The 144179-nt window shown below is 43.8% G+C and overlaps 2 protein-coding genes across 2 annotated transcripts; one reads left to right on the top strand and one right to left on the bottom strand.

The window, feature by feature from the left end:
- Window positions 1-21851: 21851 nt before the first annotated feature.
- LOC128831252 (uncharacterized) lies at window positions 21852-26053 on the bottom strand. The gene is made up of 3 exons (XM_054017566.1): window positions 24872-26053; window positions 23848-24539; window positions 21852-21933 (listed from the first exon to the last, which is right to left on the bottom strand). Exons 1-3 carry the CDS (start codon window positions 26051-26053, stop codon window positions 21852-21854), a joined length of 1956 nt encoding a protein of 651 aa, XP_053873541.1.
- A 3396-nt stretch (window positions 26054-29449) lies between these two features.
- On the top strand, window positions 29450-120427 carry RAB2A (RAB2A, member RAS oncogene family). Its single transcript, XM_054017827.1, has 8 exons — window positions 29450-29777; window positions 55070-55141; window positions 58580-58647; window positions 78312-78394; window positions 82819-82911; window positions 88148-88259; window positions 109595-109663; window positions 118811-120427. The coding sequence occupies exons 1-8, from the start codon at window positions 29732-29734 to the stop codon at window positions 118904-118906; spliced, it is 639 nt and encodes a 212-aa protein (XP_053873802.1). The 5' UTR covers window positions 29450-29731; the 3' UTR covers window positions 118907-120427.
- The last annotated feature ends 23752 nt before the right edge of the window (window positions 120428-144179 follow it).

Raw genomic sequence — 144179 nt, 5'->3', positions numbered from 1 at the left:
CCACTGTTTGAGAGGGGGAAATATTAAAGTATATGTCTCCTTTGCTGTTTTATCAAACTGTTTGTTTTTAGATCTCAAGGCAGTAAATCACATGGTTACTTGAAGGGATAAAGGGAATGTACTGACTACATTCAAAGATCCATTAGTAAATAAGTAGGCTTAATGTTGCTCTCAAGAGTTGTTCCACAGCTTCAAATGGCTAGGAAACATAAACTTGTGTAAAAAACTATACTTTTACACTGCGCTCTCTCATTGCACTGGCTTGAGATTGTGGTCTTAAAATGATACTTTTAAAGCAACATATTTTAATAAAGTGACTTGCTTTCTAAACTATAATTTATTAACAGTAATGGATTATACAAAACACAAAAGTCAGTAATTACACTGGTGCTAGAATATTGGGGTAAGTAAGAAAAAGAAACTTCATTGGCCAGATCTTTTAATTGAAAAATTGTTGTTAAAATTTGCACACCAACAGTCTTTGGAAGCAAGGACATGAAAGGTTAACCTACTCCCCATATTGCACATGGGATCCTTCTGGCTACCTCAGATTTCTAGCCAGAGGGCTGGGGAGGGAGGAAAGCTATTGGACATCAGAGGCTGTACCGAGTGGACTCCTCAAAAGAGGGTGTGCTTGTCCTGGCTTGTTGCTCCAAAGCTCTGTAATAAAGTCATTTTCCAGGGAGGATGCCCTTCAGAAACTGGGAAGGGCATGAGAGCGGTACATGATCTGTAAACCGCTGTCCGAAAAGAGCTCTATTATACGGGCTTGCTATGGCTGGGAAAGAGCTAGACAAGCAGGTGAAGCTGCTTAAAGAGTCAGCTACCCAAGCCCAACTAAAGGGTAAAATATAGAATTAGAGAAGCTGTCAGTAAAGTACAGCACAGCAGCTGCACAGGTTACCAATCAGACTCTGCAGCTGACACAACTAGAAGAGCAGCTGTGTGAACTGAATGAGAGATTGGTGTCATCTGAGTGGGAAGATTTCATCCTCAGCAAGAAGCTGGAGGAGTCACAAGCCACTGTGAGACAGCTGCTTAAGGAAGCTAAGCAGTCTGGGGAAGGCATCACCAACCACAATGTCTACCTGAAAAGGCTACAGAAGCTGAGAGAGGCAGCTTCAGAGATCACAGGGAGTGAACCATGCTATTGAGGCTGGTCCTCTAGCCGGGTTCACCACATATGGGTCAGAGGCAGAGGACTCTAAGAGTGAAAGATCACCACCTGGCTATTCACCACCTATCCATGGCATTAGCTCGATACCATCGGCCCCTGTTAGCCATGAGGAAAGCCAGGAGCAGAGGTGATGCCCTCCATTTGCCCCAATCACTACCACGGTAGTGCAATTTGGCACAAATCGGACACCTGAGACCAGGTACGAAATTAAATTGCTGTCTCCTGAACACGCAAGGGTGGTTGGGAAGCAGATGGGCCCCCTCAACAGAGAAAGTGCGCTCAACTGGCTTGCCCAACTGAGCAGCATCCCGGGTCTCAGCACAGAGGACATGGTCACCGTGGTACAGGAGTGTATTGGGAATGAGGACTTTAATGCACTGCCTCATGAGATACCAATGGCCAATGTAACTGAGATGTGGACATTTACTTGGGCATATTCAAACTATACTTCCCACACGAGAATTTGATGGGGAAACTGTACTCAGAGAGGCAGAGGCCCTCCCAACTCCCAGAAAGATATTTAGCCAGGAAAAGACTCTTGTGTTGGCTAACTGGACTGGCCCCCATAGTAAACGGTGTGGTAACACATGACACTCCTGAGTTTAGAGAAATATATATGCAGAGACTGCTACCTGTTTTGAAACTATCAATAGGTTCAGTAAACCCACGGGTTGTGCGTCTTTAAAAACTAGAGGACAGGGCCCATGAGGCCTATGAGCTAAACAAAGAAGCTCACCCTGGACTAGGTGGCAAGAAAAAAATAGCAGCTTTTAACACCTCTGTTGCCAGAAAGCCTGATTATTCTAGGGACAAGAACCAGAACAGCAGCAGTTCTAGTCCCAATTACAAGGGGGAAAGGCCTTTCAATAAGGAGATAGTCACCAAGTCTGCAAACTGGAAAGCAGATGGCCCATACCATACTACTGCAGAGGAACTGAATGTTTTGAAACATGCTCTGGAAAAGGCTGGTGAACTATGAGCCAAAAGCTCAAATAAATGGCTTGCCAACGAGGAGCTTTTCCAGAGACTCTCCAGACACAAAGGGAGTGGACAGCCAACAACAGGTGCCCAGTTTAACCCAGGGGCACCACTCCAGCATTCCTTCTGAGGAGGCCAAGCTCTCCCTCCCCCTGGATTTGTGGTTCCACTTAACAACCAAATTAACCCTCTACAAATCCAGTGGATAAGTGGGGAGACATCAGTAATTGTGTGGAGACATCTATGACATCATTGTAATTTTAAAATCAGCTTTGTGCTCTAAACATAGGCCACAGGCTGTCCTGTGATGATGCCCTCTTTCAAAAAGACATCACCTCCCATTGTTCCAAATAGAAGTGAATCCAACCTGTTTGTGGGAAAGATGGTAGCACTGGATGCTGTCAGGAAGTCAAAAAGAACATTACAGACTGTCTAGGAAGGAGTATGGCAGAAAGGGATGTAGGGTTATAGTGGACCGCAAGCTAAATATGAGTCAACAGTGTGATGCTGTTGCAAAAAAAGCAAACTTGATTCTGGGATGCATTAACAGGTGTGTTGTGAGCAAGACATGAGAAGTCATTCTTCCGCTCTACTCTGCGCTGGTTAGGCCTCAATTGGATTATTGTGTCCAGTTCTGGGCACCGCATTTCAAGAAAGATGTGGAGAAATTGGAGACGGTCCAGAGAAGAGCAACAAGAATGATTAAAGGTCTAGAGAACATGACCTATGAAGGAAGGCTGAAACAATTGGGTTTGTTTCGTTTGGAAAAGAGAAGACTGAGAGGGGACATGATAGCAATCTTCAGGTATCTAAAAGGGTGTCATAAGGAGGTGGGAGGAAACTTGTTCATCTTAGCCTGTAAGGATAGAACAAGAAGTAATGGGCTTAAACTGCAGCAAGGGAGGTTTAGGTTGGACATTAGGAAAAAGTTTCTAACTGTCAGGGTGATTAAAGACTGGAATAAATTGCTTAGGGAGGTTGTGGACTCTCCATCTCTGGAGATATTTAAGAGGTTAGATAAATGGCTATCGGGGATGGTCTAGACAGTATTTGGTCCTGCCATGAGGGCAGGGGACAGGACTCGATGATCCGTCGAGGTCCCTTCCAGCCCTAGAGTCTATGAATCTATGAATCTATTATAAGGAGCAGGCGAATAGAGCCAATAACCATTTTCCCCAAGGCAGCCTCTGGCCTCGGTCTCACTGAGACTGGAACTTGGCAGCCTTTTTGAAAGAGGTCAATAATGAAATATTATTCCTCTGCCTCTGCTGGAGAAATGTTCAGTTACTAAGGGCTTGTCTACACTACCATTTAAGTCGATGTAATGTAAGTCACTTAGGGATGTGCCACTCGAGTTGGGAGGCGGGGGGAGAAGAGGAGGGATGCATGTGGCAAGCAGGGAGGGGAACAAGCGGGGAACAGAGCAGGGCCTGGAGTAGAGCAGGAGTGAGACCTGGGGCAGAGTGTGGGCGGGGCCACGGGTGGAAGAGGCGGGATGGGGAGTTAGCCTCCCTGAGGAAAAGCTTCACCCACCACCCATGAGGCTGGGGGAGACTAAGCCTCCCCAAACCTCCCTTAATGCTTCCCGCCACAGCCCCAGGGCCAGGCCATGTTGGGGCTCAGAGCTCCTCTGAGCGGCCTGGGCTCAGGGCTCCTCCGGGTGCCAGTGGGCCAGCCAGGGCTCGGGGGTGCTCTGGGTACTGGCTGAGGTTCAGGGCTGTGCCAACGGGCCTGCCAGTAAGCGCGGGGGGGAGGGGCGGGACCTTGGGCAGAAAGAGGCGGGCAGAGAGCTAGCCTCCCCAAATGGTGACCTTTGAAAACACCACCTATCAGGAGGCAGTGCTTCCTCGAGTATGTGGTTATACTCCCACCGTTATCTATAGTTGTATCTCCTCCCACAGTGGCTACTGTACACATTTCTACCTGGGGCATGGTCCTCTTTTTGAAATTTAATAATGAATGAGTAAGTCAAGTTGTTGCCTTATTGCTTAGGCAGAACATGAACCTATTCTCCTATATCTTTGTGAAATTTAACAATCATTGAGTGAACAATTAATATTAAAATGTAGAAATAGCTCATAGCTCAATTAATCACTGCACAATAACACTTTGTACTCAATACCTGGTAAAATAGATAAATAGCTTAAAAGGAATTATTTTGAAATGTTTAAGCTTATTTGTAAAGCAGGTGAGGATTGACTTCTAACTGCTGGTGCCACAGAAATTGCAGTTAGTGTGGTTAGATTTTGAAGTGTCATAATGAGGTTCCAGTTGTGTTTGAAATTTCCATAACAAATAAGCTAAGTGTACAAATGATTTCTTCTAAGTGCTTGCTCTGCAAAACAAGCTTGAGCGTTAAAAGTTACATTAGGTTCTCTTTTGAACATCACCCATAGCAAAGGTTCTGCAAGCCAAACCAGATCCTTACCTACACCAGCCCAGCTTCATCCTCTGAATCAGTTTTGCACATTTGTAAATTATTGGAATTTAGAAGAGAATTATGTTGATACAGACGGAAGAGCAGAATTGAGTTTTCGCAGCAGTGCTGATTCTCCAACACTAACCAGTAACATTTCATTTCTTCACTTAAGAAGGAAACTTCTCTTAAGAAATAGGACTTTATACCAGGGTGGTTAAACTGTGGCTTGCGAGCCTCATGTGGCTCTTTTACAGTTAAAGTGCAGCTCACAGAACCCCCAGCCTATTCTCCACCTACCAGACTGGTGGGTGAGGGGGCTCGGGGCTTCTGTCCTGCAGCAGGGTGGTGGGGCTAGGGGCTTTTGCCAGAGACGACTGGTGCCTCCTGAGAGTGGGAGACACAATTTAAAGGTTTGCTCCCCCAAACAGATTGAATCATGCCCCGAAGGCACACATGTGCTCCCCCCCCCACACACGTCACCTCTGACTTCTACCCAGTGGGGAGAGGGGTCTTGGGGCTTTAGCCCCACGGGGCACACTTGCCATGGCTTGGGGCTTCATCAGGAATGGGCCTGAAGCTCCGAGCCCCAGCAGGTGTGCCCCAGCTCTCAAACTTCTGAAGATTGTCGTATGTGGTTTGGACAGTCAGTAAGTTTGGCTGCCCCTGCTCTATACATACACACACAGGAACAGAGCACTTGACTAAGAAGGTAGCAGGGTTGGTTTTTTTCACAGTCACATTTCAGAGAACTGCACTTTCCTGGCCCATCACTGATTTTAGCTTGCACATGAAACCATGATACATGTGTGAAGAGCTACTATCATGGTCCTTATATTAAATATAGTTACGTGCACCCAGATCTGCAAGAAGACTTAGGGTACGTCTATACTTACCTCCGGGTTTGGCGGTAAGCAATCGCTCTTCTGGGATCGATTTATCGTGTCTGGTCTAGACGCGATAAATCGATCCCGGAAGTGCTCGCCATCGACACCGGTACTCCTGCTCCGCGAGAGGAGTACGCGCAGTTGACGGGGGAGCCTGCCTGCCGCGTGTGGACCCGCGGTAAGTACCTTGTATTTCAAACTAAGATATTTCGACTTTAGCTACGTTATTCACGTAGCTGAAGTTGCGTATCTTAGTTCGAACTGGGGGTTAATGTGGACCAGCCCTTAGATGCCTAAACCCAACATTTAGGCACATAATTACCAATTTTAGGCACCACTGCAATCGAAAAAGACCCTGCTTGGCTACTGTTGAACCCTATATGTGCTCAAATCACTTGGTGCCTAAATTTTTGTTCTAAGAGTCCTCTAGGTACCTAAGTTTTTGCCTCTGGGTATGTTCATTGCTTCACACACTTTCTGAAGGTGACTTGAGTCAAACTCTTAGCGTAGGAGTTAGAGCACTCACCAGATTGCAGGAAACCCAGTTTCAATCCTCCCCACTGCTTGATGGGGAGAAGGGATTTTAACAGGTGTCTCCCATCTCTCAGGAGAACAACCTAGCCATTTGGATATGGAATATTCTGATACGGGGTTCCCTCACTCTCTGCTGTTGAAGCTGTTCCACTCTGGATAAAGTCATTGGGGCAGGAGGACGAGACTCTGTGTTTCCAGCCTCCCAGGGAGGTGCCCTAACCACCAGGCTATAGCATCATTCTGCTCACTCTCTCTGGGCCAATGATTATTAACGTGCTTATTCAGAGTGAACCAGCTTCACAAAGCTCAGAAGCCTGTTCTTTCACCAAAGGCTCACTAAAAGATATTTCCTCACCCACCTTATTTCTCTAGCAGTAACTTGAACCAGGGGTAAAAATGAAGCAAATTCAATGCATATTTTCAGGGGAGTCAATTAATACCCTTTATGTAAGGATAAAGTATATATAAGGTAGAGGAGAATCAATTTTTCATTAGTTTCTGGTTGGAAGTGTTTGTAATGTATGGAGAGTACTGATGGAATTGAACATCTTAGATATACAACTGGAAAACACAAACATATATAATGCATCAAATATATAATGAATTACAGAAGCCTGTGATGGATGACAGAAGTCCATTGGCTCAAACCATATAAGGAATTGAAGGGTAAGATTTTTTTAGAAGGTTAAAATAATATATTTAAACAATATTATAGGGGCGCTAGTAGAAGCCTATATACTGGGATTCTTACAACCTTTCCTTTGAAAAGCTCTCACCTCTATTGTTATAGCAGACCTTTGATCATTTAGCAAGGAGAATGCTCTGAAGCTACAGAAATGTGTTGGGTTTTGTTGTTGGTGTTTTTTTTGTTGTATGACACACTGTTCATTTTTTGCTGATATAAATAAGTTATAAATTGCCATTGCCCATCTCTGACGGGCATTCCTCAGGAAATCTTTGGCAGCATACCAAAATAACTAACATGATCATTCTAAGATTGGGCTCTAAGATTATTTGGGGGTCTTATTAGTTACTATTTAAGCCTTTGTTAAATAAATCAAACTTTCATAGTTAGGCCTGTCTGTGATTTCTCGCTGATGATAGATGTGGGTTGGGGCAATGAGTCTGCTGGGTGGGGCTTTAAGGTGTGGAACCTAGGGCACATCCAGTTAACCACTGGATGTGATCCTAGCATGCAGAGCAGATGATGATGATCCCCTTACTGGGGATGGTGGGGAGTTGTCACCATTCTGTAGTTCCCCTCCCAGACTTGCCCATGGCCTCAAAGGCCCATGACTTCCCATGGAGGCACAACTCCCTCTCTATCCCTGCACCGAATAGCTTATCCCCCCACTGTCTTATCCTGCTACCATCTAAAGCAGGGGTAGGCAACCTATGGCACGCGTGCCAAAGGCGGCACATGAGCTGATTTTCAGTGGCACTCACACTGCCCAGGTCCTGGCCACCAGTCCGGGGGGCTCTGCATTTTAATTTAATTTTAAATGAAGCTTCTTAGACATTTTAAAAACCTTATTTACTTTACATACAACAATAGTTTAGTTATAAACAAATATAGTTATAAACAATAGTTTAATATTTAATGTTATAGTTAAATATTGTTATAAACAATAGTTTAGTTATATTAAAGACTTATAGAAAGAGACCTTTTAAAAACGTTAAAATATATTCCTGGCACGCGAAACCTTAAATTAGAGTGAATAAATGAAGACTCGGCACACCACTTCTGAAAGGTTGCCGACCCCTGATCTAAAGCAGTCGCTCTTGTACCTTATATGGTAGCAGTCTGTTCTGTAATGATGAAGGTTCAGACTTCAAACCAAATGTAGGGGAAAATGTACAAGTTCCATTTTGTTTAGGCACTTTGCCATTTTGTTTGTGAATAGTTGTTTGTCCACCATGTTGGTGACCTTCTTCTTGAGACAATTGACACCTTTTTCCCTCTGAGGCTGGAAAAGAGCAAGGGTCACATGGTATTTGTTCTGCCTAGTAACAGGAGAACATAAAAGACTGCTGCACCTGAGAGAAGGGGCTGTCCTTCCTGGTGGCAGCACAGTGGCATGTCCTAGCTAAGACTACGAGGGATCTGCAGAAGATCACAGAAGAAGATCCAAACTCCTGTTCCAATTACCTGTTCCTGATTAGTTCCTGTCTAACCTGTGTTCAAGAATCCTGTTGTACCTGGTCCATGAAGTCCATTGTCATGGGTCCATTCCTCTGAACCTGGTATAGTATGTCTGTACCTTACCTGCGGTAAACTCCCTTGTCTTGTGGGTTTGGGACCTTGACTTCAGGTACAGGTTGGCTTAACAAACTGACATGAATACCCTTTGTGTACTGTTTTATTTGGGGGTCTTATTAGTTACTATTTAAGCCTTTGTTAAATAAATCAAACTTTCATAGTTAGGCCTGTCTGTGATTTCTCGCTGATGATAGATGTGGGTTGGGGCAATGAGTCTGCTGGGTGGGGCTTTAAGGTGTGGAACCTAGGGCACATCCAGTTAACCACTGGCAAGATATAAGCAGAGATTATTCCTGGTTAACACCAAGTGGTGATGATGGGGGACTGTTACAGTTGAACAGAATATGATCCTAGCATGCAGAACAGAATAGGACTCTTTACCTTTTTTCTTAAAACAACAACTCCCCTTCCCCACAACTACACACATTTAAGAATTACATTTTAAAACCATATTTTAAAAGAATGGTATTTAGATTGCAAAGTCAATGTATTTAAATGTTAGCAAATGCCATATTTACAGTTGCCCATGGAATCTTAATTCTGCCCACATGTATGTATTCAGTATGTCTGCAATTACATATTCACTTTTATGGTTCCATGGAGAGCTCTACCTTTGACCCCCCTTGCTTAGTCTCAATGTGGGAACCCTGTCCAAATGATAGGCCCGCACATGGACTTCTCTTGGAGCAGAGTCCTGCAGTTCATCCTACTTTTAGATTGGGTCCTTGGGTCAGAGAACCCCTGTTCACCACCCATGTCCTCAGCAAATCAGGATAGACCAGATTGGAAATTTTCCAATGAAACAATTTTCCATTGGAAAATACTGATTTGACAGAACTGAAATGTTTCACAGGAATGTATTTATTCTGCTGAACCTTTTGGCAGAAATCAGGGAGGCAGACCAGCCCACCTCCTTGCCAAACTGGTTTGCTGGGCAGCCCGACCTCCAGGTGGCCAGCTCCCCAGTTGCCTGCCTGACAGGTGGGCTGCTTGGCTTGTTGCCTCCCCAAGCTTACCACCTAATGGGTGGGCAGCTGCCTGACTTGATGGCTGGCGAGCCAACTAACTGGCCAGCACCTCACTTGGCTCCCTGGCTGGCTTGCCAGAGAGCCAGCAAAGCTGGGCAACTGCCCTGCTCCCTGGCACCTGGCTAGACAGGCTTCCTGGCTCCCCTGCCAGCATTCTGGCCTCTTGGCTGGCATGTGGGCTCCCTGTCTACCTTGCTGGGCAGCCAGTCAGCAGGCAAGATGGTTAGCTTCCCAGCTGGCATACAGGCATATGCCAAAATGGATCCTTCTATTCTGTGGGAAATTCTCCTATGTTGATGTTTTGTTCTGATGTAAAACAAAATGTTGAGAACCCAGAATCTCTTTTCCAGCCAGCTCTAGTTCACAAACTTTGCCTCCATTTTGCCAAGTTTTTGCCCTAATGGGCTTTCCTTTTTCATTGTTTTTGGCCCTGCTGAGCCTTGATCTCTCCATTGTGAACCTACTCTTGTTGGGATGGCTGATACCGAGTCTGCCAAGCGTCTCCTGTGAGGAACCTATGTACAAAATGGACCAGCGCACTTTTATTGTTCTGCCCAAGGGAGGGGCATATTGCCAATTGATACTTCATGTCAGGCCTTCTCTAATAATATAATCAGACAAAGCCCTTCAGAAGTCTGCCTCAAACTTCACCTGTTAAACATCACTATGAAGACTTCATTTCCCCCTTACCCATCATGTTGAATACTGAGACGTTTCAATGTCCAGATACCTATTCTGGTCCACTGAATATGGTGCTGGTCATTGGCAACTTAGTTGCTCTACAAGGAGCATGATGCCTAAAGTACTCCCTAATGTCAACCAAGAAAACAAGCTTTGCAATGGAAGGTTGGTCTAAGCATCCCTTAAAGAAACCTTTGAAAGTTTTCACTCCCCTATATCTGTAAATGGGAATCAAAATGGGTTTGTTTCATTTCATCCTATGCATTGCTAGCTCTCCTGTCCTACTGGCCAAAGTAGGCTCACCAGCCTCATGTACAGCGGCAGTTCCCCAGGAAAGGCAACTAGGAGACCACTTCCATGTCAATTTCATCTTGAAATCAAGCTCCCTTGAGAGCCGTCTCCTCGTAACTATTTGGAGAATTAGGATGTTGATTTAATAGGCATCAGGGTTAAAACAAACATAAGGAAGTCATTCTTCACACAATACACAGTCAACCTGTGGAACTCATTGCCAGAGGATGTGGTGAAAGCCAAAAGTATAGCTGGGTTCAAAAAAACAATTAGATAAGTTCATAGAAGATAGGTCCATCCATGGCTATTAGCCAAGATGATCAGGGGTGCAATCCCATGCTCTGGGTGTCCCTAAACCTCTGACTGTCAGAAGCTAGGTCTGGACAACAGTTGATAATTGCCCTATTCTGTTCATGTCCTGAAGCTTCTGGCACTGGCCACTGTTGGATGACAAGATACAGGACTAGATGGACCATTGGTTTGACCCAGTATGGCCATTTTTATGGTCATATGATGTGGTGGAAGAGGCACATGAGTCAGTGCCACCACCTTCCTCCCCAAAGGCTGTTACACGGTCTGAAATCTGTCCTGAAATACTTTTTTAAAAGTCCACGATCTTCAGAAGAGGCACATTCTGGGCTAGGAATTGTCAGTAGTGATTGAAAAATACTACTGACTCTTCAACATCCTGCAGTTCAAGCAATTGGGAAGCGGTCCTTCCTATCAATTAGGGCATTTTATAAACAGCAAAGGACTTTTAGCTGACTCTGGCACCCATTACTCCCATTTCCAGGGAGGCAGGCTATTTCTACCAGCTCTCACAGAAGGAGTTTGAGTATTTTGTCACACACTTGTTGTCTGGTAGCTCATGAGAGATCAAGACAAACTAGTCATCTTAGCTCACCATACTCAACAAGGCAAAGAGCCTGGATCTCCTGGACAGGAAGCTGTACTTTGAACCCTTCAGATTCACACAGCCAATTACTAAGCTGTCCTGGGCAAGTATGACTTAATGACTTGGAAAAAGCTGCCCTCTTTACATGATGAGCTGCTTAAGGAGGCCAAAGTCATTATGATCGTAGGTCAACAGGTCAAGAAATATATACTCTGAGCCACTTATGATTAAGGCTGCAAGTCTGTCACGGAGGTCACGGATTCCATGACTTTTCGTGACCTCCGTGACTTCTGCAGCAGCTGGTGCTGGCTCAGGGGCTGCCGGAGCCAGACAGCTCTGGGCCAGCAGCAGCAGCAGTTTGGGTGTGTAGGAGGGGGCTCAGGGCTAGGGGCAGGGGGCTAAGGGGTGGGGGGCACTAACCTCGGGGTGGGGAGCCCCCGGCTCTCACTGGTATGGCCCTGCAGCTCCTAGGCTGCAAAGGGCCGGAGGGCTCCATGCCGCACTCTGCCCATGCCCATAGCTCCACCCCCACAGCTCCCATTTGCTGCGGTTCCTGGCCAATGGGGGATGCAGCAGCCGGTGCTTGTGGCTTATTTTTAGTCCATACACTGTGAAATTCTTGTACCCTAATGGAGGCTATTCTCCCCCAGAGTTTGGAGGGTTTGCAGCTCAGCTTGTAAGAAGGGATGAGTTAATAGTTTCTTAATGGCAGTGAGACCCATTCCCAGTGAAATGGGGGAAATCTCATTGTAGAGCTCAGGATAGGCATTCAAATGTTGTACAGTCCATATAGGCACAGTAAACTTAATATCACAACTATCCAGGGTGTTTACATTACAGAAACAGTGATTAACGTAAGGCACCATGGGTTGAATCCAATGTCCATTAATCAATAGAGTATTACATCTCGTTCTCACACACACACATGCTTTACCAACATAGACAATAACAGACCCCTCTTCCTGGATAACATTGAAGGAACAGTGAGACTTATTCCAAGGTTGTGGGAAGAAGCATTCATCATGTTCCTCCAATGCTTGGTCTTCACAGATATAGCTCAAACCTTCTTTTCTCCTACACCCTTTTACATTTACTCTGTTCCACACATTATCTTTCTGCCAAGCCCAAGTGTTAGGATCTTTGGAGTACATTACTGAGTTATCATTAATCTGTAATCCCAGTGGGACTACTGGGTGGATTACTCTAATTTTTTGCCTGCCAGTTATCAAGAATAACTGCAAGTTTTGCTGGTGGTGATTGTATGAAGTGTTAGCTAGTCTCCACCAGGGCTGGAGAACTAATTCTTCCTCCATTAAATGGGGCTGAATCAAGTTGATTGCCTCCATGGGAATTTGTCCTGCTATGGCTTGCCGAATCATTCCCATGATTATGTTCTGGGTGAGAGCCTGAGCTTGCTCACACGCTGAGCTCAATGAGACATTATTCTGGAGGGGCTGTACACCAGACATTATTAACTCTTCATCTTTTTCTATGAGTCTTTCCTACCCAGGAAATAACTTACTTATTAACTGCTGTTCCTCACTTAACGGTTTCAAAGATGCTGTTAATAGGGTCCCATCTTTTTTATATTTTCAGTGGCATATGATAGTTTATTAGCCAGAACTTCTATATTTGCACCATCAACGAAAGAGCTTTGTGTTCCTACAGGTGCAATCCATTCACTTAATTCCCTTTTTACTCTATTTACATGGTCAGCCCCTTGCCACATTCTTATCCATTCATCCCAACCCTTATGGCTAGTTCCAATCAAGGGAGCACATACAGGTGCAATGTGAGAGATATTCATGCCTTCTAAGTCGATTTGAACCTCCTTCAGAGAAGTCTGAGGTTGAAGAACCAAATGTTCTTCTTGATCCAATTTGAGCACATGGGGCCCTGAAACTGGGGCTCTTAAACATCAGTGGGGAGCAAGGTTTGTGATCAGAGGGTCGAAATTTAAAACTGTTTTTTGTTGTTGGCCCAATTCCATTCTGTACAATCAGGGCTCATGGAATCCCTCTGAAATGGCAATGTGCCCAAAGAATTAAAACCAAATTGTTGGCATGATCTTATCATAATGTGTGCCTTTTAATGGGACTACCCAGTATGGGGGACCTTGCTGAATCAGCTCATGTCCAGTTAATGTCCAGTTCAGCAGTTTCAAATTTATAAGGAACTGTGTGATATTCTTGCCTGCTGGTGTGATCAGAGACAGCTGCAGTTCATCTCCAGGTAACGGAGGTGTCTGGGTTCCGATGACAATGATGACACGTAGGGGCATGGTTTCTCCCCAAACGGAGGAAACCAGGATTATACTGCACCTTCTGCTACCCCGGAGGCTGTCACTGGTTGTGTTTGATGGTGTACATCCCTTTTGAGAACACAATGGCTTACAGAAGAATGGGACGGAGTCTGGTGTGGTCTTAGTTTCATAACAAAACTTGAGTGACTCCCCAATGGCACTCTGCATGCAATTGGCAATGCTTTCCCAGGGGCAACCCGAGGAGTTGCCGACAGCATAGAACTGATAGTGACACTGCGGGGCCAGGGGGTTGCTCCCATTCCCATAGAATCCATGCATGTGGCACAGCAATTTTACTTCCTGGGCTCCAGCTGGAGAGCACCTCCAGCGGTTCAGAGGGATCACAGGTTCAGCATAGAACCTGGACAGCATCAGACTCCAGACACTTATGAACAGCAGGGTGCTGGTGCAAGGGTGGCATGTCATGGCTTGTGTTTGGGACCTATGAGGGGGAAGAGAAGAGAGAAAAAACTCTCACACTCCCCCCGTATATACTGGAAGAATCTGGGACCAATATTGCAGGGTGAACATGAAGCAGTGACCTATGTGAGGGTGGCCATAATAAGTCGATGACTTCTTTGGCCTTTTCCTGCCTCAACATCAGGGTAGGCACCGACAAGCCCACCCAACGTGTATTTTCCAATGGCCCCAAGCCAGTGCTTCTTGCTAGCCAAGACGGGTGGCTGGCAGGATGGAGAAGACAGTTATAATATTCCTTGTGGGTCAGGTGGTTTACCCTTCCACCCTTTGAGCTGTGAGGAATGAAACCATTTCCGCCAGGGTTTCCCATTTTTTCCATTCAGGATTTCTACCTGATAAACACTGGGGCTGGCCCAATTCACAATAAAGCAGGAGCCATCCCAGGTGTGTGTCAAAGAGTGCTCCTTCACTGAAAACCTTCTGTACCTTACCGGTTGGTCTAATTTCCATATTAAAGGAGGTTTTCCCCAGCCTAGTTTTTTGTCCGTGTTTTGCTATACTATGCCCAGCTGTGCTGCCATTTGCTTGTGTAGAGCAGCTATCATCTCTGCTAAGGTTTGTACCCATTCATCTTTTACCACCTTCCCTTCCCAGGCACCAGGCAGTTCCACTCCCAACCACCAACTTTCAGGCATGCGCATTTGCCTTCCAGTCATAACTTCAAAGGGAGTGTACCCATGTATCGTCTTAGAGCCTCTTAGAGCCATTAAGATGATTGGTAGCTTTTCATCCCAATCCCGCCCTGAGCTCTTTACTTGTTTTCTCAAAGCTTCCTTTAGCGTGTGATTGGTTTGTTCAATTTCTCCAGAGGACTCAGGGTGTCCAGCTATGTGGAAACGTTGCTTAATGCCTATAGCCTTACATAGCTCTTGCATAACATCTCCCACAAAATGGGATCCCAAATATGAATCAATTACTCTGGGAATTCCCATTCTTGAGAAAACCATGTTAAAGAGCTGCTTAGCAGTGACAGAGGAAGTGTTGGTTTTAGTAGGGATGGCTTCCACCCATTTGGAGAAGGGATCTACTATTACCACGCAGTATTTATTCCCTCTACTGATGGTGGGTAAAGGGCCTATGTAATCTATCTGAATCCAGGACCAAGGACCCTCTATTCTTTGGTGCCCCGCTACATTTTTTTGAACCTGGTGATCAGCATTAACTAACCATGGTGCACTGCAGACAATTATCACACCACTGATCTATATCCGCTTTCATGCCTGGCCACCACCCTGTATCTTTAACCCTATTTAAAGTATCCTGTTATTCTCTATGCCTTGCTCATGCACAAACTGAATCAGGTCCCCTCCGTACCTGGCTAGGGACTTTCCAGTGCCTTTGGCCATCTGCATCCACTGTCCACCAGACATCTCCAAACTGCTCAATCCTGTGGGATCTTTCCCTGTCTTGGCTAAGAACCGGATTTCTGTATCCCCATCTTGAAGGGTACTTAAGTCCAAGGTATCTATTCCTTTGCCTGAAGTTTTTCTCCGGGTAGTTACTGCCTCTATTTGCTCTACCTGGTCTGTGTCTCCAGTGTGGTTACTAGTAGCAGCAGCTTTGGCTAAGGCATCAGCCATATTGTTCCAGTGTGCTTCTTCTGAGTGATTTTTCTGATGCCCCTTTGTGTGAATCACCCAGCTGTCTCCAGTTCTTTCCTTGATCAGATTTGCAATTTGTCTCCATTTGTCTGAATGAGAAATGGAGCGCCCATCTGTGGCTACCATTTTTCTACTCAGCCAAAGGGGGAGCCACACAGTTACGGCTCTGGCTGTTCAGTCAGAGTCAGTGTAAATAGTAACAGAAGTAACAAGATTCATAAGTTAGGACAGCTCTAACTGCCTCCACTTCAGCTGCTTAGGCAGAATAGGGGCGAGCTGGTCTTTGGAACATCTCTCCCTCATTTACGGGGATGGCTCCATACCCTGCTCGGGGATGACCTGTATGGTAGAAACTTGAACCACCTGTAAACCAAACTGTAAACCCCTTCTGTTTAGTGTCTGCAAGCCTCATGCCTCCCTTGACTGGCCACTCAAAGTGTTTTACAAGGGTGGGGCAGGTATGCTTCTCTCCTTCTAGCCCATACGGGGCTGGCAAAACGGCTTGCTCTTTTTTAAACTCGACTCCTCAGTTTACTAGGATGAGGGCCCATTGAGCAATGCGGGGGTTAATGATTTTCCCCAATATGATGTACTTGAGTGGAGAATGCACAGTCTGAACAATGACCTTTGACCCTCCAATAATAAATTCCCAATGCGTGAGGCTCCAGACCAATGCAAGACACTCTTTTTCACAGGAGGGTAAAGCCTCGCTCTGTTTGATTCAGGAGCCTGGAGGCATATGTGATGACTCTGAGCTTGTCGCATTGCCTTTAGTTGAGAGCAGCTCTGACACTTGTCTCTCAGGAGGCCAATTGAATCACAAAGAGCAGGGCAGAGTCCAGATAAGCCAAGGCAGAAGCACTAACCAAACCTTGTTTCAAGGTGGCCAGGGCAGTCTATTGGTCTGGTCAGGGCCGGCTCCAGGCACTAGCGCAGGAAGCAGGTGCTTGGGGCAGCCAATGGGAAGGGGCGGCATGTCCGGCTCTTTGGCGGCGAGTCCCTCAGTCCCTGCCGAAGAATGAAACGGCCGTGGCAGAAGTGCTGATCGTGGCTTTTTTTTTCCCGCCACTTGGGGCAGCAAAAACGCTGGAGCCAGCCCTGGGTCTGGTCCCCATTCCCAAATCCTGTCTTTCTTTAATAACTGGTACAGAGGCTTGGCTTTGTCAGAGAACATTTCAATGAACTCTCTGGAGAAATTAAAAGTTCCCAAGAGAGTCTGTAGGGTGTGTGTGTCGGTGGGAACAAGTAGCTTTCCTATCATTTCTACCCTTTCTTGATTGGGAGTCCAGCCATCCTCCCCAAGACACACACCCAGGTATTTCACTTGTTGCTGTACTGACTGAGCCTTTTCTCGATTTACCTTAAATCCGGTTGCCTGCACTATAATTAACACTTGCCTGGTGATTTCCTTGTTCATTTCCGAAGTGGGGGTGCATATTAAAATGTCATCCACGAATGAAATTACTTGTGGGTGGTGGTCAGGGCATAAATGGTTCCACATTTTAGTGATGTGGGCATGACAAATACTAGGGGAAGAATGGAAACCTTGGGGAATCCAGCTGAAGGCATATTGTTGTCCCCTATAGGTAAAAGCAAACCTATACCAACATGAAGAATGGAGGGGTATAGCCATGAAAGCATTAGCCAAATCCATCACAGAGAACCATTTTGAGCCAGCTGCTACGATTTCTTTGTATTTAGCTACCATCGGGGCTGCTGCAGGAATGGCCGCATTTAATGCACAGAAGTCATTACTGTCATTCTGTAAGTGACCCCGTCCGCCTTAAGGACTGGCCATACTGGTGAATTGCAGATATTTTGCATAAGCACGAGCACCCCTTGTTCCGAGAGACAGTCTATAGTATTTTGAATGCCCTCCTCTGCTGCACCTGGGTATTTATATTGCCTTTGAGGAAATCTTTTCCCACAATCAAAACTTCAGCATCTATTTTTCCACACTCCGTCTTATTTTTAGTCCATATACTGGGAAATTCTTATACCCATGGATCTCTAATGGAGGTTAGGGTGGCTGTGGGTGCCTTTATAGCAGCACAATGATGCACAGCAGAGATCGCTGCAGGCCCCCCCTTCTAACTGCCATAACACACAGTTAGCCAGATCCACAGTTAGCTGAAATGTTTGAAGGAAAGGAACACCTAGGATTCCCTTCTCATTTCCCTTGTGAGCACAGCATTCTCCTTGTCCCTGTAGTCTGTCAATTTGCAAGGGAACATCCTGTCAGACTGGCACTTCCTGGATTTTCCCCCCATACCCGCTGAGTTGAACCTGTTTAGCGGTGGGTCTCCCTCCGGAGATCCACCGGCAACTTAGAATATTTACTGATGCTCCAGTGTCCACTAGTGATTGGACTAACATCCCTGGGTTCCCCACTGTAGCCCTCACAGTGGGTCTCCCCCATACTTGCACTGAAGTCTTGCAATCAGCTGGGGAGGCCCGCGGGGAAATGGGAACTTCTACTGATTGGCAGACTCCCTTGAGAGCCTCCACTCAGAAGAGGGGGCAGGGATCTGGTTTTGACAGGGAGTGGGCATGGGAGACGCACTCCATACCGGGGCAGTGGGTTGTGGGGGAGCTCCCTGCATTAAATCTGTTCTCTGCATGACCTGAGACAAAGCATTAATCAGGATACTGAGGGGCTGGCGATCATATTTTCCCATATCTTCCCTAAGTTCACCATCTCCTTCCAAATCATGTTCCTAAGGGTCTCCTTGGGTCGGCGTTGCCCAGGGTTGTGGGAGGTAGGGGGATTAGAATTGGGAGGGCGACTGGCAGAGTGAGGACCATTATTTGCAAATGTGATAGCCTGCACGGGCTCTGAAGTAGTCTTTTCGCTGACTTGTCTTTTTAAGATGCCAGTTTCTCGCAGCAAATCTCCTGCCTGCTTGATTTTTGCCACTGGTTCATTCCAGGTTAGATGTTCTACATCCACAGCCCCCAGGGTCATTTTTATCTGAGAATTTAGTCCTGCATAAATGCTCTGTACTAATTTGGGTCCCTAATAAAGGGAAGTGATAATCCCATTCTCTTCTGTCTGGGGTAATGAATCAGAGAGAGCTGCCAGCATCTTCTTTTGAATTAGAGAAGCTTCTGGGGCCTCTTCTGGTTTCTTCCATTATATATAGTTTCTTAAGGGAAGAAGCAGGCAGTAATATTTTAAGAGCACTTATCATCCATTCCCAGGGTCCAGCGGCAGTCTGCTCCCAAGAACCTACGCCTATGTCCAGAGCATCTGCATCACAAGGAGAGGCACATAACTGAGCCAACTGGGTTAAGTCCATGCCGTCGGCAGAGGGGTACATTTGCCAAATGCAAGCCAGCCACACAATGGCAGTGTCATGGTTCAGTGACCCCAGTCTCACAGCAATAACCTTGGCTTGACTAGGAGACCATCTTACTATGTCTGTGACAGCTTCGTTGTGGGAAGATCAGCTCCTGTAACTATGTATTTAACCTCCCTGGTGGAAACAGGGGCAACATTATGCATGTGTGGCCAATTGGAGTTGAATGAGTTTTTGGGGCCAGCATCAGGGCGTATCTCTACTTTTCCAGGGGGCTCCATTCGCAATCTTCTCTCAACCTTACAGCTACTACCACCCCCTTATGGGCGCTAAATTGGGCACACAATTTACTAATCTCTGCCTCAAACTCCTGATGGCCTGTTGCTGCCTTATTCTCATCTGCCAGGAAGCGAGTTGCTGCTCTCGCGTCTTCTAACAAAATTTGTGTGTGTGTTAATTTTTTCCTATACTGTTCTGCTTGCCTTGTCTCTCTCCTACTGCATATTTCTAAGTACAGTCACTATTTTAAGCTTTTCTGCTATGAATTCACATCTGTCTATCTCACATTTGTTCAAACGCTGTTGTAACTGTTTTTATTCCAGCTCCAGGTCCTGCCTTCCCTTTACCATTTCAACCATGTCCATACATGCATAAAATAATGCCCATGCAGCAGCCGCATCCTTTGCTCTACCACATGGCTTAATGGTTGTGCAATATTGTTCAAAGCTCAGACTCGCTTCAGTCAGGGGATTCTCACCCTTAAAGCACTCCCTTTCCCAGGGGCATTTCCCCTTCTTCATAACCCAGCTCTCTAACCTGTTGGTTTTCTCCTGTCTCAAGCGAGCAGCCAAGGTTTTTTTTTCAGTGATCTCTACTTCCCTTATCTCACTAATGATCTCTACCAAAAGCCCTTTCACACAGTCACAGTATTGCTCTAAAATCTTCTTTACTTTTAAGACATAACTCTTAACTCCTTATTGCATGGTCCTACAGTTATTCTAAGCATGATTCTTAACTTAAAAGTTACAGGACATTACCAAATATTCCATGAGAGAGAGACCTCGCTAAAGGAGCTTAGTTTGAAAAAGGAAGAGACAGTTTGCGCAGATCTGTGCCTCAGTTTCCCCACTCCGCTGCAACTACACAACAATTACCACGTGATCAGGTCACGTGCTGCCCGCATTCTCCACCAATTTACCACCAGATTTGCCCATTACTTTGGAGTACGCTCATTTATTAGGGTTATTCTTTGGGTGGGGAAGGTTCTGTGATTCTATCAATGTACTGCTTGTGTCACTTGTGTTTTCATATGGAGCTCTAGGTTCCCCAGGGCTGGGTTCCTCCAGCCGCAGAATCAGATGAATACATACACACACACATACATTAACAGAGTGTGTCTGAGCAGACCAGGTCAATCAGCACTCCCAAGCTGACCCCTTATATGTCCCTGGACTTAGCAGGCTGGGTCGAGCAGCACTTCCAAGCTGCCACCCTCATATGCCACGGGCACCGCACTGGAATAAAGTATTCCTGAGAAGGCTGGGTCAAGCAGCACTTTCAAGTTGCCACCCTTATATGCCCCTGGACTCTGCAGGCTGGGTAGAGCAGCACTTCCAAGTTGCCATGCTCCTATGCCACAGGTTCAGCACGTCCCTATCCCTACTTTCACGTTACAATTGTTCTCGTAGTAACCCCCTTGATGAGCAAACCCCACAGGGTTTTTGGGCACTACAGGGATCTTTAGCTTAGGTAAGAGGAGTGTTGCTGCAAAGCAAATGGGGAAGCCAAAAACACAAAAGAGAGAGAGAGAGAGAGAGAGAGAGAGAGAGAAGCATCCAGCTTAACCATAAAAGTTATTTATTGCCAGGTAATTACCATACAAGGAGAGCCAAACAAACAAAACAGTTACAATATTAAATCTATTTTAAATCTGATTACAAAAGTCAGGTTAAGAAAACTATACCTGATCACACAAGTTAGGGTTAGAAAGCTATACCTAGAGTAAAAAAAAAAAAACAGAGAGAGAGAGAGGGCGAGAGAGAGTTGGGTTCTCATGACTCCATGAAGCTTGAACCTGTCGGGGTTCCCAGATGGTGGTGGTAGCTGAGCATCCGGAGTGCGGGAGACAGGCAGAGCCCCCAGCACCATCAGTCAGGAGAAGATGAAATCCCAATGGAACTGATGCAGATTTTGGATTCAGGCATCAGAACACTTACTTGAGCCTGGGTCGGGATTTTTTGTAGGGAAACAACAATGGCTCAAGGGAGAACACTAGATTTGTTTATGGGTAAACTGATGGCTCAAGATTGTTTTGTTCAGGCTAGACAATAGGAACCGATCATTCCTGGCTGTGGGCGGTGTTCCTTCAAGGAAACTCACAATGCAATTAGGCAGCTTCAGTATTTTGGATACCAATAAATGATTTATTACTAGAATTGGTCTAATTACTACTGAGCTGGGTGTGTGCAGCATGGGTTCATTAACATCTGGAGCAGGGATCCCCCATCTTCCCTGCTTTTCTGGGCCCAGAGTTCAGTGCGGTTCTTGCCTTGGAATCTCTGTTCTCCATTCTGTACACTAATGGAGATGCCTCCATGTCCCATCTTCGATGCAAATGAGGCTAGAGGAGTTGCCTTAATCCTGTCACCCTTGTCCCATGGGTTTAGGTGTGTCTCCCACTGTCTTTTCATTGCTTTTTGTAAGTCTTTCTTCTGATCGGTTTTGGTTCAAGCAGAAGCTGGGGGAGGGGGTGTCCTTCGTGAGTCAGACAGGTTGGATACTGTGCCCTGGTTCCCCAAGAACACAAAGCTGACAGGTAACAGAGGGTCAATCCCCCACGCCCCACCACCACCAGCGGGAGTCCCGGACCACCTCTCCTAGCACCTGTGGCACCCCCAGACCACCCCTCACCAACCCCCGAGGACCCATGGACAGGTCATGGGCCATGAATTTTTATTTACTGCCCATGACCCGTCCATGACTTTTACTAAAAATACCCATGACTAAAACATAGCCTTATTTATCATGCAGCAGATATAGCAGCAACATCCAAAGCAACAACTGTGAGCATATGGAGACCTTCTTGGCCCAAGGCTTCCAGCTTGCTGATGGAGAAACAGAAATTGATTGAAAATCTACCATTTGTAGGCTTTTACAAAGTTTAGCATTCTTTTTTAAATTTAGGTTACAAATGTTAAATATATATTAGTAAATGAAAATAGGGACTAAAAGGGTGGCCAGAACCAGGATAGTGGGGAAAGTAATAAAGCAACAGCTAAGAGCTTCAAAAGAAAAATAAATATAAATAACATGTAATATATAATTATGTAAATTTATATGGCTAATGTAATGTTATAGCAAATAAAAAGTGGAAGTTAAATCAAGCAAGGAATGTGCATTCCCATTGACCATAGAGTGTATACAATAAAAGGCATAAAAGAAAGGTAAACGAGACATGCTACTTTTAATTAAAATCCTATAAGGTTTCCAAAGAGAAGCCATGACAGTTTGTGTTTTCTTTTTCTGGTGGCAGTGTACTTTAAGAGCAAAAACCAACCCAGCAAATATAAGGAGTGAAGCCCAACCACCAAAATCCATCCAAATTCTATTTTCTTTTAATGGGTTATTAATTATGAATGATGAAGCTACTATGAATGGTCCAGTAGCCATTCAAAAATGTGACAAAACCTCCAGCCATTGAAAAGTTCTGTTTAACTAAAGGGTAAAATAAATGTTACTAAGGGGGAAAAACAAAACTATATGATCGAGTTCTATCTAATCTAGTATTAATGGTGGTTCAAATGATTACAACTACTATGGTCTTGGGAATATGTTGCTGGGTAATGAACTTAAAAAAGAAAGCATAGAAAGACAGGAATATGATGCAAATGAAAGAAATGCTAATATAAATAAGAAAAATAAAAATAGTGGAATATAGTCATGGATTGACATGAGTAATTGGACATGAGTGAGGCCCCATTTGTTGGGAGATAGGACTAAGAGGTAAATGAATCAGCAGGCTAGGATAAGGAGGAACACCCGGGAAACCATTTACAATATATGATGTTCATCCATCGTTATCGATGAAGACCTCAACAACTCATTCTTTCGATGACCAGGCTCTGTGCGTCCGAAGATGACTGATCAGTCCAATTCGGGCGTGGAATGTCCTATCACACGTCAGGCAGACATGTAATGGCACTGTCAATGATGTACGAGCAGCTCTGGACTTGCGCAGCTCACGCTTTTTTTCAGCCTCAGCAATACGCCTCGCCTCATAAGTATTACTGCCTGTGTGAATGAGGCTGCGCCATGCTGGACGGTTCAGTGTGAAGGTTTCCCACGTGGCAGTGTTGATCTTGAAGGACTTCAAAGAGGTCTTCAGCGTGTCCTTGAACCGCTTCTTTTGTCCTCCAGGGGAGTGCTTTCCCTGAGTGAGTTCTCCATAGAAGAGCTGTTTAGGAATGCATTCGTCTGAAATTCTCATGACATGTCCGGCCCACCTGGTCTGGGCTCTCATTAGCAATGTGTGAACTGACGGCAGACTGGCTCTAGTAAGGACATCAGTATCGGGCACTTTGTCCTGTCATCTGATTTTTAGAAGCTTTTGCAGACAGGAAATGTGGAAGTGATTGAGCCTTCGTGCATGACTCCGATAGACAGTCCATGTCTCGCAGGCATACAGCAGAGTTGGAAGCACCACTGCTCGGTAGACCTTCAGCTTCGTTGGTAGGCTGATCCCTCGACATTCCCAAACATTGGAGCACAATCGGCCAAATGCAGAGCTGGCTTTAGCAATTCTGCAGTTTACTTCATCATCGATTGACACTGCTCGGGAAAGGATACTGCCCAGGTAAGTGAAGTGATCCACTGTCTGAAGTCTCTGTCCATTTACAGTGATGGACGGTTCTGAGTACGGAGCGTGGGGAGCTGGCTGGTGCATGACCTCAGTCTTCTTGATGTTAACAGTGAGACCGAAGTTGTTGCATGCAGTTGAAAACTTGTCCATACTGGCTTGCATTTCTGGCTCTGTACTAGCATTGAGAGCACAATAATCGGCAAAAAGAAAGTCTCGAAGTACAGTTTCCTTCACGTTGGTGATGGCATGCAGTCGCCTCAGATTGAATAGTTTCCCGTCAGTTCTATACTTCAAGCCTACTCCTTCTGTGCAGTGTTGAAAGGCATCAGTCAAAGTGGCAGAGAATATCATGCTGAACAAAGTGGGTGCTAAAGCACACTCTTGCTTGATGCCGTTAGTGACTGGGAAGGCCTCAGATGTTTCACAGTCATTCAGAATATGAGCCATCATACCGTAATGAAACTGACGTACCATTCGTATAAATCTGTCTGGACATCCAAATTTCGACATGATCCTCCACAGGCCCTGACAACTGACAGAGTCAAATGCTTTCGTGAGGTCCACAAAAGTTGTGTAAAGTTCATGATTCTGCTCTTGACATTTCTCCTGTAGCTGACACACAGCGAAGATCATGTCAATAGTCCCATGTCCCTTGCGGAAGCCACACTGTAATTCTGGCAGTAAGCCCTTCTCCAGGTGAGTGATCAATCGTTTCAACAGAACCCGTGCAAGAACTTTCCCCGCTGTAGAAAGCAGTGAGATTCCACGGTGATTGTCACATACCTGGCGATTGCCCTTCCTCTTATAGAGATGCAAGATGGATGCATCTCTATATTCTTGTGGAATGGTTCCCTGCTTCCAAAAGGACTGAAACAGCTCAGTGAGTTTCCGTAGCAGCATGGGTCCACCAACTTTGTACACCTCTGCTGGTATGGCATCTGACCCTGGGGCTTTGCCACTTGACAGCTGCTTGATAGCTTTCTTCACTTCGTCCTCTTCTGGTGAAGCGTCCATGGAGTCATTGACTGCAACCTGGGGCACCTTGTCAATGGCCTCATCATTGATGACTGAGGGGCGATTGAGAATTGCTTCAAAGTGTTCAGCCCATCTCTGGAGAATCTGCTCTGTAAGGAGCACAGTACCATCAGAGTTCAGGAGGGGAATGCTTCCAGAAGACTGTGGACCATAGAGTGTATTGAGGGCTTATAGTCGTTCCTGTCCGCGTATGCCTGTATTTCATCTGCTTTGGCGCTCAGCCACAAGTCCTGCATTTTGCGCAGTCGGTTCTGTACTGTTCTGTGAGCGTTGATAAAGGCGGTCTTCTTTGCCGTTGAGGATGGATCGTTTTGATATGCATGATGCAGGCAGTGCTTCTCAGCAAGTAAGACCTGGATTTCTGCATCATTTTCGTCAAACCAGTCTTGCCGCCTGCATGTGGAGGGCCCCAATACCTTCAATGCAGCTGTACGGACAGTGTTGCGGAATCGCTCCCAGTCTTTCTCAGCGTCATCCTCAATACGAAGATCAGCAAGCTCATTCTCTAGGTCTTCCGCTAGATTTTCAGTGATGCGGCTGATCTTCAGCTTCGACACATTGATCCTTTTGAGAGCCTTACAGCCTTGTGGTCGTCTCTTTGGCATGATACGGAGCTTCATTTTGGATACTATGAGCCTATGATCCGTCCAACAGTCAGCGCCACACATAGCTTTTGTAACCCTGATATCTTGTCTATCCCTTCTCCTGATGATGACATAATCGATCAAATGCCAGTGCTTGGAACGGGGATTCATCCACGAAGTCCTGTTACGGGTAGGATGGCGGAAGACCGTATTGCTAATCAGAAGGTCATGTGCTGCACAGGTTTTCAGCAGTAACAGGCCATTGCTGTTACACTTTCCCACTCCATTTTTCCCGATGACTCCTTCCCAGGCTGCGGCATCGCATCTGACTCTTGCATTAAAATCACCAAGCAGAATCAGCTTGTCTGTGCGGTGCACTGACGATAGCAGAGTATCTAGTTCTTTGTAGAATTTATCCTTCACATCCTCTGGGTTGGTCATTGTAGGAGCATATGCCCTGATCAAAATAGCTTGTTTTCCTTTTTGAAGCGGAAGCTGCATTGTCATGAGCCGGTCATTCATACCCTTGGGGGAACTGGCAAGATGATTCGTGATGGCGAAGCCAACTCCAGATTCGCAACGCTCATCACTGCTGCAGCCACTCCAGAAGAATGTATAGCCACCGCCTGACTCGGACAGCTGTCCTTCATTAGCAAGGCGAGTTTCACTAAGGGCTGCAACGTCAATGTTGTAGCGTGCGAGCTCTCTAGCGACAAGTGCTGTTCTTCTCTCTGGTCTGTCTGCCATGATGTTGTCCAGTAACATGCACACATTCCATGTGCCAATAGTGCCACAGGTGCCAATAGTGTTCCAAGGTGCCACAGGACCCTCTGTTGCTTTTTACAGATTCAGACTAACACGGCTACCCCTCTGATACATGTGCCAATAGTGATCGGTGTCACTCTAAATTTTGTTTTTGTTCGACTGCTTTTGTGGGATCCCTGCCAGCCGCGGTATGCTGGCCAGGGTAAGGTGAAGCAGGCAATGTTTAGGGCACCTTTTCTAGCCCCCTCCTCATTCTACAGAGGTGAGCAGTGCAATCCTGAATAGGGCTGTTCAGTCGCTCAAGAAGATGCCGAGCTCCACTGCTGCTTTGGTCAGTGAGGACTGACCATTATGCCTGAGCCGCCTATGTGCAGGTCCGCGGCTACAGCTCCCAGTGTATCCACACCTGCTGCTTTGTCGCTCGCCCATCGCCACAGGACTTGATAAGATAACAATGGACAACACACGTCAGGAATGTAAAGATGAGGTAAAGAGTAAGTCATGCAGTGCGGTGCGTGGACAGAGCATGCTATACAGGAATTAGTTCCTACAAAATAACCAAGCCAATCCCAAAACACGTGATGCAATCTATAGTAAATACAATGCAATGTGTACATTTGGATAAAAGAAGAGGTTTGCTGTAAAATTTTGGATCTGTGGTATACCCTGTATCCATCCCCTACACCTGAGCCTGGTCAACTCAAGTGTGGTTTAACTGTAGGCCAATAAAGGAACCTGACTGACAAGAATGGAGTTGAACTGAGTTCTTGGGGAACCGAGTGGAAGAGGTCTCAGGGGAATCCCAACACCATTCAAGGACCCAGATCTGTTCATTGGGAAAAACAAGTGAGTTTATGCAAAAGCTGAAGGACTCAAAAGTCATTTCTATTTTCTCAGTCTAAGAGATGGCCTAATATCATCAGAACCCAGATACTAGGCACAAATACAAAGTCTTCCATAAACTACTATAATCCCATCAGCATCTTCTGCAGTTGGTACAAAATACCAGATTTATCAAACTGCTTGAGAGCCTCAAACTGACCATACAGACACTTTCCTTTCTGTAGCCTTTGGCAACCATCTTTCTTTCCCCCTTGTGACATGGAATGGAATTACTATGGACCCATGAATGTTAAAAATCACAGAGAAGGATGTTGTTATTCACATCATGATGTCCCTTGCTGCCCCTTTTCAGGAATCCCTCTCATGAGATGACGCTAGGGGATATTTTATCCCTCTGTGATGCTGGCAAGCCAGATGTCAGTTCTTGCCCAGGCTGCAGGCATTAAGAACTGACTCATAGCTGGAGACCAGACCAGGTCACCTGTTATGTTAGTTTTCCTCAAAATAAGTATTAGCCTTATAAGAATGTATTTAGTGTTTAGACTCTATGGAAAACTTGTATGTTGCTGCATGTATTAATCTCACATAATATCTATATCCTATGTTATAAGGTAATATTTAAGTGTTTGCTTTGAAACTGTAAACCACCATAGTCAGGAGAGAACCATTACCAAATGTGAAATACTAGTTTGCCACAAGAGGTGTTATTTCCGGCTCAACAAAAAAAGGCCCATAAACATCAGACAAACCATTGTGGAACATCAGAGGACAAAAGATTTTGTTGATTTCTCTCCCTCCCCCGCCCCCATGCCCAATGAAGAGGAGATATGCACATGAACTCATCCCATCAGCTTGAATTCTGGGGGGAGGGAATAAAAATTCCTGACAAGCAGGAACTGCATCTTTTTTGGTTGTTTGAACTCTGAAGGGCCAGAGACTAAACTGAAGCCAGAGATCTCCAGGGGTTGCCTCCCGGGTCTGCCCTAAAAGCCACTTTGAATAGATAGACCACTACAACTCTGTCACTCTTAAGATTTAAATGGTAACTTATTTGTGTTGATATGTTTACTTGTTTTAACCTGTAAATAACTCTTTCCTTCCTCTTTCCTCGTTAATAAGCCTTTAGATAGGTTATTACAGGATTTCTATAGGCATTGTCTTTGGTGCAGATCTAGAGGAGGAGTTCTCAAACTGGGGGGTCAGGACCCCTCAGTGGGTCACAAGAGTCTTACATGGGGGGTTGCGAGCTGTCAGCCTCCACCACAAACCCCGCTTTGCCTCCAGCATTTATAATATAATGGGGGAGAGGGGCACACTCAGAGGCTTGCTATGTGAAAGGGGTCACCGGTAAAAAAGTTTGAGAATGACTGATCTAGAGTATCAGCTGATCTGGGGCAAGTGATTGGTCTCTTGGGACTGGACGTAACCTAAATGTGGTGTGATTTTTGGTGTAAATGACCATTTATCACTAAATCCAGTTTTTATGGGTGGCAAACTAGACAGGAGAATGTAGCGACTGTCTGCGATGGTAAGATTGTTATAGTGATCCAGGTGTTCACATTTATTACTGGCTTGGTGAAACAAAACACACTACCAGTTTGGGGCGTCTGCCCTGATGTAGGCGCTCACATTTGTGAGCGACTCCAGATAGCACGACACCCTCCTCCACATAAAAGCCGTAGGAAAAAATCCAACTGCAAAACCAGGGTTCAACTCTTTACTTCCAGATAGCAAAATGTAAAAGAATGGCCACTTAGGGTATGGCTACACTACGTGTGCTATAGCAGCACTGCTGCAGCTACGCCACCGTAGTGTAGTTCATTGCTACAGGGCCAGAATCAGTTTTTCCATCACTGTAGTAAATCCACCCCCTTGAGGGGAAAAATTCGCCCAGCAGCCGAGCTGTGTGTACAGTGGGGGTGGGGGTCGATCGCCCACCTACATCACGCAGGGCATAGGGTTTTCACAGCCCTGAGCGCTGGAGCCGGGTTGACCTAAGTTTTAGGTGTCGACCAGGCCACAGCGTGTAGCCACTCTGGGGCAAGAACCATCTTTTTGGTGTGTGCTTGGCCAGCACGGCTGGGTCCTGGCCCACGCACAGTGTCCTAGGCCGCGGCAGCAACACAAACAACAATATCCCAAAACGGATCTTAGCCGTCAGACCAAACAGTGTTATTCCCGAGAGGGAGGGACACTGACACCCACGGCCCCTTCCCCGCACCCACGGGAGGGGGCTGCCACGCTCGGCCCACGCACGGCGCATGGCAGCGCCGGGTACGCCACAGGGCGGGAGGGCACCACAGCCTAGCTCCCGACCCCAGCCCCCGGATATGCTACAGGGCACCTGCCTCAGTCACGGAGGCCCGCCCGAAGGAGTCTCGCTTCCCTCGGGCACTGAGGGGCAGCCGCACCAGGAGCTTTTCTCTCCTAGCCTCAGGCAGCCGCAGGACTCCTCGCGGGCGGGGCAGGGGTAAGAGCTGCCTGTCACACGGGCCCTCCCCAAGCACCGGCTGCCTCTGCACTTCCGGGTCGGCGGGGGCGGGGCAGAGGAGGTTGCCTGGCGTGACGTTGCTGAAGGGTTCGGGCTGCTGCCGCCGCTGCCTGTTATTGTTCCTGCTCTTGCGGGTTGCCGCCTCCGGACGCTGAGTAGCTCGAGAGGAGGGACAGCGCACGGAGCGCTTGAGAAGAGGGGTCAGTTGGTGGCCGCTAACGGTTTGGAACTCTCCGCAGCGCGAGCCCTGACAGCGGGGGTGGGGGGAGAGCGCGCGTCACTGAGGAGCGAGCGAGAGACCGAGAGGCGGCGGGGATTGGGCGGCCATGGCCTACGCGTATCTCTTCAAATATATCATCATTGGGGACACAGGTAAGAGGGCAGGGGAGCGGAGACCTGTACTGCGGAAATGGGGGAGGGTTGCGAGGCGGGGAGAGCGAGAGCGTCCGCGCTAAGCCCGACCCCGGCTGACCCATTTCCGCAGTGGTGGCGTCGCCGACGTGGTGACTTCCCCCGCCCTGCGCTCGGCAGAGGGCCCCGCCCGACGTGGCTTTGGCCTATGCTGATCAGCCCCGCACTCGGCTGTCCCAGCCCCGCAAGAGCTCGCGGTGCCTGTCGCTGGGGCCTGCTGTCTGCCCGAGGCTTGTGCAAGGCCTGACTGCTCCGGGACGGCCCTTCGTGGTGGGGAGGCGGCCCGGCCGGGGTCAGGCCTGGGGCGCTGGGGACCCGAGGGCTAGGGGCGGGAAGGGTGTCACGCCGGAAACATACGACAGGGGAGCTGCCTTCCCGGGGCTCAGGTGGTGGCTGATGCTGTTCGGCTCCCAGGGGCCTTGCAGAAGCGTGTGGCGAGGCCCCTGCCCCAACGAGCCTCCATGTGCGAGAGCCAAGGCGCTTAAGGCCACTAGCGCCCGCCCCCCCCCCCCCCCCCCATGCAGTGTAACCTCCGTGCCAGGCCGCCATGGCAACCAGGCACGTTATTTTCTCCATCTGGCACCAATAAGTGCCTAGTCCAGCTACTTGAGGGGAGCTTAAAATGCACCTCTGTTTCGGTCACCCAATGTCCCTATTTATAGACTTCAAATGTTGCCTTCTGCCAGGTCACCGTCTGACTTGGTCCCTTTCTTTTGGTCAGGCACACCCTTGCTCCTTTCCATAGCCCAGTGGCCCTGCTGTGGCCAGTGTGGGTTCATCTCTAGCTTTGAGAGGCCTTAATATATGAGGCCGCTCTCTATGCTAGGGCTGAAAACAGCTAGCCACAGGTGTTAAAATCAAGCTTCCCAAGTTAATGTGCTTTCCTTCTGTGTGGGCAGGGCCTAAAGCTAATCAAAACTCCACAAAATTATTTGGTGTAAGATATCATATTTTGATTTGATTTCACTATAGTCATGGCTAACTTTTTTTCTTTTTAAATCCATGGTGTATCTACCTGGCAAGATTTTTTTTTTGATATTTTAACAAACATGTAAGTGCTCTAAAATACTTTACCAAATATAAAAAGGCATTTAGAACAGGGATTCTCAAACTTTATTGCACTGCAACCCCCTTCTGACAATTAAAATTACTACACGACCCCAGAAGGGGGGACTGAAGCCTGAGCTCACCCAAGCCTGAGTCTGTTTTAACTTTAAATGCTGAATGTGGCACAATATGACAAAACTCTAAGATGGAGGAAAATACATGTGTGATGGAAACAAGTTATTAATTTAAAACTATTCCTTATAATTTCAGTTTCAGGATTCAGAATTTCTGATGGAAGCTTATAAAGGAGACAAAATCATGGCTAAAATAAATTTGCTTTTAAAATGAGGGGTTCCACCCATAAAGGAAGGAGAGCCATATTTCTGTAAATGGCTAAAATAGGCTTATTGTGGAAAATCTTTTGTGAGTTTGTGGTGTTTAGACCTCTTGTGAACACTTCAAGAATTCTAGTATGGCATCAAGGAACTGGCTTATCTGCACTAGTATTTTCATACTGATCCAGAGATTATTTCAAGAATTTCCATATAGAGTCTTCAGAGTTGGATGGTGATTCGGCAATTATTTTGCAATGTGCTGTAGAAAGAAAAGTTAAAGGAAGACATTATTGAACCCTGTCAAAAGATTAAAATTAAGTTGCTCTCCATTGCTCATTACTTCATAACGGAAAGCAGGTTATGCAAGTAGTAACAAAAATGGTATGCAGTTATACCAAAACTGCATGTCTCTGATCTGAATCATCATGCCAAGTGCTTTTATTCACTTAAGTGCAGGTATCATAAGTGCTTTTTAAAAAAAAAAAAAATTAAATTGCAGCTACAGAAAATTGACTGTAAAACTGGCACTTCTTACTCAGCCGATCTCATCTGTGTTCTGCTTACTCTAGTGACTTCTTGCTTCTGTTAGCTTCAGACAGTAACAGCTTTGGTAGAGTGATATGGATTCTGTTCTAGATCATATCTTAGACAGAATTGTTAATGTCCAGTTGCAGAGTTCCTGTTGAGGGTGAGGCACATGCCAAAAATAATATATCTTGGCTTTCAGATCCCAGGTTGTGTTGGAAGGACTGGGAGCTAGAAAAAGACAATGTATTTATAAAACTGAACAGATTTTATGTGGAATAAGTGAGGCAGCAAGCATGGAACCCTATGTTGTAATTTTTAGTCATTTTTCAAAAGAGATACTTAAAGTATCATTGCTTCTAAACAGCAATCACTAGAGGAAATGGGCCTCTATTTTACAACATTCTAGAAATACTTAGATTCAGTTTTCAAATATGTTGAATTAGCTAGCAGTAGACCACGAACTGCGAAGCAGGTAGTAAAAGTTTAAGGTGAAATAAAAACATTGTACTTCTATATTAATGGATAACTAAGCGCTCTGTATAAGATTATTTCAATCAAACTTATAAACTGGCAGGTGGTTATTAAATAGTGTTCTGTTTTAGTTGTTTTACATTTGAATCTGTGACACAGGATGCATCATGGACACATCAAACATAGACTAGTTTCTCTGCACTCCATGTCAATGCATGAGAGGCCTGATGCATTTTTTAAAAAAAACTATTGAACAGCTCCTTTTAACGTGCACGTATTAAATCAGACCCAATTAAGATGAAGAAACTCCTTTTAAGTTTACATGTAACACAGGCATCAAGTTCCTCATGTAGAAAGGTTATTTTCCTGATGGCAGTGACGTCATCTTACAGTGCATAATGTGTCGTAGTGATTGATCATCTTATGCTAACCCTTTCGAGGTTCTGTGGATACATTGTGAATTCCTTCCAAATGTGGTGATGGAGTCCCATCTTATAGAAAGAAGAACAGGAGTACTTGTGGCACCTTAGAGACTAACAAATTTATTAGAGCATAAGCTTTCGTGGACTACAGCCCACTTCTTCGGATGCATAGAAGTGGGCTGTAGTCCACGAAAGCTTATGCTCTAATAAATTTGTTAGTCTCTAAGGTGCCACAAGTACTCCTGTTCTTCTTTTTGCGGATACAGACTAACACGGCTGTTACTCTGAAACCCATCTTATAGAGTCATTCATCCTGGAAAGGTGCTTCTCCCCTCCCCCACCATAAGCTTGAAGGTCCCTTCACTTTTATCAATAGGTTAATTGAAATCCTGGAGTCTACCCAACTTTTTAACACCAAATACAAAAATAGGATTTCCTGTTACCAAGACAATCAGCAGCTGTTTACAGATGTTTCTATCTTTCTCTTGCAACCTGACAGTCTTGTAACTTGAGCATCATGTCAAGTCTCATTCCATTTGGGTCTGTGAGAGGTTATACTATCTCTCTGCGTTCCAGATAAGTGACCAGGTTAGAAAGCATTGGGGGCCTCCTGGTTTCTATGCAAGGAAGCAAGAGTTAGCTAGGAGGATCATGCAACACCTAGAGCGCATTAGCCTCATAGAAAGCCAGTATGGAGCACAGGAGAGGAAGTGCAAGCTAATAAGGAGCTTGGGAGTATGGGTATCTCAGGTTATGTCTCACTACAGAACCCATACTGGCATAGCTGTGCATGCGTAGCTCCTTAGTAAAGACGTGGCCCATGCCAACAAGAGTTTTCTGTTGGTGTAGAAATGTCATCGACCTCCCTGGATGACGTTTGCTACATTGACAAAAGTCCTCTACCATCAATATGACTGTGTCTACACTAGAGGTTTTGTCGGCATAGCTATGTTGGTCCAGGGTGTGGTTTTTTCACACCCCTAACAGATGTACCTGCTGACATAACTTTTAAGTGTAGACCACGTTTCAGCAGTTGTACTGGAAATTTACTTTTCGTGAAGATAACACTACTAATCTGGTTTTGTTTAAAATCTCTTTAGTGTTTTTTATAAACTGTTTTGTTTGGTAGTCTTTGAAAGTTTTGTTTTCTCTCTTTCTAAAAGAGGCAATACAAAGACTGTTTGCTGCCTGATTAAGTACTTTTTACTTGTTCGGAAGAGGAAAAGAAATGTTGTTTCAGCACATTTGAAGTTATACATACTATGGGACAGAGATCAAGAGAAGCAGAGACTGAGGAGGAGGAAGTAGTTGTAGGCAGGCAGGAGAGTTTAGGGAACGAACCAAGACGGTTGCCTTGAATTCAGGGTCTGACTCTAGAACTGCAAGCTATAAGGTTAGTTGGAATTTCCTTCTGCCCTCATTATTGAGGGACTGCTGGGAGACTACTCAAGAACATGATTGAATATGCTTCAGCTGCCAGTCTCAAGTCTGTTCAATAGATTTCAATGATACCAAGTAGTCGTCTAGTATGTAACCAAGCATTATTGTTTAGAGCTCAGGTTTACTTTCTTTCTTGGCAAGGTGTGTCCAAACTGTTGGTCTCTATCTTGAATTAAGCAGGAACTCAGGATATCTCAAATGTTGCCCCCTTCAGGATGTATCTTAACCAAATATGTATAACAACATTAAAATAATGTTATGGCAACAAAGTGAAGAGCACACCAATTAGGAAATAACAGAGTTAAGGCCTGTGCAATTTTAAATCTGCCCCTTTGTTTTTGTATTATGATAGTAATTTATTACAAGATCACATACTGTTTTTCCCAGGCCCTCTGCTTCATTTCACATACAAAATAACAGTGCTGAATGAATAAGACAGCTGTTGAATATTTTTTTTGTCCTCATTGTTCCCTGTGGCCCCATGCATTATTATAGCATACCATCCAAACACTGCTGGGCCATATAGTTTGCTGCCTCACAAACACTAATGAATCTATTCTCATGACACCCCTGTGAGGTCATGAAATGCAATCATCATTTTACAGATGCTTAAATGAGGCACAGGAAAATTGACTCCCAAGTTGCATGGGGAGTCTGTTGCAGAGGCAGGGATAGAACACGTTTTTTCTAGGTTCCAGTCTAGCATATTATCCGTGAATTGTTCTCAACCTCTTGTATCCACAATACAACTGCAACAAATGTGGCAGGCATGCTCTGCATCTTGGAACAATTCACTATACAGTCCTGCCTAATTCTTGGTCTTATGTGATTATGTAATTAAAGATTGTGTCGTATATACATACAAGAGGGCAGAGTTAAGTTTGGGTAGGCCATCTTATCTTCGTTATGTCCTGACTTTTGACTGCTTCATTTTGCAAACTTAATGTTCATTTGAGGTCTTATGGTAAACCCCACAAAATTTTATACCCAATCTAGCTGTGCAGTTAATAAAGCAAAAGACTTCATCTTGCACACTTTTCTGCACCAATTCTCATTTGAGATCTGCCTTCCTCCCTGCATATCTTCATTCAAATTTGCTTAAACAGTATTTGCGTAGAATGTTGACAAACCGCTAGGAGGTGGTTTGCGAACAGGGGCCGCTAACAGAGAGTTTCAAGAGGGAGTTTGGAAGGGGAGTGGGAAGGGGGCAAGGTATACTTGCCAATCTTTAAAGCCTTTAAACTAAACTATAATCAAAACTTCTGGATTCAAACAAAAACTCTGTCATTAACCCAGGTAGCTGTAGGAGAGAATGCAGGCAGTAGCCCAGCAGCAGAGTGGAGGCTATCCTGTTTATTGCACTCAGTGTAGCATGTATGATTACCTACCCTGTAGCGTATATGTGCATTCCGTGCAAGGAGCTCCTGGCCCTCAGAGACCGCGTACAGGATTTGAAGGCCGGGGTGGCAGAACTGGAGGAGCTAAGGGAGGCAGATGAGGCTTTCCGGGACACTGTGGATTTGTCCCAACTCCGGTCAGACAGCTCCTGCGCTGTTAAGGAGGATGAAAGGCTCAGGGAAGGAGAGCAGTCAATGGGAGTAGAGGGAAACCTTCCCATAGTTGGGACCCTCCTTCCAGATGATGTTGGGGTATCCTCTAGCACTGAGGTTACCTCTCCGGGGGAGGGAACTCCAGTCATTAGGAAAAGGCAGGTGTTAGTAATGGGAGACTCAATCATTAGAAACCTAGCTGGGTTTGTGATGACCGGGAGAACCGTATGGTGACTTACCTGCCTGGTGAGAAAGTTGCGGCTCTCTCAAGGCATCTAGACAGACTTATGTGTAGTGCTGGGGAGAAGCCGGTGGTGGTGGTACATGTAGGTACCAATGACATAGGGAAGGGTATGAGAGATGTCCTGGAGGCCAAATTTAGGCTGCTAGGAAAGAGACTGAAATCCAGGACCTCTATGGTAGCATTCTCAGAAATGCTTCCAGTTCCACGCGCAGGGCCAGGTAGGCAGGCAGAGCTTCAGAGTCTCAATGCGTGGATGAGACAATGGTGTAGAGAGGAGGGGTTTAGATTTATTAGGAACTGGGGAAACTTTTGGGATGGGGGAGCCTGTACAGGAAAGCTGGGCTCCACCTAAACCAAAGTGGATCCAGACTGCTGACACTTAGTTTAAAAACTGCTCTGTGACCTTTTTAATGTTAAGAGATGGGGGAAAGCTGATTGCTGCAGAGGAGCACGTGGATCGGAGAGAGACCTCTCTTAAGAGGAGAGCCTGTTGATAGAGATTCTCTAGGTTTTAGTCAGGAGGAGAGGATGGAAAAGGATGAAGTATGGGCTAGATCAGACGAGAAACATTCACATAAAAAAGAATCTGACACGTCAGAAAAGGGCAAACAAATAAACAGTGACAAGTTTTTTAAAGTGCTTGTACACAAATGCTAGAAGTCTAAATAATAAGATGGGTGAACTAGAGTGACTCGTGTTAAAGGAGGATATTGATATAATAGGCATCACAGAAACCTGGTGGAGTGGGGACAATCAATGGGACACAATCATTTGGGGGTACAAAATATATCGGAAGGACAGAACAGGTCGGGCGGGGGGGAGAGTGGCACTATATGTGAAAGAAAATGTAGAATCAAATGAAGTAAAAAATCTTAAATGAATCCACAGGTTCCATAGAATCTCTAGGGATGGTAATTCTATGCTCTAATAAGAATATAAAAGTAGGGATCTACTATCGACCAACTGACCAGGATAGTGATAGTGATGATGAAATGCTAAGGGAGATTAGAGAGGCTATCAAAATAAAGATCTCGATAATAGTGGGGGATTTCAATTATCCCCATATTGACTGGGTACATGTCACCTCAGGACAAAATGCAGAAACAACATTTCTTGATACTTTAAATGACGTCTTCTTCAAGCAGCTGGTACAGGCACCCACAAGGGGAGAGGCAATTCTCGATTTAGACCTGAGTGGAGCGCAAGATCTGGTCCAAGAGGTAACTATAACAGGACCGCTTGGAAATAGTGACCATAATATAACAACATTTAACATTCCTGTGGTGGGAAGAACACCTCAACAGCCCAACACTGTGGCATTTAATTTCAGAAAGGGGAACCATGCAAAAATGGGGAGATTAGTTAAACAGAAATTAAAAGGTACAGTGACTAGAGTGAAATCCCTGCAAGCTGCATGGGCACTTTTCAAAGACACCATAATAGAGGCCCAACTTAAAGGTATACCCTAAATTAAAAAACACAGTAAAAGAACTAAAAAAGAGCCACCGTGGCTTGGCTTAACCATGTAAAAGAAGCAGTGAGCGATAAAAAGGCATCTTTTAAAAAGTGGAAGTCAAATCCTAGTGAGGTAAATAGACAGGAGCATAAACACTGCCAAATTAAGTGTAAAAATGTAATAAGAAAAGCCAAAAAGGGGTTTGAAGAACAGCTTGTCAAAAACTCAAAAGGTAATAACAAAATGTTTAAGTACATCAGAAGCAGGAAGCCTGCTAAACAACCAGTGCGGGACCCTGGACGATCAAGATACAAAAGGAGCACTTAAAGATGATAAAGTCATTGTGGAGAAACTAAACGAATTCTTTGCTTCGGTCTTCACGGCTTAGGATGTTAGGGAGATTCCCAAACCTGAGCCGTCCTTTGTAGGTGACAAATCTGAGGAATTGTCACAGATTGGGGTATCACTAGAGGAGGTTTTGGAATTAATTGATAAATTTAACAGTAACAAGTCACCGGGACCAGATGGCATTCACCCAAGAGTTCTGAAAGAACTCAAATGTGAAATTGCGGAGCTATTAACTATGGTTTGTAACCTGTCCTTTAAATCAACTTATGTACCCAATGACTGGAAGATAGCTAATGTAACGCCAATATTTAAAAAGGGCTCTAGAGGTGATACCGGCAATTACAGACCGGTAAGTAACATCAGTACCGGGCAAATTAGTTGCAACAATAGTAAAGAATAAAATTGTCAGACCAATAGAAGAACATAAATTGTTGGGCAAAAGTCAACGTGGTTTCTGTAAAGGGAAATCATGTCTTCCTAATCTATTAGAGTTCTTTGAAGGGGTCAACAAACATGTGGACAAGGGGGAAAATGAAATTTAATGTGGATAAATGTAAAGTAATGAACATTGGGAAAAAATAACCCCAACTATACATACAATATGATGGGGGATAATTTAGCTACAACTAATCAAGAAAGAGATCTTGGAGTCATTGTGGATAGTTCTCTGAAGACATCCACACAGTGTGCAGCAGCAGTCAAAAAAGCAAACAGGATGTTAGGAATCATTCAAAAAGGGATAGAGAATAAGACGGAGAATATCTTATTGCTCTTATATAAATCCATGGTATGCCCACATCTTGAATACTGCGTACAGATGTATTCTCCACATCTCAAAAAAGATACACCTCTACCTCGATATAACGCTGTCCTCGGGAGCCAAAACATTTTACTGCGTTATACGTGAAACCACGTTGTATCGAACTTGCTTTGATCCACTGGAGTGCGCAGCCCCCCCCCCCCCCCCCCCCCCGAGCACTGCTTTACCGCGTTGTATCCGAATTCGTGTTATATCGGGTCACGTTATATTGGGGTAGAGGTGTACTGGCATTAGAAAAGGTTCAGAGAAGGGCAACTAAAATGATGAGGGGTTTGGAACAGGTCCCATATGAGGAGAGATTAAAGAGGCTAGGACTTTTCAGCTTGGAAAAGAGGAGACTAAGGGGGGATATGATAGAGGTATATAAAATCAGGAGTGGTGTGGAGAAAGTGAATAAGGAAAAGTTATTTACTTGTTCTCATAATATAAGACCTAGGGGCCACCAAATGAAATTAATGGGCAGCAGGTTTAAAACAAATAAAAGGAAGTTCTTCACACAGCAGACAAGCAGCCTATGGAACTCCTTGCCTGAGGAGGTTGTGAAGGCTAGGACTATAACCGGGTTTAAAAGAGAACTAGATAAATTCATGGAGGTTTAAGTCCATTAATGGCTATTAGCCAGGATGGGTAAGGAATGGTGTCCCTAGCCTCTGTTTGTCAAAGGGTGGAGATGGATGGTAGGAGAGAGATCACTTGAGTATTACCTGTTAGGTTCACTCCCTCTGGAGCACCTGGCATTGGCCACTGTCGGAAGACAGGATACTGGGCTGGATGGACTTTTAGTCTGCCCATTATGGCCATTCTTATGTTCTTATGTGTATTATAAAATCTAGTGCAGTGGTGAGCAACCTGTGGTGGGCTTCGAGACATTTTGCTGGTGTTGACCATCCGCTGGCACGTCTCCCTGCAGCTCCCAGTGGCCACGGTTTGCCATTCTTGGCCAATAGGAGATGCGGGAAGCAGCGGCCAGCACGTACCTGCCATGGGGGGCTGTGTCTGCGGACAGTCAACGTCAGCAAAATGTCTCGCGGCCCTCAGTGAGATTACCCTGATGGGCTGCAGGTTGCCCACCACTTATCTAGTGAGTATGTGCATCATCCTTCGTAAAAACCTTTATGATTTTCAAAAATCACAGTTAACTTTTCCCGGACTACAGAAAGGCATATATGCCCCATAGACAGTCTTATACAAATTCAGTTTTTTTTCAAATTGCCAAGTCACTATAGCTGTTCCCCTCTCCTCCCCCCCCCCCCCCCAAAAAAAAGTATGTATCTATCTATAGAATATGGTATATTTTTACTCTACTTTTGTTCAAACTTTGACTTTTTTTTAAAAAATTATAAGCAATTGAAAATGTAAGTGATCCCTCATTATGTGTGTCACTTACTAACATAAATGCTAATAATGAGAGGAAGGGATGTCTTGTAGTTAAGACTCTGGGCTGGGACTCAGGAGATCTGTGTTCAGTTCCTGGCTCTGCTACAGACTCAGTGTGTCAACCTTGGATATGTCACTCAAATCTCTGTGTCTGTTTCCTATCTATAAATATACGTTTTTCCCCATCTTTTGTCTTGTCCATCTACGGGGTAGCAACTGTTTTTTACTCTGCATCTGAATAGAGCCTAGCATAATGGGGCCTGATCTAAGCTGGGGCATCTAGGCATTACTGTAGCAAAGTAATTATTAACATAGCATAGACTTCAATCTTGAGAATGAGGAATCCACTGAAATTGGTTTATTTTCTTGAGAGAAGAGAATTACTTGTATATCTTTAGAGAAGAAATGCTTCATTTCAGTGGATTTCCACTTGTCCAGTGTCCTTTCCATAGAGTTGATGGTATTGTTACTCCTGGGGAATTCTGCACCACTGTGCTTGTGCAGAAACTCTGCCCCGCCCCTCATAGATGCTCTTTGCTTCCCTGCAGAAAAATGGTTTCTGTGGGGAAGCAAAGAGAAGCTGCAACAGTGCTCATTCACCCCTGCCAAGCAGCACAGGTAGGGGAGAGATAAGTCACTGTGGGGGAGGGAAGGAAGGGGGTTCTGTGGATGCCTCAGCTGCCCAGGGACATTAGTTCCAGCTGGGGGGAGAAGGGGAGGAGGAGGACGAGGATGTCAGAAATGGAGTTTCCCCTCCCCTGCACAGAGCAGCTGGGCTGGGTCAGATCAACTCCAGAAACCTCCTCTGGCTGCAGGAAGCCCCCCACCCCCTCTGTACCAAAAATACCATATTATACCGTTGGCGGGGAACAGCGAACAGCAGCCACTGGGAGCTGCAGGCAGCCGTACCTGTGGATGGACAATGTAAACAAACTGTCTTGCGGCCACAGCAGGTTGCCCACCACTGATATACATCATAAACAAAAAAGGGCAGACACCTAAAAGGTTGTCTTTTAAGTGTTTTCTGCTTGTTTTACATTGTAGATTTAGGTACAGTGTAGTCTAGAATACTCTGACTGAAGAGCTAGTCAGATGTCTCCACAAGAGCCAAGAGTGGAAACTGAGCAGTTGAGGGAAAGAGATTTTTAGTCAGACTTTAACATTTTGTTTTTTTATTTTTTTATCACTTGATTGATTGACTAATATGGTTAAAAAGGAAGATTTGGCTGAAGATTCAGCACACTTGCCCTTTTAGTTGAGGTGGCAGAACAAACGATGACTCCAAGTCTTCCAACAAAACAAGTAGGGCCCCCTCCTTCCACCAACCTTTCATGTTGTCTTTATACTTCAGAGAAACACATGGAATGGGGGGGAGGATACGTCACCTCTAAAATTTCCTGTTATTATAATGGAATGACTATATTGAAAACTCATTTACTTTTCACTATTTATGCTGTTGGTGTTTTGCCTTTCAATCAGTTTGACAATAAAAACGCACACTAGTAGTTTCACATTCTTGTCTTTATGGGATAGATTACAAACACTCCCCGGGTTACGCAAATCCGATTTACACAAATCCGCACTTACGGAATAAGTTCCCTAAGCTTTTTTTTGTGTGCGTAATTGTCGGGTATACGTTCCCGACTTACGCAAAGTGTTCCGGAACGGAACGCTTGCGTAAGTCGGGGAGCGTCTGTAATGCTGCAATGTTTAGGTTACATTCAAGGCATGGCATTCTGATATTTTCTATCTTAGGGTATGTCTACACTACGGGATTAATCCGAATTTAGATAATTCGGATTTGAGAAACAGGTTGTATAAAGTCGAAATGAGTGCGGCCACACTAGCACAGTAATTCGGTGGTGTGCGTCCAAGTACCGGGGCTAGCGTCGATTTCTGCACCGTTGCACTGTGGGTAGCAATTCCATAGCTATCCCATAGTTCCCGCAGTCTCCTGCGCCCATTGGGATTGTGGGTTAAGATCCCAGTGCCTGATGGGACAAAAAACATCGTCGCAGGTGGTTCTGGGTACAGCCTCACTCCCTCCCTCCCTCCCTCCCTGCATGAAAGCAACGGACGGCAGACAACCATTTTCGCGCCTTTTTTCCTGGGTGGGTGAACACTGCAGACTCCATACCACGGCAAGCATGGAGCCCGCTGAGGTCAAGACAGCACTCATGAATATTGCAAACACCTCGCGCGTTCTTGTGGAGTTTATGCTCAGCCAGGACCAGAAAAACGAGGCGAGGAGGCAGCGGCGGCGGCAGCGCAGCGACAAGCATGATGAGGACATGGACACGGACACAGAATTCAGTGAAACCACAGGCCCCGGTGCTTTGGAGATCATGTTGTTAATGGGGCAGATTCTATCCATGGAACGCCGATTCTGGGCAAGGGAAACAAGCACAGACTGGTGGGACCGCATAGTGTTGCAGGTCTGGGACGATTCCCAGTGGCTGCGGAACTTTCGCATGCGTAAGGGCACTTTCATGGAACTTTGTGACTTGCTTTCCCCTGCCCTGAAATGCCAGAATACCAAGATGAGAGCAGCCCTCACAGTTGAGAAGCGCGTGGCGATAGCCCTGTGGAAGCTTGCAACGCCAGACAGCTACCGGTCAGTCGGGAATCAATTTGGAGTGGGCAAATCTACGGTGGGGGCTGCTGTGATGCAAGTAGCCAAAGCAATCACTCAGGTGCTGCTACGAAAGTTAGTGACTCTGGGAAATGTGCAGGCTATAGTGGATGGTTTTGCTGCAATGGGATTCCCTAACTGTGGTGGGGCACTAGACGGAACCCATATCCCTATCTTGGCACCGGAGCACCAAGCCACCGAGTACATAAACCGCAAGGGGTACTTTTCAATGGTGCTGCAAGCACTTGTGGATCACAAAGGACGTTTCACCAACATCAACGCGGGCTGGGCGGGAAGGGTTCATGACGCTCGCGTCTTCAGGAACACTACTCTGTTTAAAGGGCTGCAGCAAGGGACTTACTTTCCGGACCAGAAAATAACCGTTGGGGATGTTGAAATGCCCATAGTTATTCTTGGGGACCCAGCCTACCCCTTAATGCCATGGCTTATGAAGCCATACACAGGCAGCCTGGACAGGAGTCAGGAGCTGTTTAACTACAGGCTAAGCAAGTGCAGAATGGTGGTAGAATGTGCATTTGGCCGTTTAAAAGGTCGCTGGCGTTCATTATTGACTCGCTCTGACCTCAGCCAAAGAAATCTCCCCATTGTTATTTCTGCTTGCTGTGTGCTCCACAATCTCTGTGAAAGTAAGGGGGAGACCTTTATGGCGGGGTGGGAGGCTGAGGCAAATCGCCTGGCTGCTGATTACGCGCAGCCAGACACCAGGGCGATTAGAAGATCACACCATGAAGCGCTGTGCATCAGAGAAGCTTTGAAAACCAGTTTCATGGCTGGCCAGGCTACCGTGTGAAATATCTGTTTGTTTCTCCTTCATGAAAACCCTCCCCCTTTACTGACTGATTTTCTGTAAGGAACCCACCCTGCCCCTTCCCCCAGCTTTCTTTCAAACCAAATAAAGTCACTATCATTTAAAAATCATTTATTCTTTATTAATAGATTAGAAAAAGAGGGAGGGAATCCGGGTGGTATTTGGGAGGAGGATTGCTGGGAAGGAAAAAGCCACAAAGAAAAGGTTAAAAAAATGACAGCCTTTTGCTTGGGCTGTCTACTGGGGTGGAATGGGAAGGTGTACGGAGCCTCCCCCCCCGCGTTCTTACACGTCTGGGTGAGGAGGATACGGAACATGGGGAGGGGGGAGGGTGGAACAGGGGCTGAAGCGGCAGTCTGTTTTCCAGCAGCCGTTCCTGAACCTCCACCAGACGCCGGAGCAGCCCCAGCATTGCATCCTTCATCCTCTGGTCTTCCTGCCGCCATCTCTCATCTCGATCGTCTCTCCTCTCCTCACGTTGGTCCCTCCTCTCCTCACGTTGGTCCCTCCTCTCCTCACGTTCACTGACTTCTTTCCTATACTTTGAAACTGTTTCCTTCCACTCATTCAGATGAGCTCTGTCACTCCTGCTGGATTGCATAATTTCAGAAAACATGTCCTCCCGCGTCTTCTTCTTACGACGCCTTATCTGTGATAACCTTCGGGATGGAGGAGGGAGGCTTGAGGAATTTGCAGCTGCTGTAGGGAGGGGAAAAAAGAGAGAATTGTTTTAAAAGCTACATTTTGCAGAACAATGCTTATACTCTTTCACGGTGACCAACACTGTTCACATTACATAGCACATGTGATTTCTGTGCAAGGTCGCATTTTGCCTCTTAATGCTGAGTGCTTGTGGCTTTGCTGCTAGAGATCACAGGTCTGGGCAACAGAATTCGGCTTGCATGCGGCCATGGTAAGCCATTGTTTTACAGCTTCTGCACCCTCCTTTCCCACATACCAAGCATAGCCTGTAGAGTGCTGCAGAAGCCTGGCCAATCTCAGCCAGTTGGGGGGGGGGCAGTGTGGGGGGGCTTGTCTGGGCCCCTTCAGGCAAGTAGAGTGCTGCGGTTTTTCTGTTAACATTCAGCAGCACCAGAAAACAAACTAACCCCCCCCCCGCCATGAATTCTCTGGGATGATCACGGTACCCCTCCCCCCACCGCATGGCTGGTATCAGGGAAGATCCCTGCAGGCACCAAACTACCCCCCCCCCGCCGCCGCCGCCCCCCCTCGCCATGAATTCTCTGGGATGATCACGGTACCCTCCCCCCACCGCGTGGCTGGTAACAGGGAAGAACCCTGCTAGCCAAACGCGGAAAACTTCAGGGCCAATTTCCCATCTGCGCTTGGCTAACTGCAGGGAAGGATTTATTTTCCGCCACAGGCAAACAGCCCAGTAGGAACGGCCACCTCTGTCCCCTTAATTAAGTTCCCGTATTTCAACCAGGTTACCAGGAGTGATATCACTCTCCTGAGGATTACACAACAAGATAAAGAACGGATGTTGCTTGAATGCCAGCAAACACCGGGACCATACGCTGCTAGGCTTTGTCAGGCAATGATACCAGATTACTTGCTGCAAGCATGGCGTGGTCAAGTGTCCTACCATGGAGGAGGGAATAAGGATGCACTGCCCAGAAACCTTCTGGCAAGGCTTTCGGAGTACCTCCAGGAGAGCTTCATGGAGATGTCCCTGGAGGATTTCCGCTCCATCCCCAGACACGTTAACAGACTTTTCCAGTAGCTACAGACTTTTCCAGTAGCTGAACTGACCGCGAATGCAAAGTCAGGCAAAGTAATCATTAAAAACCGTTTGCTTTTAAAACAAGTTTTATATTTTAAAAGGTAAACTCACCTGAGGTCCCTTCCATGGGGTCAGAGTCTTGGGTACTGGCTTGGGAGGCTTGGGAGGGTACTTCAGTCAGGGTGAGAAAAAGATCCTGGCTGTTGGGGAGAATGGAGTGCTGTGTGCTCTCTGCAAGCTCATCCTCCTCCTCCTCCTCCTCTACCCCATCGGCAGAATCCTCAGGCGTCGAGACTATCCCCGACCCAGAATCCACGAACAAAGGTGGGGTAGTGGTGGCAGCCCCCCCTAGAATTGCATGCAGCTCGGCGTAGTAGCGGCATGTCCGCGGCTCTGACCCGGAGCGACCGTTTGCCTCCTTTGTTTTTTGATAGGCTTGTCTGAGCTCCTTGACCTTCACGCGGCACTGCTCAGAGTCCCTATTGTGGCCTCTCTCCATCATGCCCTTGGAAATTTTTTCAAAAGTTTTTGCATTTCGTCTTTTAGAACGAAGTTCTGCAAGCACTGAATCCTCTCCCCATACAGCGATCAGATCCAGTACCTCCCTCACGGTCCATGCTGGTGCTCTTTTTCGATTATCAGCCTGCATGGTTACCTGTGCTGATGAGGTATCTGTGGTCACCTGTGCTCTCCATGCTGGGCAAACAGGAAATGAAGTTCAAATGTTCGCGGGGCTTTTCCTGTCTACCTGGCCAGTGCATCCGAGTTCGGATTGCTGTCCAGAGCGGTCACAATGATGCACTGTGGGATAGCTCCCGGAGGCCAATACCATCGAATTGCGGCCACACTAACCCTAATTCGAATTGCTAAAATCGATTTTGGCGCTACTCCGCTCGTTGGGGTGGAGTACAGAAATCGATTTAAAGGGCCCTTTACATCGAATTAAATGGCGTCGTTGTGTGGACGGTTACAGGGTTAATTCGAATTAAAGCTGATAAATCCGAATTAAAGTCGTAGTGTAGACCAGGCCTTAGTTTCTCTTTTCTAATGGTTCCTAATATTGTTAGTTTTTTTGACTGCCGCTGGATATTGAGCAGATGTTCTCAGAGAACTATCCATGATGACTCCAAGATCTTTCTTGAGTGGTAGCAGCTAATTTAGAACCCATCATTTTGTATGTATAGTTTGGATTGTTTTCCAGTGTGCACTACTTTGCACTTATCAACACTGAATTTCATCTGCCATTTTGTTGCCCAGTCACCCAGTTTTGTGAAATTCTTTTGTAATTATTCGCAGTCAGCTTTGGACTTAATGATCTTGAATAAGTTAGTGTCATCTGCACTGTTTACTCTTTTTCCAGATCATTTATGAACATGTTGAACAGCACTGGTCCCAATATAGATCTCATTTATCACTTCGTAGTTTGAAAACTGGCCATTTGTTCCTACCCTCTCTTTAAACCAGTTACTGATCCATGAGAGGACCTTCTGTCTTGTCCCATGACTGCTTACTTTGCTTAAGAACTTTTGGTGTGGGACCTTATGACAGGTTTTCTGGAAGTCCAGGTACATTATATCAATTGAATCACACCTGTTGACACTCTCAAAGAATTCTAATAGATTGGTGAGGCATGATTTCCCTTTACAAAAGCCATGTTGACTCTTCCCCAACATATCATGTTAATCTATGTGTCTGATAATTCTGTTGTGTACTATAGTTTCAGCTAATTTGCTTGTTACTGAAGTTAGGCCTACTGGCCTGTGGTTGCCAGAATGGCCTCTGGAGCCTTTTTTAAAAACAGGAATTACATTAGTTGTCTGCTGGTCATCTGGTACAGGGGCTGATTTAAACAATAGGTTATATAACATAGTTGGTAGTTCTGTGATTTCACATTTGAGTTCCTTCAGAACTCTTGGGTGGATACTATCTGGTCCTGGTGACTCATTACTGTTTAATCATTTTGTTGCAAAATTTCCTTTATTGACACCTCAATTTGGGACAGTTCCTCAGGATTGTCACTCAAAAAGAATGGTTCAGGTATGGGAATCTCCCTCACATACTCTGCAATGAAGACTGATGCAAAGATTTCATTTAGTTTCTCAATGGCCTTGTCTTCCTTAAGTTCTCCGTTAGCACCTTTATCGTCCAGTTCCCCCACTGATTGTTTGGCAGGCTTTCTGCTTCTGGTGTACTTCAAAAGTTTTTTTGTTTTTGTTTTTAGTTTGTGTCTTTAGCTATTTGCTCCTCAAATTCTTCTTTGGCCTGCCTAATTATACTTTTATGCTTGACTCGCCAGAGTTTGTTCCTTTCTATTTTCCTCGGTAGTATTTGATTTCAAATTTTTAAAGGATACCTTTTTGCCTTTAATCGCCTTGTTTACTCTGCTGTTTAGCTATGATTGCATTTTTTGCTGTTCTTACTGTTTTTTTTAATTAATTTTAATTTGGGGTATGTGTTTAGTTTGAGCTTATATTATGGTGTTTTTAAATAATTTCCTTGCAGGCATTTCACTCTTGTGATTGTTTGTAGGGTGTAGGTATCTAAAAAGGTGTCATAAGGAGGAGGGAGAAAACTTGTTCACCTTAGCCTCTAAGGATAGAACAAGAAGCAGTGGGCTTAACCTGCAGCAAGGAAGGTCTAGGCTGGACATTAGGAAAAAGTTCCTAACTGTCAGGGTGGTTAAACACTGGAATAAATTGCCTAGGGAAGTTGTGGAATCTCCATCTCTGGAGATATTTAAGAATAGGTTAGATAAATGTCTATCAGGGATGGTCTAGACAGTATTTGGTCCTGCCATGCGGGCAGGGGACTGGACTCGATGACCTCTCGAGGTCCCTTCCAGTCCTAGAGTCTATGAATCTATGTTGCTTTGCAGTGTTCTTTTTGCTTTCACTTAATAGAATAAAGATTGTTTTCAAACAAACGCAATTCTTGTATTAAAAGACAACAACCAGAGGAGAGAGTTAAATGAAAAAAATGATCAGCAATGAGGGGAATGGGGAAAGGGAAGGTCTGAGGAGGAGGGGTCCCGGGATGGCTACAGATTTGTGTATGTCCAGGGTTCATACCCAACCTTCTCCTTTGGAGTACAATGCAGTGGGTGCTGTACTTCAGCAGGGCCAAACTACAGAGGGATGGGTGTTGAGTGCAGTGGGTAGTGGGAGGCTACAGTGCTGGACTGTGAGGAGGGAGAAGTGGAATGCTGTTGGTAGAGAGTGGAGCCAGGAGGTTAATAATAGTGTGTTGGCGGTGTGTTTGAGGTGCAGGGGAAAGAGTTTTGCGACAGCAGCTGCAGGGGAGGGCAGATGTGGAGCTGCTCGGTTTGAAGAGCTAGTATCATAGAATATCAGGGTTGGAAGGGACCTCAGGAGGTCATCTAGTCCAACCCCCTGCTCAAAGCAGGACCAATCCCCAACTAAATCGTCCCAGCCAGGGCTTTGTCAAGCCTGACCTTAAAAACCTCTAAGGAAGGAGATTCGATCACCTCCCTAGGTAACCCATTCCAGTGCTACACCAGCCTCCTAGTGAAAAAGTTTTTCCTAATATCCAACCTGAACCTCCCCCACTGCAACTTGAGACCGATACTCCTTGTTCTGTCATCTGGTACCACTGAGAACAGTCTAGATCCATCCTCTTTGGAACCCCCTTTGAAAGCAGCTATCAAATCCCCCCTCGTTCTTCTCTTCTGCAGACTAAACAATCCCAGTTCCCTCAGCCTCTCCTCATAAGTCATGTGCTCCAGCCTCCTAATCATTTTTGTTGCCCTCTGCTGGACTCTTTCCAATTTTTTCCACATCCTTCTTGTAGTGTGGGGCCCAAAACTGGACACAGGACTCCAGATGAGGCCTCACCAATGCAGAATAGAGAGGAATGATCACATTCCTTGATCTGCTGGCAATGCCCCTACTTATACAGCCCAAAATGCCATTAGTCTTCTTGGCAACAAGGGCACACTGTTGACTCATATCCAGCTTCTCATCCACTGTAACCCCTAGGTCCTTTTCTGCAGAACTGCTGCCTAGCCATTCGGTCCCTAGTCTGTAGCAGTGCATGGGATTCTTCCGTCTTAAGTGCAGGACTCTGCACTTGTCCTTGTTGAACCTTGTCAGATTTCTTTTGGCCCAGTCCTCTAATTTGTCTAGTTCCCTCTGTATCCTATCTCTACCCTCCAGCATATCTACCACTCCTCCCAGTTTAGTGTCATCTGCAAACTTGCTGAGGGTGCCATTCTCCAGATCATTAATGAAGATATTGAACAAAACCGGCCCCAGGACCGACCCTTGGGGTACTCCGCTTGATACCGGCTGCCAACTAGACATGGAGCCATTGATCACTACCCGTTGAGCTTGATGATTTAGCAAACTTTCTATCCACCTTCTAGTCCATTCATCCAGCCCATACTTCTTTAACTTGCTGGCAAGAATACTGTGGGAGACACTAACAAAAGCATTGCTAAAGTCAAGGAATAACACGTCCACTGCTTTTCCCTCATCCACAGAGCCAGTTATCTTGTCATAGAAGGCAATTAGGTTAGTCAGGCATGACTTTCCCTTGGTGAATCCATGCTGACTGTTCCTGATCACTTTCCTCTCCTCTGAGTGCTTCAGAATTGATTTCTTGAGGACCCGCTCCATGATTTTTCCAGGGCCTGAGGTGAGGTTGACTGGCCTGTAGTTCCCCGGATCCTCCTCCTTCCCTTTTTTAAAGATGGGCACTACATTAGCTTTTTTCCAGTCATCCGGGACCTCCCCCAATCACTATGAGTTTTCAAAGATAATGGTAATGGCTCTGCAATCACGTCTGCTAACTCCTTTAGCACCCTCGGATGCAGCGCATCCGGCCCCATGGACTTGTGCTTGTCCAGCTTTTCTAAATAGTCCTGAACCACTTCTTTCTCCGCATAGGGCTGGTCACCTTTTTCCCCATGCTGTGCTGCCCAGTGCAGCAGTGTGAGAGCTGACCTTGTTCGTGAAGACAGAGGCAAAAAAATCATTGAGTACCTTAGCTTTTTCCACATCCCTCCCTCATTCAGTAAGGGGGCCCACACTTTCCTTGACTTTCTTCTTGTTGCTAACATACCTGAAGCAACCCTTTTTATTACTCTTAACATCTCTTGCCAGCTGCAACTCCAAGTGTGCTTTGGTCTTCCTGATTTCACTTCTGCATGCCTGAGCAATATTTTTATACTCCTCCTCCCTGGTCATTTGTCCAGTCTTCCACTTCTTGTAAGCTTCTTTTTTGTGTTTAAGATCAGCAAGGATTTCACTGTTAAGCCAAGCTGGTCGCCTGCCATATTTACTATTCTTTCTACACATCGGGATGGTTTGTTCCTGCAACCTCAATAAGGATTCTTTAAAATACAGCCAGTTCTCCTGGACTCTTTTTCCCCTCATGCTATTCTCCCAGGGGATCCTGCCTATCGGTTCCCTGAGGGAGTCAAAGTCTGCTTTTCTGAAGTCCAGGGTCCATATTCTGCTGCTCTCCTTTCTTCCTTGTGTCAGGATCCTGAACTTGACCATCTCATGGTCACTGCCTCCCAGGTTCCCGTCCACTTTTGCTTCCCCTACTAATTCTTCGCTGTTTGTGAGCAGCAGGTCAAGAAGAGCTCTTCCCCTAGTTGGTTCCTCCAGCACTTGCACCAGGAAATTGTCCCCTACATTTTCCAAAAACTTCCTGGAGTGTCTGTGCACCACTGTATTGCTCTACCAGCAGAGATCAAGCCTCTGATCTAGTAACTTCTGTTAGTTGCCGGAAGAAAGCCTCGTCCACCTCACCCCCCTGGTCTGGTGGTCTATAGCAGACTCCCACCACAACATCACCCTTGTTGCTCACACTTCTAAACTTAATCCAGAGACACTCAGGTTTTTCTGCAGTTTCATACCAGAGCTCTGAGCAGTCATACTGCTCTCTTACATACAATGCAAGTCCCCCACCTTTTCTGCCCTGCCTGTCCTTCCTGAACAGTTTATATCCATCCATGCCAGTACTCCAGTCATGGGAGTTATCCCACCAAGTCTCTGTTATTCCAATCACATCATAGTTCCTTGAATGTGCCAGGACTTCTAGTTCTTCCTGCTTGTTTCCCAGACTTCTTGTATTTGTGTATAGGCGCTTAAGATAACTCGCTGATCATCCCACTTCCTCAGTCTGAGTCAGGAGTCCTCCCCTCTTGCGCTCTCCTGCTCGTGCTTCCTCCCAGTATCCCACTTACGTTAGGGCTTTGGTCTCCTTCTCCCGGTGAACTTAGTTTAAAGTCCTCCTCACTAGGTTAGCCAGCCTGCTTGCGAAGATCCTCTTCCCTCTCTTCGTTAGGTGGCGCTCGTCTCTGCCTAGCACTCCTTCTTGGAACACCATCCTGTGGTCAAAGAATCCAAAGCCTTCTTTCCAACACCATCTGCGTAGCCATTTGTTGACTTCCACGATTCGACAGTCTCTACCCAGGCCTTTTCCTTCCACAGGGAGGATGGACGAGAACACCACTTGCCCCTCAAACTCCTTTATCCTTCTTCCCTGAGCCATGTAGTCTGCAGTGATCTGCTCAAGGTTATTCTTGGCAGTATCATTGTTGCCCACGTGGAGAAGCAGGAAGGGGTAGCAATCCGAGGGCTTGATGAGTCTCAGCAGTCTCTCCGTCAAATCGTGAATCCTAGCTCCTGGTAAGCAGCACACTTCTCGGCTGAAGCGTGTCCACGTGGCGCTCTTAAGTGTCCTTTTTCTTGGTGGCAGAGTGCATCATAACCTCACGGAGAAAGTCCTCCTTAGTTCTTCTTGGCCGCTTTCTAATTCTGCACAGCCATTCTGCCGCCGATAACAAAGAGGGAGGCTGGGCTCCCAAGATCATCTCTGTGAAATTTAAATGCAACATTTTACAGAAGCAATATTGTTTGCAACACAGACAACACTGATTTAGTGCTTTAAAACACAGCCAGTACTCTCACACCTGTCACTAACTGGCTGACCCCAGGCAAGCACACATGAGCCACAAAACCCCCAAAATGGTGAGTAGTTGCAGGGTCAGTGTAAATCACTCTTCCTGTACCCTGCTGTACACTGGGCACGTGGCTCTTGGGGAGAGCCAGCACTGTAGGGGGGGGCCTAATAATCATTCCTGTTAACACACTTTCCACAGGAGGTGATCATTATGGAAGATATCTCACTGCTGAGGGTGAGCAGGGAATCAAGGGGAGGGTCTTCTCCAAGTCTCCGGCTTCCGCCCTGGCACCTATGCGGCTCTCTTGTGTACAGCAACTGTTCTCCCATCCGTCCCTCCGTGATGGCACAGTGACGCGGGAAAGTTACTATTAATGGGGCAAGAAACAAAGCAGTACTGCCTAGGAATCTGTGGCAGTGGATTGCCCATTATCTCTGCAGGAGTTTTCTGGAGATTCCCATGAAGTGAGGGAGTCTATCAACAGTCTGTTCTGCCACTCAGACTGTGCATGCGGTGGGATACAAGCCTGCTTTCTGCAACGCTCCTATCCCCAACAACTTGCTTCAGCAATTCACAAAATCAGATCCACTTACTAGGGGCCTTCTCTCCTGTTTGCACTTTTTCAAGATACAACTGCTGTGAGTAGCTAGGCTCCTCCAGGGTAGAAAAGAACTCCTGGTTGCATGCATCTTTGGCCAGCGAGTCATCCTCTGCCTCTGGGTCCTCTTCCTCCTCTTCGTCCAAGATTTCCTCCTCCTGGCTCGATCCATTCTCAACTGGCACGCGAGCCAGCAAAGTATCCACAGGGTCCTTCGCAGTGGAGGTGGGGTCGCCACCGAGTATCGCATCCAGCTCTTTGTAGAACCGGCAGCTTTTACCCTACACTGCAATTTGTCCCAGTCATGGCCCCTTTCTATCATGCATCATGAAATCTGTCCATAGGTATCATAATTCCTACAGCTGGAGCGCAGCTGGGACTGCACGACCTCCTCTCCCCAAATGCCGATGAGGTCCAGCAGCTCGGCATTGCTCCAAGTGGGGGATCGCCTGGTGCGTGGAGCAGGCATGGCCACCTGGAAAGATGCGCTGAGACCACTGCATGAATCACAGAGCAAACAGGAAGGGGACTTTCAAATTTGCAAAGGCATGTACGGTGTGGGGCTGAGGGTTGGTCACCTGAGGGCTGGGCAGTAGCATTCAAACCGATGACCAGAGAGGTGAGAACTGGTATTGTGGGATACCTCCGAGAGGCCAATCACAGCGCTGTAAGTGCCACAGTGTCTACATTAGCATCTCAACGCTGTAGCCCCGGCGCAGAAAGCTGTATGCCTCTCAAGGTGGTTTTTTAGAGCGCCAGAACTGTGCAGTTTCCGCACACTAAGTGGCTTGGCAGTGTGTACACCTTGGGAGTTACCGCGCAGAAAGCTGCTTTACTGTGCAGAAACTTTCCAGTGTAAACAAGGCTTTAGTTTCATTCTCCTGCTGCTTAGTAAGTCTGAGCAGTAGCAGAGTGACTACAGCTGTCTGCAGATTTAGGAAGACAAAAATACATTGTTTTATATTCGATTCAATTTAGAAGGATATCTTAACCATAAATTCTAGAAATTTTATTAATTTGAAATCCCAAATTCAGCAGAAATTGATGGCTTGAGCCTCCTATGTTCTCCAGGAAAAACTTCCCCCTTACCATAAATGATTTTTTCAAGCTGTGGTTTAAACTGCCTAATAGTGTCACTTTGTTTAGCTAAGTCTGAATTAATTTTCAATCTGAATACATTGCTACAAAGGAACAAGGACAAGACTTGTGTGAAAGCTTGATCAGCGACATAGTTAGCAACTCAGACCTTTAGACTGTTGCATTTTAGGCTTGTATTAACATCATAGAGGGATTTCATTTCCAACAAGGATACTTTACGAAAAGTCTTCCTGTGACTTTAATTAGACAAGCTACTTTTCTCTACCCTGATGTGTACAGTTGCTGTGATTCCTACAGGCAAAATGCTTGGAGGATTTCAGATGACTGTATAAATCTATTAATAAAAATATTTGTTCCTAGCCAGCTGGAAATATTGACAACTAATTTAATGAAAAACTGCAACCAAGTGTTAACTAGGGAATCTTGCCACTTAACTGTCCCCCTCTATCCCTTTCTGAGAGACTTCATACCTCTTGCATTTAAATTTGCCTCAGTTTTTACCTATTTACATCCTCCTGATATTTTTGATTATAACTAGCTGAATTATGTAACTAAAGCAAAATACCACATTTCCTAGAAGTGTGTAAAACTTAAAGAAAAGAAAGCTGAAAGGTCCGTGTTCTACACTGTTGGCAGGCAGCAGCTGTGTCTGCTGATGAAGTTATGTCTTTATATAACTTAAGTGCATTTTTTTCTGGACCTTCTACTTTGTGGTATCATTCTTATGGCCTTGTTCTGCTATAATGCAACAAAATCTTGTAAAAGTGTTAGTGATTTTGCCGTCCCATTCATGTAGGCTGTTCAATTACATTCCCTCTGTTCTGCCCCCACCGCCAGGATCGCTATCCCAGACACACTGAAAAATCACTGTAGGATTGGAGTTCCTGGTGTGCTCTGCTTTTTCTCTGTTTGGTAGGTTGTCAATCAGATTATTCTGGCCACATTTTAAAGGTAGCAGGCATGTATCTGGCAATATGTAAGCAGCATGAAGGAAGGGATATGGAAGAGCGAAAGGTAAAAGTGCAAATGGAAGTGATAGAGAAACTATTTGTAGGGTACTGAGAGGGCAAAGTGCCATTCACATTACAGTATGAGAGAATGAAAGATAAAGTGTATTATTTTAACTGTTAATCTTAAAATTGTGGTCATTTTCCAGACACTCACTTGTGAATTTTTTAAAAATATGTAAGACAAGGATATAATTATATTCTAATATAATATGACTTGGATAAACAAATGTCAGGTCCTGTATATCAAAATGGGGTCTAATGATAAATTGTCTAATGATGTATATTGTTTTAAATGAGTTATAAATTAGTTTTTAATTGCGGCAGCTTAAGTAAAGTTTTTGAATTTGCTTGAAGAAAATATTCTCTCTTTCAGGTGTTGGGAAATCATGTTTATTGTTACAGTTTACAGACAAAAGGTTTCAACCAGTGCATGACCTAACTATTGGTAAGTTCTTTCTATTAAATATTCTATTCAAAAGGTATTTAAAAATAAGGATATATTTTTAAGGGTGATGGACAGCTAGGTGCCTCAACATGTTGGCTATGGGTTGTATATCCTTTCACTTAATTGCTGTTTTTTTTTATTGTGGCACAAATCGTATATCTTTGCTGTCTGCTGGCTATATCATAACTGATGTGAAATAAGATGCTAATCCAGTTCTTAGTGGGCAAATATTCACATCACAAAAGTGCTCCACATTCATAATTTGCAACCTCCTTGGCTGCCTCTGCAGGAAGGCCATAGATTGAGTGGGCATAGAAACTGGTCAGGCTTGAAGCACATTAGTAGAATGATGTGCAGAGCTTGCATTTGCTCAGTGGGTCAGACTTCAGTCTCCAGGGCACTCTGCCATTTGCCATGAGCATAAAATTAAGATTAAAAACAAAGCAGACTTCAACAAATAAAAACTTTTGTGTTTACTAGATGAGAAATTGTATAGAGTTTCCTGATGGCAAAAGGTTGAATTGTGGATATAATTATCACCTGGAAGGGGAAGGTTTGAGGCCTGGTTGTGCAGCTGGACGGACATGATGGGGAGGTTGCATGTGTAAGAGGTGTGTCTGATGGTGGGAGAGGTAAATGAAATGAGTGAGTTGGGAGGGAATGTATTAGCTGTGACTTGACTTCGATTTTTTCATATGAAACAAATTTTCATTTTTTACTTTCCACTGTGAAGCAGATGGATACTTCTGATGCATGGTATGGGAAGTAATTTTTCTCTTGTGGAGAAGGCTGGTCTTCAGATGAGTTTTATTTAAGCTATGCTTGAACAGGCACCAGCCAATAATAAAATTGCAGAATCTTTTAACTACAATTTAGGTTATTTCAAGGTCCCTGTTAAGGTAGTGTCCACAATTATGCTCAGCCTTGCACAGGACGGACAACATGAGTCTGTACCCACTTTTGCTTTCCACTCTCTAGCATAGTTTCTCTTAGATTAATGAAGCTCCTCTCCTGTGGGAGTACTTAAAATGGACAAGTGCAAAACAAACAACCGTTCCTCTTTTAGCAGAACAGTGCAAGATGGTCTGTCTCTTGACAGACCTCCCAGTCGTTGTACGCAGCTGTCTCTGAAGTACTTCAAACTGTCAGCCTTAGCAGCAGCTTTGTTCCCCCTAGTTTTGGAACCAGGTAGGTTGCTTGAATAAAGAACCAGGACTTGTCTTTGGAAGCAGACTTCTTGTCATCTCTCTTTCAAGACCAGGGCAGTCATGTATGTCAAATCTTGAATAAGATTCATGCATTTGCCACCCTGTCACGTATTTCTGCAGCTAGCTGGATTCTCCTGTTCCCATCTGAGTGATGGTAAAGAGCTGCGGTTCCCATGATGACTACAGTGCCTGCTCTGCCTACCTCACCAGCAGCCAGCATTGGAGACCTGGGAGAAGGCAGTTGCTGACAGGAAGGGTGTCGGGGGAGGGGGTTGGGGGTGAGATCTGGAGTTGTTAAAATGTCTGGGCCTATAGAAGGACAAAATGGGGGATAGGAACAGAACTTAAGAGCCTGATGGGTAAAGGAAAGAATGGGAAGAGTTTGCCCCAGGTACCCTACCCACCCACCACAATTCTCTCAGGCTATGCCACCCACGTGTACTTTCTCCCAGCATGCTTTTACTATGTTAACCAATTGTAGTTAATAAAATAGCAATACTTGGTCAGTCATTTTGCTGTGAGCATAATATATTTATTAAACTAAATATTTCCACTGTCATACTGTTTAAATATTAATATCTAGTACTATAGTAAATGAAACAACGACTTCACACTACTTGGCTCTTTCGGGTAAAGTTGATTTGCTAATTTGGCTCCTGAACCACTGAGGTCTAAGTATCACTGCTATAGAAAGAGACTTAGGCTGCGATTTTCAAATGTACCCTGGGTATTAAAGTTCCAACTTTCAATGGGATTTGGTGTATAACTTCCTTAAGCTCCTTTGAAAATCCCACCCTTGCGTGTCTGCAGACACTAGCCAAAATTTTCAAATTGAGTGCCTAAAACTAAACTACTAAATCCTTATTTTCCAGTAGTAGTGAGTACCTGCAGAACCCATTGACTTTGTTATGACAGTGAGAGTTCAGCAACTTTAAAAGTAAGATCACTTCTATTTAGGGGCCTAACCCTGAGTTGAGGAGCATAATCTGACACCCAAGTTTGAAAACTTTTCCCACAGTATTTACCAGAACTGTTGAAGCATCTGTTGTTAAGAAATAGTCCTGTGCTTATGTACTGAAGAAATGCCCCAGATCCCATCTTGTTGAGCGTACATGGCACATCAACAAGTCTCTTTCACATGTAAATAGTGCTGCTCAGGTGGGCTAATCTTTTGCTGTTATGATGTGTTAGTACTATTGGTACAGTTTATGATGTTTGTTAAACTGGCCTGTTAAGGAGCTGTATTTCACGGACTATGGTCACTTTCACAATCTCTTACACTCACCAATAAACATTGCCAACTTAATCCAACCTTGAGTAAAATTCATTTATTTTTCAAACTAATCTCATTTTTACCAGGTTGTTTTTGTTTTTATTTTGGGTATTTAGCAGTTATAGTGGGAGAAGCTAACGGGAGCCTTGAGATACTTTGATTAGTGCTCAACATTTCTACAATTTTACTTTGATTCATCAAGCTGTTAAATTGTAATATAAGCACAAACTTCTCTAGTTAGAAATTGACCCTGTCCGTCAAAAAAGAAACTATTTACTGTTGAGAAACTATGAAATTCTTTACAGATATCGATTATACAGTGTTAGCAATATTTACTTCATGCTTTTATTGCTGTACTAACGACAAATGGTCAGAATTTTTACTTTGTCTTTGTTACTGTTTGAATTTCTGTGGTTTAGCCTTGCTTATTTAAAATGTGTATGAATCTATATTTTGAAAAAGTAATGAAAATCAACATTAATTAGAGCATTCCAGTAACAATCTTGGGTATAGAGAACAAAAATGAGTAGGGTTGTATGTTTATCTTTAATTTCCTGTGTAAGCCTAAACAGACACATGGGTGGTTTGTTTGTTTTTCACCCACGTGAACTAAGGAAACACCTTTTTATTAAGACTTTTGGAAGATTTAGAAAAAGCAATGCATGTTTAAAGCATTAAAAGCAATATAGGAAAGCAATTAGAGCAATGGTTCTCAACCTGTTTACCATTGTGGGCTGCATATGTAGCTCTCTGTGTGGCCCTGAGCTGTAGCTGTGTGCTGATTGGGCTGTGTGTTGAGAACCACTAAACTAAAGTATAATATAAAGTAAAAGTGCACTGCAAGGTTGCTTCCTATGGTTACTAAGTTGAGTTAAGTCTACCCCACCTGTTTAATTTCATGTTGGATAGATTTTTCCCTCTTGGGTAGTAACACTGTAACTCTTAAAATCTCTTCAGGTGTAGAATTTGGTGCTCGAATGATAACAATTGATGGAAAACAGATAAAACTTCAGATATGGGATACGGTAAGCATAATAAAAACGTGTTCTTTGTATATACATTTAAATGCATTTATTTTCTGTAAAGATTAAATATTCACTATGGTTCCTCTAAATTTTTATATTCAAAGTACTTAAAAATTGTGCAGTTTTTGCTGTTAAATGAATTGAGCACTGTAACTCTTAGGAACAAAGACAAAACTCCATAAGAAGATGGGAAGGAATATGTAATAAGTACTTGCTAGGTATAAAATGTATCTCTAGCAGTACCTCTGAAGCATGTTGTGGCGGTGTGAACCTTTCATAGATATGAAATCATTTTTTCCTGTGTATTTAAAGAGAGTTGCTGCATTTTTAATATTCAGTTTTGTTTCATTATGAGGATAACCAATTTAATTATAGCTGAGTGTTTGTGTTTTAACTGTGGAGTTTCCTCCACTGCTTGATTCTGTCCAGGAGGCGCTCAACAAATTTTTTTTTTTTTAACTTACAAACTTGCTACTGACAGCGAATTTTTCTGTCTCCCCCTTTTCCCACCTCTCATATTTGTGATGGACAGACATGAGGCCCTTACTAAGTTCATGTTTCCTCATTTGGTTAAACTTTCTTAAACGTGAATATTTCCATCATTCATGTGTTTATTTTTTATTTGAAATTTGTCAAAATACAACTTCAATTACTTTTTCCTGAATTTGTGTTGGTCAGGGGTTTATCTATGGTGACAGTGGCTTAAAAACTGCACTCAGTTTAAGGACCCATATTTTTCTAAGTCTAAGAAATAAGTGATTTGAGAAAATGTGTTGCATAAACTAGATAATGAGAAAAATATCTGTCTATTTCTTTTAATAAATCCCCTCCTGTTCTTGGAGCTTGTGGCATCAAACCCAACATTTCCTGTATTTCCAAATAGAGACTCTCCAACTGAATAGTGTTATATGTATTTATTACCTTTTTTTAAAAAGTGAATTTCTGCAAGAGAAAGCATAACCATCACAAATGTCTTCATTCATGGGACCCATAGTAGGATTTTTTTTCTTAATATACTTCACAAATGCTCTGGGTTTGGATGGAAATGCCAGTGTTGGCTTTGGCAGGTCAATTATTCAAGTTCTAGTCTCTTAAAAGCAATTAGTAAACACCTTTGTTTTTTAGTAACACATGATAAAGTTCACCAACAAAAAGACTAAGTTAACACACATATGAGAGTCTTCATTCTGTGAACCAGTTTTTGTGATCTTCCTGTAAATATCTCCTTACAATTCTTTACTTATTTTGTGGTTTTCTTCCTGTTTTGTTAGTGCATATTACTATCAGAAAGTGTTCTGCAGACCATAGTTTGAGAACTCCTACTCTGTTGCCTTGGACTTACTTCTGAACTTGGGTAACTACAGGTTTATATCTAAATATTCTGGCCCAAGTTATGGCTGTGGAAGGCTCTGAATTTAGTTAGTGTAATTCTGCTTTATAGCTTGTACAGTCAGTATAAAGAAGTTACGCCGAGAGTCTGAAGTGGGGCAGGCTCAGGCCAGGGGACAAGTTTAGTTGTGAACCCGCTGGCCATATCTTTAACCATAAGTAGGACCCTACCAAATTCACGGCTATGGAAAAACGCGTCCCGGACTGTGAAATCTGGTCTTCTCTGTGCTTTTACCCTATGCTATACAGATTTCAAGGGGGAGACCAGTGTTTATCAAATTGGGGGTCCTGACCCAAAAGGAAGTTGCAGGGGGGATCAGAGGATTATTTTATGGGGGTTGCGGTATTGCCATCCTTACTTTTGTGCTGACTTCAGAGCTGAACAGCTGAAGAGTGGCGGCTGCTGACTGAGGGCCCAGCTCTGCAGGCAGCAGCGCAGAAGTACGCGTGGCAATACCATACCATGCCATCCTTCCTTCTGCGCTGCTGATTTTTTTTTTTTTTAAATAATTATACACTTTGTTCTTTGTATTTGCTTTTGGGACTTTTTTCCCTCTTCCTCACCTGTAGGATGCTTTCAGGTTGCTTTTTCCAGCTTCTCTGTACAACCACCAAGGTTCATTTAAATCAGTGGGAGTTAAGCACCTAAATTCCTTTATGAATCCCACTGTACATATTGGGTTCCGGGAAGTGGGCGGGCGTAAGCCCGCCCACTGCTAAAGGATCCCCCCCCAGCCTAAGGGGAGGATCCACAGGGCCTGGAACTCAAATAATTACAGGGGACAACTAATGTAAAAACAGGGACAGGAGTGTGGTCAAAGGGTCAAAAGAAGAGAACCAGACGGGGACACCGAGCAGAGATGGCGGCAGTTCTGCCCCCAGAGCTGGGCTTCTGGGCAGCAGCCGCCACTCTGCAGCTGCCCAGCTCTGAAGGCAACGCCAGCAGCAGTGCAGAAGTAAGGGTAGCAGTCTCTCCCCTCCCCCCATGCGCGCGCACACACAGTAACCTTGCAAACCCGCCCCCACAACTCTTTTTTTGGGTCAGGACCCTTACAATTACAACACCATGAAATTTCAGATTCAAATAGCTGAAATCAGGAAATTGACTATTTAAAAAATCCTGTGATTGTGAAATTGAACAAAATGGACCTTGAATTTGGTAGGGCCCTAACTGTAAGCTTATTTTGTCTTTAACCTGAGTTCACAAGGGGAGTAGTCTGTACCTTCAAATAGTTTTTTCAAACACACAGCCTGTGTGCAAGGACCAGCATCTGAACCACAACGGGGCTTTATAGCTAAATTGTAATCTCCATTTCACCTATAAGTACCTCCATCCCAGCTATCTTTTGAGAGATCCTCTAACTTTGCATTCACATGTTTGGTTATACAGTGGATGCCATCCTGATAAAGACGACTTTCAGTTATTAGCAACATTTTCCCAAGAACCAATTCTGTCCCATTGACTTGAATGTTAATAGAATTTGGATATTAGCAATTGTCATGCTGCTTATTGACGACTTCTTTGGAAGAGGGGTTCCACTAGTAATTAATTTATTGGCTCTGAGTCTGCAGCCTGGAGATTGCAAGAAGAGGAACTGTGCAGCCTTGTGCCCCCCCCCCCCCCCCCGTGTCCCTGTTCCCCGTGGAAAGCCCCAGCTGCAGGCAGGTTTACAGGCTGCAGCCAGCAAAGAAAGCACTGGGACATGCCACGCCTGGCTCCTCAGTGCCAGAGCAGGGTGCATTCCAGAGAGTGCAGGGGGAGAGACAATGGAAAGCCCTGGGAGCCCTTTCCAGCAGCCTTCTCTTTCAGCCTGTAGTGCTGGATCTCCGTCAGGGGCTCTTCTGGCATTTGGACTGCAACCACCTTCTCTGCTGTGGCCCTACCTCCAGGCTTTCACTTAATGGCAACTTTCAGAGAATGGCAACTTTTTGCTGGCAACTGAGAGGTTGCTAATATTCACTGTAGTTGTAATATAGGTTCACTGTCTGAGAGCACACATGTTCCTGTTTCAGAAACTGGCTGAACACCTCCATAATTAAAGAAGATTCTTTCCGATTTCTTCAGTGGTGGTGTATCTTCTTGTGTTCATCAGGAATTTCTCCAAAGTTCCCCTGTATGTGGCAGCAACAGAAGTAAACTGGGTCCTTGCTTAAGATGTGGCTTTAGGTGGGAGAAGAGAGGAAAATGTTTCCTGTTGCCCTTACCAGGTCTTTATGACCTTGTTAAGGAAGCCAAAATTGCTTTTGCAGATAAGTGTAGGCTTTATTTAAAACCTGAAGACCTCAGCAGGGTTCATGTTTTCACACAGTGCTATCAGTTTATTTTAACAGTAGTAAACAGAAGCTTCTGGTTTCTGTGACTTAAAGGAGATCTCTTTAGTATGTTCAAAAGGATAGATTTTAATTTCACAACCTGAACATAATAGGCACTGGTGTATCTAATTTAGGGTGGGAAGCATGGGCACTGGATTTTGCACTTGGATATCTTGTTCCCTCTAGAAATCCAAACTGTTTTTGAAATAAGGATCTCGGAATGCTGAGGATTATTCTGAACTCATATGTTACTTTCTAGGTACTAAAAAGTGTCCTAAAAAGATAACTTTATCTGTGGACAATTCAACAGCTATTTGTTTTACAAATCTTTATGGAAAAGCTCACTCTTATGAAAAATGTGTGTCTTGAATAACTTTGCAGGTAAGTTACATTGCTTTTACATAGGTTTTCTGAGAATGCCTTGAACCATTCCGTGGTTTGGAAGTGAACCAAATTTTTCTGGAATAAATGATTGCAGGGTGGATCTGTCATTTACTCCTGGTGGAATTCTGTGCAAAAAAAATTAAAAATTCTGCATATTTTATTTGTCTAAATAACATAATATAATCACGCCAGTTTCAATTATTTTGGAAATTTATTTCAGAATACCTGTCAGCAAGTATGTCTGTAAACAGTACAGACCCCCCCAAAAAAATATTCAGGAAATATTTTTTTTTTTTTTTTGACAAATAGATTCCTTACTAAGCAAATTAATACATAACTTTGAGTAACACCTTTCTGTATTGTAGTTTAAATGAATTTCCCACACCCCTCAGAAGCAGTGCAAAGGCTTGGGGAAGTTGGAGGTAACGGAGGACCCGAGGGAGAGTGAACCTAGAGGATTGTTGGGTGTGGATGGGAAGTATGGAACTTGGGGGGGGGGGGGGGGGTTTGCAGGCGAGGGAGGGATTGTTAGGGAGTTGGGGAGCCTTGCCCATGCTGACCCTGATTGATTTCTAGCTTCTCCCATTCAGTCGAGCACATCTGCCCCTGTCCCCGTGTGGCCCTGCAGCCCTCCTCCCATTCAGTCCTTGGCTTAATGCTGTCACCCCACTAGCTCCTGAGTTCCACGTGCAGGGAGCTGTGTTGGCCGTAGCTGGCTGCTGGCTGTTCTGGCGCCACAGCAGCCTCTAATGGGAGAGAGGCAGAACTGCAGAATTTCTTGGGCAGAATCTATTTTCTGTGCAGAAAATAGAATCTACGCTGGACATGAATTCTGTGCGTTCGCAGAGGTGCAGAATTCCCCCTTCCCCCAGGACTAGTCATTGCATGAATGTGAGGCTCATGTGTGGTTGGCTTCTCTAATTTATTTACACATCTTGGGTGTAAAAATATTTCAGAACTACAGTTTAAGGGCACATATTTGTCTTCCCCTTTCACTCCATCTAAAATATTTTATTCCACAGACCATACTTTAAGAACTGTCCTAGAGTGGCAGCCAATCTGGATATCCTTTTGCCCAAATTGCATGGGCTAGTTCTTAGCTTTAGTGAATTGAGAGCTTATAAAATGTGTGTAAATTAATTAAAAAATCTCAGTTAAGAATAGATAATATTTGCAATTAAAGGTCACGAACTTTCACTATGTCTTGTAAAGTTTGTATAATATGTAGCACAAAGGGACCCCACTACTGAATGGGGCCATTGCACTAATTTAGTACAAACAAGTCAGTCACTTATGTCCAATATAAGCTGCTTAGGCAGAGGATTGCAGAATACCTATGGGAAAGTTTCCTAGCGATCACTATGGAGGATTCCCAGGACATCCCAGTGTACATTAACAAACTTTTCCTCCTGGCCCCCACAGGCTGTGTTGTTAATTTCTGACCCTTATCCTTCCTTTTCCATGTAACATAGTAAATGAGAGCTCTAGCTCCACACACCATGCAGTATTAAAGCAGAATGATCACTTACCGGAGCTCCCCTCTCCTGAATCATGTGTGTCAGAGCTGGAGTGGTGGGACTGGCTAGACTCCTCCAGAGTCAAAAAGAGGTCCTGATTTGCCACGCAACCGGACGACCCTATTGACTTTTGTCGACAAAACCTGAGTCAGTGGGGCTATGACAGCAGGGCTGCAAAGGGCTCCCTGTGCAGCCACAGGAACCTTTCAGAAGCAGGGTAGCTTCCCCCGTGGCTGGGGGATCTCTGCTCTATCTGAACCTATGTATTATTCAAATCCCTTTCTTGTCTTCTAGCATAAGATGCGTGCTGTGGAGGTTTGGATAATATGGTTTTGGATAAATGGGAATATACTGTATTGGCTTTTACAAGGAACCTGATTAATCCAATGCTTTGTCTATTCCATATGAATGTATCCTACAGTATCAGACCCGTTTTTAATTTTGTATTCAGCTTCCAGTCTGCTCTTTTCATAAATGTCATTCTTGGCATCATAAGTAGTTAAACTCAAATTGGTCCCACCAGATCAGACTTGCAAAGTAGTAACATGAAATCTTTTTATAAATGTGTGAATCAATGTATTTAATATAAGGTTATTGGAAAAATGTAAAGCTTATTTTATGGCTGCTTAATAAACACTGCTTTTCTTTTTTTTTTTTTTTTTTTTTTTTTTTTTTGCTGGTATCAGGAAGCCTTAACGTGTATGTGTTTCAGATTAGCAGGGCTTAAAATTACCCATATTTAAAAATCAATTGTAGGTGTGTATCTGCCTACTATTTTGGCCTTCTTTTTGAAATGTGTTTCTGCAGTATGATATTTGATACACACTTTTTTAGAAAAAAAGACATTACTTATTAAAGAGCAAGATAATTCATTGCATATAAATCTAAATTTATGGTCTTCTCTATAGAAACTTATTTATCCACTCTCTTATTCTATTTAGGGTGAAAAGAAACTACATTTAGGTAGAGTGTTGAGAACATATATCTATGTATCTGAGGGCATGCTTGACGTAGTGCTGATGTTTGTGCCCTCAAACAAGTGTTAAGTACTGAGCTGTAAATTTACTTAGCACCTCTGTCAGGTGGTGTTGGTAATAACTAAGGTTGATTATTTGTGGCAAAAAAATGGCAAAAGTGATGACTATTTTGGCAATAAAATAAAATTATAGACTTTTATGGCTTTTTTTCTAAGGGAAAGTCATGGCGCACAGTATTTTTCATGAAGGGAAATTATGATATGACTTCAGATATTTGACAATAAATGTTTACAATAACTTCAAAACCCATGCACTGTATGTACATGGAGCCAAATTTGTAAAGCTTCATAGAGCAGTCGCAGTTCAGTAGCAGTCTAGACAGGGTGACAGACTACGACTTTTCAGGGGGTAGAGGATGGAGAAACCAGTCATGTTTTTTTGTGATGGCATTTATGATCATGACAAACAAGCAACCTTAATGTAGAAGTATTTGTGGCAAATGCCTAACAATATCAGACTAGCATAAATACGGTTTATAAATTCTGTTTGGGAGGAAAATTTCTTTGAGTAGATACAGACATGTATTTCGCTTAGGGATATGTGTGCCCAGGACGCAGGAGCTAGAGATTTTTGCCTAGCACTACTTATAGAGGGTCGCACCTCATGGCTCTGACCCTTCTCCTGGCTATATAAGGCGGTGCCACCCTGATTCCCCTCAATTCCTTCTCACCACCTATGGCTGGAGTTGGAGCTCTGTGTGGTTGTAGTCTCTCAATCTTGCATTTAGTCTTAGCCTAGTTTATTGTAGTTAGTGTTAGTTAATAGTGTTGCCCAGTGATGCCCTCACCAGGGTTTAAACACTGTTCTTCGTGTGTAGGAGTGATCCCCAACACCTACTCCCACTTGCGGTGCTTGCTTTGTCTCAGTGAGGTCCACCTCTAAAGAGTGGTGTTCAATTTGTAAATCATTTAAAAAGTGGACTCAGGTGGTGCAGGACCTTTGCCGGAAACAGCACCTGCTTGAACAGACTATGCAGTCTGATCCAGTACTGAGGCCTTCCTTGGCCTGAATATCATCCTCTGGCTCAGAGAATGCTGCCACCTCTTGTTCCGGAGTAGGCGCCTTGCCAAAGAGGCAGAGGAGCCATTCTCTGTTGTCAGTGCTGAGGTAGAGGTCTCATAAAAACAATCTGGACTGCTCCAGGTTGCAATGTGACACCACTGCCTTCCCCAGGAAAAGCACAGACTAGCACAAGGCCAATTCCAATGTGTGGGATGGCATGGGTACCTCTGACCCTTCCCCGGCACCAAGTTGGGAGGGCAGAAACCCCATACCATTGACTCCAATTCCAGCCTCCAGGGTCTGTTGAATCCAGTACCAATGAGGGATATGTCAGTCACAATTGTGTCCATGTCATCAGTGTACCAGGCAGTCGCAGACCTCCTCTGGCTTTCAGTTCCAATGTCACCATAATCCAGGAATTCCCCAGGGCTGCGCCACCTGTGGTCCCTCCAGTGGAGTAATCCACTGAACCTCCATGTCTGTTGACACTGCATCCTGACACTCCCCTTCCTGTGATGGGGATGGAGCTGGTACTGGAATCGGTGTGGGGGACATTTGGCACCAGGACTCCTTGGCCCCGCTGCGTTCGATGCTGCAAATGTTCTCATAGACTCATAGACTTTAAGGTCAGAAGGGACCATTATGATCATCTAGTCTGACCTCCCGCATGATGCAGGCCACAAAAGCTGACCCACCCACTTTCCCTTGACTCAGCTGTTGAAGTCCCCAAATCCTGTGATTTAAAGACTTCAAGTCGCAGAGAATCCTCCAGCTAGAGACCCCCGCCACATGCTGCGGAGGAAGGCGAAAAACCTCCAGGGCCTCTGCCAATCTACCCTGGAGGAAAATTCCTTCCCGACCCCAAATATGGCGATCAGAAGAACCCCAAGCATGAAGGCAAGATTCTCCAGCCAGACCCTCATTGACCATTGATACTATTTACCAGCGATGGCACGCTGTTGATTAATTGACTAAAATCACGTTATCCCATCAAACCATTCCCTCCATAAACTTATCTAGCTTAATCTTAAAGCCAGAGAGGTCTTTCGCCCCCACTGTTTCCCTCGGAAGGCTGTTCCAAAATTTCACCCCTCTGATGGTTAGAAACCTTCGTCTAATTTCAAGCCTAAACTTCCCCACGGCCAGTTTATATCCATTCGTTCTCATGTCCACATTAGTACTGAGCTGAAATAATTCCCCTCCCTCCCTGGTATTTATCCCTCTGATATATTTAAAGAGAGCAATCATATCCCCCCTCAGCCTTCTTTTGGTTAGGGTAAACAAACCGAGCTCCTTGAGGCTCCTTTCATACGACAGGTTTTCCATTCCTCTGATCATCCTAGTGGCCCTTCTCTGTACCCGTTCCAGTTTGAGTTCATCCTTTTTAAACATGGGAGACCAGAACTGCACACAGTACTCCAAATGAGGTCTCACCAGTGCCTTGTATAACGGAAGCAGCACCTCCTTATCCCTACTAGATATACCTCGCCTAATGCATCCCAAGACCGCATTAGCTTTTTTCACGGCCACGTCACATTGCCGACTCATAGTCATCCTGCGGTCAACCAGGACTCTGAGGTCTTTCTCCTCCTCTGTTACTTCCAACCGATGCGTCCCCAGCTTATAACTAAAATTCTTGTTAGTCATCCCTAAATGCATCACCTTACCCTTTTCACTATTAAATTTCATCCTATTTCTATTACTCCAATTTACAAGGTCATCCAAGTCTCCCTGCAGAATATCCCGATCCTTCTCCGAATTGGCAATACCTCCCAACTTTGTGTCATCCGCAAACTTTATCAGCCCACTCCTACATTTGGTTCCGAGGTCAGTAATAAATAAAATGGGACCCAAAACCGAACCTTGAGGAACTCCACTGGTGACCTCCCTCCAACCTGACAGTTCACCTTTCAGTATGACCCGCTGCAGTCTCCCCTTTAACCAGTTCCTTATCCACCTCTGGATTTTCATATCGATCCCCATCTTTTCCAATTTAACCAATAATTCCTCGTGCGGTACCGTATCAAACGCTTTACTGAAATCGAGGTATATTAGGTCCATCGCATTTCCCTTATCTAAAAAGTCTGTTACTTTCTCAAAGAAGGAGATCAGGTTGGTTTGGCACGATCTGCCTTTCGTAAAACCATGTTGTAATTTGTCGCAATTGCCATTGACCTGAAGGTCCTTAACTACTTTCTCCTTCAAAAATTTTCCCAGGACCTTGCATACTACAGATGTTAAACTAACAGGCCTGTAGTTACCCAGGTCACTTTTTTTTTTCCCTTTCTTGAAAATAGGAACCACATTAGCTATTCTCCAGTCCAACGGTACCACCCCCAAGTTTATAGATTCATTAAAAATTATCGCTAACGGGCTTGCAATTTCTCGCGCCAGTTCCTTCAGTATTCTCGGATGAAGATCATCCGGTCCGCCCGATTTAGTCCCGTTAAGGTGTTCAAGTTTGGCTTCTACCTCGGATACAGTAATGTCAATCCCCTCTCCTTTATTCCCCTCTGTCACGCTGCCACTATTCCTAAGCCCTTCATTAGCCTCATTAAAGACCGATGCAAAATATTCGTTTAGATATTGTGCCATGCCTAGATTATCCTTAATCTCCACTCCATCTACAGTCTTCAGCGGTCCCACTTCTTCTTTCTTTGTTTTCTTCCTATTTATTCCTATAAAACCTCTTACTATTGGTTTTAATTCCCCTCGCAAGGTCCAACTCTACACGGCTTTTGGCCTTTCTCACTTCATCTCTACATGCTCTGACCTCAATAAGGTAGGTTTCCTTACTGGTCCCTCCTCTCTTCCACTCTTTGTACGCTTTGTTTTTTCTTAATCACCCCTTTGAGACGCTCGCTCATCCAGCTCGGTCTAAATCTCTTGCCTACTAACTGTTTTCCCTTTCTCGGGATACAGGCCTCTGACAGCTCCTGCAACTTTAACTTAAAATAATCCCAGGCGCCATCCGCATTTAGATCCATAAATATGTTAGCCCAATCCACTTCCCTAACCAGTCCCCTTAATTTATTAAAATTAACCTTTTTGAAATTGTAAACCCTAGTCTCTGATTTAATTCTGTTAATCCTTCCATTTAGTTTAAATCGAATTAGCTCATGATCACTCGAGCCAAGGTTGTCCCCTACAACCATTTCCTCAACGAGGTCCTCACTACTCGCCAAAACCAAATCTAAAATGGCCTCCCCCCTCATCGGTTCAGCTACTACTTGATGAAGGAATTCATCAGCTAGCATGTCTAGGAACATCTGAGCCCTATTATTGTTACTAGCATTTGTTCCCCCAATCTATATCCGGGAAGTTAGTCTCCCATGATTACACAGTTCCTATTAGTATTTACTTCCCTAAAAACATTAAATAGTTCTCTGTCCATATCCAGCGTAGATCCCGGCGGTCTATAGCACACCCCAAGCACTATCCCAGGGGAGGCTCTAGTAGTTCTTTTTACCCAGTATGAGTATTGCCCAGACAGACTCCATCTTATCCATTCCATCAGTTATTAGTTCTTTACAGTTTACCTCATTATTGACATACAATGCTACCCCCCACCTTTACCTTTGTTCCGGTCGTTCCTAAACAGCACATACCCTTCCATACCTGTACTCCAGTCATGACTACCATTCCACCAGGTTTCGGTTATTCCTACGATATCCGGTTTCATTTCTCGGACCAGGAGCTCCAATTCCTCCATTTTGTTACCTAGGCTTCTCGCATTGGTGTATAAACATCTTAATGTATGCCGTTTAGCCTGTCTCCCATTAGTTATGCAATTTGGTACGGACCCCTTACTGTTCATCCCCCCTCTCCTTCTTATGTCAATCCGTTCCCCCCGGCTATATCTGTTCTTATCTCATCACCCTCCTTTTCAATGTTGGAATCTGGCTTGGAGATTGACTGGACATCTCCCAACCGTCTCCCCCAAATTCCTAGTTTAAAGCTCTTTTGATGAGATGAGCCAGCCTCCCTCCCAGAAGTCTATTTCCTTCCCTACTCAGGTGAAGTCCATCCCGTGAGAACAGTTGTCTGTCCCCGAAAGCCTCCCAGTGGCCATACATCCCAAAGCCCTCCTTATAGCACCACTCCCTTAGCCAGCTATTTATCCTCACAATCCTGTCAGCCCTTTGCTGCCCTTCTCTAGGAACAGGCAGAATCCCACTGAAGATGATCTGAGCCTCGATTTCCTTGAGCGTCTTCCCCAGTCTGGCATAATCTCCCTTGATTCTCTCTAACGAGAACCTAGCCGTGTCATTCGTTCCTACGTGAAGGATTATCAAGGGGTTCTTACCTGTTCCTTTTAGGATCCTTTTCAACCGTAGGTCCACATCCCATATCTTAGCACCCGGTAGACAGCTCACCCTTCTGTTCTCTGGGTCCGCCCTGGTCACAGGCCTGTCTAACCTCCTCAGTAAGGAGTCCCCAATCACGTAAACCTGCCTTTGCCTGGTGACAGTGCGATCTACTAATCTATCCTCTGTTCCCTCTAGTCATAACCCGTGTCCGTTCCTATTTTCCCTTATACTCCCCCTTGTGCCATCTTGTATCCTCCCGGGGCCCAGATTTGGTGCTGTCTCCATCAACTCCTCCCCTCTCTCTATTGGACTAGCTGCTCTTCTCTTCTTCCTCACCCTCCCACCTTCAGTTACCACCTGCTGCCCCCCCCCCTCCTCGCTATCCAAACACCCAAACCTGTTCCTGAGTTCTATTTCCCCTTCACTAGCCCTCCTTTTCCTTTGGCCTGCTTCTCACGGTCACATGCTTCCAGTGCCCTTGTTCTCCCTCTGATATTCCCCCCTCACAGACCTTAGCCCCTGCTTCCACCTGAACCCCTGAGCATTCCCCTTCAGCCCCTCCTTGCCTTTCCTCCATCAGCTGCTCGAACCCCTTTCTAAACTCTACCAGGGTATCTACCTGCATCTCCAACCCTCGGATCTTTTCTTCCAGCAGCTCTATTAGGCGGCACTTCATACAGACATACCTCTGTTCAGGCTCCCCCGCTAGGACCATGTACATACCGCAGCTTTCACATGCAATCATCTGCATTGTGTCCCCCGCTGCTTGGCTCATGGCTGCTGTAGTCTCTGCCCACTGCACCTGGGGAAACAAAGCACACAGGACACCGCGCCCTCCTGCCTCCCCTTCCACCTCCCCTGTAGACTCCCACTCAAACTCCCCTGTTAGCAGCCCTGTTCGCTGCCTCCTGTGCCGCTGCTTGCATGCATTTGGGCACTCTGGTACTGCTGTTTCTGCAGGAACCAACACTACCTGTGTCCACCGGAATGCTTGGTACTGACAATACCACTTTCACTGAGAGCACCAATTCACACCTCATTCTGGGCACCAGATGAATCGGGCCACCTGTTGGCTCTTTCAGGAGTCACTCTGCCCATGTTGCTGAGATTCTAAGGCTCTGAGTCCAAGTCAGAGTTGTCATCCTCGCACTCCACATCACCCAATGAACTCGGGGGGGCTATCAGTGGACCAGTATGGTTCCCCAGGTTGGCGAGTGCCCTGTGTCCAGGATGGAGGTCCCTGGCCCAGCCCCTACTGGCCACCAATATCAGTGGCCTTGGACTCAGTGGGATGCTCCTCATTCGCAGAGATCCTGTTCTTTGTACCGTTTGAAGCCGAATTCTCTCACTAGGTTGACGGTGGTGGCTTTGGATCAATTGCAAGTCCAGGCATTGGTGGTCTTCCTCTATGCGGAGCCAATGGAGTCTTCCCTCCTGGGTAAATCTTCCTGAGAGCGAGAGCCAAGACCTTCATTCTCATAACCGGACAATGCCGTGCTGCCTGGTTCATCCTCCCCTTCTATTCCGAAGGACATCTAAGGCATACCAGGACCTTTAATACTGCATAGCCACATCCCTGGGTAGAGTTCCTCCAAGACAAAAATGGACAAACTGGTGGATATTTTACAAACCATTGTTTCCAGAAGTGTCCCTTCCAATCAATCATGCACTCCTTGAACCGGCAAGAGCTCTGTGGAATATACCAGCCTCTATGTCACCAGTGGCAAAATGCTACTTTGTTCCCAAGGATTTGAGGGGTTCTATTCCCTCCTGACCCCAAATTTCCTAGTCATAAGAGCAGCAAACAGGGCAGGTTCAAGTCTATCCTCAAGGACAGAGACTCCAAGCAGTTGAATCTTCTGGGCAGGAAGATCTACACCTCATAGTCCTTACAGATGAGGATCAAAAATCACAAGCTTTGTTGGCCAAGTATAACTTCCTCAATTGGTCAGCCATGGCTAAATTCAAGGACCACTTGCCTGAGGCCTCATGTGAGAAGTTCCAGGCATTCCCTGCAGAAGGCTGTTTCGTGCACAAAATGTCCTTGCAGTCCACCCTTGTTGTTGTGGACATCTTGGCCAGAGTTATGGCTTCAGTGGTAACTAAGAGGGTGGGCTTCCTGGTTGACATCCGGAGCAATCCCAATCGAGGACTTGCCCTTTGACAGCCAAGTCTTGTTCTTGGACAAAACTGATGACACTTTGCAATCCTTCAGGGATTCCAGGGCTACCTTGAGGTCCTTGGGAGTATACATGCCATCCACACAAAGATGCCAGTATGGGGTACAGCAGCAACAGTATTGCCTGCAGCATTGCTTTGCGCAACCTTTTCCCCCTGAAGCAACAGGACTATTCTAGAAAGAGAGAGATCCCACAAGAGGAAGCAGTCTGGCTCGGACTTTGGACAGTCCACATGTCTTCCCCAGGGACAGGCCAAGCATCCATTTTAACTCCTTTGTCTGGAGCAATGGTCCAGTCATCACCCTGTCCCTTGTGTTTTCCCCTGCCCCCCGTCCCTTTGGGGTCAGCCTGCCCTGCTTTTACAGTGCTTGGGACTTATTACCTCAAACAGGTGGGACCTAGACATTGGCAGATTGTGCTATGTAATCCAGTTGCTCTCCACACCTCTTTCCTGACCCCTCTCATGAGACACTGCTCATCAAGCAGGTCTGCTCTCTGTTGAAGTTGGGAGCGGTGGAGGAATTTCCCCCGAAACACTGGAGCCACGGCTTTTACTCTGGGTATCTCCTGATACTGAAATCCAAGGGCAGGATGAGACCCATTCTCAACCTTTCTGGCCTCAACAAATTCATCAAGTACATGAGATTCCACATGGTCACTATAGGCTATCCTCCCGCACCGTCTCAAAATGACTGGTTCGCGGCTCTTGACCTTCAGGATACTTATTTTCATGTGATTCTACTGAGTCACAGGAAGTTCTTGCATTTTGCAATAGGCGAACGCCACTTTCAGTATATGATTTGCTGTTCGGCCTCTTTTCTGCCCCCTGAGTCTTCACCAAATGCATGGCAATGGTCATGGCATATCTCAAGAGGAAGGGAATCCACATCTTTCTGATTGGTTGCTGAAGGATGGCTCCAAAGAGGAGGGTCTCGCTCATGTCAACACCACATTGCGTTTGCTCAACCGTCTGTGACTCATTTTAAACTCCGCAAAGTCAACCTTGGCTCCCACTCAAAAAATTGAATTCAGTGGGCCCTGTTATAGTCCATGAGATTGAGGGCATGCCTGCTGACCAACCGCTTCCAGGCAATTTAACAGCTCTGCCTCAGCCATCAACAACAGTCTGTGCACGTCTGAGGCTGTTGTCCAAGCAGACACGTGGCACACAGATGGTCCAATTTGCCAGGTTGCACCTTTGCCCTCTTCAGATGTGGCTGAGGACAGCTTACTGCCCTCTCCAGCATTCTTTGGACAGGTTTGTTCACCTTCCTTCACTAGTCCTGGATTCCTTGCACTAGTGGGAGTCCCCACATAATGTTGCCAAGGAGTCCCTTTCACTCAGCTCTCTCCAACCAAGTCAGTGATTACCAGTGCTTCCCTTCTGGGTTTGGGACTCATTGAGAGCGCAGGGCCTAAGTCCATATCAACATGTTGGAACCTTGGGCCATCCACAGTGCATGTTGTGCCTTCTGGGACTACATCATACGCTCAGTGGTTCGCATACTCACAACGCAATGTACCATGTGAACAAGCAAGGGATAACATTCCATGTTACTGTGTCTGGAGGCAGCCAACTTGTGTCAATGTTTTGCATCAAAGACGACATCACTCAGGTAGCAATCCATTTGCCAGGGATGTAAAATCATCTTGCAGACCATCTCAGCCACGAGTGGTCCTTGAAGTGTTCTCTGGGTCATCTTTGCAACGTGGGGCATCCCTGTCATCAAGCTGTTTGTGACGGGTGGGGGGGGAGAACAAAGTGTCACCTGTTCTGCTCCCGGAGGGGCCTCAGTCCAGGCTCCCTCTCCAACAGCTTCGACTGCAGCTGGCAGTGGGCTCTTTTGTATGCCTTTCCTCCTATTCCAATCATTCCACAGGTCATCCTCAAGCTCAAGGCGGATCGGGCCGTAGGTCATTTTCATTGCTCAAGCTTGGCCGAGACAGTACTGGTTCTCAGACCTCCTTGTTCTATCAGTTCAGCCTCCCATACTGCTTCCTCTCCATCCCAGTCTCCTCACTCAGGACCATGACTGCACCCTCCATCCTGCAATTAGTTCCCTGCACCTTATGGCATGTATGCTACATGGTTGAATGAAGAGGAGGAGCAGTGCTTGGTGGCTGTCTGACAAGTCCTCCTCAACAGTAGGAAGTGCTTCACTAGGACAGCCTGCTTAGCGAAGTCGAATTGGTTCTTGGTGTTGTCTTTGACCTGTGGGATCCAACTGACAGGGCTCCCATCCAGGACATCTTGGAGTACCTGCTATATCTTCGGAAATCAGGCCTTGTGCTCAGTTCACTGAGAGTGCATTTGACAATATCTGTGTTCCACCCCCTGACTCAAGGGAAGTCATTTTTTACCAATGCTATGCTGACAAGATTTCTGAAGGGGCTTCTCCCCTCACATCCTCCAGTCTAAGAATCAGTTCCCTTGTGGGATATAAACACAGTCCAGGCCCTTTATTCAGTTCCTCCTGTCTCAGAAAACCGTGTTCCTGATTGCCATCACTTTGGAAAGAAGAGTGTGAGAGTTGCAGGCCCTTATGGCTGCGCTGCCTTATACTCAGTTCCCCAAGGACAAGGTAATGTTGTGACCACACCCAAAATTTTTATCCAAGGCAGTCTCTCAGTTGCATCTGAATCAAGCAATGTATTTACCTGAGATGCACTCTTCCCCAGAAGAACAACGCCTTCATACTCTGGATGTCAGATGATATCTAGCCTTTTACCTAGACAGGACCAAATCATTTTGTGTTTCTCCTTGCTTGTTTGTGGCAGATGCAAACCACATGAAGAGGCAAGTAATCTCTGCACAGACCACCTCTAGATGGATACCATCCTGTATCAAGGCTGCATATGAGATAGCTGTGGCTACGCCTCCTCAGAGCACACGGGGCTCACTCCACAAGAGCACAAGTGACATCGATACCGTTCCTCAGTGACATTTTCATAATGGACACTTGCTGAGCAGCCACGTGGTCATCCATGCACATGTTTAGGGACCATTATGCTATTTCTGCATCTTCCAGGGTGATGCAGGTGTAGGGATTGCAGGACTGTCCTTCTAATTGAAGTAAACTCCAAACCCCTCTGGATTGGGGTACTGCTTGCAACTCACCTAATTGGAATACATGCCTGCATCTATTCAAAGAAAAAGAAAGTTACTTACAGTAACTGTGGTTCTTCAAAATGTGATGCAGATGTGTACTCCATGACCCACCCTCCAACCCATCTGCGTTGGAGTCTCCTCTCAGGCTTTTGGTGTGAAGGAACTGGGGGGGATCAGAGTGGCACCACCTCATATAGCCAGGGGAAGGGGCTACAGTCATGTGGCGCAAGCATCACCCTCAAAGAGTACGGCTAGGCAAAAGTCTGACTCCGCGCACTGGCACAAACACACCTAAGTGGAATACACGTCTGCATCCCATCTCGAAGAATCACAGTTACAGTAAGTAACCCATTTTTTACTAGTGTTTTACTTTGTGTGAGTTTGAGAACTATTCACTCACTAGGAAAAACAAAATTATATTTGTAGAGTTCATGGAGCTCCTGGGTTTAGAACTAAGGACAGAGTTGTAAAACCTTATTGGCATCCTGTCTGTGGTGCATATAAACTTGAACAGCAAACTGAGTAGCAGTTTTTAACTTTGTAAAAATGTATATGTGTGGGCGTAGCACCTGAAGAGTGGCTAGAATCCTGTTTGTTACAATTGTTCCAAGAAAACACTATAAAAATTATATTTTTTTTAAAATGCGTGTTTGTATGTTGCCTGCAGTGTGGTTAGGGCATAAGCTTTCAATAAACAGTTTAAGTTACTGGTTAGCCTGGAAGGTCATAATATTATTTGAGAAACCCATATACACCACAGCAAAACTCTGCTAACAAAGTATTCTTAACAATGTGTGTGAGTTTTGATTTTGTTTTTTAATATTCTGGATTCTTTTGTGGAGTAAATAGGGCCTATGTCACTCTTGCTAGTGAACTCTTCTCCCTGATTCAAGAGGGCCTTTCTTGGAAGATAAGCTTATTCAATGGGAGTAAGTTCCCTGCAGACCCAGCATGTATATCTGGCAGAAGCCTCTCTTTTGATAAAATAACAGATTAAGCATACTTGGTTTCCTTTTTTCAAAAATCATTATCTTAATTTCATCTGAGTAACAATATTTTACTACCTGTAGGGCCTTCTCCACATAAATGTTAGTATGTCTTAATTCTGCTCAGTGGCATTTTCTGACATCACTAGAAGACATATTGTACTATGTGGCTTAGAATTGGAGGTGAACATTTCACATCTCAGCATTTATAACATGGTTGTCAGATGCTGGTGAGCGTTTCTCTTGGGGAAATGGGGGAAGGGAGCTCAGGGTCTACTGCTGTGCATTTCTGCATTTTCCAGAAGCTGAATCTTGATTAGGCCTACTCTTCTGTCCACTGAACCTGTTTAACTTTCTGTAAATTGTTTTCTTACTGTACAATTGACAAATACATTTGTCATTAGTTCCCTTGCCCTGAAGAGTTCAATACTGTTATATATGCAGAAACGGATCTTTCCAAATAGAAATAGTACAGGTGAATCTTCTCTGGAAGCTGCATGACACTTCCAAGGGGTTAAGGACATTTTGGACTGCGCAGAGGGTTAAAAACAAACTGGAGAATCTTTCACTATGACCATAAATATGAATCAGTGGACCACATCCCTTGTGCTGAGAGACCTTTGTAACAGAAATTCTTATCTACAAAAAAGAAACTGCCTAATTTATGCATGATCTCTGGTGTTTGATTCACCAGTGGGTATGAAGATGACTCTTGCATCCTGTTGCCTTTTGACAAGCATTATATATCAAATAGAAAGGAAACTGATTAAGTGTAGAGCAGAATGATATGAAATTAAATTCTGAACCATTTTCTGTTTTTCATAATAAAATGATTACTGAAAGAATTCCAATTGAAGACTGTTGAAAGCTGGCTGCAGTTTATGATATAATGGATAAAATCTGCATCCTTGGCCTTCCAACAACCTTTACACCAGCAGATGGTGGGCGTAAAGATGTCATTCATCATTTATTTACAATGGGCTTTATTTATTCTAGTGTCAACAGCTGCCCCAGGGAGCGGGTTATTGAATTCAAATGTGAAGCTCTGGGTTATTTGCTTCCTTTCAAATTTGTCTTCAGAGCTTAGTTGCTAGGAGTCCATTCTGTGTTCTAATAATGATTCATGTATTGTGAAGCCATTCAGTAAATTGGGTTGTCAGGGATTGCCAAAAAAGGTTTAGAGGTCTTGTTCCTGATCTTTCTTTCTTTCTCTTTCTCTCTCTCTCTCCCCCCTCCTTTTTTTTATTTTATTAATGACATTCTGCTGTAGTCATCTTCTTATATGTGACTTTTCATTCCAGAACTAGTGAGGTTTTGTTCCTCAAGTTCTTTCCCCCCGCTCCCTCCAAAAAACCCTCAATGTAATTAATAAGTTGGTAGCTTTTGTCACAGATGGTAATTTAATAAATGAAATAATTGTACTTTGTTTTCCTACAGGCAGGGCAAGAGTCCTTCCGTTCCATCACAAGGTCATACTACAGAGGGGCAGCAGGGGCTTTACTAGTATATGACATTACAAGGTGAGAAACTTAATGAAGGACATCAGAAATATTTTAGAATGTACAATTAGATTTTTGTCTGTAGAACTGTTATAGATACATTTTAGGTGTGAGTGAGTAAAATAAACTGAAATACAAGCCATGTGAAAACTGTAGTAAATGGTGTATTAACGTCACCTGGTTTAAATGTTCAAAAGCTAAGAAATGCGAAGTGAAGGTTGAACCTTACCTCTGTACCATATGGTCTTTAATTTCATGATTTACTTTTTTTCCTCAATTATAATACGTATGCACCTGGGATCCTAGGTGGGCTTGTACTTGGGTTGCTAACCTTTGTTGCCACCTGTGTTGTCACAACTTTACTCCTATTTTTAGTGAGCTAGCACAATCAAAACTAGCTCAGGTATACCTTCATGTGTTGCAATCATGTCTCCTATGCAGTATAGATATGCAGTAACTCCTCATTAAAAGTCATTCCGGTTAACACTGTTACGTTGCTGATCAGTTAGGGAACATGCTTGTTTAAAGTTGTGCAATGCTCCCTTCTAACGTTGTTTGGCAGCCGCCTGCTTTGTCCACTGCTTACAGGAAGAGCAGCTTGTTGCAGCTAGCTGGTGGGGGCTTGTAACCAGGGTGGACCGGCAGCCCCCCCCCATCAATCAGCTCCCCTAAGTTCCCTGTGCTGCAGCCGCCCAGCAGGCTATTGCTGGCAGTTCAGCTGTCCCTCCTCCCACTGCCATGTGCTGCTCCTGCCCTCTGCCTTGGAGCTACTCCCAGAGACTCCTGCTTGCTGGGAAGGGGGGAGGGGCTAATGTCAGGGTGTCCCCCTGATCCTGCACCCCACTTACCCCTTCTTCATATAGGGCAGGGAGGGGACACGGACGGAGAGAGACAGAGAGCGCTTGGGGCAGCAGCTGCTGTCTTAACTTCCTGATCCACTTAAAAAGACAATGCACTTAAGAGTGGGTCAGCTTACTTAAAGGGGCAATGTGCATCTCTCTCTCACACACACACACACACACACACACACACACACACACAAGGTCTATCTGCTATGCTGTCTCCCCTCCCTCGTGTTCATGCTGCCTTATGTGAGAGGCTACATTAACAACGTGTTAACCCTTGAGGGTTTAGCTGAGTGCTAGTTCATCATTTACCAGCAAGGCATTCCCTGGGAAATATCCCTCCCTCTTCCACCCTCTAACTTCACCACCTCAACCAAGCTTCACAATCATCATAGCTGTGAACAGTATTAAATTGTTTGTTTAAAACGTATACTGTGTGTATATCTATATAATGTATAGTTTTTTGTCTGGTGGAAAAAAATTTCTGTGGAACCTAACCCCCCATATTTACATTAATACTTATGGGGAAATTGGATTCGCTTAACATCGTTTTGCTTAAAGTCGCATTTTTCAGGAACATAACCGCAACATTAAGCGAGGCATTACTGTATCCTTAGAAGCCCTGCAGGATGTATGATCAAATAATTTCCAATTATGGAATTTACATATGCTATTTGCTCATTTATTGCAAACCAATGGAGCTTCCAAGTTACGGAGAGTAAAGTGCTTGTCAGTAGCTTTTCTTTTGCCCATTTTTTTTTTTTTTTTAAAACCCCCAGGAAACTAGGACTGTCAATCACAGTTAATGCAAGTGATTAACTCAAAACAAATTAACTAGATTTAAAAAAAGTCATGATTAATCACAGTTTTAATCACACTGTTAATAGAATACCAATTTAAATTTATTATAAATATTTTTGGATGTTTTACTACATTTTTCAAATATATTGATTTTGATTACAACATAGAATACAAAGTGTACAGTGCTTACTTTATATTATTTTTTATTACAAATATTTGCATTGTAAAAAAGATAAACAAAAGAAATAGTATATTTAATTCACATCATACAAGTGCTGTAGTGCAATCTCTTTATCGTGAAAGTGCAATTTTCAAATGTAGAATTATTTTTTTACATAACTGCACTCAAAAACAAAACATAAAATGTTAGAGCCTTCAAGTCCACTCAGTCCTACTTATTGTTCAGCCAATCGATAAGACAAACAAGTCTGTTTATATTTATGGAAGATAATGCTGCCCACTTCTTATTTACAAAGTCACCTGAAAGTGAGAACAGGCATTCACATGGCACTGTTGTAACTGGCATTGCAAGGTATTTATGTACCAGATATGCTAAACATTCGTATGCCCCTTCATGCTTCCACTTTTAGACGCAAAAGTTTTATATTGTTTTGTTTGAGAGTGCAGTTGTATAAAATAATAATAATTCCACATTTGTAAGATGCACTTTAACAATAGAGATTGCACTACAGTACTTGTATGAGGTGAACTGAAAAATACTATTTATTTTATCTTTTTACAGTGCAAATATTTGTAATAAAAAATAATATAAAGTGAGCCCTGTTCACTTGTATTCTGTGTTGTAATTATCAATATATTTGAAAATGTAGAAAAATATCCAAAAATATTTAATAAATAGTAATTGGTGTTCTGTTGTTTAACAGTATGATTAAGGCTTTGATTAATTGTGATTTTTTTTTTTTAATAATATGACAGCCCTATAGGAAATTCCATACAAGATCTTTTAAAAGTTGTTACAGCTGCATGGGTTAGCACTAAGAAAATACCAGAGTTCGTGCTGAAAGCAGAACTTTACCATTGCTCTCTGTATGTGTCCATTATAAAGTCAGCCTATACACCTCCCAGTTGCAGTGTAGATATACCTGAAGACACATCGGAGGCTTCTGAAGTGCTTACATCATTATTAGCCCCTGCTCCTGCCTTGAAAACTGTGTAGGTGGACATGAGGTTCTGAATTCAGGATTAAAGCATTAGTGTTTTCAAAGTGTGCAGCAGACCTCCCTTTGCACCTTACAACCTTTGCAGAATCCTTGCTGTGGTTCATGCATGTTTTCATTACACTTTTTCACTACATATCGAACTTACTCACATTTACAAGCTAATAGTTGAAAAGTGCGGTATGTAATTTTTTTCAAGGGCCATAACTACTTAGTTAAAACAAATTTCATCACGAGTAGCAGCTTTGTCAATAAGGGCTATTTCCATGCTAAGTTTTGTCTTTTGCAGCCTCAATTGTACAGCTGTTCAAAAAGAGTTGTAAGTTTTTTTTGTGATTTTTTTGCTTATAATGGAACAAGCATCTTTGTGCAAAAACTGTTTTTGGTGGGGGTGGGGTTAGTACAAGGAGAGTGAAGACTATATGTAAATTGTTTTCATTTTTCTTAAAAGAAAAAAACTTTTTTACTTAAACTTCCTAAAAAATACATTCTTTTAGGCAGAGACTGAACCTGGAAATCTTGACTGTAGCAGTTGCTGTTGTATCCACTGCATTAGTGTGTTGTGGTGTTTTTGTTTTTAAAGTTTGAATTATTTAGATCATTTAGAAGAATTCTTTACAATGTGTGGGGCCTTTTATTGATTACTCTTCATGAAAGTTAGTCATGAAATCTACAGTTAGGATGCTTTGAGCAATATGTTTGAACTTGCTGATTTTTAGGTGAAGACAACCACCATTTTGTTCTTGCTTCCCTGTTTACTACTAATTGTCTGCCTGTTCCTTTTCCCCCGGGGGAATTCTAGCTGTTGTCAGCAGACACGTTTCAGAACTCAGTGAGTTCACTGCTTGAGTCATGAGGTGGAGCTTTTGAGGCAGCACGTCTTCTAACTGACACTCTGAACCCTGAACCTTGCATGCTGACTCTCTCTGCCAATAATGAAACAACAAAAACCTTTGAACGCTGAACTTGAGGTGTCTTTGAACTTGATGAGCTTTCCTTTCCATCACCCACCTCCTTCACCCATCCCTTTACCCCCGGCTCCTTTAAGCTGATAACATTCTAGCTATCAGAAAGAAGGAAAGATGCGGTTAAAACCTCCCATACTCCATATGGCCAAGAAAAGGGAAAGGGAGGTATGGCAAATAGTGGATCTTGCAGCAAAATGGAGCAGCAGCCTGTGGCATAGCTCAAACTGGAAATCTTCATTAAAACTACATAAATGAATAACAAAATTAATACATGTATATTAGTTCAACAAACGTTCATTTTCTGCATTCTTTTCAATGCATTTCATGCTATTATAAAAGTTTTGGTTTTGTTTTTTTCCCCCCCCAGAATGCCGGAGTGTACTTGCCACAGAATATGGGTGAAATCTTGGCTCCATTGAAGTCAGTGGAAACTTTGCCATTGACTTCATCGGGGCCAGGATTTCACCCTTTATGTCTTGTGTCTTAGAGTATATTGAACTTTGATTATGCTTACAGTATATTGGCTTTCTTAATGTAAGAAATCTTATCATTGAAGTAAATTACTAAAGAAAAATCTGTGGGTGATAGCATTTGGGCAAATACTTTTCTTTCTTGAAGCATCGCTCTTAATTTTCATTCTTGTTCAAACTCAGGAGAGATACTTTCAATCACTTGACTACCTGGTTAGAAGATGCTCGCCAGCATTCCAATTCCAACATGGTCATTATGCTTATTGGAAATAAAAGGTAAAAATAATCCTTTATGAAATAGAAGCTAATGAGTATGCAGGTAATAAAGCTCTATGACCTGCTTGTTTAGGTAATAGTTCTCCTCTGATATTTGTGATTCTTTGTAATCAACGTGCTAATTTTAGATAATTTTTAATCTTTAATGAACATAAAGATTTTTTCAGTGGACAAAAGAACGCTTTTCTAAATAGCCTGGATGTAATAACTTCATATATGGATGAGCTATATGCACTCCTGCTCTGGCTAGATCATTCAGAAGTAATTTTAATTTAAAAAGACAAAGTCCAGTAATTTGTTTAGGTTTAGTTTTTGATGCTGTTTATTAATTTTCTGAGCTTATTTGCATTTTTCTGTTTCTAATACTATTTGAAATGTAAATTTTTGCATGTGTATGCCAGAGTGGTTACAGTTTTTCCCTAAATTTGACAAAAATATGTGCCTTTTCCTGAAAGAATGGTGAGGAGGGGGAGAAAAAGCATTTTTATATATAAAACTCATACTATGCAATTCACTTCATAAGCACATTTATTCTGCAAAAATTAAAAAGACACGCACACTGTCCAAAATGGAAAATGTGTTCAGTAAGTGAAACCGAGTCTGAAAATCTCTACCATTCTTTTGTCAATAAAGTAGATCTGGTTACACTTTTAAAAAACATGCACGTCTCTATAAGCTAGTTGGAAAAATAAAAATGTTTGCAACAAACTGATACAGTAACTGATTATCTAGACCTGTTTTTCTTGTGTCTGGCCTTAGATGCGATATCCTACTTTCATTTTCAACACCTAGCCTATTGATTTTCAGCCAAAGCAATTCAAATGTGCTAAAAATGCTCTCTTGATTCTGAAATGATTGAACAGGAACGTAGATCTTTAGAAAAATGATAATTATTAAATCATCACGCATCTTGAGTTTTCTATCATTTTGATTCAGCGAACTGTGACAACATATTAGCAAACAGATTTTTTGGTAAAAATCTGGAACTTCAATTTCAAATACTAAAGGAGAAGATAGAAGTTCAGGATTTAAGTGATCTGTTAGCTATATTACAGCTCCCTTTTCCTGGTCTGAGATCAACCTATCTCCATGCCTGAGCAATTCTACAAAGGTGTCAGTTGTAATGGTGATTTGTGTAATGTGGATACCTGTCCACTCAATTGAACTGACTACAAGCTCATTTCACAATCTGGCTGCTTCATCTAATATTTTTCTATGAAATCTTATTTCCATGTAAAATTAACTTTTAATGTTCTCTGAAGTCAAGTAATTGTGAAAGCTGCCTAAAAGTTTTATATTGCATATAATTTGGAAAAAGGACTGTATGGCTAATTGACAATTTTCCATTAGCCAGTGAAATGGATTGAGTAGTCAAACTGGCAAAAGCTAACTTTTCTGAATGAAATGTACAAACTACATCTATTTTACTTAAATGAGTGGTCACACATTCTTCTGGTCATGTGAGCTAAAATATAGCAGAGGAGGAAATAGCATATCTTGTGGCAAATTAGATCTGCATTGCGTGTATGTGAGATATAGATACCACATCAGTTTGCATAATATAACTTCTCTTTGTCCAGCCATGTTAGAAGAAAGACAAGCGATGATAAATGTGGCAGGCTACAATTTCGTTCATTTAATTTCTGGGAGTACCTGGCAATAAATTGTACAGTGCAGGTCCATCCTCACTTTCTTAATAATTTCCACGTAATCCCCAACCCTGTCCCAGCCATCCCATTGCTGCGACCCTGCTTCCGTCACCTCATATAAGATGAAATGGAGGTTATAAAAGATCAGCTCCCTGCTGTTCAAGTCATTAGGAGCCCCAAAACCCCCTTTCTCAGGTCCCGTAAGGGATGCTTTCTTTCAAATCCTTTCTCCAGTCCATTTTATCCTAGAACCATATCCCTTGCATACCAAAGATCTGCACTAAACATCTGCCATGAGTTTTATGTACTGTGTTGCAATTTTACACCATAAATCCCCTGCTCTACCTCATTGGGTCCCAGACCTGCTGGTGGGGAAGGCAAAGGAAAACATCCTGTCCCAGCCAGTCTGGCAGTGAGGAAAAAATTCATTCCCAACCCCCAAAGAAAAGGGTGACTATTGTAATCCCCACAGCGGGTCAGGAGAAAAACACCTGATCCTTTTGCATAGTTGTGGATGGGGTACTACAAGCTCAATCCTGGTAAAAAGTGCTTCTCTGGAGCTGCTTGTGGTATAAATAAACCCCATATACACTCATCTCGTCAGCAGGAAAACCAGTGACCCAGCACTGACCTGGCCCCAGCTGCTTCCTGCCCATCCATGTAAACTTTCCTCCTCCTTCCCACCCATTGTAGGGGGAATCCCTTAAAGGGGCAGCATCCCTTTTCCACCGACCAGCAAGATAAAGACCTCTTGCATGAAGGCTACCGTGAGCACGTTTTCCCAAACTGCTAGGGGACTCATCTGATTTTGTTTTTCTGCTGCTAAGATATACTGCATATTTTGAATATATTCTTTTGCAGTTATGCTAATATGTTTTCTATAACACATAACTGAGAGTGTGATGATCCATTAGTCTGCGTGCCATAATCATTAATATCACACTTAGAACTCCTATTGCTTAAACATAATCTGTTAATGTACAGATATCTCATAACTTTGTAAAGTAACAATGTAGTGAGATTTTTTTTTAAATGCCTTTAAAAAGCTACAATCCTAAAGCAAAAGGAGCAGTAATCTTCAAGAAACAACCTTTCTAATTTTTCTTTAGATTTCACTAGGCTTTAAAGGAAAAAATACACCCAGCTTAAATGTATATACTACAAGAGTGGTTTTATTTCTTGAATTCTGGTAATGGGGAAGATTACTTAAATTATGTAAGTATCCCTAACACCATAATCCAAGATACTGCTTAAGTTTATGTTTCATTGTAAATGTTTGATAAAGTATATGCAAATAATATAGTTAGAATAAGACTGTACAGTACAAACTGCATTGTTATATCTGCACAGTAACAAAGCATCAAAACAATACAGGTCCCATCAAAAGAAGAAATAATGGCAAACCATTATAGCTGTACTATTCTGACAAGACCATATACTTTTAAATCACTGGAATGGGTGGGTAGGGATAGGGTTGCAACCTGGGGTCCCAGAAGATATAGATTAGACTTTACTTCCAAAAAAAAGTTGAGAAATAGTGGGTTTGAGAAATAATTCACCCCTTGGCTTACTCCAGTTTTAAACTGGTGCAACTGCATTTAAATTAATGGAGGGGTTGTACTAGTTTAAAACTGGCATAACACTGTTGTGGGTTAATCTTATATTATAGTGGCTGAGACTTAATATCCAGCATTTCTTTTCTTTACCCCTCTCTCCTCCCCAGTCCTCAGGTTTTAGGAAGTGTGCCTTTACTTTAGTCTTTCAAAAAAGGGAATAAGTAGACTTTTGGGGAGTAACTCTGACGTCTCCTCTAGGAAGATTAATTGGAAACAAAGAAGCCTTAACTCATTGAGTTAAGAAGACAAAGTACAGGAGAATTTTCAGTTTTTATAATTATTTTTATAATGATGCACACACGCAAACACGGGTGCGTGTGGGTGGGTATGTAATATCAAGGCAGCAACCTTTTCTATCAGATATTTGCATGAATATTTGAAATGGTTACTTAAATTTAGAACTTTGTTCTGCATATGTGTTTTAACACCTTAATTGAAAGGACATTTTAAAATATCCTACAAATTCTAGACCACTTTTGAAACTTGCAGATCTCAACTGACAGACAGACACTGCATGCACATATTTGCTCAAGCCTCAGTCATTATCAGGGCAGGTATTCCAGGACTTCCAGAACAAACATCCTGCTAACTTGCCCCAAACTTTGAGTCAAATGTTTAATATGAAATTAAGTTTTAATATGAAATTAAGTTTTTTTAATAAGTCATATTCATTATATAGTATCTCTTAGTATCTTTATAAATGCAGCTGTAGTCTTAGTACATGTACTTAGCCAAAGTATACAGTCAAAATTATTATATTCACACAAGACAGTCAAAATACCAGATACCTGTTTTGTGATGCAAAATATAAGTGCAGTGGGCGGGATTAAAAAGTAAATATGTAAATAAAATATTATATAGATACTTTACTCTTGTATGCATTGTGTTCATCAGAATTGTCATTATAAAGTCAATACGGCACTAATGTTATCCGTGACTGACCACTACAAGATCTTATCTTTTTAAATGGGTGTTCAGTTTACAGTTAGCTATTTTACTTGGAACACTGTTTGCAAACATATTTTACATGCACAGTTAAGGTACAACTTTTTAAAAGTGTAATCCCTCCTGTCCAAAATGAAGGTAAGCAGCCTAGACACGAAATAAATATATCACTCTGCACAGTAACAAAATCTGAGTTCTTAAGAATGAAATAGCCACAGCTATTAAAATTACCTTATGTAACTCACAAGATGTGATGTCATTTTTTTAGTTGTCCAATCCGAGTACGCTATTTCCTAACCTATAATAATACATTTTCACCTTGACTTCTTAGGAAGTAGAAAACGAGTAGTTTTGTGTATGTCACTCAAGTTCACCTGTCTGTTGTAAAGGAGTGTTTATGGGTATGCAACTTCAAGACCAAAAATTAGGTTTTGTAAGAAACAAGGTTTAATGCAACGTAGAATCATTTAGAAATGTTTCTCTTTATGATTTGTAATAAGTTTTTTGTCTGAATATAAGCTTTCTTTTGTTGCATTTCAATCCCCACATGCGAATGTTGTGTTACTGCATGTGAACCCCAGAAAATGAAGCTGACTGGTCTCTCTTTATTTCACAAAAAGTCTATTTATATAAATACATGCTTTTTACCAGTTTAAATTTCTGGAGGGTGGATCAATTGATGCTACATTTCAGAGGAGAGATACTTGCCTCTAACAATAGTTACCTGAAGTTAGCGTCTATGCATGCATGCTCCCCTATATTTTCCTTCTGGAAGCTGGTTCATTAAGGTTCATGCTATGTCTGGGTCAAAAATAACTTCACTTCAAACAGATGTGGTATGACTATCCCTTATGGTTCTACTGCTGCATATCTGACATGAGGTAAAGATTCTAACTAATAGATGTGAATAGTTCCCTGGATGGGAAGCACATGAAAGCCATGTGAGGTATGTCTCTAAGGAAACTGCTTTTGGAGTCTTTTTACTTGTACAGGTAAGTAACTCTGTCTCTTGTTTGGTCATCTTAGTGACTTAGAATCTAGAAGAGAAGTGAAAAAAGAAGAAGGTGAAGCATTTGCACGAGAGCATGGACTTATTTTTATGGAGACATCTGCCAAAACTGCTTCTAATGTCGAGGAGGTAACTGCACTTAAAATTGTTCTTGATAACATTTAATTAAAACAGTTAGTTTTAAGCTTTTAATCTTTTAACATGCTTTCCCGCTGCTTTATACTGAAAGTTTTTTTAATCTCATTTTACTCCCCCTTTTAGAAATAAGACTTGAACCTTACTCTTCATTTTTCTATTTTGTTTTTTTTAAATATTCTGAAACGATATTCAGTAAAATGTAGTGGACACATCAGACTGAGTAGATTGCTGTGTTTAACTTCCCTGCTATACTACCTTTCTACAATAATTTACAGATATTTATCAGTTTAAGAAAGCTAAGATGTACATTTACAGCATTTCAAATATAGTGTCAAAATACTGTGCCTCTTCCTTGAGTTTTTGTTAGCAAAAATCATGGGTCACCCGATGAAATTAATAGGCAGAAGGTTTAATACAAAGCAGAGGAAGTACTTTTTCCACACAACTCACAGCTAGTCTTTGGAACTCATTGCCATGGGATGTAGTGATGGCCAAGATTATAATTGGGTTCAAAAAAGAACTGGATAAGTTCATGGAGGATAGATCCATCAATGGGTATTAGCCAAGATGGTCAGGAATGACCCTAAACCTCTGATTATCAGAATCTGGGAGTGGAAGCTAGGAATGGATCACTCTATACTTGTCCTGATCAGTATGCTCCTCCTGAAGCTCTGATATAGGCCATTGTTGCAGACAGGATACTGGACAAGATGGACTGTGCTCAGACTCTTCTGTTCTAGTATGTATTTGACTGTTTAGTCTGATTTTGGTACTTTTCATATTGTGTTCACTTTTGATAGTGGATTTGTTGCCCATTAGCTGTCTGATATCAAAAGGAAAAACAAGGTAAAATTACTTCTCGTAGAGGGAAGCTGGAAATAGAACCCACAGCCTTCTTACTCCCAGTTGAGGCGTAGGGCTTTCATGTGCTGCAATCATAAGTAGTACAGTCCTGTCTAGGGAAGTTGAATACAAGCTTCCTAAACTACGTAAGATATAAATTCTCTCTGCCTGCTGGAGGGATCCATACCTTGTATGAGTCAAGCTCACATCTAGAGTCACTAAACAGGATCCTACTTATATTTTCCCAGATTGGTCAATGTTTCCTATGGTCTAAGGCACATGTATTCACCAAAATAAAGTTTAAATTTACGGAAACTTTCACAATGGTGCAAATTCAATGCCTGTGAAATTTCAGGTGAATTTGGTTTCACAGTGGCAAAATTGGGGTGGAAGGGTGAGGGTGAGGGTTAAATCAGGTTTATAAGTGAAGACTTGCTTCAGCTTTAACCAAGCCGGCATGTCTTCATAATATGCAGATATAGAAGATGTGCATCCCAAGATAAACAAATTTTGTAATGTATTTACCTCACCAGTGGCAAGAATTTTTGAAAATGGGGAGGCCCTAGAAGAATGTGGGGGAAGCAGTGTCACACTGATATTCTTCTCCACCCCCACATAATCCCTCAAAAGAATTTTGGGGTAGTGAGCCTGATGATAATCATCCAGGAAATCCGTTTTCAGTTGCTAGTAACATAATGGAAGAAATATTGAGATCAGTAAGGCTCTAGCGGATAATGGTACCATGAACAATAAATAGCATGCATTCATAAAATAGACATCATCTCACTTTTTTAAACAGAATTAGGCTATTAATGCTCCCTAGTGAATTCAGTAGGGCTTTCGATTAATCGCAGTTAACTCACGTGATTAACTCAAAAAAATTGTGATTAATCGCAGTTTTAATCGTACTGTTAATAGAATACCAATTGAAATTTATTAAAGATTTTGGATGTTTTTCTACATTTTGACATATATTGTATTCTGTGTTGTAACTGAAATCAAAGTATATACAACTTTTTATTACAAATATTTGCACTGTAAAAATGCTAAACAAAAGAAATTGTATTTTTCAATTCACCTCATACAAGTACCATAATGCAATCTTTGTCGTGAAAGTGCAACTAACAAATGTAGATTTTTTTTGTGTGTGTGTTAAATAACTGCACTCAAAACCAAAACAATGTAAAACTTCAGAGCCTACAAGTCCACTCAGTCCTACTTCTTAGTCAGCCAATCGCTAAGACAAACAACAAGTTTGTTTACATTTTCAGGAGATAATGCTGCCCTCTTCTTATTTACAATGTCACCAAGAAAGTCAGAACAGGCATTTGCATGGCACTTTTGTAGCCGGCATTGCAAGGTATTTACGTGCCAGATATGCTAAACATTTGTATGCCCCTTCATGCTTCAGCCACCATTCCAGAGGACATGCTTCCATGCTGATGATGCTCGTTAAAAAAGTGTTAATTAAATTAACTGTACACCTTGTATTCTGTGTGGTAATTGAAATCAATATATTTGAAAATGTAGAAAACATCCAAAAATATTTAAATAAATGGTATTTTGTTATTGTCTGTCAGTGCGATTAATCGCGATTAATGTTTTTAATCGCTTGACACCCCTAGAATTTAGTAAATGGTCTCAAAAATCGTACCAGAAATATTTTCATTGTGACTTGCATGTGAGCAAGAATACATAGAATGAAAACTATCTGAAGGGCAAATTATTATAGTTGTTAGCTGTAATGTATCAAATTGAGAGGAGGAATCTAGTGGGGTATCAGAGTTGGGCCCAATCTTTATTGATGGACTCAATCAACCCCTGGGGGGAGGGACTGCACAAGAAACTCAGTGAGCTCCCAATTATCCTTCTGTGGGTCAAAAATGGAGAAGGAGAGGTGCCAAGGAGTGAGCACACCCTTCCCTCATTCCATTCCCTTACCACAACCACATCTGGTAGATTATGGTTCCTTCCACTTATAGATACTCTAGAAGAGTGAGTATCTCCATCTCTCTATCTTAATGTTTTGCAGTGTTGCACCTCACTATAGCATCTGAATGCCTTCCACATAAATAGATTGGCAATAGCAAAGTCTCTAGAGGACTTTGTGGACTCCTTTGCAGATGTCCTTCTGAGTTCTGAAATTTCTGTGTGGGCCAGGATGTCTGTCTTCTGGGGTCAGGAGGAACAGGGTTATAATTAGGGCTGTCTATTAATCGCAGTTAACTCACGCAATTAACTCAAAAAAATGCAATTAAAAAAAATTAATCGTAACTAACTGCAGTTTTAATCGCACTGTTAAACAATAGAATACCAATTGAAATGTATTCAATTACATCCAAAAATATTTAAATCAATATATTTGAAAATGTAGAAAACACAGAATACAAAGTGTACAGTGCTAACTTTATCATTTTTAGAGTGCAAATATTTGTAATAAAAATAATAGAAACAAAAGAAATGGTATTTTTCAGTTCACCTAATACAAGTACCATAGTGCACTCTCTTTATCGTGAAAGTGCAACTTACAAATATGGATTTATTTATTTATTTATGGTTACGTAACTGCACTCAAACAAAACGATATAAATCTTTAGCATCTACAAGTCCGCTCGGTCCTACTTCTTGTTCAGCCAATCACTAAGACAAACAAGTTTGTTTATATTTGAGAGACAATGCTGCCGGCTTCTTATTTACAATGTCACCTGAAAGTAAGAACAGGCATTCACATGGCACTTTTGTAGCCGGCATTGAAAGCTATTTACGTGCCAGATATGCTAAACATTAGTGTGCCCCTTCATGCTTCTGCCACCATTCCAGAGGCCATGCTTCCATGCTGCTGATGCTCATTTAAAAAAAATGTGTTAATTAAATTTGTGACTGAACTCCTTGGGGGAGAATAGTATGTCTCCTGCTCTGTTTTACCTGCAGTCTGCCATATATTTCATGACTTTGCACATGTTCATTATAAGAATACTTTCACTGCAGATTTGACAAAACGCAAAGGTGATACCAATGTGAAATTTCTAAAGATAGCTACAGCACTCGACCTAGAGTTTAAGAATTTGAAGTGCCTTCCAAAATCTGAGAAGGATGAGGTGGAGCATGCTTTCCGAAGTTTTATAAGAGCAACACTCCAGTGTGGAAACTACAGAACCCAAACCACCAAAAAAGAAAATCAACCTTTTGCTGGTGGCATCTGACTCAGATGATGAAAGTGAACATGCATTGGTCTTCATTGCTTTGGATCGTTATCAAGCAGAGCCCCTTATTAGCATGGATGCACGTCCTTTGGAATGATAGAAGCATGAAGGGACATATGAATCTTTAATGCATCTAGCATGTAAATATTTTGTGATGCTGCCTACAACAGTGCCATGTGAACACCTGTTCTGACTTTCAGGTGATGTAAACACGAAGTGGACAGCATTATCTCCTGCAAATGTACACAAACTTGTTTGTGCGATTGGCTGACTAAGAAGTAGGACTGAGTGGACTTGTAGGCTCTGAAGTTTTACATTGTTTTGGTTTTGAGTGCAGTTATTTAACAAAAAAAAATCTACATTTGTAAGTTGCACTTCCATGACAAAGAGATTGGACTATGGTACTTGTATGAGGTGAATTGAAAAATACTGTTTCTTTTGTTTATCATTTTTACAGTGCAAATATTTGTAATAAAAAAACATATACACTGATTTAAATTACAACACAGAATACAATATATGTCAAAATATAGAAATGCATCCAAAATCTTTAATAAATTTCAAGTGGTAGGACTGAGTGGACTTGTAGGCTGTAAAATTTTACATTGTGTTTTTTTTAATGCAGGTTTTTTTGGTACGTAATTCTGCATTTGTAAGTTCAACTTTCATGATAGGGATTATATTACAGGACTTTTATGAGTTGAATTGAAAAATACTATTTCTTTTTTTATAGCACAAATATTTGTAATCAAAAATAAATATAAAGTGAGCACTGTACACTTTGTGTTCTGTGTTGTGATTGAAATCCATATATTTGAAAATTTATAAAGCATCCAAAAATATTTAAATAAGTAGTATTCTGTTATTGTTTAACAGTGATTAATCACGATTAATTTTTTTAATCGCTTGACACTCCTAGTTATAATAGGAAAGCTTTATGAAACAGGAAGGCTTTGCAGAGTTACCTAAAGGAGGTAAAGAGCACTTTTTAATTATCTTTTCAGGCAGTACTAAATTAAGAGGTGGCATGAACAGGAAATAATCAAAAGGATCTAGAGAAGTTAAAACTGTAAGCAGGAAATAATGAGCTTTGGCTTATAACACAAGATAATGGATATGTGGAAAATGACGGAAATACTTAAGAAAGCACGATGAGATCGTGAACACAAGTAAAATTAGATTGTACGTTGAAAGATGGGCAGGCAGTGGTGTTTTGAGCTGCATAGGCAAAAGGTGTCACATTATGAAGAAGTGAGGTGAATAATGGCTTTCCATAAAACATTGTTGAGGCTGCACTTATCTGCATTCAATTCTGGATACCAGTCAGTAACAAAAAGATGTCAAGAAATTGAAGGGTGTCCAAAAAGGTGTTGTTTCTGGCCTGGAGGGATTAATTTATGAGGAAGGAATTGTAAAGAACTAGAGGGACAAGGTCTTGCAAGCCCTCTTTACTCAGAGCTCCCATTGACTTCAGTTGACTTCACAGCTAAAAGGTGGTGAAATGATAGTTTACGTGTAGTTGAAGATGAGATGAAACGAAGCAAAAGTCATGTGGGCCAGATATCAGGAATGTTTATCTTAATGGTGACTTATAGATTATTTTTCCAAGGGGAATAGTGGAAACATCATTGCTTGAAAAATAAATTTGGACTATAAAATAAATGCCTTGGTATATGTACTGTTCGGAACAGTTCTGCATTGACAGGGAGATGGACATGATGACCTAACAGATTTTCCATATTTAACTTCTTTAAGTGTCTGGATTGTTACAGTAACATCTGATTTCCAAATTGACACTTATTTGATGTGAGTTAAAACAGATTTACACTACCCTTTCCACTTTTTATATCTGTCAGAGACTTGGTTCAATAGTCATTTTGACAAAGATATGTTTTTACCTAATTAACCATAACTATGCCAAGAGCTATTGTAGCCCCTACGGAGGTGGTTCACCACCTTTTCCACATAGGTGGCCCCCTGCCTTCTATCCCTTCCCATTTAGCAATATGGAAAGAACAGGGTGGTTGCGACCTCTTAGTTGGGAACCCTGATCTTAGTGCTGTAAGTATCCAGAAAAAACCCACAAGCCATGTATTTATGTAGCTAATATCTATATGAATGATGCAATTTAAAAAATATTTTTAAAGCATCTTGAGAACCTGCCAGCCCACTAGACCCTTTTTTGTGTCCCAGTTTGTGGCAGCTTTTTGCATTTTAAACTTATCATATATTTTACAGACCTTAGCTCAGTTTTAAAGACAAAAAGCATTTAAAAGCTGAGGGACGAAGGCACAAAAAGTGTCCTAGGAAGCTGGCAAGAGGGATTGGGAGATGCTTATGCTATTTTATAATGGCAGGTATTTACACAGGTATGGAAATGCACAGTTAGTCCACTATACTAATGCACTAGTTGTTCTTTGTCTAGTTATAGAGCCAGGGAGTTTTCTTTTAAAAAAGAGAGAAATTTACACTAATGCCACATTAAGGTCATACAGTTGAATGTTAAAATATAATGTGAATCCTTAACTTTTCCTCCCTCACACATGCATTACAACTGGATCTTTCAATTCTTGATCACGTTACCTTAGATATGTATTGTGATCTTTGATAGTGTGTGTGCACATCTATATAATGCACATGTACAAAGGGGTAAAATTTAACTTCAACCTATATATTTCTTGAGTGTGCACTGTACAGCCATAATCTTGAATTAGCATGGCATTATGCATTTAATAGGTGACCTAAAAACATTTTGGATAAAGGGAGCACCAGGTTGAGTTGTTGGTGTTAGCTGTAAGCAGTAGTAGTCTCATTTTAATGGGAAGCAGCATGGTCCAGTAGACTAGGACTCTGGTTATATTTCCTGGTCTGCTACTGACCTGCTGGGTGATCTTGGGCAAGTTGCTTCACCTCTCTGTGCTTCGGTTTCCTCATATGTAAAAAGGAGATAATGCTTTACCCTGCTTTGAAACTCTTTGAGAGCTATAGATGAAGTATTTTATAAGAACTAAATATCCTCTCTTTTTAAAAGGTGAAGTAACAAATTCCTCCTATCATCTAATGGAGAGAGAAATATTTAGTCCTGAACATACTGAGTCTCTCACACCAACTAAACCTTGAACTTTCAAGAGACTGGGTCTCTGCTCCCAAGAGTGTTGGTTAGTGCACTGGGCAATCCCAAGTACGTTCTGTCTCATGCCATTGTCTTTTCATGTTAGCATGATCAGGTGGTGAGGAAGAAGGGGGACAAAGTTAGCAGAGCCCAAGAAGGGATAGAGTTTTACAGCAGTTATTGACATATTGAATGGAGCAATAGTATCTGCAAATGAGGGATCAGCAGAGCCATGAGGGAGGAATGGATGGTTCAGTGGTCTAGTAACACGTACAAAATCTAGGTCGGGGTCGGCAACATTCGGCACACGGCTCGCCAGGGTAAGCACCCTGGCGGGCCAGGCCAGTTTTATTTACCTGCCGATGCGGCAGGTTTGGCCGATCGCAGCCCCCACTGGCCGCGGTTCGCCATCCTGGGCCAATGGGGGTGGCGAGAAGCCACGGCCAGTACATCGCTCGCCCACGCCGCTTCTCGCCGCCCCCATTGGCCCGGGCCAGTGGGGGCCACGATCGGCCAAACCTGCCGCATCAGCAGGTAAATAAAACTGGCCTGGCCCGCCAGGATGCTTACCCTGGCGAGCCGCATGCCAAACGTTGCCGACGCCTGATCTAGATTGTTAGTTTGAACACAACCCAATTAATTAATATCCCAAAGCTGCTGCTATCTTACTACTGCATGGTGGCTACTGTGAAACAAATTAGTGGTCAGTACTTCCTGTTAAGGTCATCACAAGAATTGCAATTGCGACCTACTGGTAGAGTACACTTGTGGACAGTGCAGGGAGAGAGAGCATGGTCATGGGGACTGAACTGCCTTTCACTCTGGTGAAGTATACTGGGAAAGAGTTGACTCACATTGACAGGGTGAAATAGGGAAGTTTATTGAAGAGTTGTCTATGCTGGTCATATTTTGTGAGTACTTCTGGCTCCAGAGCTGCTGCTCCAACTGTCTTCACAAGTACTAAATTCAACTTTAGAAAACTATGGAGATGTCAGGTTCTAGGTTCCATTATTTTATGAGACAATAAAGGGACTGTTCATCCTAAGCTAGTACCCTTCTTCCTTCCTTCCTTCCTTCCTTCCTTCCTTCCCTCCCTCCAAGTTAAATATGAGTGAGTTACTACTGATGGGCAAGATGAGAGTAACATTTGATACTGATAGATGGAATATATTCCTCCTAGAGTAGGTAGGGGAGTTGGAGATAAACTATGAGGAACCCAGTGTCCAGTGCAAATAGACTTTAAAGGCAAAGTGGTTTGTCAATATGGATATTGAAATCTCTCAAGGTAAAGGATTGTCTCTCTCTTGGGGGTATTAAGGAGTTGTTTAAGGGAAAGAGAGACCTTGAGTTCCAAGCTGGGTCAGTCAAATAAAACTCTAGCTTTTCAGAGGTGGTTTTGTATCAGTAACGTCTTATTAGTGGATTAGTTGTCTAGGATCAAGTGTCATGGTAGGTCTGCATTGTAGTCTTAGCCTGCACTCCTCCATGTATTTGCGCAAACCTTCCTTCTGTCTACACATGCAACTTTCAGGTATGTGCTCATTTGTGCTTTCAACCCAGGCTTGCTTTCATGGCTGGGGGTATGGTTTAAGCCTAAACTGCACTTGAGCTTTGGCCAGAATGCGCCTGCTTTGCAGTGAGAATGCAGGCAAGTGCCAGTCCTCCAGTGCCCTTCATACTGTTTCCCCTCCCCCAAGGGCTCAGGCAAGTTCTCCTGCAACTGACAATTGACTGGAAAGAATCCTAGACTATCTCAACACAGAGAACCATTGCATATGCCCCCAGACACACACAACCAAGTGTAGAAACAGTAAGGACACAGAAACACGGAGATGGCTTTGCTGTGGGAATGCTCATACTGAGGCTGGGCTAACCCAAGTACTCAGATCTTGGCACCAATCACCTGGGTAATTATCAGATTGATAGTGGAGAACTGACTGGTCACATGATGCTGGTTTGCCTTGTTTCCAGCTCTTAAATTGCACTAAAGGAAGCTTTAAAAAAAAAAAAAAAAAACCTTACTCTTTTCTCATATTAATTATCCATGTAAGTAATTAGTGTAGCTTCCACAAGGATAATATCTGATAACAGATGGGATGGAAGGTGGCCCTAGAAACTCTCCATTAAGAAATGATGCATATTATTTAAAAAGGGGGGGAAATTGACAACCCCTGAACAAGACTAAACTGCTCTCAGAAATGAGTCTTTCTCCAGTACTTCTCCAAAGTAAACTTATTTTTTAAAAGCACACTATGTTGGACTTTGCCAGTTAAGCTTGCTTGGTTTGGTGATATTAAAGTTTAAAAGACGTATCCTCAGAGAGTAATAAACAGCTGTTAAACATCTTGATTTGGCTAGCAGAGATTCTAGTTAATATAACTTGCAGAACCTCATAGCTAGACATACTAAATTCACTTTTTACAGAATAGGGGACACTTAAGATTTGTAGTGACAATCCATAGACATGTTCACTGACAAGTTATCTCGGTTTCTAAGATGATCTATTTGGCTTCACTTCTGCTTCCAAGCACACCCTTTTGTTTGTTCTAGAATGCTTGTATGACAATCTGTGCTCAATTGCATCTTATTATTTAATGGTGGAAAATAAGAATGAAACTTTAATTCCAGGAGTTGGCTGAATAGAGATAAATACCATATTTGACATTTATTTCTGGGTGACTAAAATTCCGACTTATTTTTAAATTTTCTTGATTATTTATTCTCAAATTGTATAGCACATTACCTATACATTTTTGACCGTATTTCAGATTGTTGACCCGGTCAGCTGAAAATTTGAATTAACAATTGATACTTTTAATGTGGCCACCAGATGGCAGCATGTTACATGAACAGAAAACAGGTTGATGTATTTCAGTTTTAAGCAAAGGAAGAGTTTGATTCCTTTTATTGCTGTATTTCTGTTTAATTTTTCCACTACTTTTGTGTTCATGAAGCTTCAAAAATCAGCAGTGATTGATTCATTTATAGGCTTTTCTGTAGCTCTCATCTTAGCATCTGAAACACTCACAAACACTATGCAGGATTTATCCTTGCCATCAACTTCTAGGGTAGAGAGGTGATATTATCTCCACTTTACAAATTGCAAAACCAAGCCACTGTTTTAAGTGACTTGTCCAATGTGTCTCTCAGCCTGCAGCAAAGTTAGGAATAGAATCCAGATTTCCTGAGTCCCAGTCAGTGCCTTAACTTCAAGATCTCTCAGTGAATGGATTCTTCTTTATTTGTGGACTTGTGAAGTATTAAGACAGCTGCAGGCAAGCTATTCACTTACTCTAGATCTTAACTCCCACTAGTAATAAGCAGAGCAAGTTCATTCTTCCTGCTTGTTAGTGGTAGGGTCCAGTGAGCAAAGGCTCCCTGTCTTGCTTGTGTGGTAGACAGAGTGTAGATACTTATTGCACTTGATATCCTAGATGATTATTAAGGTGAGTTGGATTGTTGGAAATATTGATCTCACATTGCTTATCCAGTAAACACTCGTGTGTGTTTGCTTTAAGGGAATCGGAAGGTCAATGTGCTCCATAAATTCATGAAATATCATGTTTTTTATTTATTTATTTTTAGCCCCAGATAGTTTTCCAATACAGACTGACCTAACACCGTTCAAATAATCTCACTGATGACTTTATGCTTAATTATGAAGATGAAAAACTGAGGCTTAAACTTGCACATGGAGATCCCTGGTTATAATTATTTTTTGTAATAGTTGTGGGACATTTTAGTCAAATGGAGGTCACATAAATACATGAAATTTCAAATTATATATTAAATGTTCCACATAGTACAATCAGCATATAAATGACTTTTGGTAGAAAGTCAGTTATGCTGAGTTCACCCACTTTCCCTTGCTAATTAGGGCACTACAGAATACTGAAATTGGTATTGGTATAAAGAGCTCTTAATGTGAGTCAACTAAAATTTTTAGTTAGTTTTCTTAAGACTCATATTTTTAAGTCTACCTATGGTTTGAACCATGGGCTGACTTAAAGTATGAATGTCTAGGAAACTAACTGAAAATTGTAGGTTTCTTTATTTTATTTATTTTTTAGTGGTAGATATGAAGTGTTTCACTTCCATAGCTGACTAGTTCTTTCAGAATCCGTGCCAGTGAAGAACATTTTAAAAAGTAAACTTATCAAGTATTGTGTTAGTACATGGAAAAAACTTTTTCTTCTTCGAGTGATTGTTCACGTCCATTACACATTAGGTGTGCGCGCGCCGCGTGCACGGACGTCGGAAACTTTTTCCCTTAGCGGCTCCCGTCGGGCCGGCGGGGCCCCCACCTTCCCGCCAGAGCGGCGCCCCGCTCCAGGGTATATATATCCCTGCCGACCCAACCCCTCCAGTTCCTTTTTACCGTCCGTGGCGGCGTTGGAACAACTCTGTCTCTCGTCTGAGAGTGTCCCTTAGCACATTAGAGTTATCTAGCAGTTATCAGTTAGTTGTGTAGTGTTTAACCAGTAGTTAACGGCTCATTAGAGTACTTAAAGTTCCTGCTGGGGTTGTTTGTTCAGCCCCGGCACCGGCCCCGGGCGGTGGGGTATGCCACACGCCCAGGGTTTTAAGGCCTGTGCCACGTGCCGCAGGCCCATGCCATTGAGCGACCCCCACGCTTCGTGTCTTCGTTGCCTGGGGGAGGCTCACCAGAAGGAGCGCTGCAAAATCTGCAAGGCCTTTAAGCCCAGAACTAAAAAAGAGAGGGACTTTCGCCTTAAGCAGCTGCTCATGGAGACGGCATTACAGCCCTCCACTTCGACGGCACCGTCTGCCTCCGTGCAGAGCGCCCCGGCTTCGGTGCGGGAACCGGCGCCGGCGGGTCACCCGAAGACCGCGGCACCGACCCAGTGGGGAAGTGCACGACGCCGATCGTCTTCGCCGGCAAAAGTGAAGGGCCAACCTAAGGCCCGAGGCCGCTCCCCGCACAAGAAGGCGGCACCGGTAAAGACCTCGAGAGTGCCCCTAAGGCCGACACGGCCTCATCACAGACCCCGGTAGTGGCTCCGGCGCCGAAGGGCCCGTCGAGCCCCGGGATGAGCGCGTCGAGCGAGGATGCAGGGCTGGAGGAACTGGTGGAACAGCCCTCCACTCCGGACACGTTTGAGGCAGCTAAGGACCTCATTGCCTTGTCCGTCGAGGCCCCGGCACGCGCTGAAGGCGCCCCGCCTATGCTGCCGCGCAGAGGCAAGCCGACGATGGTGCGCCCACCACGGTCGCAGTCTCGGCACCGTTCCAGGGACCGGTCCCGGTCGAGCTCCGCCTCGGTGGACTCCCGGTTGCCCCCGGCGCAAGAAGCACCGCAGCAGTCGGGCTTCAACAAACGGCCGGCACCGACTCAGCAACCGAGCACGAGTCGGCACCGCGAAGCATCGGCGGCTCGTTACCCGAGGCCGACCAGCCGTAGCCGTTCCCGGTCCCGCGATCACTGGTACCGTTCCAGGTCCAGGTCGACGAGGCGCCATTCCAGGTCCTGGTCGCGGAGGCGCTACTCCCCAATACCGGACCGGCACCGTCCCACGGCCCCACCGTGGCCTTCCAGGTCACCGTCCGTGGTCTCGGGGACTGACTCAGACCGATACGGCGGCTATGCCCGTAGGTCACAAGCCAGCAGGGACTACGGTCAGTCACAATGGGGCCAGCCGAGCCAATGGCCATTCTGGACACCCTGGGCCTACCACCAACAAGAGCCCCCATCGGGAGCCTCAAGACCCGGGCCATCCCGGTACCGATCCCGCTCCCCGCGGCACCGTCCGCCATCGTATAGGGAGGCAACGGTCTCTAGACCACCGGAGCGGGAAGGAGTGGACTCGGCACCGAGTACGGTACCGTCCCAATCCCACGCGGCGGGTCAGGCCGCAGAGGAGCAATTGGCTGATGCCGGATTGCAGGACAACGAGGATGGGCAGAAGGCCCCGACCTCTTCCTCCTCGCCAGATGAGGCGGTAACGGGCACACTGGTGTCCGGCCCTCCCCCGATTGACCATCGGGCACACCAAGACCTGCTTCGCCGGGTAGCCCTCAATCTGGGCTTGCAAGCGGAGGAGACCATAGAGCAGGACGACCCCATGGTCGATATCCTGAGCCCAGAGGGCCCCTCCAGAGTCGCTCTCCCGATTATACGGACAGTACAGTCCAACTATAAGACGGTGTGGCAAACACCGGCCTCCAGTGCGCCAACTGCAAGGGGAGTGGAGAGGAAATACTTCGCCCCATCTAGAGGGTTTGACTTCCTCTTTCTACATCCGTCCCCCTGTTCGCTGGTGGTCTCGGCGGTCAACGAAAGGGAGCGACATGGCCAGCAAGCTCCTGCCCCCAAGGGCAAGGAAGCTAAGAGATTGGACCTATTCGGGAGGAAAGTCTATTCATCGGGGGGCCTGCAACTGAGGATCGCCAATCAGCAGGCGATTCTAAACAGGCATAATTTTAACTCTTGGGCATCAGTCGCCAAGTTCAAGGACTCCCTCCCACCGGACGCGCATCCGGAGTTCACAGCCCTGGTGGACGAGGGAATGGCAGTGGCCAAGACCTCTTTACAGGCCGCACTGGACTCAGCCGACGCTGCGGCTAGAACAATCGCGTCGGGAGTCGTGATGAGGCGTTCGGCGTGGTTGCAGGCTTCAGGTCTCCCGCCGGAGGTGCAGACCACGCTGCAGGACCTCCCGTTTGAAGGTTCGGGCTTGTTTTCCGACCAGACGGACGCCAGGCTACATAGCCTTAAGGACTCACGAGCGACCCTTAAGTCGTTGGGTATGCACACGCCGGTAACGCAGCGTAAGCCCTTCAAACCCCAACCGCCGCAAAGGCATTACCACCCTCGGCCCCGACACGAGCCTTACCGCCGTCGAGGCAGGGATAACAGGCGGAGACGTAACAATACGCCTAACCAGGGCCAGAATCACGGCCAGGGCAAGCCGCAGCCGGGAAATAAACCAGGCTTTTGAAGCTGCGCCCGAGGACAGCGTACCACTTCATATACCGGATCCTCCTTTGGGTTTCAAGGACCATCTGTCCCAATTCTACCGGGCCTGGTCGCGCATAACATCAGACCGCTGGGTCCTGCGCACAGTGAAGGCGGGCTATACCCTCCAGTTTTCCTCGCCCCCTCCCTACCATCCCCCTTCCCCGTCCCTCTTCAGGGACCCTTCTCACGAGCAACTCCTCATACAGGAGGTACAGACCCTTCTTGCTGCAGGAGCAGTAGAAGAGGTCCCTCTGGACCTAAGGGGAAAAGGATTCTATTCCAGATACTTCCTGATCCCCAAGGCGAAAGGAGGCCTCCGTCCTATCTTGGACCTGCGCGATCTAAACAGGTTTCTGATCAAAGCACACTTCCATATGGTCTCCCTTGGAACTATTATCCCATCCCTGGATCCGGGGGATTGGTATGCTGCCCTCGATATGAAAGATGCCTATTTTCACATCGCAATCAATCCGGCCCACAGGCGTTTTCTGCGCTTCGTTGTCTGACAGCGCCATTTCCAATTTACTGTCCTGCCCTTCGGCCTGGCGTCAGCTCCACGGGTGTTTACAAAGTGCATGTCCGTGGTAGCAGCCTTCCTTCGAAAAAGAAGGATGCGTGTGTTCCCGTACCTGGACGATTGGCTACTCGCGGGCAGGTCGGAGGCCGAGGTCCGATCTCACGTGACGCTGGCCTTGCAGACGTTTGACAAGCTCGGCCTCCGGGTCAACGTGCCGAAATCCACATTAATCCCCACACAGAGGCTGGACTTCATAGGTGCTACCCTGGACTCGGTAACCGCGCGAGCGAGTTTACCAGAGGCACGGTTCATGTCAATTCACGGGGCCGTAAGCTCGGTCCAAAAATTTCCCACGACAACGGCAAGGTGTTGCATGCAGCTTCTGGGGCATATGGCAGCTTGCACGCACGTGGTCAGACATGCCCGGCTGAGACTCCGGCCTTTACAGTTGTGGTTCGCCCACACGCATCGCCCCAACAGAGACCCATTGGATCAAGTAGTCACGATCCCGAACCAGGTGCTCAGCTCACTACGCTGGTGGCTAGATCGCCAGCAGGTATGCGAAGGGATCCCCTTTGCTGCCCCACAACCCACTCTGACGTTAGTGACAGACGCATCAGACATAGGCTGGGGGGCGCACCTGGGGGAACTGCGGACCCAAGGGCTGTGGTCCGGAGAGGACAAGCTGCTTCACATCAATCTGAAGGAGCTAAGAGCGGTTCGCCTCGCCTGCCAGACCTTCCACGCCTTCCTAAAAGGTCACAGCGTGGCAGTCCTGACGGACAACACTACCGCCATGTTCTATATAAACAAGCAGGGCGGGTCCCGGTCTTCTCCCCTCTGTCGCGAGGCACTCCAATTATGGAACTTCTGTATAGCCCATGCGATACACCTCATCGCGACGTATCTTCCGGGAATTCAGAACGGCTTAGCAGACCGCCTCAGCCGATCCTATCGAATGCACGAATGGACACTGAGAGGAGACGTCCTGCATTCGATCTTCCGGAAGTGGGGGTTTCCCTGGGTGGATCTATTCGCCACCAGGGACAACAGCCAATGCCCTCAGTTCTGCTCGTTCCAGAACCTCAGCCCGGGATCATTAGCGGATGCTTTCATGATCCCATGGGGAGGGAGCCTAAAATATGCCTTCCCTCCATTTCCACTTATACACAAGGTTCTTCTCAAGACCCGCAGGGACAGGGCAACGATTATACTTATTGCCCCGGCCTGGCCTCGCCAGCATTGGTTCACGTCCCTGCTGGAACTGTCCGTAGCCGATCCAATCACCCTTCCCCTCCATCGCGACCTAGTCACGCAAGACAAAGGTCGCCTACTCCACCCGAACCTGTCTTCGCTTCATCTCACGGCATGGTATCTCTCTGGCTGAACGATGCAGAGCACAGGTGCTCTCACCAGGTTCAGCAAATCCTCCTTAATAGTAGGAAGCCCTCTACAAGGGCAACATACCTGGTGAAGTGGAAAAGGTTCTCCCACTGGTGTGAGCCTCAACGCATACAGCCTTTACAGGCCTCGGTTCCGTCCATCTTGGACTATTTACTGCACCTCAAGAATCAAGGGATTGCGCCCGCCTCTATTAGAGTTCACTTAGCCGCTATTTCGGCTTTCCATCCGGGAGAGTTGGGAGTGTCAGTATTCTCCAACCCCACAGTGGCCCGATTCCTCAAGGGGCTGGAAAGGGTGTTTCCCTACTCACGCCCGCCGGTTCCGACGTGGTCTCTGAACCTAGTCCTAAATAGACTCATGAGTCCTCCCTTTGAGCCCCTGGCCACTTGCTCCCTCACGCACCTCTCGTGGAAGGTGGCGTTTCTCGTGGCCATCACGTCGGCCAGAAGGGTATCAGAATTGAGGGCCCTCTCGTCGGAACCACCCTATACGGTGTTCCATAAAGATAAGGTGCAACTTAGGCCGCACCCCAAATTCCTCCCAAAGGTGGTGTCACAGTTTCACATGGGGCAAGACATTTGCCTCCCGGTGTTTTTCCCAAAACCCCATACGGACCCTCACCACCGCAGCCTACATACCCTGGATGTCCGAAGGGCGTTGGCATTTTACCTGGAGCGGACCAGGTCGTTCCGCAGAACACCCCAGCTGTTCATTGCGATTGCGGAACGTATGAAAGGCTTGCCTATCTCGACACAGCGCTTGTCGGCATGGATTGTGCATTGCATACGCACTTGTTATGAGCTCGCCAATGTTCCGGCCCCGGATATCCGGGCCCATTCGACTAGAGCCCAAGCGTCCTCAATGGCCTACTTGGCGCAGGTCCCGATCCAGGAGATCTGTAAGGCAGCCACCTGGTCATCCATACACACGTTCACAGCCCATTACGCGATCCATCATCAGACCAGAGAGGATGCGATGGTCGGCCGGGCTGTGTTACAGTCAGTTGTACCTTGACTCCTACCCACCTCCAATGGTAAGCTTGGGAATCACCTAATGTGTAATGGACGTGAACAATCACTCGAAGAAGAAAGAACGGTTACTTACCTTCTGTAACTGTTGTTCTTCGAGATGTGTTGTTCACGTCCATTACACTTCCCACCCTCCTTCCCCTCTGTCGGAGTCTCCGGCAAGAAGGAACCGGAGGGGTCGGGTCGGCAGGGATATATATACCCTGGAGCGGGGCGCCGCTCTGGCGGGAAGGTGGGGGCCCCGCCGGCCCGACGGGAGCCGCTAAGGGAAAAAGTTTCCGACGTCCGTGCACGCGGCGCGCGCACACCTAATGTGTAATGGACGTGAACAACACATCTCGAAGAACAACAGTTACAGAAGGTAAGTAACCGTTCTTTTCAAATCAGGATTAAAGTTAATATATAACTCCATAAAAGTGGTTATTTCCCAATGCAGCAGGCTAATGTACAAGGTATTACCACTAATAGTTGGTGCTGCAGAACCACCAGTGCCAAGTGGTTAATCTGTTACTTAATTTTTTCTAAAGATAACCAGTTGAATTAGAATATTTTTATTACTTTTTCCTACCATTGTTAATCACACACGGTTGTAGGCCTCAGTTCAGCAAGTGTGTGCCTAACGTGAAGCACATGAGTAGTCACATTGAAGTCAAAAGGACTACTCACATTCTTAATGTTAGGCACATGCTTAAGTACCTTGCTGAGTAGGAGCCCTGGTTATGATCCGGATCGCAAGGTCACTGAACAAAAATGTTTTATATTTGATTATTTCATATGAGTGACAAAGTACTCCTAAACAGTTATCTGCTGAATGTTACGTTTGAAATGCCTGTATTTTCTTTAGAGAGACTTACCACTGTATTTTGTAACTTTTATGCTCATAAATTACAACGCAGTTTTCTTTGTCTAAAATAAACTAAGCCCTTGGAACTTAATTTTGATTATCTTTTATTTTAATAGAATTAACAGTAAGAGGTAGGCATGCTCAGATAGAGACTTCTAGGACTAGTCATCTTGTATGTTCCAATTGTTAAGTGCTTGTTTACATAAAGTTATCATAACACATTTTCAGGACTTCATGATTCTGTTTAATGTTCTAGTTTAATGGGAACAAGTGAATATCCGCATAAGAGCTTCCAGCTGTGTGAATTTCTCAAGCTTTGACCATTGTTTTCAATTAGTCCAGTGTATGAGGCCATTGCAATAATTGGTCCGTTATCAGAAACAAAGATAAGTTTCTTCTTTATATTGAAAACTTCAATTTCTGAGGAATGTGAATCAATTCATAGTTGGCTGAAAGCCAGTTTCTTCTCCTCCTCAACTCTAACACACGTTTGAAAAACGTACTCTCTTCCTAAGTGCCTTGTGAATCTGCAATGATTAATTCTTCTCATTATTTTGCTGCAAATTCTCATGACCCTCTGTGATGATTCGATCACCCACTTAGAGTTTATGCATATTCATATCTTTCCGCTCCTGCTGCAGTCGTTCAAGTCTCCTTCACTGGCTGTGGTGTGTGCTTGGTGCAGTAATTGAGCTGCAGTAGATTGATTACTCTGGGGAGCTGTAAGGCCTTTAAAGGTGAAAACATATCAGTCCTGTTAATTAGGAAACAAAGCTCTGGTGGCAAGTTCAGCAGTCAAATGCTTCCAGTGTAGAAATAAGGAAAGGTATGATTTGTTCCTCTCCATGAACCCTGTTTACTTTTTTATATTTGAATTAGATCCACATCAGCTATGGTTGGCTTGTGCAGAAGATAGAATCACTTTTATGATTGTACAGCGATGGTGTTTCAATCTGAAGAGAATTTGATTTGTAATATTGATTGTAGATATTATCTATTGTCAATCAAACCTTAAATTATACATTGTCTTTCAGGAGTTACTTGCCTTATAAAGCTAAATAGGGCAAGAGTACATTTTGTATCTCAATACTAATGCTAATCTTTCTCCAGTAACGCCCTTTCATTTGACTAATGTGTTAGTTTTGACCTTAACTGTAGTATAGCTAAGTCATTACTTTGAATTCAAAGATACGTTTTCTGAAGACAGTATAAAAAGCCCAGGTTTTTGGCTTTTTAATATTCAGATGACTGCCTATAGCCTCCCAAGTACAAGATTAATTAAGAGAAAAAAATTAAAATTGGATGAATGTTAAATGATAGTATAAGGTTTTGTACAACAGGCAGAAAGCGTCCTTACAACATATCGTAAGCACCTTGTAGTTTTACATTGCTAAGCACTCTAATCTAGAGTGGAATATTACAAATATATTAAGGGTGGGAGAGCCATCTGTCACATTATCTGTCCATAAGGGTCAGAAATAAATTATTTAAGGGCTATATATATAATATAATTTTTTTTTTTTAAAACCACTTTTCTCAGTAATTATTGGACGTCAGATTTTGGGCTACATATGCTACTACAAAAAACACTGTTTTTGTAAGCTGTGTGTGATACATGCTATTTCGGATGGGTAATGGACATGATCTTCATTAGGGCTGTCTATTAATCGCAATTAACTCAAAAATTAATCGCAATAAAAAAATTAATTGCGATTAATCGCAGTTTTAATCGTACTGTTAATAGAATACCAATTGAAATTTATTAAATATTTTGCATGTTTTTCTACATTTTCATAAACGTATTCTGTGTTGTAATTGAAATAAAGGTATACGTTATTGTTTATTACAATATTTGTAAAAATGATAAATAGTATTTTTCATTTCACCTCATGCAGTCTACTGTAGTGCAGTCTCTTTGTTGTGAAAATGTAACTTACAAATTTAGATTTTTTTTGTTACATAACTGCACTCAAAAACCAAACAATGTAAAACTTCAGAGCCTATAAGTCCACTCAGTCCTACTTCTTATTCAACCAATCGCTAAAACAAACAAGTTTATTTCCATTTACAGGAGGTAATGCTGCCTGCTTCTTATTTACAATGTCACCAGAAAGTGAAAAAAGGCATTTGCATGGCACGTTGTAGCCGGCATTTCAAGATATTTACGTGCCAGCTATGCTAAACATTTGTTTGCCCCTTCATGCTTTGGTCACCATTCCTGAGGACATGCTTCCATGCTGATAATGCTCGTTAAAAAAATGTGTTAATTAAATTTGTGACTGAACTCCTTGGGGGAGAATTGCTCTGTTTTACCTGCATTCTGCCATATATTTCATGTTATTGCAGTCTCTGATGACCCAGCACATGTTGTTCGTTTTAAGAACACTTTCACTGCAGATTTGACAAAACACAAAGAGGGTACCAATGTGAGATTTCTAAAAATAGCTACAGTACTCGACCCAAGGTTTAAGAATCTGAGGGATGAGGTGTGGAGCATGCTTTCAGAAGTCTTAAAAGAGCAACATTCCAATGCTGAACCCGAACTACCAAAAAAGAAAATCAACCTTCTGCTGGTGGTATCCGACTCAGATAATGAAAATGAACATGCATCAGTCCACACTACTTTGGATTGTTATCGAGCAGAACCCATCATCAGCATGGACACATGTCATCTGGAATGGTGATTGAAGCAGGAAGGGACATACAAATCTTCAGCGCATCTGGCACGTAAATATCTTGCAACGCCGGCTACAATAGGGCCAAGAGAACGCCTATTCTCATTTTCAGGTAACATTGTAAACAAGAATGGGCAGCATTATCTCCTGCAAATGTAAACAAACTTGTTTGTCTGAGCAATTGGCTGAACAAGAAGTAGGACTGAGTGGACTTGCATGCTCTAAAATTTTACATTTTTATTTTTGAATGCAGTTTTTTTTTTTGTACATAATTCTACATTTGTAAATTCAACTTTCATGATAGAGATTGAACTACAGTACTTGTATTAGGTGGATTGAAAAATACTATTTCTTTGGGGTTTTTTAATAGTGTAAATACCTGTAATCAAAAATAAATAAAAAGTGAGCACTGTACACTTTGTGTTCTGTGTTGTAATTGAAGTCACTATATATGAAAAGGTAGAAAACATCCAAAAAAATTTAAATAAGTGGTATTCTATTATTGTTTAACAGTGAGATTAATCACGATTAATTTTTTTAATCGCTTGACAGCCCAAATCTTCATACCTTATTGAGGTCTGTGGTAAAACTCCCACTGAATTTAGTGGGAGCAGAATTTGACCTTTCATGTGAGTATTGGGCTTTATAGAGTAACTTGTTATATCCATATATGTTTTTTGTCTCATTAGTATGATCTAATTTTATATTGTTTCCATTTCAGGCATTTATTAATACAGCAAAAGAAATCTATGAGAAAATCCAGGAAGGAGTCTTTGATATTAATAATGAGGTAACATTTATAGTATTCTGATAGCATGCTCTAGTGAGTTACTTTATTTTTTTTTTTAAAGCACAAAATTACAAGACCTTGGATCGCTTTTTGTAATACGTGTATTACAGTATTCTGCACACACTGCAGTAAAACATTTGTACATCCTGTTTTTACAGATTCACTTACTTTTGTGATGAAAACAGATTAGAATTAAGTGGCCCTATCCATTCATGACGCATCACAAAATCATATAAATCCCCAAAAGAGAGAAGAAAATCCACTTTCATTCACTTCCCCATATGGTATCATCTGCTTTCAAAGATCATTTTCCACTATGTAAATGGGGAGACCATGTTAATATGCCAGATGTACTACATGAGCTGTCCAGTGTGGAAGCGCTGGTGTGGGAGCATATTGTAGTAAAATCTCATTCCGTGGGCAAATTAGTGATTGGAAAAATAAGGGAGAGATGTCATTTGATTTGTAAAAATCTTACAAAATCATAATTTCAATAATGTTGCCCTCTGTGGCATATCATGGGGACTCGCTGCCCTCCCAGCTCCAGGTCCTCCGATTTGTGGAAAGTTTGATAGTACAGTGTCGTCAGAAATAGGTCAAGTTGTCTATCATTCGAAAGCCATTTCTCCCATGAAAACAATGGTAACACCCATGACAAACGTAGAACAATTTATGTTGATATATATTCGAGAAAATGTTTAAAAATAATTTTTTTTATTAATTCTATGTTAACATAGGGATGCATTGCTCACATAAAAGTTAGTCTTGACATGTAGGACTGAACACATTTATTCTTCAAAGTCATCATCAGTGTTGTTTCCATCTAGGACATCACTGCTAGACACAGATCACACTGATCATCATCCACATTACACTTGCACATCTCTGTACAAGGCAGGCTGCTGGCCAAACACTTGCAGCGTGATGAGCATCTGGTCTTTTACACAAGCATTTGATTAGCTGAAGAATTGATTCATGAGCATGTGGTATTTCACACATAACTGGTTTGACTAGTCCATTGTCCAAGACCCATCCAGGAGCAATAGGGAGAGTAGTTTTGGATGTGCTCAATTATCCATTGGCCATTCTATTACTTGATAATTTGCTCTCTTAATAGCAGGTATAAATACACCCTTGGTCAATTTGTCTGCTTCTTGGAAAACATTCACCAACATAACTCTGCAAGGTGTCCACTAATGTTGGTCTTCAAATGGTAAACTTGGTACACGAACACCTCCAGTCCATTTATGACCTCACCAGTGACCGCCTCAGCCATTCTGAGCACCTTCACAATGAGGAGAGAGTCTTCAGAGGCTGAATCAAATGCCTTTCAGTAAGAGAATTTCCTCTTTCCAGCCAACCTTCCAGTAGTGTCACATCTTGAAAGAGCATGGAAGCCTGGCAGTGTGGTAAGTGATAGGCACATATCTGAGGGTATACAACAATTTTATTCCCCAGCAGCAGGCACAAAAACAGAATCTTGCGGAGTCTTGGGTAGAGTCTCTCAGTGAGCACTAGAACATCTGTCTTGTGCAGAAATCTGGAGCTTAGTAGTGTCTCTCTATGGTATTGATGGCATGCAAAAGATAATTTTAGCGTCACCTTTCTCATGGGAACTACAAAAAAGCTCCACTGACCAGCACAAGGTAGCAACTTCATTGTGACATCTGATGACAAAATTTGTTGAATAATTCTTCACGTGCTGGAGCATTTTTCTGCAAGGTATTCGATTAACTCATCCTTCATGTGAGTGTGAGACAGTAGCTGCTTCATTGTGACAGTGGAGATGTTTGTGGAGTCACAGATTTTGTACAAGGCAGTGCAATAACTTGAAGTCTCTTCTTTCTAGTAATATTTTCAATTGACTCTTCTGCAAATGTGTCAAACATGAGGTGGACTTCATCATAGGTACAGTATTTTCTTTGTAGCCCCATAATGAGGTGTTCAGCCAAATCTCAGCAGGTACTAACAGTTTCTGGTTTATCTAGAGCTTGTACCTCAACCATACCATCTATGAATCTTAAAGGTTTCTGCTGGCATAAGCTGACTGTCGCATTGTCAGTAGATGCTGGCTTAGGAAGACCATGCAAAACGTTTATTTGCTTTTCACCTGGTGCACATGCATTGTTCTGTGACCTTAGAACATCCATCATGCTACCACAGAGAACTCGTACTTTCCAAAGTCTGACATAGATCAACATCTTGCTACAATCTGGACATGACCTGGAGATGAGCAAACAATGACCTGTCTGTAGTTAGCTCTGTAATAGTTCCTGCCATCATTACTCTGACTTTCTTTGCATTCAAGCACAGCTTCAGTCTGTTCTCCTTGTTTGAAGCCCATAGATTGACAGAGCCTTGGATAATTCTTCAGGGTTTAAAGGCCACATACAAGTCATGACCCAAAGTATCCATTCAACTGAAATCTTGGATATGTCTGAGGAAGTCATCCTAGCCATGCTTAATGTGTTATTTGAAATTTGATGGAACTCTGGGGTTGCCAGGAAAAAACTGGGAAAGAGTAACTGGAAGCTGTGTTATGCCCACCAGCCTCCCCAACCCCCCAACTATTTTCATTGCTATATTTTCACATTCCAGTGCTTCATCTGAACCAAGTGCATAGAAGCACCTCTGAAGCACCTGGCATTGGCCACTGTCAGAAGACAGGGTTAGATGGACCTTTGGTCTGATGCAGTATGGCCGTTCTTAAGGGTATTGGCGACCTTTTAACATCCCAGTTTCCTTTTCAAAATTCCTCCCATATGTCAAAGTCAGACTTTTTTCCACACTTTTTATTTCAGCAAGGTACCAAGGACATCACCACAGAATAGTTGGTTAGATCAAAGCAAAAAAGTATTTCACAACATCTTGGAGTGCTGCAAGGTGAACATTCTAATGAGAAGTCCTGAGATATTGAATAGAGCAGCAAAGATTCAATCATCTACATGTATTGCCGCACCATCCCAAAAGTTGGCTTTGTCATCAGTTCAACTTCATTGAATTGCTTCATCTGTTCTGTGATGATGATGCAGCTCTCCATTGTGCTCAATAGATCATTATGAGCAGAATGTGCACTGGATTTGTGGAACTGGTCTTACAAGTCCTGTACCCTTTAGGAAATGAATCCAAACACATCAGTATGCTTTTCAAAGAAGACCATGTAGGTAGCATTTTTGAAGGGCAACAAGCATTTGGGTGTGTGCTTCCATAGCGCGTCACATCATTTTCCTTGCAAAAATTTGGTTTACAGTACTATATCTGTTCAAAATCACCCTCCCCGCCCCCCCCCCCCCCCCCCCAGATCTCAGGAACACCAGTGCCGCCATCAAAGGATCCAATTATATGTATCACTGTAAAGAATATGTACTATTCGCCAGGACATAGACTCCACCATCCTCAAAGATCATCACAGGACATTATTTGCTGTTGAACAGGCCTTTAAATGCCCATGTCTAGTGTCCTGACATATTTGATTCAGTTATGCGGATATATTTGTTCATGTGTTCCAGCTACATAAAGAATGTTACCTCCTAGGCCCACTGGTTGCTCAGTTATGATTGGCAGGATGCATACATGGGTCTTTTTCTCTGGCCCCATTTGTAATGTCGTATTAAAGGCTGACCATGTTGGAGAATGTATCTTTCTCCTGAAACGTTGTGGTATGCTGTCCTGGGTTTCCAACTCATTTGAGAGTGCGTGTTCTCTCTCTTCAGCTGAAGCCGTACTCAATGATTTTTTGCCTCTGAAGTGCATCTGACTTTAGCACAAACAAGTAAGGTCAAGGTTAGTGAATGTAGAAAACTCTACTATAGTCTATTTAACTGCTACTTCATTGAAAACTGGACTTCTTGGCTTCAGAATTTTTGGATCTTGATAGGAAAGTGAGTTATGAAGTTAGTAAGCTCCTTCAAGGACCCAGTTTTTTTGCTGGTCCAGATAGCACTTGAGGAGGGGACTGATCCCCATTAATTCTCGTCTAATAGCAGACCATCACAATAGCATAAAGGGTACCTTTGCCATCTGCTGTATCTTCAAGGAAGTCCAAGTTCTCAACAGCAGTAAATATAAAACTATCCTAGACAGGGTCTGGAGGAAGACACAATTCTTCATTCAGTTCCATGTGGCAAAGAACCTCACTTTCAATTGCAATCTCCAGGTGGAATACTCTGTTTTGGAATGAATTGATAAACCAACAGCTACTTATGTATAATCTACCACTGTCTCACAGTTGTCATGCATGTGTTGGAAACCTGCCTTTCACTCAAACACACGTACATGAGGATTGTGCTATGCTTGCTTATTAATATACTTGTGCTGAAGTCATTGAAACTACTGATGCACTTCTTAAAGAAGTAGAACAGGTCACACTTTTTTTTTTTTAGGTTTGTCATCCACCATGGATCCCTGAAACTCCCATATACTCCAGGACAGAATAGTTTTCCATATAAATTTAGCAGCTGCAAACAGTCTTCAAATTACAATTAACATCAGTGCTTTCTTCTGCTTTTGGTATCCTTAAAAGCTGCAAAAGATGTGGTGCTATGTGCTATGATTCATTTCTGCGGATAGGATTGCAAAAACTACATTCATATCCCACAGTTCATCTTCAATAAGTTTTTTTAAGAGCCTTTCTGCTAAGCACTTGTTCCTCTTCAATCCCATTCAAAGCACACTCTGTACTTAGCTCTGCATTGGCCATCAGCACCACTTTCCCATCCATTAGAGCCCTTTCGAGGCAATAAATGAACTCCAGCTGAGTCGCATAGTTTGCAGTAGTAAAATCAGTATTGGTTTCTGTTGCTTTGCCCTTTTGACATGACATTGTATATATTACTGGTGTAGGGCTTGGTGTAACACATTGCATATCACATCCTACGCCAGAAATGTATGTAATGTTATGTGCGTGGGTGTCTTTTGGGTCAATGTACCCTTTACTTTCTTTGCAGTGCTTTTGCTAGGAGTACTCCTTCATGTAGTTTCTGATCTGTTGAAATATGCTTAAGGGATGCCTTTGAGCTTACTGCAGAAGTAGTAGTTGTTCGTCTCAAAATGTACCATATGTACACTTTCATAAGCCGAATATTTTTGGTGAAAAAGTGACTCCTCAAAGAGCAGGGGTCGGCTTATAAACAGGTCTACACCAAAATTTGATGATTTTAAACTCTATGGAATCATTGAATTGAATATCTAATACATTGTCATTTTGTTTACCTGGAGCGTCTGCAGACATGGAGCCCCGCAGCTCCCATTGGCTGGGAACGGCGAACCGCGGCCACAGGGACCTCAGGGGCTCCGTGCCTGCAGATGCTCCAGGTAAACAAAACATCCCAACCCACCAGCAGCTTACTCTGACGGGCTGGGAGCCAAAGTTTTCCAACCCCTGAAATATAGGGTCGGCTTATGAAAGGGTCATACAGTTTTTGCTATTTTTACTTATCCATCTTGGGGGGATTGGCTTATAAACGACGGGCTAATGAACAAGTATATACGGTATGTCCTGGGACTTACTATTAAGTGTCTTGCCCATAGCTGGCACTTGTCCCAGCAACCTCAACTTTTTCCTGGTGCTCAATGTACTTCCTCTCCAACATTGTCAGATTCAGTTTATGGGTGCACTTCTTACAGCATGTAAGGTGCCACTGAGCATTGTGTTTAACTAGGTCCTCAGCAGTGGTATTCTCCGAAGAGTCAGCTACTTTTCATCTCCCCATTTATGCCTAAAAATGATCAAGACCAAAGTAAAAACAAGGATTTTGTAATAAATTACTTTGGGATTGTAATTAATTATGTTATATAATTATGTGCATATTGTTTGCAGATGGATTCCAGTAATTTCTAGCTGGATGCTGACATCTTAATCAGTGTGTCATTATTGAGGCTACGTTTTAGTCACGGGTATTTTTAGTAAGTCATGGGCAGGTCATGGGCAGGAAACAAAAATTCACGGCCTGTGACCTGTCCGTGACTTTTGCTATATACCCCTAACTAAAACTTGCGGGGCAGGGGGATGTGCCACGGGTGCTGGGGGGGATGGCCTGTGGGGGTGCTGGTGGGGGTATTGGTGGGGGGGGGGTCTTACCCAGCTCCACGTGCTGCCTCCGCCACAAGCCTCAGTTCTGCAGCTCCCGTTGGCTGGGAACTGCGGCCAATGGGAGCTGCGGGGGCAGTGCATGCAGGTGGAAGCAGCACGGGGCGCTAGGAGCTGAGGATGGGGAGTTCCTGTCACCCTTCTGGCGAGACACTCACCCCCACGAGGTAAGCACTGCCCCGCACCCTAGCTCCCAGCCCTGAGACCCTTAAACCCAAACTCCTGCTGCTGGGGGGCAGGGGAGCCCGAGATTGCCCCAGCAGTGGCCAGTGTGCCTGGCCCGGGGGCTGCTCGAGCTGGCCAGGCAGCCCCAGGGGCAGGTGCACCAGCTACTACAGAAGTCACAGAGGTCATGGAAAGTCACAGAATCCATGACAAACATGAAGCCTTACTCATTACAACTCTTTTGGCGTAATAAACCAAGCTGATAATCAATAGCATTGAACTACTTCTTTTTTAACAATAATGGCTAATAAACTTGAGGTACTTCTTCCATTTATAGTAATCTGTAACATTAAAAAATGTAATCAAATATCATGTTCTGAGCATTAACTGATAACAGAGTATACTGGTAGTCAGGGGCCACAATTTAACTTTGACATGTTTGACATGCGTCTGTTAAAATATAATTTAAAAAGCATTGGGTTTTTTTAAACTTTTTCTCAAATGTATATCTACAGAATTGTTTTAGGATTGTCATGTTTGGTACCATTGTGTTTGTGGGAGAAAAGGCTTTTGAATGATACTGAGCTTGACCCATTTCTGATAACATATCAAAATTTCCACCAACCGGGGGATTAGCAAGTACACCCATTCACTCCGGATAGGATGACACCACTGAAATTATGATTCTGTATATATTTTTTTAAAATCGAATTACACCTTCCTATAGTTTGTCCAGTAATTGCATGTACACCCAGACTGAGGGGGGAAGAATTAACTTTGAGAATTACATGAAATATGACTGACTAATCCAGATTTAGGTAGCTGGATATTATAAGGAGTAAAATAGTGCCCACTGTTAGGAATTTGTGTAGGCAAAGTAAAGATTATGGCTTGTTCTTGTTCTGTAGTGAAGAAATTCTTAAAGCCAAAAAAAACCTTTGTCTTGGAGCAACTGAAAATGTCTGCTCTGGATCAATGTGTACTGTCTCAGAGTAGATCTTTGTGATGTATGTCCTTAAATTCTCAAATGAATCATATGCCCTTACATTGAAAATTACTATGTGAGAGGGCTCTGGGTAGCTCAGGGAGATAAAGAGCCTTTCACGTCTGATCACTGGTTCAAATTCAGTACAGGTTAGTAATCAAAGTTATCATCTAATATAGCTCTTCATTTCTCTTTTGAAGTAAGTTGGTGGGATCAGTCACGTTCTCAGTGGACTAATGTCCACATCACAAAGCAACAGCACAATCAGCACTAATTGGGCACCCTTGTTGGCAGTCCTTTTAGTCCTTGGCACATAGCCTTTTCTTTCACCCATAGAGATGTCCCTTGAGATCAGTGCGAAGGCCAGTTGGATGGAACCACACAAAGGATTATGCACTGCCACCAACCATTCTGTATCTGTTCTGTGAATAGGGCTTTCATTTTCTAGCAGTGTCAATCTGACTACTTTTAATAGACATGAAAGTCACTGACTTGTTGGGGAAGATGGGGTAAAGGAATTAGCAGAAATGCATTAAGTTGTCTCAGCACATGGAAGCTTAAAAAGTAAAAAGTTACTTCTAGTTATAGTAATAGATGTTATTAGTAAGGCATTAGAGAGAAGCTTCACTACCACTCCAGCTGCTTAAACTATGTGACCTGTAGCTAAGACCTTCAGTCTTAAGCATAGGTTCTTAAAACAAAGATCCCAACTTCTCAAATTATTTATAAATTTTAATATTTCATTGTTAATATCCTTTTTTCATCCAGCTTGTTCAGGTTTTCAAAATTCTTCAGGGTTAATATAACAGAAAATCTTGAGTTGGTTTAAAGGAGATGCCATTCAGTTAGAAACTGATGCTTTATAAATTGGACAGTAATCAGGGCCTCTGAAGAGGCATGCTCATTGTATCTGTCGAGTTTCATATACTAGCTGACTGCTTTACTGTGCCTTATGGAGCTTTGATTGCAATATGCTGTCAAGAGCCAACAGTCCGTGCTATTTATTTGGCTTAATGCCAAGTCTGGCTCCTTGATTCCTCAAGAAGTTGCTACCAGCCCAGAGGGGGCAAAACCAATGAGCCATAGGGCATGCTTTTTATTAAAGAGGAGTCAAAGAGCGAAAAGAAACCACATCAGCTGCTGTCAATACTGAGCTAGTGCCAGAAACCCCAAGGCTACTACTGTTGCAGAACAACTGCCAAGCACTATAAATCTGAGATTTACTGTGACGCAAAGTTTCCTTAAGAGCTTAATTTCTGAAGCTACTGTATTACTTTTCTCAAAGTGCTGTATTTTTAGGTAAAATCCACTTGAGGGAGTGAGGGTTAAGATATAAGTGTGAGTTTGATGAATGAAAGAGCTGCGCTGTGTGTGGGTTCTTGGCAAGTTGCCATGTCTTTGGGGATCATAGAAATTATTGATGACACAGAACACTCGTATGCCCTTAGCCTGTACAGCTGATTCAACATGGAAATAAATGCTGTCTAGAGAGGAAAAGTTTTACACTGTATTAAACCAGTGGAGGTTTTGAATCTCTTAAGTGTGTATTAGAAATGTGTAGATATATATTTTTAAACATTTGCTACTTTATGTGGAATAGCATTTAAATACTATTCTTCCTGTGTGTTTAACAGTTTGATAACAGGCAGAGTTCTGTTTATAGCAATGAAATGGAGAAAAACTGAAACAAGAAGGAAAGCATCTTTCCCTTAATTTTACTTCCTTATTTGCATCCAGGCACAGTTTTAAATAGGATTTTTTTCTGGTGGTTTATTGTATATGAAACTAAAAGGAGAACTACTTTTAGACATGTGCATAAACAAAAATTAATGGACTAATTTTAGTATTTTCCAGCATATTGAAATGTTTTAAAATAATAATTGCTGTGTATTCAACTTTTTTATTTCAGGCAAATGGTATTAAAATTGGCCCTCAGCATGCTGCTAGTAATGCAACACTTACAGGCAATCAGGGAGGACAACAAGCTGGTGGAGGCTGCTGTTGAACCTATTTTTACTTTCTAGCTGCCCAAATGGGGCCCACTAACTTGTTCTTTCACCCTCCCCCCACTGCAGCTCAACTGAGACATGAAACTATTGTAAGTTGGTTTCATGCGGCAGAAGAAGACTTTATCCTTCAACTTCTTGTATAACTTTGAATAAATGGTTAATGTTCACTTAAAGACAGATTTTGGAGATTGTATTCATATCTATTTACATTTGATTTCTAGTTCAATTGATGTGATTATTTTTGTTAAATGTTGTCTTGTGCCCTTGACTACGAACTGAATTGTATTAAACACTACAAAGTCATCTGAGTATTTTAATCAGTTTGTGTAGTTAGGTTTCCCAGCTACTGTGGTTACCTAATGTTTAATATTGTAGAGCTGTCCAAGTTTTTGTCAATTTTCAAGGCTATAAAGAAAAGCAGAAGGACTCTTTTAATTCTGTATTTATCATTTACTTTCTGTATATATAGTTTAATAACCTGCTTGGGTGTATTTGCCAAGCTATAATTCTTTAATGCATTTGCATAAACTCTATACTATTTAGAGCTTGAAAACTACAGAAACATTATTAGAAATCGCTTGGATGCTGAATTTTAAACCTTTTTGACATTGTTAGCATGTTCATCCTCTCCTGCCATTATCCTCAAGTCCAAGAAAAATGCTTAATGTATATTACTGGAGGCTACGTATGTGTTAACTATTTTAATGCCAAATGTTTGCTGTTTGTCCACAATTTCCACAGCACCTCTTCAGAAATGGATTAGCTGTTTGCCTTAATGAATACTGTAGGTAAAAACACAGTATAATGAATGAAAAATACAGGAGGAATTGATACCCTTTTAAAATGGCACATTATGAAGACTTTGATCTTTTCGTATTTCTTTTTCTTGTTTACTGCTTGATTTCTCAGTATATTTTTCATGCAGGACAGTTTTTCAACCTAGTTGTACAGTGACCGTGTAAAGTTTTCTTTCAGTGGCAACTTGTAATCCTAAATATATGGTAAGCATCTTGTCTGTTGTGAAAGGGGTGTGACAATAAATCTGCCGGATTGAAAATCTTGATAAAAGCCAAAACTGGAAATGCTTTTGTACTTTACTCAATGTGGTGGTTTATTTTATTTTTCTCACAATGAAATAGTTAACCGTGCAAAATAAAATTCTGTGTTTAAGTATTTAAACTGGTTAAGGTGCAGAATATTAATGTCGGTCTGATTGCAAATGAGGAAACAAACAACTTCCCATTATTTTTCATATTTATATATATACATTCAAAAATAACAGGGCGACACTGATGTTAGCTCATGCTTTATATACCTCTCTAAAGAAAAGAATTTCAGCCACAAGCTTTGTCTTAATGGACCAGGAGAGACTGAAGCATAAATCTGGGGGCACGGAGTCCCCCTCAATTCATCTAAACTTACTATCAAGCTACAAAAGGGAACATTAACATCTAAAGTTCAATCTGAGAAGTGTAACATAGCAATGGTTCTGAGATTAAATAAAGTTTAAAAGTATGTGGCGGTCTTTTGCAATTTTTATAAGTGTTATTAATGAGCAAATGATCATCACTGATTCTAATTTTAGACCTCTTTCTAGCCCATTATAGTTGTAGAAGTATTGGAATCTAATACATTATGTCCATCTATATTTTCAACTAGTGAACATTGTGAGACCATTATAATGTAATTCCATACTTATCTCAGTTATGAATATTAATTATTTGTAATATAACATCATTTGAAACCAAAATTTTGTACAACTTGAAGCATTTATAAAGCACAAAAAAGAAGTGTTTCCCTTGTGCTGACTCAAAGGTACTACACTGATTAAATCAATTCTAATCAGTTATATGGGTAATGGTGGTAAACAATGTGATGATTGGGTAGCCACACAAGAAATCTAAGAATAAAAATCTACCTTGGATCTGATTGGTAGTCTAGCAATACAACTTGCTATCTTATGTGAGCCAAGAGTCTTTTGCTCCCAGGATAGTGGGGGCTGCCAGTGCTACAAAGATAAAGTGCTTGATCCTGGAGATGTGAGAAAGGAATACAGTGCTCCATAGTACCCTCAGGCCATTTTGGAAATTGGAGCCAGCCTTCCTTGGCCATAGCAATTGTCAGTATAATAAGTCTTATGGACAAGAGATTCCCCTTCTCCAATACAGCCTCGCCCCCAGGAAAAGGGCAAGGGGTGATCATGTCCTCTGAGTGATAGGTTTTGGAGTAGAACTAAAGAAGCATCTGACAACCATTTCACCTGCTGAAGGCTTGGTGGACTCTCCATTTTATAGGATTGGAAATCTGAGCCACTCTTGCAGAGCACCAACCTTAGGGGGGGAGGGATAGCTCAGTGGTTTGAGCATTGGCCTGCTAAACCCAGGGTTGTGAGTTCAATCCTTGAGGGGGCCACTTGGGGATCTGGGGCAAAATCAGTACTTGGTCCTGCTAGTGAAGGCAGGAGGCTGGACTCGATGACCTTTCAAGGTCCCTTCCAGTTCTAGGAGATAGGATATCTCCATTAATTTTATTTTTTAGTTTTCAGACTATACTAGTATTATTCAGAAGGCTGCAGACTGGAGTAAAATCTTCACTTTGATCATGATGCTAATACTACTCCAGTAGAAGGATGTAGTAGAAGTTCTGCTACAGAATCCACTCCTCTCCTAGTCCTGTTACTGGTACTTTCAAGGAGGAGCTAGAACAGGGCTCATGTTAGTTCGTGGGGGGTGTCCTGCTGCCCGGCTTTGGCCACCAGTTTAGTGTGAAACTTCTCCTTAAAACAAATACTTTTCACTGTAATATACCATCCGCATCCTTTTGTGTTTTGAGGAATTACCCATTTTTTTGTGTGGATATTCAACACTCCCAAGTATAGCTACTGGATTGAGTCACCAGCAGTAGGCTGGACTAGGGTGGTTGTAATTCCACAGCACACTTTACCAAGGTTATGACAATTCTGTGGCAAATTTTACAACTTTATTTACACCTTATTAGCTGTGATAATTTATCTAATTTCCTAGTTGCATTCAAGAAACCCATTACCTTTTTATGGCCAAGAAATTGCTTGGATGACAATGGAATTTAAATATTTCATTGTACATCAGGGACTTGAACAGCTGCTGTAATCTAGTGGAAAAAACACTACTAGCACTGGAAAAGTCATATCAAGGTACAGTATTATGCAACTTGCTAACTGTTTCTGTCCCTTTCCTAACTTACAATATGGAGTAGAAATACTGCTGATTATAGAAATGGTAAATTCAGGATGGCAAATTCCCTCAAGCAAATTCTAGGCTTTTCTGTATCACTCCTAATACAAATAGTAACCAACCTCCTGGAATTTAGGAACACTCACTTAAAGATTCTGATCTTGCCCACAATGGTTTTATGCCAGTGCAATTCCAACTTTAATAGTTAGCTTTGATTTTATACCACAGTGAGATCAGACTCAGGCCTTTTGTTAGTTAAAGGTAGCAGTATTCCCTCAACACCGTTAAATACGCTAAATTGTTGGGCTTATTTGTTACAGAGAATAGTGTTATAGATGTGGATAAATAGACCATCTGCTGAATAATTACCAGGAAAAGAAAATAACTCAAAGTAATTTATTCTGCAGGTATATTTATTTTGTACATTTACCTCCAAAAGTTTAACCTCGGGATAGTCTATACATTTTGGGGGGGCTGGAACAACAAATTAACGAAGTTGGAGGTTATGAGACTGCAAACATCCTACTAATCCTAGTAATTCTACTAATTAGTACAAAATGTTTTAGAGGGAGTCTTTTATGGGTGTCTTTTAAACAGGGCTGTTGTACAAGACATGGCTTAAGTAGCATTTAATAGATGCAGAAACCTGTGATCTGCCAAATAATTTTCTCTGAGTTGCTTAGAAATGATTTAATATTGCAAACGTTTATTTAAACATATGGTGGCACTTTTATCAATTTCATCCAACAAAAGCTCTTCACAAAATTAGTCTTCTTCCCCCCCCCCCCCCTCCTTCATACAGTTTAGTAACTTAATTTTGGTTAGAGGAGCATTCTAGCATTCTGTGTCATTCCTTTTTGTCTTCAGCCCCCCACACACACACCCTTTTTGGTGGATGTTGATAATATCACTTAATATATTTTAAAATACTACTTTTAAGAAAAATACTGTTCTCCTGATTTTTGGTTATTGTGACCGGGTGTACCTACTCCACCCTGTCCCAGAAAGGGTTAACTGTGCATTGTAGGCTAAGGAGGCCATACCCCTCCACCCCTCCTGGGCATGCTCAGGCTGGAGTTAGGATATAAAAGGAAGCAGCCCAGGTCAGTCTGGGCAGCTTGCTGAAGGGGAAGCATGCAGATTACAAGCTCTCTCCCAGGAGTTGATACAGCCTCTGGACCACAGAACCAAGGTAGGCCTGCTGTCCCAGACAGATCCTAGTCTGCCTGCAGAACCTAGAGCGGGAACCAAGTAGTCAGGAGCTGCACCAGCCGAGGACCCTAGAGACCCAGGGGAACTGTGGACCACTGCAGCGGAGGACAGGGTAGGAAGCAGCCCAGGAGACTTAGATGTTGCTCTGGTTACTGCTGCTTCATTGGTGAGTACCCTTGCTGCTGCTAGGTCCCTGGGCTGGGACTTGGAGAATCAGGGAGGGCCTAAGTCCCCTTACCCCAGATGCCATAATTCCCTAGGTGGTGTCCCACTTCTCTGATGGGCCAATAGGCCACACCACCCCATAGAGGTGGGCAACTTTAGTGACTCCAGCCATTGGGCTGTTCAGCCCTGTAAGAAAGGACCACCTATTAACTTGGGCCATCAGGCCACTGCCCTGAGAGTGAGGGCAGTCCAAGGGACTCTGATCACTAGACTGTACTACCCTGCTTTATAATCAGGCTCACTTGCTTTTGACTGTATGTGACCTGACATCTGCAACAGGGTGTACCTACCTCACAACAGTTATTTTTTAAAGGGGGAAGGGACTTACTTTTTTTTTTTATTATTTTCCTCATCACCATTCTGTCTCAGCTGCTTCTTGGCCACCCCCTGGGTTTGCTGTGAGGGGAATCTAAGCTCCTGTGCTCTACATTCCCAGGGCTGTTTCAAGATCCTCGAGCCTGATTAGAGTCCAGTCTCTGCCACAGCCCCTTCCACTTGCTGGAACCCACTGTCTAGTTCCATAAGCCCTCTGGGGACAGACTACCTAGTTACTTACACATACCTCCCAGAACTCCACCCAGAGGTGCAAAGCTTCTAATTTACAATGTAACTGGCAGGAGCATGTAGTAGTTGTAAAACAGTCAACACACGTGTGCACCTTGCCCAGTCTTCATGCTCTGTTATATTTAATACTGGAAAGCACAGATCACAAAAAACAATAAACATTCAAAACTGCCATCCCCCTCCATAGCCCACCCTTTCCTTGGGGCATCTATCTGTGTTATGGGAGGCAGGCAGGGTTGTCAGTCACCTTGCCTATTCTGCCCCTACACTAGCCTCCCTCATCTTAATCTGGGGCATAATGGCTCTTCTCCCCTCGCCCCCATTCACCTCTGAGTCCCTTTATAGACTCCTATTGTGGTCACCTGCTAACTTTCCATTACATTCCAACCCCACCTCCTTTCAGTAAAGAAGAGGAAGTGTCTCCTTCCAGCTGCAGCAAATGCACTGTGCCAAAGTGGTTTACTTTGAATGGACCATTGTTGAATGCTGATCATTCATCATTGGCTCTGGCCTGGCAGAGATATGACGCAATCCTGCTAACTCAGGCTTGAGCTATGGACATATAGACTTTCTATCAGGACCGCTGGAATGTTGACTGGGGGAGGGGGGGATGGGCCATGAGGTCCTGCTCCTTTCTATCGCCTCACCCTCTGCTCCTCTTCCCCCACCCCCAAAGCCCTGAGCAAACTAGAGCTGATCAATGGTAAGAGCCAGCCAGGGAGCCTAGGCCGCTATGGGGAGCCCTGGACCCTCCACCTGCTCTGAGAGGGAATGGGCCCCTGAGCTGCACCAACCAGGGCAGCTGGAGGGTCCAGGGTTCCCCACAGCAGCCTAGGCTCCCTGGGCAGCTCTTATCACTGCACAGCTCCAGCTTCTGGCCTGGCCTGGGGTGGAAGAGAAGGGGCAGGGCTACAGAGAGGGGCTGGGCCTCATGGCAGGGGGGGCGGGATAAGGCCCCCTTCACCCCCCACGCACACCAGGAAGAGGTTGGCACTGTGTGTAGGAGCTGCCAGTGGTGCTCTGTGCCTGCCTGAGGTTTGCAGCTTGTGCCCTCAAACTATGCCCATTAAAAATTGTGTAAGCATGGCCCTCCCACTTTTTAAAGGAGGGGAAATGGCCCCCCTAGTTCCAGTACCCCTGCTTTCTATGATAGTCATTTCATAGTACAACTTCATAAAATCAGTCACTATTATGATTGGTCCAGACAGAACCCCCAATTTGTCACTTTTCTCTCCCTTTCAAACAAGAATAAAGCAGGGGATGTGACAAGTATCCCGTGGATGAACAGGCACCCTACTTCTAGACAGAGCATCTGCTGTTACTACTTATTAATTTGAACTTCATACATTCAGGCATTAAACATTCCAATGATCGTACCAATACGCAGTTTCATGGCATTATAGGTCAGTTCCTATGTTCATACCCCTGTGGGGAGAGGTGAGATGTGTTCCATCCCCCTCGGATTTAATTATATCTCAAATGACCACACTGAAACTATCGTTTCAGTAAGTAAAAGGCATCTTTCCCATCTACACTTCCCCTAGCGGTTGCCTCACATCCTTCTGGGGCTTCCTCTCTCCTCTGCCAGGTATCATGAATTTGTCAGCACTCTTTACTACCCAGAGTCTCCCTCATTCCAGGGGAGCGCTGGCATACATCACCTTTTGGCCTTTCCCCGTGGAAATCTGAATCACAGCACCTTTTAGCTGTGCCCACTTTCTCTGCTCCCAGTGGAGTTCTGGCATCTTCTAACTGTACCAGTGGTTCACCACTCCCAACAAGATTGTTGGCCATCACACCTTCTGGTTCTGCTACAGTCTTCCCTGTTCTGGCCTGTGAACAATATGGCAATTTCCTGCGTATCTTTGGAAGATTTTACTGTATTAAGTTACTCTATCATTGTGGATGAGGGATTGTATTCCATGGGGGAGGATGACCACAGCTCCGTCAGGAACTCAGCACATTGGGGGTTACTAGGCACGTTGACTCAGGTTGTGCGGGGCATGGATCAGCATTCATGTTGCACTCCTCGTCAGTACCCAGCCCAAGCCAGGGAAGCTAATGATTCAACCTCACACCAAATTCAGTGATGAATGCTAGTCGCATGCCACCTGAGGCATGTTGGGCATATGTTAAGAAGACTCAGGTTGTAACATCACCAGACAAGTAGCAGCACCTGGAGAGGTTTGCATATAGTAGTTTAAACTGGATTCTGCAGAGACCAACTGACAAAGGCAGGCCTTTTGGATAAACAGCCTGAGTTTACACTGACTCAGAGCTTTCTTTCTGATCCAGCAAACAGACAGGCCCTTCTGTCCAAGGGGGATCCCAATCCTTGGGGAGGGGTTGGAAGGATTTGAGGTACTGGGGCCCCATAAGACTGAGCAGTGACCTCTTGTAAGCTGTTAGCATGCATATAGGAACACACTTGTTTTTTTTATGTTTTCCCTTTAATGCTTTCACCTTAGTAATAACTGTATGTACTTATTTCAGAGTAGCAGCCGTGTTAGTCTGTATCCGCAAAAAGAACAGGAGTTCTTGTGGCACCTTAGAGACTAACAAATTTATTTGAGCATAAGCTTTCGTGGGCTACATCCCACTTCTTTGGATGCATAGAATGGAACATATATATATATATATATATATATATATATTTACACACACACACACACATATACAGAGAGCATTAACAGGTGGGAAGAGCTGTGAGTTAACTTGTAGCTGAGGGCAATTACCCTCTTCACTGCCTTCAGAGAGAAAACAAAGTGCAGACGCTGGTCTTTTAGGCAGTGTGGCTTGCTGGGGATATCCATGTGTAGGCAGGGAACTGTGCAACTGGAAAAACTCCATAACGAAGGGTCTGTGTTTGTCACGGAGGTCTTGGAAGTCATGGATTCCATGACCTTTGTAACTTTTGCCCCTGGGCCAGACACACCAGTTGCTGGTGTTTGGGTGGGGTGGGGGCTCAGGGCTGCGGATTGGGGTTTGGGGCAGTGCTTACTTGGGGGGTGCTCCCTGGAAGGGTGACAGAAACTCCCCTCCCTCAGCTCCTAGCTCCACCTGCTGCATCTGCCTGCACCTGCAGGCACTGCCCCCGCAGCTCCCATTGGCCGTGTATGTAAGCCAGTGGGAGCTGCAGAACCAGGATTGGAGTGGAGCCAGAGGCAGCATCTGGAGCTAGGAGCTGGAGGTCGCCGCTTCCCAGGAGCTAGGTAGGAAACCTGCCCCAGTCCCCACCAAGGCTTCCCTGCCCCGAGCACCTGCAGTGCCCCTGAGGGCCATCTCCACCCCTCCCCCCACCTCCCCCCCCAAGACTTAGTCTGGGGTATATAGTAAAAGTCATGGACAGGTCATGGGCCATGAATTTTTGTTTACTGCCCATGACCTATCCATGACTTTTACTAAAAATACCCATAACTAAAACATAGCCTTACCCATAACATCTCTTAGCTGAACCACTATCTCACTGCTCCTAGCAGGATTGTTGGCCACAAACATTCAGCACTGACTCAGTTTCCCTGGTGAGGGTAGACATCAAGTTTGCCCCCTCGGCCACTGAGTCTGACTATGGCGGGTTTCCACCAGAGCCCTCAGGATTTCACCCTGTTACATAATTACAGAAAATTACATATCAAGAAAATAACTTCCCCAGATTCCTACAGTCAGAATCCTAGAAACTTCTGTGGTGTCCACGTTGACTAAGAGCCACAGGTATTATACCCATAGCTGTTTGCTTGCTAGCCTCTGATCAGGCACACCCTTATGTACTGGGTCCCCTGGGCATGACTTGACTGTCTTCTGTTTGAGCAGCCTGTTTGTCCTGGTTATCAAGCTTCTCTTCCTCCAGCTCTGTCTGCTCACTCTGATGTCTGGCCCCCAGCTTCATCCACCCTTCTACTCCAGCCTCCATTGCTTTGGACCGCTTACCATCACTGCTACATCTGCTAGATCCTTTGTGGCCCTCTCCTCTTCATCTGCAAGCCCTACAGGAGAAAAAGGGACCCCTTCTGGCCCGATGTCTGGAGCACATGCTCTGTCATGACTCATGGTAGACAAGTGCAGCATGGTCACCAGCTCTGATTTCTCTTGATCATCAGCTGTCAGATCTCTCTGCACTCAGAAGCCTAGGCGCTGCTCTTTCTTGAACTGTTCATAATTCATGCTTGCTAACTCAATTTTACCTAAGACAAACTAACAAACCTGCTCCTGGTTTTCAGTTTAAGAGCAAATGTGTTTTTAAAAGCTTCACACGCCACCAGGTAAATCCCAAACCCAATCTCTACAATAGAATGGCTCCTCTGTCTCTAAACTTTTTGTTAGAGATACGTAGGTATAACTAGGAGAGGCTGCTTTTTTTGCGAAAGTAGTTTGTCCTACTTATAATCCCATGCATAACAGAGTAAAATCAAATGGCATATTTAGGTTTTTACACTAAATGGATGTCAGTATTTACTGCTGGGCCCTCATGACTTCAATCCATCTCAAATCCGTTACAAAGGAATACCCCATTCCTTAACCAAATGTGTCTTCCCCTCCCACCCCCCCACCTGCCTTTTGATGCCATTTAATTTCTATGTCCTTGAGGCCATCGACTGTGAAGGCTACCGCGAAGAACAGCAGCATGTATTGGAAATTGCAGTTGCAGTCAGGTCCAGATGGCATACCACCTGAAGAAACATGGAGGAAGAGGCACACTCGTGCTCCTTTGCAAACTATTTAGCCTCATTTGAACAAAGGGTGAAGTTCCTGAAGACTGACAATGCTCAATCACTGCACCACGCTTTAAGAAGGGTGTTCTGAATTCTTGTATATGGTAGTCTTGAATTATGATAGAGTTGGAGTGCAAAATCCCCCTTTTGAAAGAAATGGGAACCTAGGCTGGCAGACACCAACAGTGTAGCTTGCTTATAATTACAAAACTGAGAGGATATGTAGGAGAGAAAACAGAAATATGAACTGGAGTTGGCTTTCTAGGCAAGGGTGGCTCTCGGCACCAGCAAAGCAAGCATGTGCTTGGGGCAGCCCATTTGCAGGGGCAGCAGGGATCCAGCATGGGAGCTGAGAACCAACAGGGGGCCCTGGGAGCTGTAGTTCATTGGTTAGCTCCCTGCCTATAGAGCCAGCCCTGGAGCAGGGTAAGAACTATATTTCCCAGCATTCCCTTGGCCACTACCAACAGGAAAGAGGGGGAAGGAGTGAGGAAGCTGAGACCTCATACTGCAGCCTGCTGTGAATGGAGAGCTGCACTGTGAGTAGGGATTCCATATTTTAAAATGTATATAATAGGACACTCCACGGGAAGGGAGGGTAGCCCCACCCTGCCACCATCCACTCCCTCCGACTGCCCCCCACAGAAACCCCAACCCATCCAACCCCCCCTGCTTCCTGTCCCCTGATCACCCCTGCCCCTAATTGCCCCCCAGGACCCCACCCCCTATCTAAGCGCCACTGCTCCTTGTCCCCTGATTGCCCCTTCCTGGGACCCCTGCCCCAACTGCCCCTTGGGACCCCATCTAAGCCTCTCTTCTTGTCCCCAACTGCCCCCTCCTGAGACCCCCCAACTTCCACCCTAGGACCCCACCCCCTACCTGTCCCCTGACAAACCCCTGGGACTCCCATGCCTATCCAACCGCTGCTTGTCCCCTGACTGCCCCTCCAAACCCCTGACCCATCTAACCCTCCCTTCTCCCTGCCCCGACTGTCCCCCCGAACTCCGCCCCATCCAACTCCCCAGCCCCCTTACCGTGCCACTCAGACCAGCGTGTCTGGCTCCACACAGCGCCAGACACACTGCTGCATACGTGCTGCCATGCTCCTCTGCAGAGCCACAGCCCCCTCCCCCCCCAGCACCTGCCTTCCAGATTTGAACACCTCAAAATTCAGGAGTGCTCAAGCTCAGTTTGGGCAGCTGTTACTTCATTTCTCCCAAATCAAATATACTGATCCACTGTAACTTGCTGTAGAAAAAGTAGGATAAAATTGAGCAAGAAATGCTTCCCAGTGGTTATTAGGACTGGAATTGCTATTTTCAACAGCCATTGCCTTTTGTTTGTTTGTTTGTTTGTGTAAAAGGAAGACAGTGATATTGCATTGGCAAATTCCCCATAGAAAGAAAGAGTGGAACAAAAGAATAATAAAGGCACCTCAACTTTTCCTCATTTATGTAGGACAGTCTTATAATATGCATCCAGATATCCTCTAATCACACAAGCTGAAAATTGTTCCACTTTACTGCAGTTCTGTAACCATATGGGAACCAATCCTGTCTATGTTCTGTGCACATCTAAAATTCCTGCTGAGTGACCTGCCCTGGGAGCAAGTTACCAGTGACCCAGGGCTGCAGCGGAAGGAGGGTGCAGGTGGGGGGGGGGCGGAGAGAACCCAGGGCTGGGGCAGCAGGAGGTGTGTGTGGAGGACAATGGTGGGGAGGAATGAGGGAGCCCAGAGCTGGGGCGGCAGGGGGTGTGGGTGGAGGGGGGGAGAGCCCAGGGCTGGGGCAGCAGGGGGGTGCGGCGAGGAGCCCAGGGCTGGGACGGGGGGCAGCCAAATTTTTTTTTGCTTGGGGTGGCAAAAACCTAGAGCCGGCCCTGTTTCTAGGGAAGGGACAGTGGCTTCTGAAGTAGACAATGGTTTAAAAATTGATTACAATCGAAGCATTTTAATCCAAATGTAAGAACACCCCAACTACTCTTTACCCCTGCTACTTTTTGCCTTCGGTTTTCTTACCTTGGGTCAAGTGCTTCCACAGTTCCCAGGGCCTCAATGAGCTTTGTGTGAGGTGGCACTTATGTCAATTATTCTAAAGGTTCTTTTTTCTGGCAGGATGAATTTAGTCTCAGCTTTCTTCTTGTTTTGTCTCCTATTTCCACTTTTTCTTCCTACATACTCTCCTATTCGTCTTCAACTTATTCTGTTTATCCTCTTCCATTCTGCCCCCATTCTACCACTCCTTCAAGCCCCTTTCTTTCCCCTGCAAAAAAAGTCCTTTTCCTTTGGCTGATCCTGCCTTACTACAGTTTAGGAGCTTTTGCCCTGCTCACACACCTACTCCTCTGCAATTCCTATCGTACCCCTGTTCAATGTTCTTCCTCTGTGACTTATGCAGAATGGCAAGCTGCATGGACACTTTTCAAAGACACCATAATAGAGGCCCAACTTCAATGTATACCCCAAATCAAAAAAACACAGTAAAAGAACTAAAAAAGAGCCACTGTGGCTTAACAACCATGTAAAAGAAGCAGCGAGAGATAAAAAGGCATCTTTTAAAAAGTGGAAGTCCAAGCCTAGTGAGGTAAATAGAAAGGAGCATAAACACTGCCAAATTAAGTGTAAAAATGTAATAAGAAAAGCCAAAAAAGAGTTTGAAGAACGGCTAGCCAAAAACTCAAAAGGTAATAAAATGTTTTTTAAGTACATCAGAAGCAGGAAGCCTGCTAAACAACCAGTAGGGCCCCTGGATGATTGAGATACAAAAGGAGTACTTAAAGACGATAAAGTCATTGCAGAGAAACATAAATGAATTCTTTGCTTCGGTCTTCAAGGCTGAGGATGTTAGGGAGATTCCCAAACCTGAGCCGTCCTTTGTAGGTGACAAATCTGAGGAATTGTCACAGATTGAAGTGTCACTAGAGGAGGTTTTGGAATTAATTGATAAACTTAACATTAACAAGTCACCGGGACCAGATGGCATTCACCCAAGAGTTCTGAAAGAACTCAAATGTGAAATTGTGGAACTATTAACTATGGTTTGTAACCTGTCCTTTAAATCAGCTTCTGTAACCAATGCCTGTAAGATAGCTAATGTAATGCCAATAGAGTTGGCATCGGGGTTTGTTACAAGGATAGGTTCCTGGGTTAGTGGTTTTGTTCAGTGATGTGTGGTTGCTGGTGAGTATTTGCTTTAGGTTGGGGGGTTGTCTGTAAGCGAGGACAGGTCTGTCTCCCAAGATCTGTGAGAGTAAAGGATCATCTTTCAGGATAGGTTGTAGATCTCTGATGATGCGCTGGAGAGGTTTTAGTTGGGGGCTGAAGGTGACAGCTAGTGGTGTTCTGTTATTTTCTTTGTTGGGCCTGTCAATGTCACAGCTAACCTGGTGGCTGAACTTTGTGATTTTTGTCCTCACCCACAACTATTTCACATTTGGGGACAATATATACCTTCAAGTCAGCGGCACTTCTATGGGTACCCGCATGGCCCCACAATATGCCAACATTTTTATGGCTGACTTAGAACAACGCTTCCTTAGCTCTAGTCCCCTAACGCCCCTACTCTACTTGCGCTACATTGATGACATCTTCATCATCTGGACCCATGGAAAAGAAGCCCTTGAGGAATTTCACCATGATTTCAATAATTTCCATCCCACCATCAACCTCAGCCTAGATCAATCCACACAAGCGGTCCATTTCCTGGACACTACTGTGCTAATAAGCGATGGTCACATCAATACCACCCTATACCGGAAACCTACTGACCGCTACACTTACCTACATGCCTCCAGCTTCCATCCAGGACACACCACACGATCCATTGTCTACAGCCAAGCTCTAAGATATAACCGCATTTGCTCCAATCCCTCGGATAGAGACAAGCACCTACAAGATCTCTATCAAGCATTCTTAAAACTACAATACCCACCTGCTGAAGTGAAAAAACAGATTGACAGAGCCAGACGAGTACCCAGAAGTCACCTCCTACAAGACAGGCCCAACAAAGAAAATAACAGACACTTATTATCAAACTGTCTGTACTGGGCTAGCTTGATTATCACTTCAAAAGTTTTTTTTCTCTTAATTAATTGGCCTCTCAGAGTTGGTAAGACAACTCCCACCTGTTTATGCTCTCTGTATGTGTGTATATGTATCTCCTCAATATATGTTCCATTCTATATGCATCCGAAGAAGTGGGCTGTAGTCCACGAAAGCTTATGCTCTAATAAATTTGTTAGTCTCTAAGGTGCCACAAGTACTCCTGTTCTTCTTTTTGCGGATACAGACTAACACGGCTGTTACTCTGAAACCTGTCATTACCTGTTAGGTTCACTCCCTCTGGGGCTCCTGGCATTGGCCACTGTCGGTAGACAGGCTACTGGGTTGGAGGGACCTTTGGTCTGACCCAGTATAGCCATTCTTATAGTCTTGTGTTCTAAAAGCCAGTCAGAAGAAGACACTGAAACGGCTGATTTTGAGAAGTATAAGAACTCCCACACCAGAGCCAGGGAGCTGGAGTCCAATCAGTAAAATGTTATTCTACAACCCTACTCCACTAGACCAATTACACCTATGCTTTGTAGGTAACATTGCCCATATTCCAATTTAGTGTGTGAGACAAGGAATGCACCTTTCTCCTCCTGGTTGTAATCATGTAGCAGATAAAGAATTGCATGGGTACTATTTGTTCTCATATCAAGTGTGCGGGACATAATCTATTTCCTTCCGTTTTTCCCATTCAGTACTGGAAGGATCAGGGTTTTCTTTAATGTAAATCTGCACTAATGTTAATTATTAGGAACCATGCAGAAGACTACACTATAAACACCTATATTCCTAGAGAGTTAATGCCTCCCTGGCCCCTGCCAAACTACAGTTCCTCTGCCATATAGCTATGTGCTAACCTTATTAACAATATACAGTAGTAATTTGTTTTATTATAGTATTGAAGTCTCAGTTTGTAAATAATCCACGTCACTGCCATATAAGTAGCTGATGAAATGTCTTTACTAGGTTTGCTGAGCATGAAAGAAACCACACCATTTGGCAATAAAAACTACTAACAGAATCTAACCAAACCAAGACCATGACAAAAGCAGCATGTTGTCGATCTATTGTTTTTATTCTTGGGACAGATTTTATTATTTTTGGAGCTATTACAAGACCTATGTTAAATATTGTGGATAAGAGGAAACAGACTCTTGGCAAACGTGGAAAACCAATTACAGCATATTACTCTACTCTAGCTCCAGAAAAGGAGGGGCTAAGCCAGACATTTATTGCCTGCTTTCCTTAATAGCTGAAAAAGTGTTCTGCTGGAGGATCAGCTTGAGGAAAGAGACTATAACTATGACAGCCTTATTGCAGGCAATCCAAGCTGGGGAAGGTAAAATGACACACTAGGCAATCAGCTTTATCTAAATCTAAAGGAGTATACTGCTGTCAGGGGAGCTTTGATTAAGGAAATCACTATTCTATATAGATATATTGCTCACTTAAAAAATAGTGCCCTTGGTTGCAACCTTCACACTTTAGGCCTTTCTATCAGGGTAGTGAATACTTCTGAAACTTGCTATAGGAAATAAAATGGAATATGTCTGATCTCCTGACTTGACAGATAATAAATAATTTGATCCTATATTTTTGAAAGAGGTAAAATAAGGAGAGGAGAAAATCATTCTAGTTGAATGTTTTAACCAGCATGTAGTCTAAGTTAGCTCAACACCCCCCCCCACCCCCCAACAAACTGTTGTTACAAATTAGTTTGGAGGTACCTTACTTGTTTCTCTTACTATTTGTAAAACTACATCTTTGTCAGTATGCAGGTGTATGTGAAGCAATGTATCAATGTGTGTTGAATTCACGGAGCCCTATTTTTCTTAGAATGTAGATGGAGTTGCTCACAGTATACTTTCCATAGAGGTTGGAGCCACTGATGGACATACTTATAAATGGGGAGAAAGTCAGTCTTTCATCTCTTGGGGGAGGGAGAGTAGGAAGGGTTATGGTGTACTTAATGTAATCTGGTAGGCCTCAATGGTTTCCTGCCCCCCCCCCCCCCCCCCCCGCCATTTCTGTGTGCCAAGGAAAACCCAGAAATATGGACTGACTTTGGTGGAAACTGGAGGTGTTCACACACATATTAGGAAGCAGGAAGCTAAAGAGCACAGATCAGAAGAAACTAAGGCAACTATGAGGGAACTATTAATTGAGCAGACAGGATGCGGGATAACTGAAGAAAGGTCTAGGATCTCTGATTATACTGAAGAGCAATTATAGAAACTAAGTTTAGATGCAGGAGAGGACACCCTTCATCTACATGAAATTGTGTATAAAGAAGGTGATAACAGAAAAGTATTCAAGAGGAAAACACTGCAGTTAAACTTACTCCTTACTCCTGAAGGCAGAAACTGAAACTAAGGCCTGGTCTACACTGGGGGGAATCGATCTAAGTTATGCAACTTCAGCTATGTGAATAATGTAGCTGAAGTCGACGTACTTAGACCTACTCACCGTGGTGTCTTCACTGCGGTGAGTCGACTGTTGCTGATCCCCCATTGACTCTGCCTGCGCCTCTCGCGGTGGTGGAGTACAGGAGTTGATGGGAGAGCGCTCGGGGGTCGATTTATCGCATCTAGACTAGACGCGATAAATTGACCCCTGCTGGATCGATGTCTGCCTGACAATCTGGTGGGTAGTGTAGACATACCCTAAGGAAGGATTAGCACTCCTGGGCTCACAGAAACAGCTTCCGTTTAGAGAAGGCAAGTAAAAGATGGAACAGATCAACTCTTTATTGAAAAAGTTTTGTTAAACAAATTCATTTAAAATCTTTAATAAAACAGATAAAAAAGGAGGACTTGTTGAATTTTTACTGTTCAAGCATTGGAAAAGGCACAGTTGTGAACAAGTTAGATGAGGATATTGAGCAAATGTACTAAAGTACCCCTAAATCAGTGGCTCTCAACCTTTCCAGACTATTTTACCACTTTCAGGTGTCTGATCTGTCTTGCATACCCCCAAGTTTCACCTCACTTAAGAACTACTTGCTTACAAAATGAGGCATAAAAATACTAAAGTGTCACCGCACACTATTAATAAAAAATTGCTCGTTCTCATTTTTACCATATAATTATAAAATAAATCAACTAGAATATAAATATTGTACTTACATTTCAGTGTATAGTATATAGAGCAGTATAAACAAGTCATTGTCCCTACGAAATTTTAGTTTGTACTGATTTCGCTAGTGCTTTTTATGCAGCCTGTTGTAAAACTAGGCAAATATCTAGATGAGTTGATGTATCCCCTGGAAGACCTCTGTGTACCCCCAAGGGTATGCGTACCCCTGGTTGAGAGCCACTGCCCTAAATAGCCAAGTGCATGGGGAACACTTGGCCTCTACATCCAAGTGATGATGTGCATAATTAATTGCTAGGTGCTTGTTTGTGGAGCTTGACAGCAAGAAGAATTTCAGGGGCAGAGTCTGTACAAGTCTGTGATCAGAAAATATATATAATATAAATAAATGTATTTTAGTTCTAACCACTCTATATTTTAAAAGGTGTTTACACTGGTATTCTCCCCCCATAACCTTTGAAATCATTTTCACTATAGAAAGCTGTGGCCTAGAAGAATATAAACACAAAGCTAGCTTTACAGAATTATAGCAATGGAAACATTTTAGCAGATCTATCCGTAGCCATGCTAATTAATGAAAACAGGAGTGCCATGTTATATTAAACTCAAGGATGTTCGCCTTCTTTGGTAGCAGCAGAGTGGCTGGAAACCTGATATTCCAATAGTTTAATACTCCCTTTAAATGTCCTGCCCCTCTATACCCTCAGTAGAGGGGCATCAGGGCAGGTAGGGCACAGACATGGGCCAACAATCATTGCTGGTCTAAAAAATTCTAAACTCTGGTGCAGGGATATGCAAACACCCAAGACTGGAATACAAATAGACAATCATTTGAACATCAGTTACATAAAATAAGTAACCTCTTTTTTTCCAATAGCTTCCTAAAAAAGAAATGGGACCATATTACATCTGTTCATAAAACGTTGGACAACTAGTTGATCACAAAATGTTCATAAGCTAAATTCTAGATCTAGTCAAGATCTAAGAAAGGTTTCTTAGGGCTTGTCTATACTTACGCGCTGGTTCGGCGGCAGGCAATCGAACTTCTGGGTTCGATTTATCGCGTCTTGTCTGGACGCGATAAATTGAACCCAGAAGTGCTCCCCGTCGACTCCGGTAATCCTACTCGGCGCGAGGAGTACGCGGAGTCGACGGGGGAGCCTGCCTGCTGCGTCTGGACCGCGGTAAGTTCGAACTAAGGTACGTCGACTTCAGCTACGTTATTTACGTAGCTGAAGTTGCGTACCTTAGTTCGAATTGGGGGGGGTTAGTGTAGACCAGGCCTTAAATTCATTACTTTAAATTATGGAAACTTCAATAGAATTAATTATACTTATATGAATACTTCTAGAAAATTTGGAAAATATAAAGTATTCTACAAAGTAATTTTATTTCCATGTACTGTAATGTTTTACTTGCTTTTTATGTATTTGGCAGTAAATGGCTTCTTGTACCACCTTCATTTTGGTTTGATTTGGGAAAGTGGGATGTAGTGTATGTTGTGAGGGAAAAGTTGTCCATGAGACAAGATATAGAGCATACTGTTTAAAATTAAAAATAAAATAAGAATAAAATAAATCCTCTTCTAAGATTTTATTTTGTAAATCTATGCTAACTTTATACAGATGCCAAATTCTACCACCGAAAACCTCTTAGCAGAGTCGATGCTTAAATCCTGATGGTGGGGAGGCCATAATGTAAAGGTTGGGGGGCACATGACTACCCCACACATCACCTCTGGGATGCGGGGGGAAGGGGGACATGGGGAAAGTTGAAACTTACTTGCTGACTTTGGCTGGCAGCTGGAATAGAGCCGTTCACACATGAGAAATCCTGTCTTGCGGAGGGCCCAGCCAGCAGTCTGTGATGAAAGTCTAAATTATAGACAAAACCTTGAAGGGGGAGTAGGGCACAAGGGCTAGTAATTAGCTGCACCTGATGAAGCTGTGCTGTAAGGTACCCAGTAACAGTGCTGAAGGTGTTAGCCCATTGACAAAGATGCTCTAGGATTTCTAAGGTTGGGATTCAAAAGCACATCCGTTGTCCTGTGTGAAACCACACACCCTTCTCTCCTGTGGGTGAATTTTGTGGGGTTTTCTGATTCCTCTCTTTCTTTCCTGTGGGTTTTACATTGGCAATGCAGGATTTCTGCCATTTCTCTTCCTCCACCCATTTATTTCCAATCACAGAACTAAATATTAATAGTAACTTATGTACAAAGATCATGACTTGATCACAGTTATAGTTTGCAACCTGAATGAACTCCAGACCAGTAATATATATAATTGGTGTTGTAGTAGGGCCAATTTCACAAAGCTGAAAACAATTATAAGCCAAATCAGCTGGGAGGAAGAATTTAATCAGAAAAATGTTAATGATAATTGGGAATCATTTAAGAACACCTTATTAACTGCCCAAAAAGACACAATCCCACAAGTGTCTTTAGAGGGGAAGTGAAGGCAGTTATAAAAATAAATAAAAAAGAAAAATATGTAACAAATGGAAGAAGGGGAAGTTGATAGTAATGAATATAAATCAGAAGTTAGGAATTGTAGAAAACTGATAAGGGAGGCAAACAGATAAAAGGAGGCATATAAGGACAGCAGTGATAAAAACAATAAGGAGTTTTTTAAATATATTAGGAACAAAAAGAATCCTGACAATGATGTAAGTCCACTACTAGATGGAAAACACAGAATTATCAATAATAATGCAGAAAAGGCAGAAATGTTTAATAAATATTTATATTCTGTGTATGGAGAAAAACAGATGATATAGTCTCATTGTGGTGATAATACTCATTCCATTCCACTAGTATCTCTGGAAGATCTTAAACAGAAGCTACTAAAGTTGGACATTTTGAAATAACCAGATCCAAATAACCTGCATCCAAAGTTTTATAAGAGCTGACTGAGCAGCTTACTGAACTAGTAACACTGACTTTTCAATAAGTCTTAGCACATTGGGGAAGACTTCTAGAAGACTGGAAGAAAGCTAATGCTGTGTCAATTTTTAAGAGTAAACAGGATGACCCAAGTAAATACAGGCCTGTCAGCCTGACATGGATCTTGGACAAGATAATGGAGCAGCTCATACGGGACTTGATTAATAAAGAATTATGGGAGGGTCATGTAATTAATGCCAATCAACATGATTTTATGGTAAACAGATCCTGATAAAACAAAGATATCAAATTAGTTTATGAGATTACAAGTTTGGTTGATAATGGTAATAGTGTTCTCTAAGGTGTTTGACCTGGTACTGCACATTTTGATTAAAAAATAGAATGATATGAAATTAACATGGCACATTAAATGGATTTAAAAATTGGCTAACTGATAATTTCAAAAAGGAATTATAAATGGGGAATCATCATCAAGTAGGGGTGTTTCCAGGGGGGTTCTGCAGGGCTAAGTTCTTGGCTCTATGGTATTTAACAGTTTTATTAATGACCTGGAAGAAAACATAAAATCATCACTAATAAAGATTACACAAAAATTGGAGGAGTAGTAAATAATCAAAAGGACAGGTCACTGATTCAGAGCAATCTGGATAACTTGGAAAAATGGGCACAAACAAGCAATATGCATTTTAACATGGCTAAATATAAATGTATACATCTAGGAACAAAGAATGTAGGCTCTACTTACAGAATGGGGGACTCTATCCTGGAAAGTGTTGACTCTGAAAAAGATTTGGGGTCGTGATGGATAATCAGCTGAACATGAATCCCCAGTGCAACACTATGGCCAAAACAGCTAATTGGGTCCTGGGTAGGATGTATAAACAGGGGACTCTCAAATATTTGGCACTGATGCAACTGCTTCTAGAATACTGTGTCCAGTTCTTGTGCCCACAATTCAAGAAGGATGCTGATAAATTGGACAGGTGCAGAGAGGAGTCATGAGAATGATCAAAGGATTAGAAAACGTGCCTTATATTGATAGTCTCAACGAACTCACTCTATTTAGTTTAACAAAGAGAAGGTTAAGGGATGACTTGATTAGTCTTTAAGTATCTACATGGGGAACAAATATTTAATAATGGACTCCATCTAACAGAGAAGGGAGTAATACAGTGCAATGGCTAGCACTTAAAGCTAGACAAATTCAGACTGGAAATAAGGCATACAATTTTGATAGTGTGTAATTAACCAGTGGAACAATATTCCAAGGGTTGTGGTGGATTCTCCAAGATTGTATGTTTTTCTAAAATATATTCTCTAGGAATTATTTTGGGGAAATTCTGTGTCCTATGTTATACAGGAGGTCAGATTAAATGATGACAATGGTCCCTTCTTGCCTTGGAATCTATGAATCTATTATTATTTGTATTACCGTAGCACCTAATGGTCCTTGCCTCCCTGGTGCTGGGCACTGTATAAACACATAACAGGACAGTCCCTGCCCTACAGAGATGTTATTTTTGCCTTCTCTCTAATAGTTCATATCTGCATCTTCATTAAAGTCACAGTTGTCTGTGTGCAAGTTTTTGTTTTGACTCCATTCCATCTTTTTGTTTTGCAATCTATACACCTCTACCCCGATATAACGCTGTCCTCGGGAGCCAAAAAATCTTACCGCATTATATCGAACTTGCTTTGATCCGCCGGAGTGCACAGTCCCGCCCCCCCGGAGCACTGCTTTATCACGTTATATTCGAATTCGTGTTATATCGGGTCACATTATATCAGGGTAGAGGTGTATTTTTTCTTAGATACTTTGCATGACAGATTCTATATAAAAATTTGTTGGGTATCCATCTTCTCCCATCCTACATAAGATACTGTCAGGAATATATATAGTATTAGGACTCCATTTACCAGAAAGCAATGATGCAAAGAAATTGTGAGTGAAACTCACCCGAGAACAGCCCCCATCTGCTTCCTCCCTCCAGTTCCTGTGCATCCTTCAACTTGAAAGGAGCCCTGTTGCCTCGCTCTTCCTGCTCTGCCTACTCTCTTCCTTCTGATTTGCATTCTTTTTTGTGTCCCCTATACTTTTTAAAGGAAAAAGAGAGAGAGATTGAGAGAATAGGTATCCCAGAACCTCCTTCCTTCCCCCTCCTCCCCAATTGAAGCCAATTAGGATCCAAGCATAAGGGGAAGCTGGTATTCCCTCTGTATGTAAGTCCTCTGCTGAGAGCAATGGATTTCACAGAGGGAGCAATTTAGGGATCCAGTACTAATCTTCATTTTCCTGGGATGTTGCCGGGTCTGATCTCACATCTGCTAATGGAGCAAGCTGTTCTGTCTGCTCAGGGACCTGTTAACCTTTCAGTTTTCCTGTACCAGCATCTTCTGCAGGGTGGAGCTTGGAGAAGAGCAGTTATTTCTCCTTCAGAAACCTCTGTCTACTTCTGCTCCCAGGTTGTCATCTCGGATTACCCCTAGCCCCCGTCTTTCCAGGAATGTTGCCATCTCCTACCTTCTAAACTCCTACCAAGGCTAAGTCTACACTACCGCAGTAAGTCGACCTACGCTACGCAACTCCAGCTATGTACCTTAGGTCACGTTACCGCAGGGTCTACACCGCGGGGGGTCGACGGGAGAAAATCTCCCGTCGACTTACCTTACTCTTCTCGTTGGGGGTAGAGCACAGGGGTCGACTGGAGAGCGATCTGCAGTTGATTTGGTAGGTCTTTACTAGACCCGCTAAATTGACCACCGGTGGATCGATCTCAGAGCGTCGATCCCTGCTATAGTTTAGACCTGCCCTAAGTCCCACCCACTCTGGGTGGTGCTCCAGAGAAGCTCATTCTTAAACCTGGAGAATGCCCTTGTCAGTAAAAAGTCAAGATTTAAGAAAGGACTTTAGAGCACTTAAGAGTTCATGCCTCATACATCTCATGATTCACAGGGCCTTATCAGCTCCCATCTTTGTTACATTCTTATTATAAAGGTCTAGCATCACCCTGTTAACACAGTGGGATCCATTTGACATCCAAGGAAAGTAGCTTTGTGTCCTGAGTAGTATAGAAGGCTGGAAGAACAATATGTTCATTAATATGAAATTCTGTGTTCATCTTTGTGAAAAAGGCTAAAAAGCATCACTTTGCCTGGAAAGAATTGTAGATATGGAGAGGTATTGGTGAGAGAGAGCCCAATTTTTCAGTCCTTTTGGCCTCAGTAACTGCCAGCCCCAAAACATCTTTGATAGTAATAGTTCTTCTTCGAGTGCTTGCTCATATCGATTCCAATTAGGTGTGCGCGCGCCGCGTGCACGATCGTTGGATACATTTTCTACCCTAGCAACACCCGGTAGGTCGGCTGTGGAACCCCCTGGAGTGGCGCCTTCATGGCGCCGGATATATACCCCAGCCGACCCAGCACCCCCTCAGTTCCTTCTTACCGCCCCTGACGGTCGTTGGAACTGTGGAGCGTGGCATAGCTGTTCTCCACTCTCCCTAGCTTATCCAGTTAATTCTTATAGTTATAGTTGTAGTTATAGTTGTATGTTCTTTAGATTAGTTATCCCTGTTCACAGTTCATTGTTAAATACTTGTAAATAGTTAGCGGGGGTTGCTTCTCCCCTCTTTTTCCCCCAGCGCATAGCCGGGCTCATGCCCAAGGCTCCTGGCTTTAAGCCGTGTGCATCCTGTGCTAAGCCTATGCCAACGGGAGATCTGCACGACTCGTGTCTGAAGTGTTTAGGAGAGTCCCACCAAACAGATAAGTGCAAAATCTGTAAGGCTTTCAGACCCAGGACCAAAAAGGAGCGGGACTTTCGACTCAAGCAGCTCCTCATGGAGGAGGCACTTAGCCCAGATCCTCCCTCGGCGCGCCAAGTTCCGGTACCGAGTGCTTCAGTGCGCAGCGCCCCTGTGGCACCTACCGGTACTACACCACGAGCAGATGCGGATAAGGCCTCGCGGCACCGTCCTCCTTCAGCACTGCATCCGCCGCAAGCGCCTCGGCGCCGGTCCCTGTCTCCGGGACATAAGAGACCCTGCAAGACACCGGAGGCCGCTGTCCTACAGGCACCGCCTCCACCGGTAGCGGTGGTAGAGCCGCGTCCGCCTCTAGAGCTCCAGAAGTCACAGATATCGTCTACACCGTTGACTCCGGCACCGGGGCCGTTGAGTCCGGTGCGGACTGGCTCACCACCACGTTCCATGGTGGAGCCCTGTCTCCCGTCTACCCCGGAGACCTTTGCGACGGCGAAGGACCTCATCGCTCTCACGGAGCCGGCACCATCTCAACCTGCGGCACCACCCGCCCTTTGGTCAGTGCAATCCAGGGGCAAGCCTGCCCCAGTACGCCCGCCGTCTCCGAGCATGGACTCGCGGCACCACTCCAGGTCTCGGAGCAGGTCCCGATGCCGTTCGCAGTCCCGACGCCGACTTTCACCCTGGCACCGGTCGTACTCGCGGCCTAGGTCCTCTTCACAGCACCGATCTACGTTTTGGCACCATCTGGATCATCGGTACCGATTGGAGTCGCGCCGTAGCTCTCGGCACCGGTATGAGCGCCGCTCCAGTTCTAGGGGCCGCTCCCAGCACCATGTCTACAGGCGGTCGTCGTCGTCTCGGTCCAGATCTGGATCCCGGCACCGACGGCACCGATCTCTATCACGGTACTGCTCACCGGCACCACGCGGGGACCGCTCGCCTACGGACCGGCACCGATCGGCACTGTATTGTACGGAGCCCATTCAGACGCGTTCGGCACCGCCTTGGCCCTCGAGATCAGCGTCTTACTCCTCCAACGACGCTTCGCGATCAGCATACCCTCCTCAGGGTCAAGCTGCCGCTGACTTGGGTCACTGGCAGGAGGGGGCAGAGGACCCTGCGCAGGACCCTACGCATTGGTCTTTCTGGACTCCATGGGCGTATCACCAAGCGCAAGGGGCTTCACCATCAGCCTCTCGCTCGGCACGCTCCGAGCCCAGAGTCCCGGAGGCTACCATCTCCCGTCCTCCCCCAGGGGGCATGGAGACTCCCGTGCCTACACCTCAGGCCCTAGACCCCGGGGCAGGAGAGCCACCGATTCAGGGGGAGCTGGACCCCCCTTTGGACCCCTTGCCCCCGGAAGCATCCTCCTCATCTTCCCCGGATGAGACGGTGGCGGGCACATCAGCCTCGGGCCCGCCCCCAATAGATCTTCGTGCCCACCAGGACCTATTACGTAGGGTGGCACGTAATATGGACCTCCAGGCGGAGGAGATAGTAGAGGTGCAGGACCTGGTGGTGAGCATCCTGTCGGCTG

The sequence above is a fragment of the Malaclemys terrapin genome, chromosome 2 (genome assembly GCF_027887155.1).
Source record: "Malaclemys terrapin pileata isolate rMalTer1 chromosome 2, rMalTer1.hap1, whole genome shotgun sequence".
In the NCBI taxonomy this organism is placed as follows: domain Eukaryota; kingdom Metazoa; phylum Chordata; order Testudines; family Emydidae; genus Malaclemys; species Malaclemys terrapin.
The sequence above is the reverse complement of the archived record's forward strand: the minus strand, read 5'-3'. Positions and strand labels throughout refer to the sequence as shown.

Coding starts and splice junctions, on each gene's coding strand:
- LOC128831252 (XM_054017566.1), bottom strand. CDS start 26,053: ATGGCAGACAGACCAGAGAGAAGAACAGCACTTGTCGCTAGAGAGCTC. Junction 24,540..24,871: donor AGCCCTCAATACACTCTATG/GTCCACAGTCTT, acceptor TTTTGGAAGCAG/GGAACCATTCCACAAGAATA. Junction 21,934..23,847: donor GCTAGTACAGAGCCAGAAAT/GCAAGCCAGTAT, acceptor TTTCTCCATCAG/CAAGCTGGAAGCCTTGGGCC.
- RAB2A (XM_054017827.1), top strand. CDS start 29,732: ATGGCCTACGCGTATCTCTTCAAATATATCATCATTGGGGACACAG. Junction 78,395..82,818: donor CTAGTATATGACATTACAAG/GTGAGAAACTTA, acceptor GTTCAAACTCAG/GAGAGATACTTTCAATCACT. Junction 88,260..109,594: donor CTGCTTCTAATGTCGAGGAG/GTAACTGCACTT, acceptor TTTCCATTTCAG/GCATTTATTAATACAGCAAA.